The following is a 120297-nucleotide window of genomic DNA, read 5'->3' as shown; positions in this document are numbered from 1 at the left end:
TGCTTTTGCACCTCCCTGGCATGAGGAGTTGTTTGCCTTTTAGGGCTTAGCACTGGAGGGAGGGATGGCCCCGATTGGCCACCTGAGGTATCTTCTTGCCTTTTAGGGCTTAGCCCCTCTGAGGCAACTTCTTGCCTTTTTAGGGCTTAGTCCACCTGAGGCATCTTCTTGCCTTTTTAGGGCTTAGTCCACCTGAGGCATCTTCTTGCCTTTTTAGGGCTTAGCACTGAGGAGATGGGCTCAACTGTCCATCTGGGGTATCCCCTTGCATTTTTAGGGCAAAAAGTCAAAGCCTGCAAACTCCTGGAGTGCATAAATCATTAACTATTTCAGTCTCTGACAGCACGCTGATCACAAGTTTTGTCTGTTAAAATGTAACTTTCCAGTTTTCTTTAATTTTACCCCTGGTTATTTTCCCATACAGCTGCTCTTTGATTTATCAGCAAGCTATGTGGTACCATCCAGTTCCCATTCCTGCAGGGATACAACACAGCCTGGCCAAGGTGTCTTCTCTCCGCCTCACCCTCTGTTTCATCCCTCCTTAGCATATCCTTCAGGCTGCAAAGTGTGTTGCCTGGGGAACTATCACAGAATTGATTCCAAGCATGCAAACCACATTCCACGCTGGACATAACAACTGCATTTCAGCCTAAAATTTCTTCAATGTTATAACTTCTGTTAGAATATGAATAAAACTGTAGCATCCAAATTTTTCCCAGTTTTTTCTAACTTTCCCTCAGTCATTTTCCCACACTGTGTTTTTGCTGACCATTTAAAAAGAAAATAATTTTTGTTTGGGATCAAACCTGGCCCAGAAACCACCCCTAAAGCCCTTTTTCTGCTCTGATCTGCTGCTTGTAGCAAGTTTTATCTCATTTCTTAGTGTTTTCATTGTGGACTGTTTCCTCAGTAGGAGGTAAATTAAACATGAGGAAAACCAGAACTCAGGAATACTTACCCTATAAAAATACAATTGGACTTTTATGGCCTTCCTGAGAAACATGACCATTTTCCTGCTGGTCAATTCTGTTGCCCTCTTGTTTTTGTGATTTTTATTTTGTTATATTGCTTATGTGAGGCCTAACATTATTTCTGCTGAAATTCCTGAATTCCACATGAAGAAAAATACGGTTTCCCATATAAAGGGGAAGGGGAATGAACACTTATACATCTATCTTTTTACAGAACTGAAGAAAAATGAATCAACTGTAGGCTTTGCTGAGTGACAGTCTTGTCAGCACAAAGTGTGTGGAAAACACAGCTATCACCGGCATAAAGGAAAGACAAGTCTGTGCATCAACCTTTGGCTTTAATGTAAGAGATCAAGAGCATCCTGGGAAGAGACAGCAGAGGTAGAAACTGGGAATGCAGAGCACAAAGCAGTGATAAAGGTAGGGAGCACAGTGCTCTACTAAACACACTTGTTCTTGCAGCCTCAGAGCCCAGTGCCGGGGTACAGCCTGGCTGACTCGCAAGGTTGATTGCTAATTTCACATCTTTGATTTTTGGAAGAAAGATGCCATTTAAGTGCCATTTGCAAGGAGTCCTTTTTAAGCACTTTGAGTTCAAGGATTCTGCCAGTAAAGCAGATGGATGTAGGTCCATTCTCTGGCACTGAGACCTGCTGGTATGGAATGTGCCGTGCCCATACTATAACCCTGAAACAGTGGCTGTACAGGCTGCCCTCGGGGAGCGGTCCTGGGCCATTCTAACTTCACAGTCTGTGCTCTGGAACTGCCAAAAAGCAAAGTAATTGCCAAAACCAAAGTGCTTGCTGGCCCAGGTCACAACTCTACCTGGACTGTTCTGACCGTACTCAGAACTGCTCCCTGGAGCCTTAAAATTGCTGGTACAGATGTAGTTTATCTGTTTTCATTATCCAGCAGCTTATAAAGAGCAGAATAACAGCACTTCTTCTCATATCCTATCATATCAAATGATAAAAAAGCTAATAGGCACTCCCTGATACAGTCACAGAATTATAGAATGGTTAAGGCTAGAAGGGACCACCTGTGGGGTCACATGGGGGGAATACTGGAAAAGAAAGTTCAGCAAGAAGGAGCGCATGCATTGGCTATAAGGTGACAGACCAATTTAAGGCCACACTGACAGTCCTGAGCAGTTATGGCAAAGACCCAGAAACCCGTTGTAAGGTGATAAGGCTACACCAAAAGGGACAAAGAGACTCCTGAGGGCTTTCGGAAAGACCCCAATACCTAGGGAAGACTTCCCAGCAACAGACTGATAAGATCAAGGAAGGATGGAATGGTATGGAGATAGTATGGCCTTTCTTTGCCAACATCCTACCTGATGTGAACTCAGGTCTATGTCATCTGTCTATCACCCTGAAAATTAGTTTACTGACTATAGTCACTCAAACTGCCTAAGGAAAAAAGTACAAAAAGAGATTGGATGCAGCAGCCAAAAAAACACACAGTCAGTTGACAGGCAGCGAACACTTTATTTACAGAAGGCTTAGTTTTATAGTCTTTTTCTTCTGTCCACACGCAAATATACCATATCTCATTGGTTAAGTGTTCTTGTTCACACGCCTAAGCTCCTTTTCTAATAGGTGGTCAGCATTCCCTCACATGCGGGCAACTCTCAAAACAACACCTGTTATTTACTGCAGTTCTTCTTCCTTTTCTGCTTTCTGATCTTCAATGTTTACATTCCTTTACAACCTTGTAGCTGTAACTGCTCAAATTCAAGGCCTAAGCTGTCTACAGCTCAGTCATTTCCCACAACTGGACATGAGCAAAAATGGGGGAGAAGTTCCATCATTTCTGGGGGGGTAACTGACAGGCCGCCTTTTCTCCTTCCGCTCCTCAGGATGCCGTGGGGCGACCAACTGTTTTTATATTTTACTTTGCTTTCACCTTTACTAATTGTAATTTGCTTCCTTCCCTATACCTTATAGACTACCGTGTATATATTTTACCTTCTTTTTTTTTTGCTGTATTGTATTTTATCACCTTGGATCACGGACTCCGACTCGATGTATGTGATTTGCCTTACAGTGTGTATTTCTTGGTCTTAGTGTGTGCTAGTGAGAAGTAGCTATATTCTTTCCTTTTTGCTTTGTGTTAGTGAGTGTGTTTAGATTTTGTCCTAGTCTTTGCAAACTGATCTATTGTGGAGGGGGGTTGCTTGAATTTTATATTGAGGTGTTGTAGTGATCTATTGCTTCTTAGGGAGTTGTGTTGTTTTTGGAGAGCGTGCTTCTGGAATTTTGCAGTTAAATGTTATCACTGATGACATGAACCCTATATTAATTAAAGTTATTTTGTGAGCTGCTAAGAGTTAGTCCATTTGGTTTTGTTTTTTTTCTCGGTGCTGGCAGTCTCGCCAACAGCAGAATAACTTGTAGGAGAAACTTGCTGAGAAGGTTCTCCATTGCTATTAAGTGCAGTCCCCATAAATAGGGTATCAAAAGTCCTGTCCATCTCAGTGAATCTGTCAAGTGAAGGGTCTCCCCTAAGGAGACGCTGACTGACTGTTTTCGGACTTTAAAGGCTTTGAACTGCCAGGAGGGGGACACTAATGGACAAAAAATATATTAATACAGGTGGGACAGAAAATCCTTAATTTCTGCCCCTTTTCACGTGACAGGTGGCTAACATTCACCAAGGACAAACTGTCTGCACACCTTAGGATCAGGAACACTGAGAGAGCCTGGTGTATTGTTCCAAGGAACATATGAAACAAAGGCTGGAGAGGCACAAAGGTGCTGCAGTCATGCTCTGTTGAAATCAATGCAGATATGAAACATGAAGAAGTTGGCACACAAATTTGGCTTAACCCAAGTCTTCCTCAGATCTAGATTCAATACCAGCAATTAATAGAAAAGTATTTTCTGCCCGGTGCTGGAGAAACAATGCCAGTGAAACAACCTTTAGTTGCTGAGTTACTAATACTGATGCAGCACATGAAACAAGCCCCTTCTTCTATCCAAAACCATAGCTCTGTCTGTGCCCAGAATCACAGAACCAGAGAATCATTTAGGTTAGAAAAGACCTAAAGGTCACTGAGTCCAACCATTGACCCATCACTGCCAAGCCCATCACTAAACCACATCCCTCAGTGCCACATCTTTTAATACTGCCAGGGATGGTGACTCCACCACTGCCCTGGGCAGCCCGTTCCAGTGCTTGACAACCCTTTTGGTGAAGAAATTATTCCTAATATTCAATGGAAACCTTCCCTGGCACAACCCGAGGCCATTTTCTCTTGCGCTATAGCTTGTAACTTGGGAGACTGGCCCCAACCTGGTTACAACCTCCTTTCAGGTAGTTGTAGAGAGCCATAAGGTCACCCCTGAGCCTCCTTTTCTCCAGGCTAAACACCCATAGTTCCCTCAGCTGCTCCTCATCAGACTTGTGCTCCAGACCCTTCCCCAGGTCTGTTGCCCTTCTCTGGACTCGCTCCAGCACCTCAGTGTCCTTTCTGAATTGAGGAGCCCAGAACTGGACATAGGATTCAAGGTGAGGCCTCATCAGTGCCAGGTACAGGGGGACAATCACTCCCCTGGTGCTTCTGGCCACACTATTCCTGATACAAGCCGCTTTGCCTTTGGCCCTCTTGGCCACCTGGTTCATGTTCAGCTGCTGTTGACCAGCACCCCCAGGTCCTTTTCCACTGGGCATCTTTCCAACAACTCTGCCCCCAGCCTGTGGTGTTGCAGGGGGTTGTTGTAACCCAAGTGCAGGACCAGGCACTTCAGCTTACTGAACCTCACACAATGGCCTCGGCCCACTGATCTGGCCTGTCCAGATCCCTCTGCAGAGCCTTCCTACCCTCCAGCAGATCAACACTCCCACCCAACTTGGTGTAACCTGTGAACCTACCAAAGGCAAACTCGATCCCCTTGCCCAGACTGTTGATAAAGACATTAAACAGAGCAGGTCCCAGTGCTGAGCCCTGGGGAATGGGACTTACGAAATCTAAGGACTGGGCTTTACATTTTAAGCTAGCGTCGGACTAGCTCTATCCTAGTATTTTCTGCAGGACTACACACAGAGTTGGAGCAGATCCAAAAGGTGCCATTGTGTTATTTATCCCCAAGTCTGATCTGGCTCAGTAATATATTCAGGAGCCGTATCATAGTTGATATATGAGCATTTTTTAATGCTATGGGAGAAAGGCAGAAAGTGTAAAGCTGGAAGACTGCAAAAAAATGCCAACACTTGCAAAATCCTGTAATGATATCCACACGTTATTTGGTCTTGCCAATAGTCATCTTATCCATAACTGACCACTGCTCCTAAGCAAAGGCTAATGTAATGTCTAAGTGTTTCCAGGGCTAGATTTGCAGTGAGTTTGATCTGGAGTTTATTCTTGCTGTCCTGGATGATTTCTTTGAGAAAAGAAAACAAAGTAACTTTTATTTGCCTATTACAAGAGATTTCTGAAAATTATTGAAAGTGTTCAGTGTCTATTCTTTAGAACTGATATTATCTCATTAATATAGGTATTAGTATTTTTAATTTTCAGCTAAAAATAACACAGTCTTCATTTGAGCATCGCACAGTCTGAGGGGGATTTGAAGTTGGAAAAAAAGCATCTCCATTACAGCAATTCTGTATATGATTTTTATAATTTTTTAAAAATTATTTATTTATTTCCTTGTGTTATTACAGCAGACCACTTTAGAGAGAAAGGTAGCTGAATCAGAAGAAAACTTGGACTTCATCAACCTCAGGACTGCTCATGAGGAAATAAAGCTTAGAAGTTTGAAACATTATCCAATTTAAACAACAAACCGCTGCTTTACAACTTTCCAGCTTCTGAGTTTTTTTCAGGGCTTTTTTCAAGAACACTTGAGGGCTCACTGTTCATAGAAGGACAACTCTATGCATCTCAGTTTCTTAACTGAATTGAAAGTGATGTCTTCAATATTTGGCTTAAGATAGTCTGCTTAATCTTTTTAACATTGCCTTTTAGCCTGTTTCCAGATAAGATAATTATTAATCTCACTAAGCAAAGTAAGTTCTCTAATGGCATTACAGTGATGCAGGGCACCACAGATCCAAGGGATGAAGGAAATTGTTACATTAACACATTTTCAGACTGCCCAGTACATCTTCGAATATTACAAATAAAATATATTTTTAACATGTCAATTTGCATTGCCACTGACTGCTACAGAAAGTTATTTATTTTAAACTGCAGTAGATTGCAAAGTTCTGTGAGGATGAGGAAGGAGACACAATGTCAGTACCGGGACTGAATCAGACCGTGTGTACTACAGGACATCAAAAGGCATTCTCAAGAACAACAGGCTTCATGATCTTTTCATCTGCAGAAGTAAAGAAATTATTAGCTCTTTGAGTCACATGAGAACAAATGAATTTTTAGCTATACTTGATTCTAAATTTATTTAGTCTCAAAGAAAAGTTTAAAAGCATGACTCAAAAAATCTCATTATTAATATGAAAAAAATCCACAGAAAAAATCCTACACACAGACACACATATGATTTATCATTTTTAAATAGCCTGAAGTGTCAATTTTATTCCCTGACAATTCAATAGCTGGTGACCAGGACACAGAGAAAGGCATGATCTGATCCTTCTCTTTCTGGGGGAAACAGCAAAGTTCAAGGAGACGTCATCAGGCTTTTACAGCCTGAATGATTCTGTGATTCTAAACCAGGTAGGAATGCACGGGGCTGATGGACATGAACCAGCGAGCTCTGAACGCTGCTGTCTCCCGGAAACAGAGCCTAGGGCGTCTATGGCAGAAGGGCTCTCACAGGTCCCGAATACCAGTGGAGTAAATCGAGTCTGAGACTGAGTTCCGAAATCAGAGCAGTCGCTCCCGCTCTGCTTGAGCGCACACCATGACACTCCTCCCGCCCAGCACGGGCATCAGGCCAAACTCCTCTGGGTGCTGGGGGAGCGGTGGATCTCTGCCGGGGTTTCTGTCTCAATCCGTGCAATAATCCAGGTCAGTGAGTAGAAACAACAGCGAGTTGCACTAATAGTTCTGACTCTGCTCATGTCTTTCCCTCCAAAGTGAAACACAACCTCGCCCCGTTCCACCCCTTGACCCGCAGGGGAGTAGCTGATGGCAAGGGCAGAGCTCAGAGAGGAGGAACCGGGATCGGACTCTGTTCCTGAGGGCAGGTTGGGTTTGTTCCGGTGCAGAGGTTGTCCTTCCTTATTCATAGGAAAAAGGTGAGTAACAAATTGTGCTCGGGAACCATATAACTTCTTAAAGTTATTGCTTGGGGCTACTGCTGGCAGATCTGACAGTTCGAAGCTGTTACACTTGGCTGGAAACGGGTTTCAGAGCAATGTAGATACTCAGATCTTCTTTTTTTTTTTTTTTTTTTTTTTTTTACATTTTTGTGGGCCTGATTCTGTCAACAAAGGCAACGATTCATAAAAATGCAAGTTAGTGAACTCTGATGGAAGAAGGAAGAAAGCTTCTTTCACATCTTATTTTTAATTGACTAAAATTTGGACGCATTTAAGAGCAGAAGCATCTCTTACAGGGTGTATCAGGTGAGCTTTCCACTGAATTTTTTAGCTGATACAGACAAATTTTGTGGGACTGGATTAAATGGTTCAGCTGACAACAATGAATAGACAGCCAGCCTCAGAAAGAAAAGCCTTTAAATTACATTGTATTGAAATAATTGGGAGTGTTTATTCACTGTAAAATAGCCGTAGAGCACCACCCCGTGGGGATTGACATTCCTGGGGTTTCAATTTGTTTGTCATTCTGCATTTGCAGTCTTACCACAGACGATTAGGTACGCACTTAGCTTTTCCTGTACAGATATCATCATGCAAGTGATTTTTACAGAGGGCAGGGTGGTCTGTCACACGGTGCTGGTTGCTTGAAGAGGCTCTGGCCAGCAGCCCACCCTGTGCTGCATTCAGTAAAGTACCAGCTCTCAGGAAGTAACACAGTTGTTCCCATTGTGATTCCCTCTTCTACTCATCTCCTTCCACCCAGCATCAGGGAGCAGAGGGGAGCCTCTTGCAGATTTAATTTTGACAGGTAGGTGGAGGCTTGACATCGCAGCCCAACTCAACAGCTGCTGGTGCCAAAAGGAACCCAGGAACAGTGACTGAGGAGTTACCTGAAAGACTCCTGCAGCAGTGAGACCCTCTACCAGAGCAAATCAGGCACACTGGAATCAAATGCTGAGGCAAGGGAAATAAATAGGAATTTTTAAAATCTTTTGTCATTTTTCATCACTGAGATTTTCTCACTGCATGTAAGTGTGCCTGTATTCATGCCAGTTTTATTTCAGTTTGGGTTTGTGTTTTTGGTTTGGTTTTGTTTTGTTTTTTTTCTAGAGAAAATGTTTGCAGCTTATTTTGATTGCCCAGGAGGCCCAGAAAATCTCTATATGAAAGAAGTGATGAAACCAAGTCCAGGACAAGGAGAAGTTCTTGTGAAGGTCTCTGCCAGTGCTCTGAATAGGGCAGATTTACTCCAGGTATGTATACGTTAAGCAGATTTATGCAGCTGAAAATAACACTGATTTTTTCAAGCCTCTATCTGAGGTCTTGACAGATCAGAAGAGTTAAAAGAGGTTGGAAGTCAGGAGCATTTGGATGGGAGATTTCATAGGGGCGAAAGAAGAGATGTCTGTTGATTCAGCAGATAAATGTTTTTATCTGGGTCACTGCAGTGCTGGGTTGGTATGGAAAGGCAGCTGCCTTTCAATAAAACATGTAAAACCAGAGCTCTGGTCTTTCTAGATGCTTAGACACTTCTCTGGACATTTGAGATGAACAGGAAATGTTTCACTGGCCCAGTCCCAGTGGGAGAAAATCACATTCAAATTATTAAGTTTGATCTGCAAGCCATGCTCTGCAACTGGGGACCATAGTACCTCCTCAGTGGAAACTGGCCTGGAAAAAGGAGACTCACAAAAAACTGAATTTATTCTTATTTTAAGAACATACTTAGGAAACAAGAAGTGTTTCCAGAGGAGAGAAGATCCTCAAATTACTGGACCATTTGCACAGTGCAAGATCAGGATTAAATAGATAGGAATTGAGGTTAGAGACATGCAAATGGAATACTGCAATTCATTACCGTCAATGAGGTGTTGCTTTTCCTTCCTTGCCCTCTCTATTCTTTTATTTCAGAGGAGAGGGAAGTACCCTCCCCCGGAAGGAGCAAGTGATATTTTAGGCTTAGAAGCAGCTGGGAGTGTGGCTGGGCTGGGCCCTGGCTGCAGGGGCCGGTGGAAGATGGGCGATGCAGTGATGGCTTTGCTCTCCGGAGGAGGTCAGGCACAGTACGTTACAGTTCCTGAGGGCCACCTGATGCCAATCCCCAAAGATATGACTTTTATCCAGGCTGCAGCCATTCCCGAAGCCTGGTTAACAGCATTTCAGCTGCTGCATTTTGTAGGTGAGAGGTGTATTTGCCCATCTATCCCAAAACAGCTGATATTCCTTTCTGTTATGAAACCCTTTCTTTGTTGCCTCCATCTGAATGCTGTTTGCCTTTCCTCTGTCACTTCATTCCCGTGGGACAGAATTTGGTATGCCAGACACAAATCCTGAAATCTTGACCACCTCTCCCCACTCATAACTTACCCTGTTGATTGCATATTTACAAGGAAGGATATGGAAAGATGCTCAGTTTTCTTTTCATGTATATTTCTCAGCTTGAATCACTGAATGGTTTGGGTTGGAGGGGACCTTAAAGATCATCTAGTGCAATCCCCCCGCCATGGGCAGGGACACCTTTCATTAAGTCTAAACCCTCAAATAACTTCCATGTTCTCCAAACAGCTGAAAAACCATCCTATTTCTAAGGATTTGACTTCACTTGCAAGCATAACCATATAATGAACTTTCTCACTAATTGCCTTTGGACCTACAATAGGCAACATCTCCTTGTACCTCGTTTCACAGAGACATTAATTGTAAGTAAAATCCCCTCTGAGCTGATTCAAAACATCAGAAGCTCACACTCTTCACTTTGAAAATACACTGCCAAGGCACTGCAGTAGCACTTGCCAGGGTTTTGCTCAGGTGAGAAATATCCTTCTTCTACCTTCTTCAGCAGTAGCACCTAAAAGTTCCAGTAAAGAACAGAAGTTCCAAACAAATAACTTTCTTGTAGACTTGCTTCAAGCAGTGTTGTTTCCTGGGGATCACTTCCAGATCACTTTAAATTAATGCGTTAGAGGAACTGATAGATAATTGGTAGAACTGGTCCTTAACATTACCCAGCACTTTGTATGTTTCTCCATTTTTGAGTGCCTGATTTTTCAGTATGAACATCCTCCAGCAGTGTTTTTTATTGGTGGAATAAAAAGGCTGATTGCGCTCACTTAAGCATCTCGGTCACAGATGCCCAGAACTGGACAGGGCCAAGATAAAGTCATTCCACTGAAACTGGTAAAATGAAGTTCTGTCAGCACACTGTGACCTCTGTTAGTCCTGGGTTTGTTTCTCTTATGAAAGATATGAAGATGTAAACAAAGCCCACAAGGGCATCTCTTTCAACCCCCTCTTCAGTATTTTCCATGCTGTTCATGTTTTAATCCAATGGTGATGCCCAAAGGGTGGCCACTCTTCCCTTATGTCCTCCTTCAGGTAAAATACAGGAGGGCGAGACAGTGCTGATCCATGCTGGAGCCAGCGGAGTTGGCATGGCAGCCATTCAGCTGGTGAGACTGGCAAAAGCAATTCCCATTGTGACAGCAGGAACTCAAGAGAAACGGAAAGCAACAGCAAACGCCGGAGCAGCTGCAGGGTTCAACTACAAGAATGAAGATTTTAGTGAAAAAGTCTTGGAGTTCACCCAAGGTAAGAACCTCTCTGTGAAAGAGCCTGTGACAGCTGGGGAGGAGTTTGTACCTCCCAGCATGTGCACATACACTCAATTTCAGCTGTCACCTTAGTCAGTGAGGGAGCAGACAGTAGTGACCCTGTTAGCACAACCTGACACACTGTTCAGCTCAGAATGTGCCTTTCCTTAGTTTAATTGTGCTGTTTTCTGCATGGGCTCTCTTTATCTGTGTTCATTTGGGGCGTAAATATCGTGCCGCCTTATTGTTCCCTCCACAAAGAACTGTGGGACCAAGTCCTCACACTTGTCTTTTTAAGAATCACCACGGAATCACAGAAGGATTTAGGTTGGAAGGAACCTTAAAGATCATCTTGTTCCAAGTCCCTGCCATGGGCAGGGACACCTTCCACTAGACCAGGGTGCTCCCAAGCCCCATCCAACCTGGCCTTGAGCACCTCCAGGGGTAGGGTATCTACAGCTTCTCTGGGCAACCTGTGCCAGTGCCTCACCACGCTGGGTTCTCACACTGCTAGAAAATTTTTTTGGGGCCCAATTCTATAATTCCTTACAAATCATTGTGACAATTCCTAATTTCAGTAGAAAGAATTAAATGAGAATTGCAGGGTTGATTCTGTACCTATAAAGAACAAGGTTGTAGTTTTCCCTGAGATTATCCCAGCTTTTAATGCAGCTCAACTACATTGCTGAAATCTCTCCTGATTCTACTTAAGGTTCTGGAGTGGATATTATTTTAGATTGTGTTGGTGGCTCATACTGGGAGAAGAATCTCAACTGTCTGAGTACTGATGGCCGGTGGATTATTTATGGACTGCTGAGTGGAGGTGAAGTCCATGGGGATTTGCTAGCAAGGCTGCTCTCCAAAAGAGCCAGCATCCACACGAGTCTATTACGGTCACGAGACAAGGAGGCAAGTAATGGCTATCAACAGTCTGTGCAGTTTGACCGTAAAACTGATGATAGTTTTCTTTTAAAACTAGTGTTAAACACCTTCTTGCAAAAAAAAAGTCCCACTTGAACTGTCATTACATACTTTGAAAAATTAAGTTATAATTAAGTTATAATGTTCCCTTTCTATTTTTATCAAATTCCTCCCTGAATCAGAAGAATGATACCCAGGACTTCTGAATGTATTTCACAAGTACCATAATTTAAAGATTTGGCCTAAAAAAGAACAGAACTTGAGTGATCAGGCAATTTGATCGAGTCTGAGGAGAGGTAAATAAAAACTTCTATTAGGTAATTTTTCGAAGTAGAAAGCAAGGCCATTTGGATGCCCAATTACCAAGAAGAAAATCACTTTATGTGGAAAATTCTCAGCTTTGACAATAAAAGACAGGCAGTGTAGAGCCCTAGGGTAGATGGTTTAAGACATACATACATATACATATGTATATATATATATATGTATATTCTCAAAAACTATCAGTTTGAATTTAAATGGTTCTGCACTGAGCTTACACCACCTGTTTTGGAGAATTTCATTCAATTAAAATGTAATAAATCTAATAGTTTTCTTCTTGTTTGTAATTTAGACCAGCATATGTCTATTATGTCCATTTCACCGTGACAGTGCAGGAAGTGTCTCCTTGCGGGCTGCGCACACTTTGTACGCCGTGCTTAGAGACACCTCAGTGAGTGAAATGGCTGGAAATAACTTTCAAAACGCTCTTTTCCCGCAGTATAAGGAGCGGCTGGTGAGAGCCTTCACAGAGGACGCGCTGCCCTATTTTTCCGGAGGGGCTTCCCCGCGTCTCCAGCCGCTCGTGGACAGCGTTTACCCCCTGCACAAGATCGCAGAAGCACACAGGGTTATGGAGGAAAACAAGAACATCGGCAAAATCGTCATCGAAATGCCCGTTTGCTTCAAGAAAGGGCCTCTGCTGTAGCTGTGCTGGGTGACAGGGTCACCGCGGGTGTTGGACTGCAGAGATCCTGCCCCTTTCTGCTCCAAACCGGGATCGCTTATTGTGGGCGGTGAGGAGGGGCAGAGGATTACGGGAGGCGTTTATTGAAAAGGTGGCGAGGAGGGGAAAAGGATAACGGGAGGTGTTTATTAAAAAGAGGTTCGTGTCGCAGTTCTGTTGCCGTGAACTGAAGGCGGACGCGGCGCGGGGACCCGTAAGGCCGAGGGCGGGGCAGGGGCTGAGCGGTACGCGCCGGGACAGCTCCGGTCCGTGAGGGGAGTACGGTGCACGCCGGGACTGACCCGGTCCGTGAGGGGAGCGCGGTGCACGCCGGGACTGACCCGGTCCGTGAGGGGAGCGCGGTGCGCGCCGGGATAGATCCGGTCCGTGAGGGGAGCGCGGTGCGCGCCGGGACTGACCCCGTCCGTGAGGGGAGCGCGGTGCACGCCGGGATAGATCCGGGTCTCCCGCCCAGCGTTCACGATCCCGGCTGGTGTTCCTGTTCCCGGGCTCTTTCCCCGCCGCTGTTCCTGCCCCAGGCCAAGGCCCCCGCTTTCAGCCCGCAGCCATGGCGATGCAAGCGGCCAAACGAGCCAACGTGAGTGCGCTGCGCTGCCCTGTCCCGCCCGCGCTGGGCTCCGGCCCCGCTCCTGGGGAAGGGAGCCCATCCCGCTCCAGGCATCCCGCTGGTCTGACGGGAACGCGGCAGGAGGGTGGGACAGGGTGATCTTTAAGGCCCCTTCCAACCCCGTTCCATAGTTTAGCCCGTAAGGTGCCGGGTTTAAGGTTTGTGGTACGTGCCCCGGATCTAACAATCCCCGTGTCTTTTCCCTCTCAGATCCGGCTCCCCCCGGAGGTGAACCGGATCCTGTACATCAGGAACCTGCCGTACAAGATCACGGCCGAGGAGATGTACGACATCTTCGGGAAGTACGGCCCCATCCGGCAGATCAGAGTGTAAGTATTTTGTTTTCCTTTGGGACGTGAAGGGCTCCACGTGCTCCAGTGCCCGTGTTCTCACCTCAGTGGGTGACAGCTGGGATCCACAGCTGGAAAGGCTCAGTGCCCTGAGTGCCAGAGAGGGATGTGATGATGCTCTTAAGTGAATTTGTTAGAAAATTATATTGCTAGGAGGTGGGGGAAAGAAACTTAAATTTGATGGGAACTTGGGGAAGTTGGTAAAATATGAGACTTGTTCTCTTGACTCTCAAATACAGCTGAGCTTGTACCTTCACTGGAGCTAAAAATAAGAAAGGCAGAAGCTGAACAGTTTTCCTGTTTAATGAATATGAGATAATTAATAGGAAAACAGATGTTGATGTTGCTGCTGGACCTGTGGACTAGAAACAAACACCAGCAGCAACCCCTATGGGTCAGAGACAGGGCGTCCTCGACCACACAGGGTCTGGATAGTGGGGATGTGACTGTGACTTTGCTTATAAATGCCTGGAGATTGTGCATGTCTGCAGCAGCTCTGAGGTTCTTCTCACTGCTTGTTCAAATACTGAAGACATGAGCGCTGGTGTTGCCTGTTATCCTGAGAACTGTCTGAGTCATCACAGAATGGTTTGGGTTGGAAGGGACCTTACGGATCATGATGTTCCAACAATCCTCGTGCCATGGGCAGGGACACCTTCCACCAGACCAGGGTACTCGAAGCCCCGTCCAACCTGGATGCCGTGGATTAAGCCATCATTCCATCTGGGTGGTATCATGATCCACTAAGTTTCTGGCAGAAAGAGTTGGCTGAAGCTGGAATTCAGGGAGAGCTTTTGAGGACTGTAGTAAGGCTGGTTGGAGTATAGACACACAAAAGGATTTTTATTTTTTTTTTACTCCTAAAAGAATATTTAGGAAGGGGAGGAAACAGAACTTGGTGTGTAATACAATGTGAGACAGATTTCAGTAGATGCACACATAGAAAGGAAATGTAGTTTGTATTTGATATGGGGTGGCTTTATTGTACTGCTTTTATCAATGGTGGCAAAATAACCTGCAGCACCTCCTGAGTTCTTGATTAAGTTGCTGATCAGATTAGAGCAGAACATACCCTTGTCATTTATATGGCTTTCTGTTTCCCAGTTCTCTGAGACTGGGGTGGGAAATTAATGTTTGTTTTGACTATGTAGGATGTAAATACCTAAATTGTCAATGCTGCTTAAACAGACCGAGTGTAACAACTTAAAATAGCAGTGCTCATTTCAGAGCTGTAGTGATTAAAATCATAGGATGGTTTGGGTTGGAAGGGACCTTAAAGACCATCTAGTTCCAACACCCTGCCATGGGCATCTTCCACTAGACCAGGTTGCTCAGAGCCCCATCCAAGCTGTCCTTGAACACTTCCAGGGATGACACATCCACAGCTTCTCTGGTAACCTGTTTGATTGTTAATTGTATAGAGCAAAGTCAGTTTTACAGACAGAGTTGCCCTCAGCAGACCAGGAGAGGGGGCACGTGCTGGTGGTGCTGTGCTGGGACGTGCAGCTGGACAGACCCTTCTACAGGGAAGCACAGCAGACGTGGCTGGGGAATGGCTGAAGGAACAGGGGGAAGCGTAAACACTGCTGGGCTAAACAGGTGGAGTTCTTTGGTAATGAGCATAAAGGACAGCCAGTACTTAAGGTTTCTGAAAACACATAGGCTAGAACAGTGTGACAGTGGGACATAAGGAATTGGGATGTATCGGGAGCTTTCCATCAGAGTGACGCACTGACAGGTGTGTCCAGCAGTTTGTTCAGAACTACTAATTCACGTTGTTTCCCACAGAAATCCCAGCATCATCACAAGACAAGGCATAAGGTCGATCCCCCTTTGTAATGGCTTTTGTGCCTTGTGCAGTTTTTATCCCATTCTCCACCTTTGTACACATCCCAGGGTGGATATGTGAGATGCCATTTGTCCTCGGGAGTTCTCAGAAGCACCTTGGAGACAGTTGTTCTGATTATTAAGCCTCTATAACTGTCTTTTATTTGAAACCTTTGGGATCTGTAAACTCTGTGGTACCTCTGGGCTCATTAGTGTTATGTGCCCAGCCATGTGTCTCATCCCTCGGGCGAAGGGAGTGGAATTGGTGCTCCACTGGGTGATGGCTGTGGCTCTGCAGTGGGCTTTCACCAGCAGGGCTGTTCTGACTCCTAAATTGACTTCATGATGTGCCAGGAACCCTTTTCCACCCTAGGGACACATCTGATCCAGACAGCCACTGACAGCCAGGTCTTGTAATATTAAATAAAACAAACTAATTGCTGTAATAAAGACTTAAATCATTTCCAGATACATGGCAACCCTGACAAAAGCTTCTGATAGTTGTTGTGGGGAGGTGCATTTTCCTTAAGGAGCAAAATAGAGCACACTCTCCTGTTGTCTCTGGCTCTGAACTGTTTGGTGTGGAAAGCAGGGATGTAATTTAATATCTAGAAAAAATAAAAAATTGTTTTTTAGTGAAGTTGCATTAGTTCATCCAGTCTCAGTCACTGTGAAATAAATAAATGTTAGACTAATAAAACTATTTCTTGTTCATTTTATTCAATGTTAAAACTGATGTTGCTCTGCAGTGGGAACACCCCTGAGACCAGAGGAACAGCCTATGTGGTGTATGAGGACATCTTCGATGCCAAGAACGCCTGTGATCACCTGTCAGGGTTCAACGTTTGCAACAGATACCTCGTGGTTCTCTACTACAATGCAAACAGGGTATGTGCACCAGGCGGGTTTAAGTTACCTGTGAACAGAGCCAGCACAAAAAAACAAGCCCAAAATCAGTTTGTAAAAACAGTTGCTTGGGTATTCTTAAGAAATAAACCCCAACTGTTGGAGGGAGTGGATTGGACACACGGTCAAGGTTGCATCTTTACGTGGGGATTTGTGTGCCAAACAAAGTACCTTTGGACCAAGGGTGTGAAAGAAATGTTTCTGGTGCAAGTAGTCTGGAGAAGAGGAAGCAGGGGCCTCACACCAGCACAGCTGCAGCAGGATGTGAGATCTTGTTTATGGGTGAAAAGTCTCCAGTTCTGATGTCCTGCCCGTCACTGACGGTGCCCAAGGCCCTGTGATGTTCTCCAAGGGCAAGAATCAAACAGAGCTCTGTGTGTGATGGTGATGGATTTCATAGTGATGTTGGTTGCAGTTACTGGGAAACAACATGTCCTAAGATGAGAGATTCTTTGTCATCTCACATCTTTTGTTTTCCTAATTGCAGGCATTCCAAAAGATGGACACAAAGAAGAAAGAGGAACAGCTTAAGCTTCTCAAGGAAAAATACGGAATTAACACAGACCCACCAAAATAAACTGATCTTTTTTGGAAAACTGTTTTCAAGCCCTGCCATCAAGTTCTTAACCTAAACACAGGAATTCTCAACAAAGTGTAACTTTTTCTCTTACGAGTTTGATAAGCTGCAATATGAATCTTTAGATCTTCACATTAGAATTAAATAAATGTAAAACATGGGAAGATCTGCTTTAAGATTAAATCCCCCAAGTGGACATGGGCTCTCCAAGCTGTGAGGGTGACCTGGCAAAGGCTGCATTGACCTGTTTCTAGCAGGAGCTTTAAGAAGGGACCGAGCAGGTTCTGGTTTTGACTGAACAAAGCAAGCCTATGTTTATAGCAAAGTTCCTTTCACAAACTGTAGAAGATAAATGGCCTTTTAAAAGTATCCAACTGATAAGCTGACTCCAGTCAAATCTTGTTCTAGCAGTGGTGCCAACACTGACCAGGTGCAGTGAAACAGCCCTGCTCTCACAGTGCTGTGCTGCTGGGCTGAGCTAAGGCTGTACAAGGTCTTTGTTGTGTGTACCAGGTTTGTACTGAGGACTCCGTGTGAATTAGAGAACACTCAACCAAAATGAGACAGCAGATGAAGATTTTGATTTTGGTACCTGTACTGTGATTGTTTTCTGTCTGATGTGTTTGAACTGTAACACATTTTCTGTACATAAATTTTTAGGTGTAGCACCCGGTGGAGGCAAAACCAAATTTACATTTTTTGTAGATTTTTTTTCTTCAGCGCTCATGTCCTGTGTATAAAGATGAGTGTGGTACAGAGTGTGCATAACCAGTGTCTTTTGGAAGTGGGAAAGAACAACCTCCACCTCTGTTCTGAGCCAGCTGGAAGTTGTGTGAACACTGGTAGTATCCTGCCTTGGAATGATTTACTTGGGTGGAAGTGAGATTTTACTCCCTGACCAGACAACTTCCAGCCAGTGCAGAACGTGGGCAGATGCAAACATACTTAGCCTGAGGATTTGTAATTTAATTTTGGGGTTTTTTTCAGTTCATTGTACTGTCATAAAGAAATGTTCCAATTTTCTGATCCTTTGATTTTTGTTGGAATCTGTCAGTTAAGGAACCATGCTCTTCATTTGGTAAAAAAAAATAAAATGTCTACATATTTTGCTTTTTTTTTTTTTTCATCAAGGCTTGCTGTTTGCTGTGCTAGTTCTGTGTGTAACCTGTCCTTTCAGAAGGGGAGTCATCTGTCACCTGACTGTTTGGGACACAGGTAGGAGCTGTAGTGCATCCATCGCCATTCGTGCAGGAATGTCCCTGTGTGTTCGGGGGTGATGGGCAGGGTGCCCGTGCCCAGCTCTCACATGGAGGAGATCCCTGGCAGGATCCCTTAAAACTGACACTGCTTTTTGCAGCAAGAAGCCTTGCAGGCCACAGTAATCCATCCCTGAGGTCGGGAACAGGCGCTGGGAGACTTTTGGAGCCTGTTATCTGGGGTTGGGTGAGCAGTTGCTCCTCCACTGCCAGCTTGGTCTTCAGGTCTTGCCCCTCAAATTATACAATCCAAAGGTTCTCGGGCAAAAACCAGCTTACCTTAAAAATATTTAAAGGAATGGAATCCTATTGGAAGGCTTGTTGCTGTGTGAACATCCATAGCTTTTTAAGCGTTACAAACCGCTCCACCCCCAAATACATGTATTTTTTTAATATATATTTATATATATATGTGTCATGTATATACACACAGGAGGCCCCTCGCTGTACCAGGAACTGGAGCTGCTTGTTGCCATGCTGGATTTATGGTTCTAATAAATAATAATAAACACTGATAATAAATACCAGGGTGCCAGTAATGGTGCTATGCACTGCCAGCCTTGTTTAAAATCATATGCAAATACCACATTGCTTCTGTCAATAGCAGAGAGCGTGGTGCTTGCACTGCAGTGCCTGTTTTGATGAGGATTTGATGCTGTTTGAAAAACATATCTAAAAAGCAATTCTTTAGGGTAATAAGATTAATAAAAATTCCTTCAATGAATTCTCAAGATCAGCAGCTTTTGATTTCTCTGAGAGCTCAGCTGCCGCCTTTCATTAAATATTCCATTTCATACTTTTTGTTCCAGTGCCTGTTCAGGGCTTTCAATGTCCCTGCACATGTAAAATGAAATAATGATTTGTACCTGCAAGACAGAGGGAATGGAAATGGAATGCCCGGAGGATTGTTTTGATGAGATCTGCTCAAGATTTTGTTTGAAATGTAATATCAAAGGACAGGGAAATGAGTTCAGCTCTATGAATGGCAGAGGGGCAGCAAATAAGGCAGATGTTACCAGCCTTGCACTCTGCATCTGTGCTGGTTTTTGTCTGCTCACTTCCTGTTTAATTTTTCAGGAAGTAGGGCATGAAATTAAGCCTGGAAGGTCATTTTTGTCCCCGTTGATGCTGTTTAGAAATTAGTAACAGCAGCATATCTGATTACACAGGCAATGACAGTAAATTTTTTCAAATCTATTATATAGTGGTAATAATTATATGTACTGTGTTGATCGATGATACAATTAAATAAATTAACACATTTGCAGTCAAATAAAAAGCAGAAGATTACATTTCCTTGAAGACTTAATTTCCCTAAGTATCACAAAGCACAATTAGTTTTCCTTTTAGATTTTTTTTTTAAATGAAATTGGCATGAAAAATGTAATAATCGCTGTTTCCAGCCAAGGTCTCCGCAGAGAGCGGGTGATGAGGGAGCACTCCATCAGCCAGCTGTAACAAGGATTTTACAGAGCTGGGAATGGCTGGTTGAATTGCTGAGGGCAAAAGGGACGAGCACAGCAGCAACTCTGCAGATAGAGGAGATAAGACGGAGTATGATCAGCTCCTAGAGCCCAGCAGGAACATCTTTTCCCTGGTAAGAAACCTGGCAGGGGCAGAAAGGCAGAGCCATGCCCTGCTTATTGCCTCAGATGCAGCAGAAGCTCCCAAACAGCAGGGCCAAGAGAGGATGGAGGGAATATGTGGCCATTCCAGGTACGCTGAGCCAACCCTTGGCATCACCACTGTTGGGGCATTCAGGAAAGGGCACAAAACAGATACTGGCTCTGGTGAGACCCCACCTGGAATCCTGCATCCAGCTCTGGGGTCCCCAGCACAGGAGGGACATCAACCTTTTGGAGTGAGTCCAGAGGCAGGACACCAAGATGATTAGAAGGATGGGCCACCCCTTCTATGAGGAAAGGCTGAGAGAATTGGGATTGTTCAGTCTGGGAAAGAGAAGGCTCTGGGGTGACCTAATTGCAGCCTTCCAGTACCTGAATGAAGCCTACAAGAAAGAAGGAAACATACTATTTATGAGAGCATATAGTGACAGGACAAAGGGGAATGGATTCAAACAGAAAGAGCAGGTTTAGATTAGGTATTAGGAAAAGATTCTTTACTGTGAGAGTGGTGAGACACTGGCACAGGTTGCCAGAGAAGGTGTAGGTGCCACATCTCTGTAGGTGTTCAAGGCCAGGTTGGATGGGGCTTTGAGCAACCCGGTCTAAGGGAAGGTGTCCCTGCCAATGGCAGGGGGGTTGGAAAGAGATGATCTTTAAGGTCCCTTCCAACCCAGACCATTCTATGATTCCACGATACTTGGGGGTTTATTCTATCTTTTAATAAGCAACTAAAACTGGGCCATCAGTAGGAGCAGCTTAAACCAATGTGCTGAATCAAACTGTGTTTGACAGACAAGACAGGGCCACATTACCTTTAACCAAGGCACTTACGTGAGCTTGTTTCTGCAACTGCTGCAGCCAAATAACAGCAGCTGCATCTGTGACCCAGTGCAACCACAGACCAGGGCAGTGGCAAAGAAGAGCAGGTCCTTTTCAAAGAATTTGGGAATGCTGATAGACATCAGACCCTGGCAGTTCCAATTCCATATTTATTAACAGAAAATTAGACTGTCCTAAAAAAAAGTACTATTAGTGAAACGGAGTGTAACCCAGCTGCTGCAGTGACATGAGATTTCCACTAAAAAAAGGGTTCAGAAAAGCCTTTCATTTCTTTACGGAGAGGGGAGCAAGAAAAAAATTTACACAGCTCAGTGTATAACAATCTGTTAAGAGGTGGATTTATGGGCTTATTAATTAACAAGCTCCAATGGAGCTTTGTGGGGAAAATGAACATCTGGAGGGAGAAGAGTGCGATCTGTAGTCGCTGACCAGATCACCATTCTGGTGTCTCTGTGCTCCTTCTCGCTCTCCTCTCCAGGAGGTGTCACCGGGAGTCACCTCCACAGCTTTGCTGTCTGACTGCTCATGCTCAATGTGTTCTCCTTACACAGATCCACACAAGACAACAGCACAGCAACTGTTTGAAATACTCCCATCAAAACATCCATTAGTTCAAAACTATACAAATAGTTTACAGTCAAGTTGATGAAAAGTAACGTTGTGACCGAGGAAAAGGCAAAAATGAGCCTAAAGGAAAGAAATCAGACTTAGGCAAAGCAAAATAACAGCACAGAAGCAGCCTCACTGATCAGGTCCTGCTCCTAAATCTGGGTAAATGACAGAATACACATCTTCCTGTCTCCAGGGGAGGAACCAGCATTTCAGGAATTCATATAACCAGCAAAAGAAATAAATATTGCTCAGGCCCAGTGCACACAGTAAGTTTGCAGGCTCTAAACAGGAGCAGATGATGCAGCCTAAAAACCGTGGTGTGTTCAGTGACCACATCATCCCACAAATTAGATTTGTTATGAAAGGTGGATGCACATAATCCTGCTCTTTTCTAGCCTTGCTCAGCTCCATGAGAAAATTTTACCCTGGTTTTACTGTTGTAAAGGCACAGAATTAGATCACTGCATGTTTTTGACAAGCAGCACTTTCCACCTCTTCAGTAGCCAAATTTTGACCAGAGCTGAGGGGCCATAGGCAGAGCAGAGGAGATGGAGATTCAGGAAACTTTTCTGCCCCAGCAGCCCTTCCTTGCACATTCCTGGTACCTCTGGTCCCACAGAGATCTTCTGCTGGGCCATCTCTAACAGGACCAGTGCATGGAATTACACGCATTTCATATAAGAGAAATAATTAACAAAAAACGGGTTGTTGAAGGGTTGTTTGAAGAACTTCTTAGACAGCAAAAAGCATTCCAGTGGCCAGAGGAGAAAAACAGGAAACAGAGACTGTAAAGTATCAAGATTTTATTGTTTTTATATATATATATATATATATATACGTATAATTCTTAAATGAGACAGTATTTTTTAAAACAGCAGCAAGCAGAACGTACAAGTTGAGAAAAGTGGCAGCGCAGGTAACTCTGTTTGGCTAATGCCCGTTCATGTACAAGGTGTACATTGGATTTTTATTTTTTTTTGAGCACCTTTTGTGGTTTTTTATTTTTTCTTGGTTTAAGTGTACAGTAAGGCAGTGGTTTTTTTTTTTCAATAAGGAATATATATATATATTTATATTTATATATATTTTCAGTCATCACCGTGAATTCTTCGTACATGCAAATTAAATAAAATGTACAACTTTAAAATGTTACACCGGGAGACGTTTTTTCCTCAAGGCAAAGCTTCTAATAAAAGGCAAATACGGACACCACAAATTTAAAAAAGAGAAGGAAGGCATAAGAATCCGAGCGGCAGGTGCTACTGACAGGACAGCTCAGGCAGGGAACGTCGGGATTCCAGTGGAGATTCCTCCCGCCACTGGCAAGGTGGGAAGGAACGGATGGTTATTAACAGATGTCTGCAGCCAACTCCCTCGGGAAGGTTCACTCTAACCTGAGAAGCTCCACATCAAAGAGGAGCGTAGCATTGGGAGGGATGACCCCAGGGTGGCCTGTGGCTCCGTAGGCCATCTCAGGTGTGCAGGTCAACTTTGCTCTTTGTCCTAAGCTCATCTGGGTTTTGGATGTGGAAGAAAGGAAAAGAGAAGACAAAAAAAACCCCAACAGTATTAGAAGGAAATTAGAAGGAAAACAAATTAAAAAATCTCTGCCTGGCAGGTTTACAGTATCAAGGAGAGTTGGGATAGTCAGAATCACAGAATCGTTTAGGTTGGAAAAGACCTTTGAGATTATTGAGTTGACAGTTTTGAACTGGATGATCTTTAAGGTCCCTTCCAACCCAAGCCATTCTGTGATTCTATGAGTCCAACTGGTTCAGTTTCAAATTTCCCTCACTCCTGGTTAGCTCTGAAGGTAATAGTGCTCACTGAGATCTGGGGTATCATGAATCAAATCTCTGCTCTTCCAACAGAGTATTTTGGAAGATTCTCAAAGTGCTATTCATGCACCATACACAGGTGATTGAATATTCATTGGCCAAGGAACAAGGCAATCAAGCAGTGATTTTAGCTCAGACCTTTCTCCCAAGATCAGGTGCCTCACTGGACTTCCAAGATCAGGTACCGCACTGGACTGCAGATGACATGGTATCTCCCACTGAATTTTTAAAAGTTGAATATTTTCAGGTTCTATAAAATACACCAAAGCTAGAGATTTGATTACTTTTGGTAGAAGAAAAATGTGAATATGAACTTTCCCACAGTCAAGGAGTATTAATACCATGGGGCTGAGGGCGTATGAGAAGATTCCCTCCAGGGGTTTCTGTGGGCCCACTGCTTGGATGTGTCCCTGCAAGCCAGACAGCTGGCAGGTCATGCCTGGATTTAAGGCATGGGATAACCCTGAACTGTGAGAAGTTGAGCAGAGAAATGCAGGTGCTGTTGGCATCTGAGAGTCATTACACCGAGGTTTGAGAACACCACATGCTTGTTCCAAGTGCCCTGTGCCAATCACACTCCCCAAATCCCTCAGACCCTGGGGCAGAAGGAGAAGGCCACAAGCTCGGCTTGTGTCAGTGATCCACTAGGAGGAGCAGGAGGGCAGCGTGTGACCTCACGGACTTCTGGAATGGCTTTTGGCTGCTTTATTAACTAAGGGGCGGGAGTCAGGGAGGGAGAGCAGTCAAGGAAGGGATGAACTGATTCACCCAAGTGCTTGTTGCCACTACTTTATCTGCACTGGCCTCTGGTTCCTACAGCTCTGGAGTCCTGAGCTCCTCTTAGGCCTCACTGCAAAGCAAATAATAAATAGTCCAACTCAAATCCTTGAGAGGAAGGTGGATATTTTTCAGAGTCTAGGATTACTCAAATGAACTTCTCTCTCTGCTGCTGCACAGTATTCCTGATAATGAAGTGAGTCTGGAGAACCCAGATACCCAAGGGAATGGTATGAAGCTGTTTCAAGGGAGGTTTAGGTTGGATATGAGGAAAAGGCTCTTCACCCAGAGGGTGGTTAGGCACTGGAACAGGCTCCCCAGGACAGTGGTCACAGCCTCAAGCCTGATAGATCCAAGAAGCATTTGGACAAGGCTCTCAGGCACATAGTGTGACTCTTGAGATGTCCTGTGCAGGGCCAGGAGTTGGACTTTGATGATCTTTGTGGGTCCCTTCCAACTCCAGATATTCTGTGATTCTCTGGCTGGAGAGAAGCGAATGCTTGCATTGCTTTCTCCATAGAGCTGGAAAGCATTGTCTCTTCCACCTTTCTCTGGAAAAGCATGGTTGCATCATTCCTCATTCTACATTCCTCCCATTTCTCTATTTAAGCATAAGAAGTTATTCCTGTTAAAATTGTTCCTATACCAGTATTTAAGCAGTTTCCTCCTCCACTGAGCTCTTTGATCCTGAAATGGGAAGTCAGAAGGAATTTGCACCCTGATCTCATTCACTCATGCACTTGAGCAGCCTGATCACACTCTTCATGTCATGGGCTTTCACAGCACTGCACAAAAAGCAAGAGCTGGAAATTAATTGTATTGGGGTGCTCTTGTAGAGTTTAACTGTGCTGGCACTCAAACTGTAATTATTGGAGGGCAGTTTTCTTTCTTTCAGCTTAGGGATAGTCAGTGAATGTTAAGTTTTGTAGCTGGGAGTCTGAAGTCATAAAAATGTAACAGGGCAGTTCGGTACCTTGTTCAGTAAGGATCAGAATCTGTAGCTGGATATCAAAAACAGCAGCGTGGAATTTTATGGAGTAGCTGAATTGAGGTCACTCCATAAAATGCTGCCACCACAACATTTTAGAGGCCACTGTTGTCCATTTGTGGAGCTGTCCATGGGAGAAGGACAGGGCTAATGTGGCACATTGGCACCCAGGGAGGGGGCTTCACCTCTCCCCTCCCAAATGGGGAAAGGCTCATGAGTAGAGGACGGCCATGGATGGATGCATGCATGGATGCATGGATGGATGGATGGGAACTACAGGAAACACTGCTCTCAAATGGACCATGCTTTCAGAAAACCACTCCATATCCTGCACTGTGATTTCTGCTTGGTCTTGTCACCCCTGCACAGACACTGCTGTGCTCACACACCCTTCAGCCAGCTCCAAGTCCCAGAATCATTGCTCTGTACCTGTGTAACACCTTCTTCAAATCCTTTGATGACTTCTTGCCTGCCAATCTTGAACCTGAAAGGCTTGTTTCTGTCTCTGGAGGAATCAAACTTCTTTCCATTCTGTAACATTCCTGCCAAAACAAGACACATAGTTTCACTCTGAGCTACATCTACTATGAGCTAATTTACGTGCTGGAGGAAAGGGAAGGAGTGAAAAATTAATGTCTTGGTCACATCAGCTGCTCATTTCCATTTTCACTTTCAAGCCTCATCCAAAACGGATAAGGCAGGAGGGTCAACCACAGTGGTACCACATTGTTACATTTTCCTTCATATAATTTAGGCTCTAAAATAGAAATATATTATTTTTATTATTCTCAATGCAATAGGTTGGAACCCATATTGTACCAAATGCTGCACAGACATACAGAAGAGCTGTTGGTCACACACAGTGGAGCTCCCTGCCCAAGTGGATAAAAGCAGGAAAGGAACAAGTGGGGGGCAGCAGAAGAAAGAATCCCAGTGCAGGTGTCTGATGCAGGCCTGCCCCTGAAGACCAAAAAGCTCCCTAAAACAAGCCTGCAGACAAAGAACCCAAATGTAACATAGATTTGTCTCTGTTTACTTTTTGTTAAATGCTTACCATTTATTTTAAGGTTTCTTTTAACAGCCTAAGTAACCGAAGGGGACAGTTCTTGCAAGTTACCTTGTGCAGTAACCTGGGGCTGCTGTCCCATGGCTCAGCACAGTCAGCAGGAGCTTCCCCCCACTTCAAAAGATAGGGATGCAGATTCAGGTTTGAGAACACTTGAGCCAAATTGCTGCTAGTTAAATATCTGCAAATAGTGAGCAGCTCCTTTGACTTGGCCCTGCAAATTTATACCAGAACAACTTGGAGGAATATTTCGTACCTTGGACTATTTACCTTCCCTACTGATTTACTCAGGAGCACCAGAATAACGTCTGTTAAACAAATGGGACCATTCCACACCAGGTGTGTAAAACTCCTACACAACATGACAACTGCACATGCTCCTCCTCATGCAGAAAGAAGAGACTCTGCATTCACAAATATGAAAACAGCAAAGACATTTATATGAATGTTCTACTACCCTCGTTCTTTATATTTTCATTCAGCCCCGAGAGACAGACACAGAACACGTTACTTGTTCCTTTGGATGGGCACAACTCTGTTTCAACCCATGGGTTTTGAACACATGCCCAGATTCTCCAACAAATGCATAAAGCATCACAGAGCACTACATGATTGGCTATTCTCACTCTCTTTTCAAACAGTGGATAATTATGGTAGCTTTCAACTTAAGAGTACCTGGTAATTGCTTTTGCAAAGTGTTATACTCTGGATATTGAAAGGTTGGGCTGATATTTATGCAACAGAATAAATCCTCTCTTTGTAGTGTTGTAGTGCCAGCGTTCTGGGTATGCACAATGATTCCCCTGTGCAAGGGGCTGAACAAAGATAAATTCATTAATCTGACAAAGTCTTTGGTTGAAAAGAACATTAACATGTCCAGCCTTGACAGAAAATGCTGAGAAACAGTGTCTTTAAGATCCAATATGAAAAATACAGTCTTACTAGTTTCTTTCCATTAAAGCAGTTATATTAATAGATCAGGCTGATGCACAAGTTTTATTTTTCAGTGAAAATCATCAGTTACTGTCCAAACAACAAAAAAGGCATATTTTGCTTGCTTAAAAGGTCTGTGCTATGAATCAAAGCTAAATATGAAGAAAAACAAAGACTGAAAAGGTAGAATTCCTTTTATCAACCTTTAGGCTTCTAAGATGTAGCCAGCTACTTCTGAGCTAATTACTATGCTTGCCTCTGTAATCAAGTCAGAGAAAAATGCACTTTCAGGGAGCAATTCATCTAACAAAATCTAGGGATCTACATTAGGACATAATCAATCACATCCTAGCACTGCCTATTTCTTTGCAATGCATTAAGGGAAGTCCAAACAACTAGGTCAGACAGATGTCCCCAAATTCACTAGTAGTTACACCAGCGGTGATGGTACTCTAGACTTGCAGTCACGAATATGCAGTATTTGATCATTTCAGTGAGGTTCACTGTCTAGATATTTTACAGCAATATTAAAAACAAACGCCATATTAAGGTAAATTAGCCATTGGCCAAGTCCAACATTTGTCAAAGTTGGTCCTTCAGAGACCCCTCTGTGTTTGTATAAGGCTTTAGGAGGAAAATTATGGAAAAACCTGCCCATAAGGAATGTTCCATAACCATCACCGTTAGTGCTTGTCATAGCCCTTAAGTTTTTCACAGTAAAATAATGAAGTACTTGCATGTGTGCTCTGATGCAAGTACATAGGATTACAGAATCACAGAATCAGTTAGGTTGGAAAATACCTCTCAGATCACCGAGTCCAATCACTGACTGAACACCACCTTCTCAACTGAGGGCCACATCCAGTCTTTTCTCTAAACACTTCCAGGGATGGTGACTCCACCACCTCCCTTGGCAGCTCACTCCAATATCTAATCACCCTTTCTATGAAGAAATTCTTCCTAATGTCCAACCTGAACCTCCCCTGGCACAGCTTGAGGCCATGTCCTCTCATCCTGTTACTGGCTGTATGGGAAAAGAGGCCGACCTCCACCTGGCTACAACCTCCTTTCAGGTGGTTGTAGAGAACAATAAGGTCCCCCCTGAGCCTCCTCCAGGCTGAGCCCCCCCCATCTCCCTCAGCTGCTCCCCATAGGACTTATTCTCCAGACATTTCCCCAACTCCGCTGCCCTCCTCTGGACTCGCTCCACCACCTGAATGTCCTTCCTGAATTGAGGGGCCCAGAACTGGACACAGCACTCAAGATGTGGCCTCACCAGTGCCCAGTACAAGGGGAAATGCACATATTATGGAATATATTACCTCAGTGATATCCCCAAACCCCTCCACACAGGCTGAGAAGTCACACCAGCTCCTGCACAAGGCTTTCCAGCTACAGACTAATATGGATTCATCTGTAATATAGAAATCCAGCCTGCATATGGGGGAGGGCAGGCGGGGAGAAACAGCTCTGGGGGAACTCTCAGAAATATCATATAATCCTTTTTGAAGTATTTGATCTTAAATTTAAATGACAGTCCTTCCTCACATCAATTTTATTTTTAAACACATCATAAAATCTTATGATTCTATGAAATGGAAGGAGACTATTGCAGAATCCCAATATTTAATAGTTTTAACATTAAAACCTAGTACTGTCATTGCAGTTTGCATGTTCAAAGCAGTATGCAAACATTAATCATTCTTCACACTAGCCCAAGGAGGTAAAGAAGATATTTATTATAAAATAGCCTCAGCCTGCGAGTTCAGATTCAGATGCAAAGTTCCACTTTAGTATGCTTTCACTTCATTTTGTAATGAAATCCCATTAAAACACTTAGCTTAAAGCTCTGATGGTTTACTAAACACCCCACATCACACCAGTGGCAGAATCAGAATTAACTCTTCAGAGATTCTGACAACAGCTCCTGGACAATGTTTCCCACTTAAAATAATATTTCTGTCTGCCCATGAGCTTGCTAGTCTGATATCTCATATAAAAACTTACTTGTTTCACTATCAAAAGCCTATAGAAGATGTGTTAGGCCTTGTAGAAGAAAACGGGCTTTTCTATATTTACAGCAGCATCCTATTTTCAGCAACAGCTGAAGATTCATGAACTCAGAAATGTAACCTCCTCTGTCATCACCTCACTGCTTTTAGAGGACAACCCAGGATTCAAAGACTCAGATGTGTCTGTATCTGCTGAAGCTCTGGCAGGAGGGTCAATTTTTATATGAGTGCCCTTTAACTGCACATCTAGACCAGAAATGAGTCAGAGTCCCCATGTGCCCTGGAGAAGTTCCGATACAGATTTAGATCTGAACTTTAGATCTTTTTTATCTCTGTTTCTGAGAGTTAGAGTCTACTATTCGGGCTCCTGGGAGCTAAAACAGCACAATGCTTTATTTTCTTTCTTGCTAATGCATCAATTGATTTTTTTTTTGGTGGAAAAAATTGATTTAGTTAATATTCTTGAAGAAGGATGGATGCTCGTCTACAGCCTGCATCTTTATCTAGCTAACAGCAAGGAGAAAAAAACCTCCACAATCTGGCACTCAATAATGACATTGTTTTGCCAAGTCAGAACAATCAATAAGACTTTTGACTGAGCAAGGACATCTAGATGCCTATATGGTTACCTGTTACCTTACATTTGATTCTGAAAGGTAACCATCATTGTATTAAAATAATTAATTGCACAAACTTGATTATTGGAATATGGTGTGGATTTGAAAACCTTCTGATCTACAAGATGTCCTCATTGATAACTAGGTTTTAAAAATTAAGCAGCTGTAGAAAAGGAGACGTTTCAGATCAGGGGTCCTGCTGAATCACTGAAGTTCAGCTCACTGAAGCTGCAGATAAAAGAGCAGACAAATCATTTTGTTAAAGAACATGACCAGAGATCCATCCAAACTGCCTAAGCTATAATGCCATTTGGGCTAAAACAGCAGTGAAAAACAGAACTTCAGTCTAGATTTAACACAAGTTATTACTTCTTATTAAAACACAGGTGTGTCCACACTACCTTTAAACATGAATTAACTGAGGTCAGTCGACCTCAGCTAAGATCCCATTATTGAAGTCTGTTTCCTAAGGGGAGAGGGCTAATGACACTGTCTGCACTTGCCTAATAACTTCTGAATATTTGAGCCAATTTCAACCCTCTTTGGCAGAGGAGTGGGGATCATACCAACATAAAGATCCCATGCACATAATGAAAAAAATCTGCATAGGAAGAAGAGCCTGTAAGTGCTTCTACCACGAGAAAGGTTCAGTCTTTGTTATCAGAGAAACTATTATTGAAGAGAGGTAAGGAATGGAAAGACTGGACCACAGTCTAAGTTTCTTTCTGCTTCCTTTTCTTCCTTCATCTGAGAATAATTCAGCTGGGAATATAGCCAACTACAGAACACAAATCCACAGAGCCAGCCCAGCTACTAGACACCTAATACACCTACTGTCCCAACAAAACCCTGCCCCAAACCATGGCCAAACCATTATCTATACAAAAGATGGATGGAGAGAGAACACTGAAGGCCATCCACAGACAGTCTGTCAAGCTGTGCCTGAACTTGGAAAATCCGTGTGTAAATTTCACTCCTATTGTTATCTACCTCAGAGGCAGAAATTGTGTCTCTACCTCTCATCTAGGCTACTTCCATGGTTAATGGAGAAAGAGAGGTATTGCCAAGAGTGATTCATCCCACCTAGATTTAGATGTTAGGGCTGAAATAACCTCCTGGAACTGTTTATCATTCTCAGTCAACTACCTTACAAAAGTAAAAAAAGTTAACAACATTCATTCCAAACAGTAGACTGCCAGGTTTTTATAGGGCCCTGGTGAGGAGGTATTAACTCAGCCATCCATCCCTAAATGAAGAAGACCAAATGGCATCCCAAGCTTCACTGACTCCAGTGTTTACTGAATTATTTGTCTTTGCAGCGTTGACAAATTCTGGGAACCAGGAGACAGAGATCCTAATCCAGGACAAATCCCTTGATTTCACTAGTTGTTCTCCTTTTATCCTGTACAATGGGATTGACTTCCCTCATAAGTATAGAGGGGATAAATTGAATTGAATAGGTGACTTTCAAAAAACAGCATCTTTCATCTGCAAAGTATTCCATTCCCTTATTTTTTCAAACAGTAATTACCTATGGAACATAAGGACAATACGTGCACTTGAAGACAGCTATTTTCTGAACACTTTTTGGCAGCAGAAAGAGAGGCAGATATTCAGAAGGTGTTTCTAGGACAATATCCTGTTTCATTTTATGTAGACCAGAGGCTCTTCATGACAAGGACTATATTCTGATGCCCTTTAATGCAATAACCTTGTAATAAATCTGTGCTGTTATGAACTTGTCATTTCATTTGGTTCCTAGGACTCTCCAAGGCAGCATTTGCTGCAGTTAATGTTGCTGTGGGTTAAGAATTTTTGATCTCAAGTGTTTCTTTTTTCTCATCAAATATATAATTTCTATGTCAAGATATGCTGATATTCTGTCAGGAGAATATCGCAAAGGCTGGAAATTCTGATCTTCTCCCCATTTTCAACCTGCAACTATTACTAATAAGCACTTTTAGTCTGGAAAATATATTATTTGGAAGTTTTCTGTAACTGCACAAAAGCCCTTGTGTCAACATTGATGCCTTCCCAATGTATAGAGGAAGGCACAGTTCAGCCCAGCAGAGGAATCACATAGGAGTGGTGGGAGAAACACATCCACAGTCACAAATTACATCCCAGGTTGGTTCACACCAGCAGAACTCCACTGACTTCAGTGGTGTTACTTGCACCTTACATTAAGATAGATCAGTTCTCTTCAGGACTCAGTTCTGACATACTGTGGCAAAGCAGGACAACCTCTCTGCTTTCAGTGGTGTTCCCACCCAGCTTGTGGCTGAGACTCAAGCTACCACACCTGAAAAACTGGTGGTTTCCCATCAGGAACAAAAACAGTCTCAGTGGGAAGTGGAGAGATCTGGGCAACACTTTTCCAGGCAAATACAGTTGGTGCCATGTGTTTCTGCTTCCCAGGGAAATGCCTAGAGGACTTAACATGCCTCAGCTCTCCAGCTCATTACATCAGATATGTGTCAGCCAGACATCTCACACCTCTTACATCTGCTTTATTATCTCAAAGTCCAATTCACTGTTTTACACTTTTTTGTCATAACAACAGCTCCCAGTAACCTTTAGTTACACCCAGCCATGAGCCTCCTCCCAAACCACCATGCAGCAAGTACCACATACCTCTGATTTTCCTGATTTGACTTCTAAAGTAAACTCTTCTGGAGAAATTTATCATCTCATCAATTTTGCTTGTGACTATCGTAATGGAAATAAAGAATGTCGAGTATGAGCTGGAGGATGCCTTTATTTCCTACACCGTGTTGGGTTAGGGGCCATCTTACTGTGCCCTGTACAGGGTCTTTGGCAACTGAACTGAGAAGGGAAGCTTAGCTTTTCAAGGGAAAAGTTCAACAATAGAGGTTTAGTACCACTGCAACACTCAGTTTTATCCTGCTAACATTTTCTCTGCTAACATTTTCTCTTTTTTTTCCACAAGGCCTTATGTGGAAAAAAGGATTTACGGTCTTAGACTGTATTTTCCTGACAATTTGCAGCCACTTAAGAAAGAATCATTAATACTTTAAGGGAATTTTCAGTCTAGAGGGATAATAGTTGAAGAAAAGTGGGGAGGGGGATGTGCACATCTCTGCAGCATATCAACTCTTTACCACAATTTTTTTGTTGTGTTCAAAAAGGCAACAGGATGGATGCGAATGTGCCATTTGTTGCCATGACAAACTGACTTAAAGTGAAGAAATGGGAAATGGATAGTGGTGGTGGTCACTTCCCAGTTCCTGCTGCCACAGCACACTTCAGTAACACTTGATCTTTTGAACACAGCAGCCTGGCTGCTTCATTTTCTTCATGTATTAGATAGTCATATATCTTTAATGAGGAGTAAGAGCAGCACAATCAATTATTTACTATGCAGCTGACAGCATGCAATGAAGACACAACAGACAACTCTTCAATAATGCATCACCCCGTGCCATGAATCAGTGTTGCATACAACTACAAGACAATATGAAAGAGCCTTGCACTTAGCTTGACTTCACAGCCAGGAAAATTACCTAAAATTGTCTACTTCACTCTGCTGAAAGGAATTATTCTGTCCTAGCAGCTTTAGGGATTTGCATTTTTTTTAAGAGAAGCAAAAGTAGATTCACCTCCAAGGCAGATATAAGGCTCACTAAGCATATTCTACCTGAGTTCTAAGGAGACCAAAACAATTCCTCTGGTATCCTGTTGCCTTAAGAAAGTAATTTTATTTTAAGAGTTTGATTTTTGTTACTGTTACAAAGTTCAGCTGTAAAATATACACACACTGCAGCATAAGGCAAATTTCATTTTAATCAGCGTGGCAGAATGAGGTCAGTCTGGGGATGCTAATGAGTGGGATGATAGATGTCTAAAGCAACATTTTAGAGAGTATATTACTACAGAAATACTTCATATCTCTTGCGTCTCTACCCTTAAACACCACATTCTGTAACACAGGGGCTGGAGGGAGAGAGAATGTTCTCCACTGGGGCAAGTCTTTCTGTCCCTGCCCTCTGGTACCAGCCAAGAAGCACAAAGAACAGTTTCAAGCATGGCTGTAATACAAAGAAGATATTTTACAAGATTTCCCACCCAAACACAAGCAGCAGAGCTTGGCCAAAGAATTCTGGGCACCTAGTGCACCAAGACAACAGGCCAATACAATTGATCTCTTTTTTTTTCCCTTTTGGTTTCCTTCTCAGTCTCATCCTATGCCACATGCATTTCCTTTCCCCTCACCCATTTTTTTCCCCATGGTTGCCTATGCAGTGGTGGTATGGATTTGATGTTTTAGCCTGTAGCACACATGACTGTGCAGGTGATCTCATGCTGGGAAGTTACACACTTCAGTAGTGGGTTAAATCTCACTGAACATGACAGACACCTGTCTATGAGAGCACAGCACAAGAAGGGCCCAAGGTAGGACTCCAAAGCTTCTCAATACAGATCTGGGTGCAGGGAGCATAGAAAAACACCACAGAAGGCAGAAAAGGATGTTCAGATGTTTCTTGGGAAAGCTCTGAGCATGGCTCTGAGATCCCATGAGAGAGGGGATTTGGGAGAAAAGAACCAGCTTCTTAATTCCTCCTCTGCTCAGGGAAAGAGTATATTGAATGATCTGCCACAAGAAACACTTTCCCAACTCAACATGACAATATTGCATCAGCAGTCAGGTGTGCTTTGGTGACGAGCCATTCCCAGGTTGGGCATTCTTTGATTTTCAACTGTCTAGACTTGCAGGATGTGCTTCTATTCCCTTCTGATTAAAATTTGTGCTAAAAATCTTAATTTATCCGTGCAACACTTTCAATTCCCTTCCCTTAAGGTACCAACAGCCTAGTGACAGATCTACCCATCTCTAGTAGGGCATAGGATTAAGAGGCTACACAGAGAATCATAGAGTGGTTTGGGTTGGAAGGGACCTTAAAGATCTTGTTCCAACACCCCTGCAATAAGCAAGGACACCTTCCACTAGACCAGTCTGGCCTTGAACTCTTCCAGGAATGGGCCATCCTCAACTTCTCTGGGCATACCCAAAGCCAATAAATTCGAGCATGAAAAAGTATATTATTCGTGTGTTATCACTTAACACCAAGATGTTAAAATGGTATGTTGGTCTTTAGGGCATTCAGAACTGAAAAATGAGTTTCTTCCCATATCCTTGGTGAATGAATGCTTCACAGAGGAGTGTTTTGCTGAGACTCATCTTGGTAAACATAGCAATCGTCTAACACCATGAAAAGGACTTAGAAATTACTCTCTCCTTAAATTAGATGGAGAAAAGGAAAAACATTTTTGGAAAAAGAGACAGAGACACACAGGATGCAACCAGAGAAGTAAACAGTTTATAAAAACGGATGTTGATGGAGCCATGTAAAAAGGCACAGTCAATATGCCAAGATTACATATATTCTAAATAAGTCAGAGGCTTACACTGCTGTTCCATCATGATCTCACATGTACATAAAACATACATAACACAGAATTCCAATGCTTTTTATCCAGGGTATCCAACTTTTTGATCTAGACTGGTAAGACATCCCTGTAATATGTCTTATTTTAGAGATGTGGTGTAACCTTCCTGGCTGGCATTATGCAACATCCCCTCCCTTCACAAGTGTTTGGAGAATTCCTGGGGAGTCAACTCCTCCTGCCTGCGATTCTGCGCAGGAAAATGAGACATGACTTCACTGACACCAACTTGGGGCTACCAAGGGGCCTCACTCCAGCATAACACAGTTTCCAGAGTAATCAGGTGAAACACACTGCTATTTCACTCCAGGGATGAATCCCTTGCTGGAATGGAGATCATGGAGTACAACATCAGGTACCTTGATGTTGTGCTTTCTCCATGGACATGGACAGACTGCAGACTTCTAGATAGCTAAAGACAGTTGATCGTAATTCCACCCATAATGACTTGATCACAGTCAAGATTAGTGAAAAAATGAAGTTTAAAACCAAGCTGGGTTTGATTTGTGCACCATACACCTTCCAGTGGATTATGTTGCCTGAGGTCCTTTAGACTCGGTGACCGCAGACCAACCCAGTCACTTGCTGTGCAGCAATACATACAACAACAATGCTGCAGAATAACAGAAGATAAAAGCCTTAAATGAACTCTGAGAAGGGTTCATTAACAAGTTATGTATTGGGTAACTTTTATTACATTGCCAGAAGCTCAGCCTACCATTAAGATCAGACAAACCCAGCACTTTGCTGAGCAATCTTTGTTGTTTGCTGCAAGACTCCAGTGGAAGAACGTCTTATTTGGATACCTTACTTTTCTAGGCTGTCTTTTTAAAATATATATGAGATACACTCATCAAAGGGAAAAGTCTTTTCACAGATGTATAGTTTGTTCTTCCCACTCACAAGCAATGCACCTGCTTTCACAAAAAAAGGCTATTTTTGAGGTATTGTTTTTAATGTAAACAGTGTTTTATGTGCTCCAAGGCAGACCCTAGCAGTGCCATAAATATCACGCTGTCTGTAAACACCAAGAGTTTGTTCTGAAATAATAGCTATAAAATTCTCTTTTTTTTTGCCACGTTTGTTTCCTATTTTTGATCATCATTTCTGATGTTGCAGATTCTCCCTGGTGTAAACTGGCACAGTTCCCCTGATATTAATGAAAGTACAAAACCATATGTAGTAGTTTGAGACCTGGATCACAGCAATTTAAGTCTAAGTTCACATGCTGTACTCAGGACTATTCTCCAGAGCAGAATCCTGCAAGAATATGGAACAATGTAGATTTGTGATAAGAGCAAAAAGCTGGATGTCAAAAAGAATAGGTTCTGTCACCAGAGAGCTGTGTAAGTATAACTCACCTTCATTTTATTCCCCGTGAAACAAGGAGTATAGTTTCACCAGGGTCAGCCAGTCAACAACATATCCAGCAATAATACTAGTCATTAATATATTTTGCCTCAGATATCCTGAAAGGCTTCATTCAGTAAAACCTTAAAGCATCTTCAGAACCACAGTGGAAGGGAGTTATTAACAGCGCAGTTTGTTCTTATAAATAGGTCTTTTCCATCACTAAGTTTTGATCTCAGTGATCTTATAAAAGAACTATGGAAAAACTGGCAGCTGTTATCTTGACAGATGGGTCTCTGCTGGACATTAGACAGTTGTCTCTCTGAAGAACAACAGGAATTTCCCAGTGCCTGTATCTATTTTCATCTCCTCAACAGACCACTCATGTCTTGGACTAGTGAAGAAGCAAGGAGAATGCAAAATAAACATTTTAGGGAAAACATCACAGAGAAAGGGGTGAGAATCAGAGCAGTACCACCTATTAGTGACTTTCTCCTTGAGTTTTACTGAAGTGACAGACAGAAAAAGCATCAGAAGTTTCTTATAGAGCCAATGGATACAAATAGGTACTTCTAGAAGGTGGGACACAGAAAGCCTCTGTACTGAGGGAAGTGCAGCCTATAGTCAGCTAGCAGGACATGGTATGAGGGTGCACCTCAATCTTAAGCTCCTTCTAAAATTTAGCAGCATCATCCACTTTGGATTTAGAGCTTTGAATCTGATTTTAAGGACAGACACAAACCCCTTTTTAAGGGGTGGTCAGTAGAGAGGGTGCTGCTGCCCATCCTTTCTATTATAAACACTTGCCAAGGCACACCACAAGTTCAACTTCATCTCAAGCCTGAATTTAAACTCATGTTCTTCACATTTTCTGATGGAATTCTCACCACTGGAAAACCAAACACCCAACGGGATCACCCTCTCTGCTCCCTCCCTGAATCTGTATGGTAGCTGGAAATGGAGAATGATGAAGGGAAGAGAAAACTAAGCAAGTAGTAATGAAGGAGGTCAGTGGGATGGACAGAGACCTGGATCCCAATTCATAGACTTATAGAATGGTTTGGGTTGGAAGGGACCTTAAAGATCATTTTGTTCCAACTATCTGCCATGGGCAGGGACACCTTCCACTAGATCAAGTTGCTCAGAGCCCCATCCAGTCTGGCCTTAAACACTTCCAAGGACAAGGCATTCACAACCTCTCTGGGCAACCAATCCTGGCTCTCAAGACTTGTTAGATCAGCTGTGCCTGATGTTGTGTAGGGCTTGTCCCTGCATTGTTATCATTGACTGGTGGGAGTTTGAGGATGGACTGCATAGACCATAATAATAACTTTTTCTAAAAGCAAAAGTATTTTCACACTCTGGACTGCTGCAAACAAAAGACATCGTAAATTAAGCCAGTTTAGATACTACAAATAGAAATAGTAGTCGGTCCACAGACACAACAACAGAGATAAACACTGCCAAAAATACCTCAATGGCTCAACAGAGTGGAGAACAACACAAGCTGAGCTTGGATCAAACAGGGAAGCATTACATAAACAAATGTATTATTACCCCAACAACAAAAAGCCTGAAGATTTCGGACTCTACAGTGAAATGTGTAATATTATTATATGCAAAATCAAAGACAGAGATGGTCAAATATATCGCATAACTCACAGGGATTGCTGTAGACCAGACAGTGCCCCATCCTAGGTCACACTATCTTTCAGTATGTGCAACTGAAAATATAGCATCCTATATGAACAACTTACTCTATGAACTCAGTAAAAATCTGTTCCTAACAATCAAATGGCAAAAACATACAAACCACAGTAACAGTGTGTTTTTCTGTAGAAAAAACAATGGATGTCCTGTTCAATTTCAAAACTCCAGAGAAAAAACAGTTCAGGGTTGAACAGAATGAAACATTTTGCTTTAGAAAATAATAATAATAAAAAAGCCTTATGTTCATCTGAAATGTTTCATTCCAGTGAGAATTCATTGCTATGTTTTCCGATTACTAATATTCAGCTTTGATGAGGTCTAGGGAGTTCTTGAGCACCAACACCTTTCCATTTACATAACATCAAACATTGTTTAGCTACATTCAAGTTAAAAGACACCAGAGCTATTAAGGAACAAACATAAAAGGAAAACAGAAAAGTCTAAATTCATAAGGAGCTTGATGAAGGGGAGGCATATCAGATAAAATTCAAGTATACAGACAGCCAAACTAGACAAAAAGAATGCAGAACTGACCTAAAATTTGGATCAAGGAAACCGAGATTTATATGAGAGGGATACAGTTACCTGGCCTAAAATAATAATTCACCCAGACACTCAGGGGTGTTCTATATTGCTTTTAAAAATAATTGAACAGATCTTCCCTGACCAGGTAACATGTCTTACTCTGTAATCCATAAGATGTAATGTTATGGAACATTTAAAAGCTCAATTCATTTAAGTTGCTGCTTCCATTTTCCCATTTTGCACAGCAAAGAAAAAAGACTGAGGCAGTTAATTTCTTTCTGTTTTGTGTACCATTCTAATGCTCACACACGGATCTGCTGATTGACTGACTGCCTGCACAGAGAGTTTCAGTGATCCCACTCCCAAGGGCAGCAATCACCCAAGGTACTGAGCCTTTGGAAATCATTCATCAGAATTGTAAGTATTCTGGCTGTTCACATCATGAAACACTTGCCAGGAAAAAAGGAAATAAAATGGAAAATTACAGCTATTACATTATTTACTGTATCAAAAGTCTAAGACAACCATAACAATTCTGGTAATTCGATTTGTGATCTGCGCATATTTCTGTAATTTTTGTGTGCTTTGCCTTTTTAAGTCACATCACCAGCCTTGCCTGTGCACCCTGTGCCCCAGGATTTACCTTCTAGCAGGAGGATTAAATACTGCTTTCTGTCCTTATGGATCTTCACTTTTTAACTTGCTGTTCACAGCGTTCTTGGAGAGGCGATCACACATTTCAGAGCCCAGTAGGGTTGCTATTTAGCAGCCAAATCTCCAAGAAAAAAACCCAAACCAACAACCTGCATATAAATTTTTGCCCAGCTTACAAATGACCCAGCAAGCCCTTCTGTGACCTGCCCTTAGTACTAAGGTGCCTTCCACAATGCAAACAGCCTTGTCCACAAATATCTGAGCACCTGACTGGAGATTATGACACCAGACTCCCAGACAGTAAATCTCAAATTAACGTTTTGCTGAGCAGTTTCAGAAATACATCTTTCATCCGTGTTTCCTGAGGGTTTAAAAGAAAGTAGTGTGATTTTAAAAAAAATGGTGTTTATAAACCAGCTGCATTTGGATTGCAACACTGCATTAAGCAAAGAAGTCATTTTGGGAGCAAATATACCAGCCTGCTTCTGTTCAGGAGTAATATTTTTCTATCTCTGTTACACTAATTAGGTGGATAATACAGACACAGTGCACCCTGCAAGCAGCCAGAACTCCAGCAGTGTTTAGTTGCCTCTCTTTGACCGGAACTGCTTTACAGAAACGTGAAACCTAAATATTGGTGCATTGCAGATTGTCATTTTTAGCTGCTGCAATACCCCATTTTGTTTTGGTCCCTACTGCCAGATGACATCATCTTGTAGCAACTTTTTCAGTGGAGCAGCCAAAGCTGCTTTTCCCAGGATATTGCTGACTAGAAATCCAACAATACTGTATTTTCTTTTCTTTTTCCTTTCTTTTTTTTTTTTTTTGAGTCTTCCTGCTGCAAGTAAGACTAGAAGGATGGGAAGGGAGAGGAAATTACAGAATACTATCAGCAAGGAATATCACAGGTGGCCCTGGGAAAGGCAATGATGCACATACTGTTGTACAGCCTAAAGGTGGATCGTATCCACACCCAATAAACACAGAACCACTATCAATTCTTCAGAAGTGGTGCAGGTGCAGATACATACAAATCTATTTTCTCACATCGGCTTGAGATTTGTGTCAGTTTGTCCATCTAGTAATTTAATTATGGCTGGATGTGAAGCCCTAGCAGTGAAAAAACCCAAACAACCAAAAAACAAAACACAGAAAGGTCTTGTTTGCCACGTGGCAAAGATGATTTCTGCTACAAATGCTTCACAGGCTGAAAGCACATCAGGCTGTCATGTAATGTGGAGTTACAAGACAAAATATATTTGTCTTGGCCTCCACATCAAGTTTGAATTTTGTGCGTGTTCAAATTAAATACCAAATTTCCCCTGGGTGAGCTCCAAGACCTGTGTTGAGTCTTGGTATTGCTTAATAAAGAGAGGAGGAAGATTTAAACTACAGATTTTTGTCGTTTCTTTCAAATGATCTAATGCTTTGCACAGCCATTAGAAGGATATGGAGTTTCACACACAACATGAAGATGACAGTGAGCATTTCTAGCTATGGCTCAATTATGTTTCACTCTAAGGCAGACAGACCCTGTCCCAGTGACCAGGAAAACATGTTATCTGATCCCTAATTGCTTTAACAGTCCACAGAACCTTTTTAGCTGGTGCCCAGATAGGATCTTTATTTCTGTCTTCGGGGTGACAGTGTTATCCATCCAAGTGACAGTGTTATCCATCCAAGTGCATTGGGCCACGTCTCCATTCAGTTGCTTACATCTCAATCATTTAGGCTCCCAGAAGAGAACACAAATCAGTGTCACCTGTGTTTTTAAGGTTACAGGAACATCTAACCCTTTTTCCGATCTCACTCAGAGCAACTTCACATCCTGCTTGCTCTGCTAAAGTGTTACAGAATGCAAAGCAGGAGCTCTGCCATTTTATCTGCTTCAGAAGCCTTTGTGGAGATTAGGAAGTGTTGCTCTGCTCTCTCCCACCTTGCTATCTGGACACAGAAGTTCTATGCCACCTTGCTATCTGGACACAAAAGGTCAGGCTTTAAGCTGGGGCAAATCAATTGAACCTCAAAAAGGTCAATAGAGCAATGCTACATTGTCCCAGCTGAGGAGAAATTCTCACTGAGCCATTCCAGAGATATGAGAGTTGGGATACAGCATTTCCCACCACATATAACCTATAATCATTTTCTACTCTCCTATACAGTTTTCCTAGCTCCCTAGATATTCTATTCAATTTCTTGCTGGTTTAATTTTTTTTTTTTCTCACTTCCTGTATTTAAAGAAAATTTGCCTTCCCAGAAGCCAGAAAATGAACACATTCTAAACCTTGCACCACAAAGATTTTCTAACATGGAATTACTCTGCTGGACCCAGGACCAGTAAACCTTGATGGGATCACAACAAATATAGTGAGAATATTTACCCACAACTTCTTATTCTTAACAGTAAGAAACTCTTCATTTGTCCTTGCATCAAGAGCCTTCTGAGAGGGTAGGAAGGAGAGATGATAAAGCCTCTCTGTGTCCTTGCATATACACTTTGAAAGGACTAAAATATGAGAGAGATCTTTGTGGTTTAATTTGTGTGAAGAAAAAAACCAAAACCTGTGTATGAGACATGAAAATAGTTAGGTCTCAACACTTTTTACTGCAAAAGCAGAACATCTGATGTTAGATGGTTATATCAGTCAGGGGTTGCAAGAACAAAACAGGATTTTGTATAAATTTCCCCACCACAGACATAAAAACTAGTGTACTAGCTGAGCACAGAATAAAATGAACATGTTTCATTACCTTAAGATAATGATTGTATCTTATTTTTTTTCACACAAATTCAAAGCAAATTGATCCAGGTTTAGTTTGACTGGGTTTGCTGCATTGGTGTGACTTTGCTAAAAACAGGTAAATCAAACCAGAGCTCCCTACTCAAGTTTGACCCTATATTAATAGAAATATCCATGACCCCGAGACACTCCTACGTTAGTGAGTCTGAGTCAGGGCAGACTCCCTGACTCATCCAAATTGCATTTCTCATTTTAGGTAACTTGGAAATAACAGTGGTATGGATGCCACAGGAGGGGCAGTAAGTGATACTTGTATTAGCACCTTCATTTTTGGAAATTCAGTGTGCCTGCTACAGACAGCCAGAGGAAGGAAGGCAAAAAATAAAGGAATCAAACTCTGGCTTGTATAGGGAGACAGCCATCCTTCCCTGTGGGTGGGGAAAGTGCCAAGGAACAAATTGGATAGTGTGTACAAAAGGAACAAAAACCCTCTATCCTGCTGTTTACTTGCATGGCACATGCCACTAAATGTGTATGCCTTGGGGGAATGCCAACCCCCAGGAAAATCCGGCCCATCTTGAAGAGAGTCATCATTTACTACTGAAAAAAAGGAGTAGGGGTAGTGAGAGGCTGAGATGATCGGGTTTAACTTCAGCTGGCCCAAATCCAAATATGCGAGCAAAGGCTTACGAGAACTTTCTTGTGATGTCTCTGTGCCAACAATAGATGTGGACAGGGCAAATATTTACAGACCGAAAATGGAGGGAGACTAACTGCGGGGGGAGTCAGACTCTGCCTGAAGTGCTTATTATCCCGATTAGCCCCGTGGCTGCTCCCTGGCCCCGAACTGCTCCTGCCCGGAGCCGCAGACAGGATGGGGTGACTCAACGGCGATGCCGCCAGCACAAGATGTCTTTTCACATGTACCCTGCCCTGCCGCCCTCCCTTTCCTTGGGGGGTATTAATAGCACTGTAGTCATACTATACATACTACAGAGTGACCCCCTCGCTTTGAAGTGAGCCCAGACAAGGGTAAAACATGTTCAAAACAAACAAAATCATCCTGGAGACCTGGCTGAGGTATTGACTCTTGTGCTCCATGCCCTGAGTGCTCCCTTTCTCTCTGAGCATCTCTCCGAGGCCACCTGCCTCTATAAGCGTCTTTCCTCAACACCTGAACGTGTCCTAACATACAGGAAAATGAGCTATTAAATGGATGATTTCGCTGAGAGATGTCTCTTACTTTGTTTGCCTTTGTAAACATAAAATAAATAGAATCGTAACATACATGTGTCTCTGTCTGTGTCCCTTCCTCCCCTGTGTTTTTGTTCACCTTCCTCAGCTGTCTGAGAATGAGAGTTTCTCTTAATCCATTTTTTGCACAGTTAAGCACAATGGAGCTCCTGAGTGATGCTGCAATACAAACATAATCAAATTCTTTCTTGTCTGTTCCAGGAAACGATGGCAATGCTATAAAAAAAAAAAAATGGTGGGGACATCTAGAGTAGTGGGGAGGGATATCTAGAGTAGTGGGGAGGGTGTTTGAGAGCAGAACTTTGTCCAAAAGCACCTGCATTGAAAGCAACCAAAAAAATCATTAAAATGGCTGTTTAGTTGTGGTAACTGGCTAGCTCATTTCTTATTCTCCAGAGCTGAACATGTCACTCACCCTGGAGTGCAGGTTATCACTGTGGATAAATTCAATCTGTAGATCTCCCCAGCTTTGCCTTCCTCAATATTTACGTCTGAAGCCCAAGAATTGCCACTGGCTGATCACTGCAGGATAGATCTTTAGCAAGCAGGACTGTGAAATGAATAGCCACATCCTGAAGCATCTGATTACAGGGCTTTAATTGCATTATTTTCAACCATTTAAAAAGCTATTATTCGCCTTTTCCTACACACCCACGTCTACTGGAATAACTGGAAACACAGTCAGAGATGCATGGAAAAATACAGAAATTGTCTGAAAGAAACAGTTATGTAATACAGAAGTAAACACAGCCTTCACTGGGATGTTAAATAATGAACTATCTTCCGTTTCTCAGTCACCTTGTGTTTTAATGCTCAATGGCCTGATGTCCAAGGCGTGCCCAGGTGTGCGAGTAAATAATTTTCTATTTACCTTTTCTTCTAAGAAAATAAAATCAATAATGTAACTCCACAAATGTCACAAACTGCAGCAACGTGCAGTCTTCAAGAAGTACATGGACATTCTTCCTACATAGCCCTATGGAGACCCACAAAGCAAATGCAGCTCTGTGTCCTCACAGGTCAAACATTGTTTAGCTGGTGTGACTCTCACACTGGGTTGCACAGTACCAGGAGGGTGTTCCTTGCAGCTACTCTACAGTGCCCAATAAATTCCTTACTTTCTCTCCTTCTGGCCTGGGTGTGCAAGAAATTAAGACAGGCGTGTCCTGACCATCTGCAGGAGCTAAATCATGCATTGGACATTCTTGTCATCAGGTTCTCAGTCTGCCCAAAGTAAGATTAAACAGAAGATGCGATTAACTGCCCAGTGAGGCCAGTAGCAAGCTCTGGGATTGGATCCAGAGCCATGCTTAGACTTGGGAATGACTGCTCTTATACACAGCCTGGATCCTGCTCCATGAGCACTTTGTCAGAAAGCAGCTCCCCAACACTGCATGTGTGTGTGGCATTGATGCTGCCAAGACAAACGTAGTCATTCTCAGTCTAATCCTAAAACCTTTCACTCTTTTCCTTCTGTTTGGAGCTCTGTTTCTGCTCCTCAGTCAGAAACCTCTAAGCAGGCGCTGACCTGTCTGATCCCAGTTGGGGTCTGAGCCAACATGGATTATCACCAGCGGAGAGCTACAAAATCATGGCTGGGGCATGTCGAGGTCATGGATGTTTCCTCAGCTGAAATTGCACTCTCTCTCTCTCCTTCATAGCTGTGCATCTTCGACCTAACTTTGCAGCTTAGAGAGAAATACTGCGGGTATTTCCACATTTCATGTCGGGGTCATCCAAAGGCTGCCCTCTGGATCAGACTTACTCTATATTCAGACAGTGAAATACAAGTGCAACCCCGGGCACAGCCCAAGGGACTCTATGTCTAAGCCTGTCTGGCAGTTTAATACTCTTGCCAGGCACCTCAGCACAGGGATGGGCAGCCTGCAGAGTGCCCCGGGGCAGGGCTGTGATCAGGAGCGGTGCTCACACACCTCCCACTCCCAGCCCGTGTCAGACACGGCCTGGGGTGGTGTTGGAGAACGAGAATGTGCTTGTCTCCAACCCAGCAGATTCTCTCGAGCTACAGGCTGAACGTGCCACATCTGCTACACCTGTGGATCACACACATATACATCACAGAAGGCAGTCAACATCATTACTGAATAAACTAATAAGTACTTAAAATTGCAAGCCAAATGGGACAGGTCTTCATTTAATGTGGCCAGACGTGTCTCCATGACTCATAACATCAAAAAGTCCAGTAAAATCTGAGAAACACCCAGTGCCTGCTACAGACCTGCTCCCACAACCTTCTTTAAGCTGCAGATGTATAAAAAATGCAGCAGGTATTAACCAGATTAAAAATGTCACACCTACCAGGATAGCAGAATGTAATATCTGGTCTCACGCACACTTTCTTTTATACAAAAATGTGGTTGAAGATATAAATTTCTCCCAGTACCTCTGCAATGGTCACTTCAACACATCCATGCCAGAAACACAACACTAGTGACAAATGGCACAGTTTTTAGAATCACAGAGTCATTTAGGATGGAAAAGAACTCTAAGATCATCGAGTCCAACCATGAACCTAACACTGCCATGCAGTCTTGGGGATGCAAACACAGCATAAAGGGCAGATATTTGAAGATAATTAGATGTCTAAAGATGCAATAGTCATACTGTGGGCATTTCAAATGCATATGGACATCAAACTCCTTTGATTTCAACTACACTAAAACTTTTCAACTCTAAATATTTTCTAAAGTTTTCTCCAGACATAAAGTGAACTGTCACAAAATTACAGTAATTACCATCACTTCAAAGCCTAAACATCTCTTTTTAAAAGTTCGACTTCCTAAGCTGCAACGCTGTGTGAAAACATCTGTGACATTTACCACTAAAAAAATCCCCAACTCTTAAAAGTGAGGAAATGGACAAGTGAGAACATTGCAAAGTTTATCATGTACACACAGTAAAAAACCATGTATTTTCATTACCCAGTATGAAAAACCCGCAATGCATCACAGCAGGCAGCCATAATTCTGATATGTTAATACTGAAATTCATGTTATACTTCTCAACTTTGGTGCGTAGATACTTTAAAAAATACTGGGTAGTGGAATATATCAGTTGATGTGTGTGTTAATAAGACATATATCATTATTCATGGTTACATTTTGATGGAGTATTCACAAATACTATTTCTGAGTCAGCCTTGACCTGGCAATCCCCATGGAACAGACTGACATCTTACTTGGCTGAACTTGCTCACAAGGCACATCCGTTGTTTTAAACCTAAACGTATTTCTGCCCTTGTCAACCTGCTATCTCATTATCTCACTATTCACTGACAAAAGAAATGATGAATCACAAGCACTGGGGGACAGGGGACCAAATACCCTCAATAAAATGAACCTCATTATGTCAGTTGTGAGTAGCATGATGAAAACCTCCAAGGGTTACTGCAACACAAGTAAAGAAGAGTTGTGTTCTATTGAAAATAATGATGAATAGACACTTGAAGAAAAATCAGCAAAATGAAGGCCACAGGTGGATTTGCATTTGGGAGTTTTTGCTGTGTGACATTAGCAAACAAGAGAACTGTGATTTCACAAAGGTTTTGTTGTGTATTTTGTTTGATCAGTAGGGCTAGAAAATACACAAAGCAGGTAGCATTTTATATGTAATGGGACAAAACTGTTACAAAATCAAGTGAAAAGTCTTACACCCAAACCATCTACGGGATGAGGCTGTATTTTACCAATAACAGATGCTATCCATTTCTCTGTTATTCCTTGTAATGTCTATGATGCAGGCCAACTTTGCAAAGGCACCAAGGCACTCAGTATCTCCATGCACAGACTGCACCACTGCCATGTGCACCTCCCAGGGATGTGCAGGCAATCCCTGGATCCTGCTGTGTCCACACAGCCCCAGCCACATAACCAATCCTGCACCTTTCCATGTAGCCACACAGTGACCCCAGGATTTGTCCCCAGACCACCTCCAGTGTTAGCAGGCCTTAAAAATCAAGGTGAACTTCTGTGCTAGGTACACATCATATTTTCAGATAGGATCATTTCATTTTAAAGTCACTCTGTAGAGAATTTTTCTATGTTCTTTCCAGTGTGGTTATTTTTATTTTTCCCATACACAGATGTCCTTGAGGAATGCTTAAGTCACAAACTGTGAATGCTGTTTGCCAATGTAGCGTTTTTCTGCAACACAAGACAGTTCTGATGCGCGTGTGACACAGAGAACCTCACAACCACGTGCCCTGTGAGCAGGAGCACACGCCAGAAGCAGAGTCAAAGAGCCCTGCTGCAAAACAGGGCAGGGCTGAAGATGGGACAGGGCTTCAAATGGCCAGTGTCCACTTCTGAAAACAGGAACTTGCTTTGCCTGTACTACATTGATAAGGCAGGGTTTTCCAGAAGAGTCAGTCAAATAAAGTTTTTAAAGAAAAACAAAGCAGTGGGATGTCAATTCAATGAAACACAATAACTGCAAGGAGATTTATGCAAACAGTGTTTGTTAACCTGAGCAGCACACTGGCTTGCCAAACTTCCTGAGCTGCAAATGTTTCTGTGCATTGCAGATCCCCATGGAAAGGCTTCTCCTATATCCTGCTGTCTTCTGCTGGGCATTTCTAATACTCATTGATTTTCACAGAAAGAGCCATTGCAGCTACCTGGGTAAATTGTCAGCACCAATCCAAGGTTTCTGCCCAGTAATCCTCACATCAAAGACATACCTTGAAGTCAACCCCCCCCTCCATTTCAATGCAGCTATTTTGGTTTTCATATACAATAAGTGCTATCTAATAAAAATTATATCAACCAAAGTGGTCTAAAAACATAATTAAGGCCTCTAGATAAGTACAGACAATGACTTTGAAATGTGATACTACATTCCATAACTGATTAAGCATTTTTTTAATCGCCCTTTGATAAGATTCTGTTACTTCTCTGAGAAGTGACCAGTTCTAGAAATGTCTAATTCAAGCTGGTGATCAGAATGCCAGTGGATAAAAATGGTTCCAGGACTCTGCACCAGCTTGTTCTTCACAGAACAAAGCATCTCCTACAAAATGCTCACTGTCCTTTGGTGTCAGTGAATTCCATCCATGTCAGGACATCTTCTTGGTGGTGCCAAGCAATAGGACAAGAGGCAACAGGCAGAAACTGATGAACGGGAAATTCCACCTGAATATAAAGAAGAACTTTACTGTGCAGTGACTGAGCACTGGAGCGGATTGCCTGGAGAGGACGTAGAGTCTCCCTCACTGGAGATATTCAAGAGCCATCTGGACACAATCCTGTGCAATGTGCTCTAGGATGACCCTGCTTGAGCAAGGAGGTGGGGACCAGATGACCCTCTGCAGTCCCTTCCAACCCGACCCATCCTGTGATGCTGTAATTTATTTCACCATCATAAAGCCAGAAAGAAAAGCAGGTAACATTTTGATCGACAGCATTTTGCAGTTGCCATCCATATCTATACAGGAAAAGGTATCAAAGGTATGGACACACAGAGAAAATGAAATGCACAAGGAGAAAAATAGTTGCCATGACTAAACCTAGGGAAGCAAATGAGTTCAAGTTCAAATGTTGTTATGGGGGGATTAATTGCCAACAGAGTCCTAAAAGCTATAAATCTAGGAAGGAACTGAAACCTCTAGGACTAATTTACATAAGGAAAAGACCATGAATGAGAATGCAACCAAAGCTTCCAAAATATATGACAGAACTACTAATTAATGCACCTATATGCCAGAGGTGATCCTTGAAATCTCATCATCTGACTTCCTACTTTAATGCAAGCTGTAGGATTTTCACTAAATAATTCCTGTCTGAATTAGAGTCAGTCTAAAGATTTCTCAGGGCAACAGAGTGACTGCAATTATTGATTAGTTTTTTCATTTATAAATCAGTATTGCCAGTTAAAATATATTCCTTATTTTAAGGTAATGTTTCCCTTTCCAGCTATGATATCTAACAGATCAGTTCAGTTGTCCTATGAATTCTTTATTCACCAAGTAAGTAGCAAACCATCCCTTAACCTCTGCTGAATAAATTAAGCATTTTATGTTCAGAAAGGTCTCCCAGCACTTCTACCACCCTCATGTCTCTTGCCAGCATTGTAGACTACAAAACTGAGCACACTATTTTTGATACAGCAGTGTGAAGCCTCTGGCCCTCCTCCCTTCTCCTCAGTGCTCCTGTTTATATATTCATGGATTGCAGTCAGCTTTTTCGGCTAAAGAACAGCCCAGAGCTTGTGTTCAGTTGATAGTCACCACTCCCCAAGTCTTTTTTCAAAGTCACTGCTTCACATGACAAAGTCCTCTTATCTGTAAGCACAGGCATCATTCTTTGCTCTTCCACCTCCAAGTTTGTGAAGGGTTTTATAGAAGATGAAATGTATTATTGACTTGTGACCATTTTACATAGTGATCCATATTATTGTGTATCAATGACCTATGGGATTAGACCCATTATTTAGGATATCTCTGTTAATTTTTATCACCTTGATACCCGTCTCCATTGACAAAAATTCACAGTGGGGCTGATACCAGTCCATTTTAAGGTCTACTGGAAAGTCTTCTACTAAAAAAAAAAAAACAGTTTTATATCCACTGGCATGTTTATTTTGTATTCTTTGAAGTTTCTTATTCAAAGTATCATGAACTTCTTGCAGGTCATGATGGAAAACCTTAAGATCCTCTGGAATTATTATCCATATACCTATACCCAGAGAGCCAGCTTGACAAGATTTTCTATCCATAACCCCAAAATTGCCTGTCAGTGTTTAAGAGGCATTTGGACAATGCCTTTAATAACAAGCTGTAATGTTTGGTCAGCTCTGAAGTGGTCAGGCAGTTGGATTAGATGATCACTGTAGGTCTCTTCCAACTGAAATAGTCTGTTCCATTTCTATGCTATCCCAAATCAGAATTTTGCCACTACTGACCAAAAACACAGATGAGAAAGACCAGCTGAACAAGGTACAACACAACATAATACATTTCAGAACTGCAATATTGAGACAAAACAAGATTCAGAATTTATTTTAAAATGTTTTGAATATTAAAACCTGCACTCACATTGACCTGAAGTTTTTAACATTATGATCTAAGATCTTTATACTTCAAGAGTACACAGCACACATACATCTATATAAGAGATATCTTACAAGATTAAATCCAAAAGCACGAAAACAAATTGTAAAAATTCACCCTAATCCTCTTTAAATATATATAAATGCTGATTCCATATTTGAGCTAATACCCTATTCTGTTGTATAGGATATGTACCACAGTTTAAAAAATATTTGTTATGCTGATTTCACCTTTTTTCTAAGTTATTTCCCCAGCTCTCTGGCAAACAGCAGGCAGAGAAACATGCAGAGGTTGTGGCTTCTCCCCATGCAAAGGTCCTGAGTATCTTCTTCATATGTAGGGTCAGCCATTGAGTCCATCCTCACTTAACTCAGTCAAAAGAAGCATTTATAAATTAGCAAATGCTGCTTCACAAGGAACAGAAAAAGGAAGATTCAGCAAAACCTTTTTTGACTTTTAAATAAAAGAGTCATGAATATTTTGTGGTGGGAAAAAATTAGGCCCATCATCTTGTGCAGCATTGCCACTATTTCAGGGTAAGGTGGGGTCTTTAAATACTTCACCCTGGTAGTGTGTGTTACCTGCCTGAGGAACAAATGCAGTTCTGATGAATCCTGCTCAGGGATGGGTTTATGCAGATCATGCTCAGAAGTTATCTTGGTTAGTGACATTGATTTATTTTCAGATAAGAAGCTGATTAGAAAGACTTGAAATTTTCAATCGTTCAGTAGAAGGGCAACAATACTTCCTTTAAACAAAGTTATGTACACTCTATTAATAAACATATCAATAACAATAATTCTTTCCCTGTGTATAGACCCTTGTCTGTTTGTTCAAGATAAAATGCTCCCATTGTGAACCACAGCCTCAGTCCTGGAATGATTGTCCATCCACCCATTAAACAACTGTGCACCAAAAACTGGGACACTGGGCTTTAGTCCCAAGATTCAAGTAGGAAATTTTTTGTCTTTTTTTTTTTTTTTAGGAAAAAAAGAAGTCAAGCAAATTTATTCTGAGATCATTTATATAAACAAGTAACAGTATGATTAGACAGTCCCCACCATAGCAGCAATATACATATGGAACACACTAAAAAGAGAAATTTGTCCCAGTGCATAATTGCAATGGAGACACTGAGAGTGTGCTATGGGAAGGTCCCCAACCTGTGCACTACTGGGAAGTTGGACAGGTCAGAAATATGAGAAAGAAACAGAAATAAATATTTCTCTTGTTCCTACAGACAAATCTTCTTTTCTCTTCTCTACAACCACCCGAGTGTTTTGGCTTCACACATCACTGCAAAACCCCAGGCCTGCAGCAGTGCCAGATCACAAGTGTGGCTGTTGCTCTTTCCATCACCCTGCACTTCCATCCTGTTGTCCTGCCATCCCTCACAACCACTTCTTCCCTCCTCCTCCTCCAACTTTTTTTTCTTTCGTGTCAGATTTTCAGCCCAGTTCACAGTGCAGCCACTGCAACATTTCTTCACACGGGACAGAGGCCGGAGGAAATACCTGGGGACATCCCTACATCCCCTGTTTCAGCCCTACCTATTCACACTGTAGCACCTTCAATGCCTGTGACCAGCAATTATGAAACATTTTCAAATGCAGGCTGCACTCACGTGTTCTTTTGGATGTGTTAAAACTCTCCATTCTTTCATCTGAGGGAGCAGCCAGAAAACAAGCCGTGTCACTTAATGTACTTCTAGAACATGCTTAGAAGCTGCAAAACAACTAACACTGAAAACTGTAATAAAACATGCATGTAACTAAACAAACAGATCAGAAAATTCTTCTAAGAGGCTATTACAACTTGTTGAACCATTGAAGAAAAACTAGGAGAAGGGTGGTCCCATGCATAGTAAGAGACCAACAGGAGGGTGCAGAGGAAGGGAACATTGGGGATATTCATTCATTCATTCATTCATTCATTCATTCATGTGCTGCCAGACAATGTCCGGTCCCTCTCAGATGGCAGGCTCCAAATCCAGAGAACACTTCACATTTGTCTGACTTCTATCAGCTGACACCCTCTTGGCCTGTATTGTACATCAGTTTCTCAAGGGAAGAAGAAGAGCTAAGATAACTATTGCCCTGGTGCTCCCTGCATTTCAACACAACTACCTGTCCACAAAATGTACAGAGGTGTCTGAAACCTGAAGAAAATGTGGCAAGCACTGAAGGCTGGGAGCTATTCTTATCTTGCTGCCCTCTATAAACACAATGGCCAACCATGTCCCTTACTGCCTAATACAGTTGTCAGCATTTAAACGTTTTGTAGCCTACAAATGGGCCAGTTCAACAGTGACAGACTAAATAATAGAAAGATTACAGGTTGTGTAACTCCATTACAGAATGGAGGAGCTTTGCAATCAGTCAATGTTTCTTCCCATGCTCATGCAGGGAAAAATCCCAGCCCAAGATTTTATTGCTCTTTTGCTGCGAGGCAAATAATTTCTCAGCTCTCCAACCCCTCTGGCCCCTCTGTTTACAGCTCTGAGCTCTCTCAGGTTCAGCCTACTTTGTTTCATATTGTTTTCCCAAATGCTTTAGAAACTTTTGCATCCGAAGAGGAGCTTTGAATGTGCTATGATAGCAAGTCTTAGCAAAGCACTTCAAAAATTGCTCTGCAGTTTTAGGGTAGGTATTGCAAGGTATTGCAAGCTTGAGTTACTTTATTGAAATACAACAAATCATTACAATGAAATCCCCTATTCTTTACAGCAGAGAAGGACTGAGCCCTTATTCTGTTTACAATGCTTATATAACCAATCAAATCAGGATTGGTTAGAGAAAGACAGAAAACCTAATAAAAACTAAAGTACATCATGATCTTCCACCATTTATCTTAATTTAAATAGTTTGTTCTAAAAAGGTGAACACTCTTGAGGTCTGGAAAAAAAGAAACAGCTTTTTCACAGAGTTGATATAGCCTATATATAATATGTATAGGGAGGTAATGTAATAGATAAGTAGATAGATAAATATAACACATGAAAAACTTAAAAGCACATGAATTTCTAACCCCAGCTTTCTTAGAGGCTTGCTGTGTTCCCTGGGCAAAGTATTTCTCTTCTGAATGCCCCTGTCATTTAAAGAGGAGTAAACAAACAAAAGCTTTTCCTTTTCCAAAGGGATTTATGAATGAAGTGTGTAGCACTTTGATCAGATTCAGCTTTTTAAGTTGCCCACAGGGGATTAATGATGGCAGTTCTTCATGACTGCATCAACTCCGAATTTGCAACTGACTCATACACATTTAAAACTCCCACACTCCCAGCCAGGAATCGCAAAAAAATGTTGAAAATAAGATGAGCTATATAAATGGTTTCACATAGAACAAGTCTTAATGGCACAGGTAAGGATCATTTTTTAATGAGGCATTTCTACTCTGTATCAATGCTTCTTCAACATCTCTTCTTATAGTTACGGGCTCTGGAAGTCCCCAGTGTTCAAACATAAAAGGTCAGGACTTTTGAGTTCCAGCCAGGAAAAGGTAGGACATGACAAAACGAGCTTAGCCCACATCAGATGATAGCTCTCAGCTGTCCTGTGCAGGAGCACTGCTGACTGACCTAAGGAAGCATCTGAACCTGTCCCTGCTATTCACTGGACTGAAGACAAGGTGCAAATGATGGCAGAAGAAACTCAAAGGACAGAATAAACTGGAAGCTATCAATGGGGCTGTCTGTGCACTCCAGAAACGCCCCTGGCAGAGTGGGACAGACACAGCCATAGCTTTTCCAGAGTTGTTGCCAGCTGGCCACTGTGGACACAAGGGTGTGGGGAGCTAGTCACACAGGCAGCATGACAGAGGAGCGGTTCATGCTCTCCTCAGTGGAGAGACACTTTCAGAGAGTGATCTCAAGCCCAAGCCAAGGTCAGGCATTTCAGCATGACACTGCAGAAAAGATTTTTCCTCTCTGTGAATGGCCTATGGAGCCCTACCGAGAAGGACTTGGAGGCACTGATGAATAAAAAGATGGACATGACCTGTAATTGTGCATTTGCAGCCCAGAAACCCAATCATATCCTGTGTGGCCAGCAGGTCGAGGGAGGTGATTCTCCCTCAGTACCTTCATGAGATCCCCAACTGGATGGAGTCCTGCATCCATTCTGTGGTCCTCAGTACAGGAAAGATGTGGACCTGTTAGAGTGGATGAAGAGGAGGCCATAGAAAAGGTCAGAGGGCTGGAGCACGTCTCCTCTGAAGACAGGCTGACACAGCTGGAGTTGTTCAGCCTGGAGAAGAGAGGAAACTGTGGAGCTTCAATAATTAAGGGGGGCTTATGAGAAAGATGGAGAGAGACTTTTTACTAGGGTCTTTATTGACAAGACAAGGGGCAACAGTTTTATGCTGAAAGAAAGTAGGCTTAGATCAGATGTAAGGAAGAAACTCTTTACTGTGAGGGTGGTGAGGCACTGGCACAGGTCGACCAGAGAAGCTGTGGAAGTCCCACATCCACACAAGTGTTCAAGGCCAGGCTGGATGGGGCTTTGAGCAATCTGGTCTAGTGGAAGGTGTCTCTGCCCATTGCAGGGGGATTGGAACGAGATGATCTTTAAGGTCCCCTCCAACCCATTGTCTATGATATAGACACAGAGTTGGCAGCTTGACGGTGAATTTCAGTCTCAGATCCTCAACATTCAAAATAAGATTTGTGGGAAAGGCCTTTTCACCAAAATTACAGCTCTCACAACAACAAAAATTTACTTCAATTCTTCAGGCTGAAAATTGTACATTCCAGTCTGGAAATGGCAACACTTGATGATGATGCCTCAGAACTTGTCCACTGTGTGACTCACCTTCTATTTTCTTTTATGTGCCCTAGATATGGCTGGATTTCACCTGCCAAAGTATAAGGCACTCCTCTCTTCTTGAGTATCACTGCTTTTAGCACAAACAGAAATTTATCCACAGAAGAGAACAAAAATATAAGTTCCCCTAACTACGATCCCTATATAGCGGTATAATGAAATTAATTGGTTTGGGTTTAGTTTTTTTTCCTAACGCAGTGTAAAGAATTTCAGCAGAAAGCTGCTGCTTTTAATGTTGCAACAGCAGCAACTTTAAGCAGTTAGGAAGTAGCAAAATAGCATTTTCACTTTGGTCACTAAAAACTAGATAAATCAATGCATCCAGGAGTGTATTTTTTTGTAGCAGTCACTGATTAGAAAATGAACTAATTAAGTTTTTCCTCTGTCCAGCAGGAAACCACCCTTAACAAAACAAAAGTCTTCAATTTCTCACTGAGAACAGAGTAAGAGAAGACACTCTTGCTAAATCAAGGTAGTCACATCATTTGATGTGCAAAGGGAAGTGAATTAGAGCAGCAAGATACAACAAAGAACCAAATAACTACGCAGGATTAAATGTAAAAGGCTTGAAAGAAGAAACCAGACTTGGGATACTGTAAGCAGAGACAGAGGGAGGGCTACAAATCAAATTTGCCTCATAACCACTGCTGTAACACAGAGTTTTAGCAGACCCACGGCTACAACATTTAAGATCCCTCACACTGAATGATGTGCAAGGGAGCCCAAACTTCTGCAGCCAGCAGTCTTGTGGAAAAAAAAAAATTAAGGAAGATTTACAATGCCCTTGAGTAACTAAAGGTAAATAATATGTCTCAATTGAGAGATGTTGCTTTCAATATGAAGACCCCAGAAGCCCCCTGGCCCTGGTTCAGCAAGACTCAGCAGAACTCCTGCCAACGACAACTCTTCCCGCAGCGGAACGCGCGTCCTCCGGGGCCACCGGCTCAGCTGCTTCCCAGTGCCAAAAAACCAGCCATGTCCTCCCCAGGGATCTCCCCCACACACCCCTGCAGCACTCAGACCTACACACTGAGCTCTGAAGATCACAAGCCTGCAGATATCTCTGGCCACACAGCACCTGCTCGGGTAAGACACCTGAAATGTGGTGTGTTACATAAACACCTGCTGTGTTTCCACTGCAGAGGGATGACACCGCGTGGCGTCTGATGAGGAAAACATTCCCCCCTCCACGTACCCTGCCTATCTGAGCTGCCTGACTTAGGAACCGTATTAAGCTCTTTATCTAATCAACAGAGAGAGAGAGGTATCCACAGGCTAATTATTTAGGCAACCCAAGGTAACCAGGCTCTCAATTTAGGCTTCTTAGTTAGGTAAATACAGTGATGTCAGTTCTATTTTGTCAATAAAGGGAGACAAGCCTATCACTGGTGCCAGCTGATAAGAGTTCCTTACTTGGCTGATGTAGTAACCATTTGTACATTTTACACTAAAAAATACTATTCACTGCACAGTTTTTTCAATAATTCTTTGACTTTGGGAGGCATAAGTTAGTAGAAAATGATGTCATTCTTGTAAGGACCTGGAATTCCAATGATCAAGAATTGATGCAAATCTTTCAGGTCTGTCCTCAAATACAGGTATGAGCTGCAAGCAGGGGCCACTGGGATCATTGAAAATAAGTGCAAAGAGTATCCAGCAAAAATAATTTGTTTGAAGGTGCAATCTAATTTTCTAAAAGATGCTGGTTTGGATAGGTTCTGAGCTTTTAAAAACTTGATGAACAGAGGCTATTAGTTCCCTGGTACTTTAGATAATCTGCTTTGTGAGCTTTTTTTTTTTTTTTAATATCTTAGAATCCACTTCTTCAAGGCTTTTGTAAGGTAAGAGTAGGAAGTTTAATTATTCGCTAGCAGTTTCATTTCTATGCACAATAGGAAGGGAGCATGATTCTACAATCCCTCCATGAAAGGAAATCCTGTAAAGGTTAGGAAGTGCTCCAAAATCCAAACTAGCAGTCACCAAATCACTCAGTATGTCTCATGCTGACAGAGAAGTCTCTGTCAGGGGGAGAAAGTGCCTGTGTATGCTATCTTGAAGAAATCTATTTATAATCTCCTTTACTCTGCCAGAATGAAACTCATCCTGTCTTCTTCCCAAACGAATATAAGACAGTGCTTACAGGTAATCCTGAAGTCTTCCCTTTCTTTGCTCAAAGCACATCAGCAGCTGTCCAAAATAACATCTCAATGCCACAGGGAGCACCTTCAAGAGGAGAGACTTCCAAATCTTAGTCAAACCATGGCTTTGCAGCTGAGGTTGACAATAAAAATGCTATTGGACAATTTGAAGATCCTTTTCTGCTTCATTTACCCGCATTAAATAGCATCTAACACCCCAAGTGACTTCAGTGACACTGATGGGCACTGTACACAGCAATGCAGCAAAGGAGGAACAACTGGGAAACTCGAGGCTACAGTTTATTACACTGATCCTTTTACATCAGGAAACAATCTGGTGTGTTCAATTTAAACTCACTCGCTCCACTGCTGAAGCTGCTACTTTTTTTCTTACAAATCTCTGAACCTTTTTATTCATCAAATCGCTTTTTCACATCAATAGCTTCTTCTTACAGTGTCTCACAGCACTTGCAAACATTAATTTCATGACAATTTTGAGAGGCACAGCCCCCTTTTCTGTCAAATTTAGAAAATGAAAGAGCAAGTAATATATCTGAAATCAGTCACTAAGCTGCCAGCAAAATGCGTAGGAGAAATCTCTTCTGCTCAGACTTTTGCTTCTGGACTCTGATCACTGTCAGGCTGAAGTCACTGTTAAAATACTTCCAGGGATAACCAATCACAACAAATAAACAAAGATGAGAATTTTACTCATTTTACTGAGAGAGTTGAGTTTTAAGACTTGCAAATTGTTTCTAAGGGGCATCAGAAGACCATATTCTTCACAGAGGACTAAAGCTACTTTTTGCAGTTATGAATCACCAAAGAAAAAGGACGTTTGTGAGTGCTTGCCACCGAGATCTCTGCAGAAGCAAAAGGCTTTCATTCTTACAAACCAGGGCATTAAGTAAAAAAATTACAGAAAACCGGCATTGACCAAAAGATGGACAGACATCACACTCTTCTGGTACAATGTATCTTGGAAACATGCTTGATAAAACAATTAAGTTCCTTCTAGGTAAGCAGGATTTAGCTGGCTACAAATCAAGGCTTAATTATAATGTCTGTTACAATACAATTCTTATTAATGATGATTCTAATTGCAGTGTTCACTATCCTCTTCCAAACCCAGCTAGACAGCTTCCTGGAGACCAAGAATTTTGATTAAGTGCCTTACTTAGTTCAATTTTCCTCTCAGCTACACATGCAGAGCTCCCACTGAGGTGGTACAGATGTTCCTGAAAGCAGGACCAGAGAAATAACCTCCTCCTCTACTCACCTGGCACAAACTGCTCTCACACAAAGCTAATGTACATCCAGTCATGCTCACACACAAGTATATGACAGTCTGCAAAGTTACTCTGAATTTACGTTAGTCTTTTTGAGAGCATGTCAGTATAGACAAATCTCTGGCTATTACTACATACACTTAAGACTGGGTTGATTTTGATCCAAGAAAAATAGGCAGATCTGTTCTCTTTTTGGCAATAGTTATTTCAAGGGAATTGAATTATATTTCTATGTGTTAAATGGAAAAGAGTTTTTTTAATCATGCTAAATCAGGCATATTCTATAAATTACTGTTCATCTGCATCTTGTTATATAAAGAGCTTTCGACTTCACAGACACAACCATAACTCTCAACACAACACCACGGCCAAAGCTGAAGAAACAATATAAAGTAATTCTGGCAATATATGGGAAAAGAAGATGATATGAATTTGTCCTCAGACCACTAGGAAAAGAACAATTAATCATTTGCTCTGCTTTAAATAAAAGCCTGCTTCCTAAAACGGATGAATTTGTACATCTCAGCTGAAATAAATGGCTTCGTATTAATTTATTTCAATAAGGAATTTCACTTTAAACGTTAAAAAAAATAATTAAAAATCAACTTCTCAGTATTGAAATATTGAAATGGAGAGGGAAGTGCTGAGCTTTCCTCCCTGAGATCCAATGACAGGACATGTGGGAACGGTTCAAAGCTGCTCCAGGGGAGGTATAGACTGGAAATTAGGAAGCATTTCTTCACTGAGAGAGTGATCAAACACTGGAACGGGCTTCCTGGAGAGGTGGTCAATCCCCCAGTGCCTGAAAGTGTATAAGAGGCATTTGGACAATGCCCTGAACAACGTTTTAACTTTTGGTCAGCCTGATATCATCAGGAAGTTGGAAAAGATGATAATTTTAGGTCCCTTCCAATTGAAATATTCTATTCTATTGAAAATGTATTTGATGCAATATTTGGGGGCATTGCCCTAGCCTAAAAGTCTATGAAAAATCTTCTCTGAGAGAAGTCCAGTTTAATACATACTTAATGATTTACTGTGCCTTTATATTCTCACTCAAATAGGTCTGTTCCAGCACACAACAAGTATCAGCAGTTCCTTAAAAAGGGTAATTGTATTATTATCAGAGTTTTACAGGTGACTGAGGAGAAAGATGAAGAGGTTAAGAATTCAGCTCTGCCACAAGCTACATGGGCCAACACAAGAGAATATCTACTCTGAATAACTCAGAAAAAAAGCTGCCTTCCCACTATCGTGAGCAGATTTGGATTCAGCACACACAAAGCTTGTGTGAGGGCACACCATCATCCAGCAGGAGGGTCAGGAATGGGATTCAGCCTCTTGGATGCAGGTTTTACCTGACAGCCTCCAGACAGAGCATTCCCAACCTCAGTAAAGATTTTGTTTAAGGGCATGTCTAACAGAAAGTCACATTTTGCATCACCTTCATAAATATTTGAAATTTCTGCACTGATAATTTCTGTTGCCAGAGTCAACAAATTTAAATCACAGGAAACAAAACTGCAGAAAATGCCTCAATTCCGTTTATGCACTGCTCCATTGCCATTACATTAGGCATGAAGAAGGAGGCAGTTCGTACCTCAAATTCCCTGCAATCTCTCTACATGAGGCAGACAAAGTACAACTATCATTTTGCAGATGGAAAACAGAAGGAGTAAGCAGATTGCCAAAGGCTTCCAGAAGCTTGCTCAATGAAATCTCTGACAAAAAACAAGACATAAACCAGTGCTGCTGCAAATGCATTTTAGTGCCAATGCACTGCCTTATCTATTAATCCCATTACTGAAATATTGTGTCAGGTAACTTTTGAGACTCAACATACATGCAGATGCTAAGAAGAAATTTGTTATATTTCTTAACAAAGATAAGCCTACAGGAATCTGACCACATTTTTTCATCATATACTAAGACTGAAACTCGGTTTCATGTTATATCACAGTCCTGCTATCTAATCTTCTGTAATGATCTGGAACATCTATTTCTGTACTTAACTCAGGCCCTGCAAAGCTGAAAAATTAGCAGGTGATTTACAGGACCAAAGTCAGGCACTAAGGCGTCTTATCAAAGGTCAGTTTGGTACTTCGGAAGGGTAATCCAAAAATCCTGCTCTAATTGTAAAGCAGCTGAGAATTACTCCTTAGGGAAAAAAAAATAAAAGAATTATTAAAATTAATTTGCTTAAACTAAGAGGTCCCTTCTAAACTGCTCCCTAGTGAGGTTGCACCTTAACTCCTGCTGCCACTGGAATTTAGGTCTGTCCTGTAAGGCATCACCAATGCCTTTGGGAATCAGACCACAAAGTCTGCTCCTGAGATTATGCATCCAGTTTAACAAGGAGAGAAAGAGGAAAAGCTGCCACATGTAACAGCCTAATAGCTGGAGCTCTGACAGTAGAAGTGTAAAACTCAATCACAGTTCTCCTCCATCTTGAGGAGATTCCAGTTCTCACCTCCCACTCCTCCAGAACATGTAGGGTCATCAGACTAGAAACTACCCTGCTGAATCCCTGCTTTGGTGGTGATTCATAAGATCCTGGACAATGAGCAGACAGAACTCTGAAGTTCTGCCAACCATCTAGGGTCCTGGCCTTTGGTCCTCTCTGGGCTTTTCCTGCATAGACTTAAGTATGGAATTAAGTCCTGAAGACAGACACTGGACTACATCTCCTTCCATATTCCTGCATGAGTGCCTGCATCAATTACTCCCCCTCTTGCCTGCTCCTCTCCTTGCCCATGGCTCTTGCATTCCTCACTGCTGAATGTCCTAAGCTAAACTGGAGGGAGTGGGAAATTTCAGCTTTCTTCTCCCCAAAACACAACAGTTGCAGTTAAGGACACGGCAAAAAGAGCTATGAGCCTCTTCTGCTGGAAAAGCCAAGGGAAGGTAGGTTCGCCACATCTGAAACAACCGTTCAGTTATTACACAAGTGAGCTCCCACAGGCTGTGTTTTTGACTGAAGGGGGCCATCTCTGCTGTGCTTGATGCTGGATTCAGAGCTGTGCTCCGAGCACCCCAGTGAGGTCAGGCTTTTATGGGGATCCAAATGATCCCCAGGTCTTGATAGAGTCCAGTCAGTGCATGGTTCCTTTACTTCCAAGAACACAACACCTCCTTACAGGTATCTATGCCGAGCTCCAGAGTGACCAGCTGAACAGGGAGACACCTTGAGAGCTGTGCATGCTCCCAATATTATGCAGCTCTGAAAAGCAGTATTTCTGGATCATTTCCCTGCTCTTAGGTGTCATAGTTTTTCCTAACTCCCATTTTAGGTGTCAAGACAGATGTTCTTAATATCTCTGCAGACTTCCCTGTAACTTAGCTACTCAGTTCCTAAAGCAGGAATCACAGGAGTGTGGTGAGGTTAAGCATTAAGTACAGTGAAGCCTAACAAGATCACACAAATAAGACAGAGGTCATTCCAAGATAAATACCAGGCATACCCAGAATCTCATCAGTATTAAAAGAAGCTATATTGTATTCTGATCAAATAGTTTTAAATTAAAATTTGACATTCATATGCCATCTTACCCACATACTTCACAGACCACTGGAAGAAAACACGTTATCCACTAACCATGGGTTCTCTTTGAAAACATCACCACCAAAGATTGCTCTGACACTGCACTAGCTGTGGAACTGAGAGGATGAGCTTTTCCTGGTATCTGTTCTAATCTGGGAGTTAAGAGAGGTTGCACAGCACCAACAGTACCACATATGAAGGAAGCACAGTTTACACTGGAGATTGATTTAATGAGTTTTTATAAAGTCTTTTATGTCAAAGCCAGCTTACGACAGCCTCATCTAGGACGGTATCTAATATCAATAAGAGTACGCAGTCTCTTATCTTTTCACATTTACCATTCACACTTTCCCTGAAGTTATCTGGAAAAACTGTGCTTTGTGGGAGCCACCAGGCTCAAATTTTTTTTGCCTATTTCAGTTCTGACATTTAAATTTATCTTGAACTAACTAGGGGTGGGAGGTGACAATTTTGTTTCATAAAACCTTTTGAAGTTTGGACAGGAACAGAAACATATCTTCCAGCATCTTCACAAAAATAATTTCAAAACATCTATTTTCAGATCTAAGTTACAGAGAAATGTCTCTAAGAGCTGAGACTGGCATGGGAGATCCATGTGTTTAACTTCTTCTAATTCAAACTAGAAATCCTCATCGGATTAAAATACTCTAAATATATAAATGTACAGGAGCTTATACCCAGAAAATCTACACGCCATGCCAGTGCATTAACTCCCATGTAATCTCCTGAATGGTGATATTATTAAATTATATAAAAAAGCTTACTGAAAATACAAATCAGTTTACTTCATTAGTTATATTTACTGGAAAATGTTCCCATCTTGCTCCATCTGTAAGCTACAGAAACAAGTACAAAAGTGCGGGAAAGCAACAATTGCCAGTGAGAACTTTCCTGTCATCCTGAACGCCAGAGGAAAACACGACCTCACAGATCTAGGCCCAGATCAGGAGCTGTCAATCCCTCCATCACCTACATGTTGACTTCTTAAAGAAAAGACCACGTGGAATGGAAGCTCTTGATGTGAACTTCCCAGCTGGGGGCTCAGACTGCAGAGACTTTCATATCCCTTTGACAACTTATATAACTACATACAAAGCATAACCTTACAAACTGATTTAAAGGACAATTTCCCTCCGAGCAAAGGTGCAGCATAAACAGCTCCATTAACCAGCTCACCACTTAAGATTCATACAAGTCCATAAAGCAAGTGTTAAATAGACCTTGTATTGATCTCTTCAATCTGGAATGAATTTTACTGCCAATGCACAGACACATGCTTTTAAGATATATACAATCTTTAATTGTCTGTATCAAGATCAGAGGCTGGAAAAATATGAACCCAGCATTTTGACTGTTTCATGCTCGATTTCATTAGCTAGTAAAATGGCCTAATGAATCAGGTCTGCAGCTTCATCTGCAAACCTCTCACCATCGAATGCTATCCATGGCAAATCTGCCAGCAGGCACATCTAGGTACTGTAGCCTGAACAGCTCACCTAGAAGTGAAATACTCAGGAAATCCATCTGAACACTATCCAATGGATTATGAGTGACAGAACAAAGCAAAAAATACATCAAACATCTGAAATGGGAAATCACTCTTGAACGCAAGGCAATTGGTATCACAAGAATATTCAGAACATGCCTTACCTGTGTAGTGCACCACACACGTCTGACCCTTCTTTGGAAATGTCCGTCCTGTTGAAATTATAAAAGGTTATTCTTTTATCTTTTCTGATTGACCTGGCTAGGCAGGTTTATCTTTCAAGAGGAAAATGCTGGACTGAGATTTGGTATTAGCCACATTACTTCAGGATATCTGATGGCTGTAAATAGAAGTGGATCCTCATACAACTTGGAGCACAAGTCTGATGAGGAGCAGCTGAGGGAATTGGGGGTGTTTAGCCTGGAGAAAAGGAGGCTCAGGGGAGACCTTATTGCCAAAGAGATGGTAGGGAGTTGGAATTAGCCTCTTCTCCCAGGTAGCAAGTGACAGGATGAGGGAAAATGGTCTCAAGTTGCACCAGGGGAGGTTTAGATTGGATATTGGGAAACATGTCTTCACAGAAAGGGTTGTAAAGCATTGGAACTGACTGCCCAGGGATGTGGTGGAGTCACCATTCCTGGAAGTTTGAAAAACATGTGGATGTGGCACTTGAGAACATAGTTTAATGTTGAACGTGGTGGTGGTGCTGGGTTAACAATTGGACATGATGATCTTAAAGGTCTTTTCTAACCTTAACGATTCCATGATTCTATGACTATGTGTTATCAAATCACTTACATGCAAGACTGGAATGGGATGCTTCAGGTTAGAAGGTCCCAGTTTGGCTTCTATTTAGCTCTTCGACCAAATACTATTTTCCTTACATAATTTTCCCTGCATATCTGCATTTTATATACATTTACACTCTGTAAGTGCAAAAGGACAGTCAAAACTTCATGGATTATAACATTAAAATTCTCAGAACGTTTTTGCTATGGTTTTTTAAATAAAGTCTCGGTCTACCATGGTGAAAAAATACATTTGTATTCACATCTCTAATGTCTTTCACTCATGACAGCTCTATAACGGCATCTTTAATTAGCAGGAATGGGTTTTACACAAATTTTCATATACAAAGGCAGTTTAATTTTGTAGCATCGGGCAACAGTAAAGCAGTAATACACTGGATTCTTGTAAGAGCCTGGTAGCTCCTCCTAAAATGTTCATACTAAAAGGAAAAAAGGCTTAAATTATTTGCTTGACACTGGAAAATGAAATTACCATTCCCATTTTACCTGTTTTAGGTACTGCCAAAGGCACTAAAAGCTAAGGAATGATTTTCCAGGCTCAATTAGTGCCAATGGTGTATTAAAGCCACTAATCTTGATTTCTCAAGGTTGGCCAGGGGAATGCCCAGGTTCATAAAGCATCAGCGAGACCAATTATTAAGGAACATCCCTGACAGAAAGCTAAAAACTGGGGATTTAGGTAGGTTGCCCAGAGAAGTTGTGGATGCCCCATACCTGGAAGTGTTCAAGGCCAGGTTGGATGGGGCTTGGAGCAACCTGGTCTAGTGGAAGGTGTCCCTGTCCATGGCAGGGTGTTGGAACTGGACAATCTTTTAGCTGAAACTGAAGCTCATATCTTAGTCAGCTTTCTGGGCTCTTTAGTCAGAATTAACACGATAACAAGTTATGCATTACAGGGCACTTCACAGGGTATAAACCAACAAGTAACACACAAGCTACAGCCTCAGGGCTTACATGCCAAAAGCACACAAGCAGTAAATGGAAGGAGGGCAGGCTAATGCAAGGAAAAAACATTTACAGCGTTAAATTGAGAAGATGGTGTTTCCAAGCACCACATGAACAGCCTCCTTCATCAGCTCTGCTGGCAGGAATATCTCTAGCTACGAGTTGCACAAAATGCAGTGCAATAGGTGCCCAGTTAGGGCACCATGGCATGCTACAGTGGGATTCATCTCTTTTAAATTCAGCCATCTACAACACAGGCAACTATCATATGCCAGTCTCCTGGGTTTCCTCCATTGACAGCAGAGAATTAACAGCGCTTTGAGAGAAAGCCAGCCTATCCAGAGAGAGCCAAGACGAATCATTCTCTGGAGCTGACCACAGAGAAAACCAAGAAGGCTGCTTTAGACTAGCCAGCTAACCTGAGAAAAGTTAGGTGAGGTGAATCCTACCCTTGGTAAAACAGGTATTATTCAAATGATGCATTATTATACAGAGATCTGAGAAAAGCACTATCAGACCTTATGGACACGTACTCTGCTGTGTGAGTACACCACCAGCAAAGCCAATGAAGCTACATAATTTCACATCAAAGCTGAATTAAAAGCAGAGATTTGCAAGACCACTGACTCGCTGTGGTTTAAGACAGTGCTTAAAGTCAGATGATTTTGATTAAGACTTGCAACCAAGAGAACTAATCCATATAACCTTATTTGGAATAGCATATTGCTTACAAAGACAGCCTTGATCTATTTAATAGCTAGAAAGTACCACCGTGAGATTAAGTTCCACCCTCCTTCCTACTCTCAACCCAGCACCATTACTTATATCCACATAACTATTCAGTTTTTACATCTGTGCAACCAAGAGAAGAATTCAATCCCTAGAGCTAAACAGCATAGAGGGAGAAGCAAATTTAAAAGCATACATAAAGAAAGGAAGGATATTGGGGCAAGAAACTTAAGGTGTGATCAACTTCAATGCAGTATTGATTGTATATCACCCAAGGGTGAACTTGGCCTATTATATAGACACGTATGTATGTTAGAAATTATATCCTCTTAAAAACAAACAAACAAACAAACAAACAAACAACAACCCCCTTATGAAATTATATTATAATCCCACAGACGAGCAGAATACCACGAATTGGCTCTGGAAAGGCGAGCTTGTGCCGAGGAGAGGTGAGTGACTGCCACCCGGGCTGGACCTCAGCCCTCGCCAGCATCCCACGCTGGACCGGGAGGCGGCGGTGCCACGCTGGGGGGATGCTGGCACTGGCGGACGGTGGTCCCGGCGAGGCCAGGCTCGCCACCGGGGAAAGTTTGGGCTCCCCGGCGGCGCTGACCCCGCGCTCGGGCTGTGCAGCTGTCGGCGGATGCCACAGAAACCCCGGCCGCCTCGCCGCCCCCGCCGCGCCACTCCCGCACCGGGGGTTCGTGCCCGCGGGGTTGCGGGGCTGCGGGGGTGGCCGTGCCTCCCCTCCCTTCCCCTCCCCTCCCGCACCGCTGTCCCCTCGCTCCGCGCTCTCCGCTCCCGGAGCCCCCCGTGCCCCGCCGGCCCCGCGCCGCAGGGCTGCTCCCGCACGGCCCCGTACCGTCTCCCGGAGAGATGGTCTCGATCTCCACCCCCATGGCGGCACCGGCTCCGCTCGGATCCGCTCCGCTCAGCTCAGCTTAGTTTAGCTTAGCTTAGCTTAGCTTAGTTTAGCTCAGCCCGGCTCGGCTCAGCCCCGCTCGGCTCGGCCCCGCTCCCCGGCGCGGCCGGACCCCCAGTGCGGGCAGTGCCCCTGGGCGGCCGCGGGCAGGGGCCGCCCCGGCTGCCCGTCAGCGCCCGCAGCCAATGCGGGGCAGGGGCGGGGAGGGGCGGGGAAGGGAGAGGAGGGGGCCGCCCGCCCCCGTTCCGGGCACACGGGGGACAGAGGAACGAGGAGCGCCCTGCGGCGGGTGGTCCGCCCGTCCGCATCGCCCCGCACCCCGCGGCTGTGCGGGGGATGCTGCTGCCATCCCCCGGCCAGGGCTCGCTTCAGTGGGGGCTCCCCTGAGGGTTTCGGCGCCGTTCCCCCCCCCATCTGACCGTGCCTGTGCGGGGTCCGAGCGGCAAGAAGGCTCAGGGGGTAGCGGTGCGGTACCGCTGCACAGCGCAGGCAAGGGGGCAGGCAGGGGAACAGGGCACCGCGCTCCCAAACCATCTGGACACCAGGACGTGTCTGGGTGCGAGCGGAGGGTCGGCGTTTCCAGTTACAAAAGACCATGAAGGAAAGCATCTGTACTCGCACATCACGCTGAAGTGAATGTCACCCCGATTCTGTTGGTGAGCAGCAGCACCAGGGCAGTGGTACCCACTCGTGGTGACCCCACACAGCAGCAGGAGCGGCAGGTCTCTAACGGGCTGGCAGTGACCTTGAGTTTCAATGCAAAACAATTTATAGCTTCTTGTTCGTATCCATGTTTTAAATAGGAAAATCCATGTATTGATTGCTCAGGTGTTCCTGTGATGCGAGATTACATATTCAATCTTGCTGCAACTACTTCTGATGAGTGCACTTGTAATAGATGAAAAATACTATTTCCTCATAAACTTATTGTGTACTTGAATATCAAGAGTTTTCACTGCCTCTGAAGGAATAGTTCTATTTACAGTTCTGTGTGTTCTGGGTTAAAAATAAAAATGGAACTGTAACATCATCAGTTGTCCAACTGAAAGAGCTGTCTGTATCCATCTAATTCCAACCTACAATTCTTTGGCATTGCTTTTCCAGGATTTTTATCTGTTGCAAACTGGGTTCCATTCCGGCAAAAAGATTTTCTTCTATATGGGCAGCTGTCAGGATGAATGAACTGGGGAATTACTGTGTTGGTTTGTAATTGTGATCTACACTCTGAGCTACACTGATCATCTCCATGCAGCTTTTCACACTACTCTGATCAGGCTGTTCAACTACATGCTCTATTGTATATATCTTTTATTGTGGGTCAGATGCTCCAAAATTTCTGGGGCTGGTTAGCAGAAACTCCCCAAAAGTGGGCAAGTGAGGAAAATCACGGGCTCACGCAAGTCCAGAAGCAGTAATGAGGACTGGACAGGGATTCCTCTTGCCTGCCTCCCTTCCCGGTGAATTCTACCTCTGTATGTAGCATGTATAGAATAAGCAGGCACCTACTGCAGTTCATCAGAGCTGGTCTGTAAAGTGCAAATTCTGAAGAGGGATTATTTTCAGTGCCAATCTCAGAGTGTTGTTTGTTTTCCAATGAGTAGGAAGATATTAAAAACACATTTGAGAAACAGGCAAATGCCAGGTAGGAGATAAGTGGCACAGAGGTATTAAGAATGCATGAACATTACTAGCTCCAGATGTGCCTCTGAGTCATTACAGAACAACAGGGATGGCATAGGAAATGCTGAGCACATACGAAGGGAAATTCTAGGTACATGGTGTCCTATGACTTTGCAAGAAACAGCTGCTTTCATCCAGGCTCCAGGTAGATGTCTGTGTCCACTCAGACAATCAGAACATCAGAAGGCATAAGTCTGATGGATAAAAGCAATTTATACTTTGCTGGGCTCCCTTAAGTTTTTATAAGAATATCTTTCCTTTGATCAGGGCCACACATCTCTCCATGATGGGAGAATAATAAGGCATTCCCAAGTGGTGTCATGCGGAAGGGGGAGATTGGACTCAGTCACATAACAGATATAGTTCAGGTGGGATCACAGAATATCTGCTCCGAGTGTCATCTAAAGCAACAGGCCTTAAACACAGACTCCAGCATCCTCAGGCAGACTAATGACCCTAATAAAAAAGCAAACCCCACCAACAGCAAAATTCACAAGCCACAGGATGGGATTAGAAGGGACCAAGCACCGACCTAGGTCTAACATGCTGTATCTACAAGCATCCTATCCCCTGGCCTGTTGCCCCATGCTGAGTCTCTAAATGCAAACAGAGCTTCTCTTGGGCATGAGCTAATTAGATCCCCTACACTCATATTCCCAAGCACATGCAAAGAAAGGTGAGACCAAGCTCCAAGACACAAAAAAGGATCCATAGATCCTCAAAGTTGTTGGTTAAATATTTTTTTAAATTTTTGACAGCACAGATATTGAACAATAAGTAACATTTCTATTTTTCATCTTATGGTACTCACTGTAGGCATTAAGGCACCCAAGGGTATGTTAATAACTCCACAGCATATGAAGAACTTGGAAGAGTGGACTATAACAAGGAATGTCCATATCTTCAGGAAAGCTTCTGAAGTATCAGAAAAAGTGGTTTAGGATTGGCAGAGAATTGGAGGGGAAACAGAAGGGACAAAGGGACTAAGAGGGAAAGTTGATGATCAAGGAAATGGCTAAAACCAGATTATCAAAGCAGACCAGATTAGCCATTGCATGACATCCACCTCATCCCCCTTTGCGATCCAGCATGGCTGTATTAAGGATAAAGTCCACTAGTTTCAGCTTCCAAGACTCTGTAGAGCTCGCTTTCCTGAACAGCCCTTTACCACAAGACCTTCCCACAGCATGTTTTTCTATCCTGGCAACAGGAAGAGTAGTCTGGAAAAGCAGGGAGTTCTCTCGACCCTCCTTCTCAAATGTTTTGATGGAATCACATGACTCCAACATCTGAGATTCTTCAGTGGTCACAAAGAGGACAAGTTGACCACAGTCATTATGAGGTTTTTTCAAAAACCCATACCCACAAAGTTTAGCAGCTGAACATCTCATTTTCTTCTGTTAACCCCCCTACAGCCTGCACTGTTTGCAAACTATTTATGCATTTCCACTTTTAGGAAGGCAAACAGTTTTCAAATTTTTAGAGTGTTTTAATTTAGTTCATAGTTCCTATATTGTGAAATCCTATTCTTCATTATTTTTAAAATCTACAAAGGATCTACAAATCATGTGTAATAGATTCCATATGCACATGAAGAACACCTCTGGAAGGCAAAGAACTAAATTGCCTATAAAGGGAAAGCAAAATTCTGGAAATGTGTAAATTCATGGAAGCCACAAAAACCCCCCAACAGGACACATTTCCCTCACCAGCATCCATGAAAAAAGACTGAGCATTACTTTGAAACCCAACAAGTGTTCTATGAACAGTGAAAACAAATTAAAAATGTGTTACCAATACTGACCTTTCCACTCACTGAAACAACATGCACAACCAAGTGATTTTAATCCCAAAGTGTACAGGTCATGCAAAACCAGCACCACAGTGGAAAAAAACTGATCGAAATAAACCCCAACCTGCAGAGCTCAGCAGGTCGTGTCACTGCGAATGTTCCTGTGCATCACCAGCCTTGACAAAAGAGTCAGGCCAGAATCAGGAATTTCTCTGAAAGCATGTGCCTAAGGCAATTCTGACAGCACATCCACAGTGTCAGCCATTTGATGAGCAGATCAAACCCAAAAATCTCAATGTACCAGTTATAGGAGGGCTGTCTCACTTCTCACTACTGCTGGTTACCACAGGCCTGCAGCACAGTCACCTCCTACCAACTGGTACTTTTCCAAAAGCCCCAAAACAGAGTAAATCATCCTCTAGAAGCAATTATTCTGAATCCTCATCGTCCTCTTGAAAATCCTTATCCACATCTGTATCCATACTTTCCTCTTGCAGCTGTAGCTGTGAGTGCAAAACTGCAGCTGGGATTTTTCAGTAGCATTAAAACTGCCTTGAAAGCCATCACTTCTCTCTCACCGGCTTCTTCCCATCTCAGACATTCATATATTCTCTCTCGTAGCGCTTTTATGTGAGTCATTATGAAGGTCTTGGACCTGATCTCCAAAGCCTTTTAAATGACTAGGTGAGGTCACCTCAGGTGTGCATAGGGAAGAGCTCCAGCTCATCAGGATATACACCACCAGCTACCAGAGTCAAGAAACTGGTTGCTTAATGTTCCAGAATGGAGGCAAAAATTTCACAAGACCAGGACATTAGTAATGGAGCTTGCTTCCAGAAGAGATTAATACAATTTATCACTTCCAGAAACACATGGGTTTAGACATACTCATGGTCTCACAGGCTTGTCTCCCCAGTCCAAGGAAAGGTACTGACATACTGGAAAAATCCCAAACATTCCAGTGCGGTTAGTGTCGGGAGAATGTGGAGAGGGGGAGGGAGCTGGGTTTGTTCAGCCTGCAGAAGGCAAAGGGAAGAAGGATCTCAGCTGCCGTCTACAACTACCTAACGGGTGGTGGAGAGGATGGTACCATACTCTTCTTAGAGATGCCCAACCAAAGGACAAAAAGCAATGGACACAAGTTACAGCAAGGGAGATTCTGGCTAAATATAAGTTGAAAAAAAAGTCTTCAAAGCATGAGTGATCAAAAAAAGCCTTAAGGAACCTGATCAAACTTTGATATCAGCCCTGTTCCAAGGAAGCAGTTGGACCATATGGCCTCCAAAGATCCCTCCCCCTGAACTGATTTATGAGTCTGTAATATTTTTCCTGCAAGATGAACAAGAGAAGGAAATGAAAAAGTGGTAGCGCGGTTAACCACAGTTCTGAAATTGACTGCATGACCCTAAATCACTTTGGGTCTGTTTGCAATGCATAATGCTCCAAAGTGCCTAATACAAAACTAGCTAGCATCTCAGATGCAATATAAATATGGAATTGCAGCATCCATCCAGACTAATTAGCACACATGCAGATTGCTGCAGCGATATTGCTTCACTGCTGACTGTTTTGAAGGCAGCTTGCTGAACTGAAGATATGCTCTGAATCGCTCTCAGTATCTAATTTATATAACAAGAATGATCACTCTGCCTTGTCTGTTTAGATTCCAGCTTTTCAGAGGGAAAGGTCATCCTTTATTATAAATAAATATAACACCTTGGGACCCAGAGGGTAAACTCATGTAGTGTTGTCTCACAAATAAAATTTCCAACGATAACAATATATTAAATGGACAGTCCAAGAGGATTAGACTTTCTCTTCCATCCAATCCTTCATAGCAAAAAATGGATTAAAAAATGTAAGTAAGTCTCTCTTTCAAACTGAATGGAACATTACTGGAATCATATATACAAACAGTAAACTAATTATTCCAGCTCTGTAATTTCCTTGCCATGGAAGTTACAGAAGGAAGTCAGTCACTTTGAGAAACTTTATATTTACAGGGCAACACATTTTCTGCTTTCTTCAGTAAAACTCTTTTCTCTATAGTTTTGGTATTTATTCTGCTGCGTGAAGAAATGTCACTGCAAGACATATTGGAAGCAGTTCAAACAACAGGAGAAAACCAAACAAACCACAAATATTAGCTACAAGCTCCTGATTAGTCTTTCGATGATTTTGGAAAATGTAACTGTGGAAATGAAATTAACTGGCATTCTCAATCCTCCAGATAAATGAATCAAGGGAGCTGGCTAATGGACTCAGAAAATTAAGGCTGTATTTGTTTTCTTTCATTCTGCATGTGCAATTATAGCACTGTTTAATGAGTTTCTAGAACCTCCCGATCAAAATGATCCGAAGTTCTAACTAAAAGATCAGCAGAGAGAGAGGCAGGACGTACCAACACAGCTACAAGTAGGACAACACAGAAAGATTGTAAAAAGTTGGAGGGGTTTTTTGCACGATATTCTGGGTTTAATTCCATGTAAGTGTCAAGAGATCAGCAACAGCCACTAAAAATCTCAGGCTTTTTACATTTATCTCGAGGAGAAACACAAACATTAATCTTTCTGATATTCAGCTCCTCATCAGGGTTGACCCAGCATTTGGCCTTTAGCTCTCTTAGAGAACGGCAAGGCTGTGTCAGCCATTACAGGTTTTGCACCTATGGAATCAAGGTGGTTAAATCCCAAAGAACAGGTATTTAGGCTTAAACTGACCTTCAAGTAGAAAAATTTCAAATCCTTTCTGTGAGAGAAGCAGGAAAAAGTATTTTTATTTTCCTTTAAATTAAGGCCTTATCTAAGATAAAAAAGAAGGCCAAAACAGAACCACTGCAGCCTCTCAGTAAAAACGTAGACACCACAGAACCTTCAGTACAATTCTACCTAACACCTCAACTAGCTTAGAGGCTATGGATTAAAAATGTCATCCACTACAGCTCATTTTTAGCTTATATTGACAGTTACAGATGAACTATTTAAACAAGTAGGTGGATAGAAGCACAATGTTACCACTGTTTCATTTTAATTAGCAGGTTTGTGTTAGAACACATTCACCAATATTTTTGTAGGGGGATCCTACTAAGTCTAACTAGCGAGAACATTTCTAGGGAAGACCAAGTCAAAGGTGTTTTATTACAAGATTTTCCAAATACAGCTGGGAATCAGCTTTCTTCAGACACTTCTGAAATTGTCCCAAGTGGAACAGCTCTACCAGTGACAGCAACAGCAAACTATTCAACTACTGTGGCCATTGGAAGCGTTATCATCAAACACAACCCGTACCTCAAGCGAAATAAGAGGCAGAGAGACACCACAATGTTTCTCAATCGATATTCTCAACCACAGTTTAACTGTGGTTGATACTAGATACTAGAACCCACATGATTCAGAAGCAACCAATTTTTATATAATTTATAAAATTTGCTTTCTAGTGCACTTTCCAAAACAAGTATTGCTGAGAATTTGACTGTGTCTGCACTGTCAACCTGTTTGAATACAGGGTTGTGTCCAGCTGATACTGTCCTGAGTTCCTTTACAATAATAAATTATTTTCCAAGAGCTGACAGAGTTTGATGACCCTTGCAATTTATCAAGCTGGGATAAATATATATCTGCTAAAAATATTACTATCCTTTGTTCCTCTTCAAGTCTCAATGGGCTTTCAATTGAGAGTGATCTAACTGAGCACATACACTGTGGCAAAGAGCATTTAGCCATGCAAGAAGTTCCTAATTTATCTGATGTGCTTGGTGGAGATCATAAAAATATCACTTTAAAAGTACAAATTTACATCATCATGTAAAAAAGAAGGTACTAATAAGAGATGTCTTCAAAAACAAATACATTTAATGCCTATGAAAGAAAAAGACTGTCGTAATTTGGAAGCTGAATGTTGACTTACAGATGGAAAGACCCATTAGATCATTCATTCCCTCCCTTTGCCAAGACAGGAATATTTCCTAAAGAGCATTTCATGCTCTTCTGCCCACTACAATTTTTACAGCGTAAGTACAGGAGTTTCTATCAAAAACCCGATTGCTTTATAAAGCATGCACAAAAGACTGGCATATACATATGGGAGCATTAGGTCAAAAAACAGTGGTTTGAGGCAGGTCATTCAGCAGTGGGAAGGATATGGGTGGGAATCACATATTTCTAGAAAGGGCTATTGGTGCGCTGATCCTTGATAAATGAGCTGGTTATAACAGACATGCACGTACTGACTGCACAACCAGTCCTTGGCATTCATCTGTCCGTACTCGTATCCTATCTGAGTACTTCAGCTAGGCTCATAAAGCAAGAGCTATTCATCTGTTTTAGGTACTTCAGGATGGAATGAATCATGCCCTAAAACAATCTATTCTTCACCACTTTTAAGTGACTCAGTAAGCAGGTTCCGACTTAGACAACTATAGTGCGTACGGCTAGAGGTATGTTAGAGAGCTGAGGCTCAGCTCTGTTGCCCAGTGGCCTACCTTCATGTAGGCAGCCATATGTATATGCCTCAACACAAAAATGTTAATTTGTGGGATGAATCCCACACCTACAATTATGAGAAATGAGTATCATTCTCTGTGACAATCTTTGCGTAATCATCCCTTACATGCTTTCCTTCCTAATTTCTCACCTGTTTTGCTTTAGTGTTGTGAAAGCCAGAAAAACTAAGCTCTTGCTGGGAGCAAGGATGAAGTGGCATTCTGGAAAGACTTGGTTCTCTTCTCCTTCCTCCAGTGAACCACAGGAGTCTCACTCTAAACCAAAAAAGGGAAGAATGGGTGATTAACAAATGCTCTGCCAACTCTATTCCCCCAAACATGTTGAACTGCTATGTTAGAATTGCCTTTCTGTTACACAGCAGGGGGAATTCCAAGAGCCACAATCATCAACAGAACTGTTGACAACATTTCTGCAACAGTGATGGATAATTCAGGTTGGAATGATGTGATGGAGGATCTCTGGTGCCTTCCTGAGACCCAGGGGGATTTCAGAGAATCCAAGGTCCCACATCACAGGGCTCACTGCAGTCAGTCATACACGTGTGGTATTTGGAGAGCTGATGTCTAGCAGCATATCCCTGAGCGTGGAAGTGAGCTCACAGAATTTGTGAACTTCTATAAGATGCAAAACTTCTGTCTTGCTCTAGCAGTGTCTCCTCCATCATATGTGTCCCCACAGTAGATGATATTTACATATGACAGATCAAACCAGCCTGTTACCCTTGGCCCAGGCAGTCCCTCCGAAAGGGTAAGATCAAGGCTCTGCAAGTATGAAAAAAATAGTCTTATAAAGAAGTGGAGTTCCTGCCTGAAGTCTCCTTAGTTTGAATATAGCCTCCATAGAAAAGACAAGGGGTTGGTCTTCACATAATAATTTGCATACATGTTTTTTTTAATTAACCACACTTCTTAACAGTTTCTTAAATATGTTTACGTAAAAACCACAATATTCCATTTAGAGCTTTCCCACTTTACATGACACACGTACAAAAATGTGTAGCTAGTGGGTAAAATCCTATTCTGAGAGAAGTAACAGCACACAGAGACATCCCTGTCAGAAGAGCACTGATTTACATATCGTGATCAGTGGATCTGCTCTGAGAGATTACAGATTTTGTGTCTTTATTAACTGTGCATCACTTTCACATTCAGTTCCAGTTAGCTGATGACAGATAACTATTTTTTGAAATCAGATCTCAAGGCAAAGAAATGTCCATGTGGAAAAATAAAGACATTTAATATGTATTTATTACGTAAATAAATACTCAAGTGTCTTGAAAGTGTTGAAGTAAATGACACATCAACTTAAATTGGTGAAATCATGCTGAGTAGCTTTAAATAGAAATACTTTTGAAGTAAAAATACCACAAAGCATTAGACATTTCATAAAGTTGAGTTCAATTAGTATTAGAAAAATTATTACTCTTACTTTTTTACATATTTAGCTGGATCTGTCTTCCTCTGAAGTCACCGGGAATATTAACATCAATTTAATCAACTTGAAGCAAGATTTAGCTTGGCAGAGTTATTTTACCATGAGTAAAGGAGAAAATTAAGTCTGAAACTCAGCTTCTCCAGCAAGGCTCTGAACTCAGATCCACAGAGATATTTAGATACCAATCTCCCATTGGACAACAAATAGACAGGTAAATATATTTAAAAACCTCAAACTCATTATCTCTGATCCATATTGAACACAAAAAGTATTCACTGTTTCCCTGAATAATAAGCAGAGCAATGTGGGAAAACAGCAATATAAAATCAGTATTATACAAAAGGGGCAGCTCACCCTCCACAATGGTGAAGGCTGGATTAATTTTCCAGCACTCATTATGAACCATGGGAACTCATGGCTACCAACTGACAGCTGTGTGCAGCTCATTGTTCACTTTTGGACTTTATGCTCTACTTCTAACAACCATCTCCTCCAAAGCACCTGGCTGGAATCACATTGCAAGGCAGAGCCAGCCAAGGTGCCACCAGCTGCAACACCTTATTTAAACCACAGGTGACATTCTGATCTGAGTTGTGCCAAAGGTAATCAAAGACACAGAGATGATAATAGGTGAGAATCTAGCTCACTGTCGGTGTAAAGACTGTGGTCACACACGGGAGTGTCTCAGATTTCTAACAGGTTACTCTTTGTGTTGCTTTCTGGGGTCTTGGTGGAAGTCTCTGGTATTGCCAGGAGAGTTTCAAATACCAGCGTATATTTTGAGTGTGTGCTATAGAGATCTGTGCATGCCAGGGCAATGCAGAAATATTATTTATATTTTTTCCCCTGAAGAATACAAAAACTGAATGAGGGGAACTTGTTTTCTCCTCTCTATTTTTATCCTGCTTTTAAAAATGAGGCTGTGCCAAAAAAAAGGTGAATTGTCTCTTATATTCACCTTGTGCCTGCTTTGATCTCCAGTTTAATTTCTTTAATTTCTACAGTCATGGCATAACTTATGGTTTTTCACCATTTGTATATTTTACAAATTTTCCATTATTTACATTTTTAAAAGATGCAATCTGAAAGATAATCTTATCTCAAGTGAGTTTTGTCATATATGGTGTTTATGGGGGTACCAGATGATTCTGTTCTCTCAGAAGTTCCTTGCCCACATTATTGCCTCCCACAGAAAAACACCCACAGAATGAACCATGGGAGGGAATTTTCCTTGAGATCATAAAATGTTATCCCAAATGGATTCCGAGGTTCCAGCTCAATTGCTACAAAGTAGAGCTCACATTGTGTCCAAACCCTGCAGATTTCAAGGAACACTGAGCATTAGAAATTTTTTTAAAGGCCACGACAAACTAATGCTCACTACCATGCCAGTGGAACTTTGTGGATGTTGCCATTTTTATATCTAAAAATCTTAGAGAATTAACTATAAATAAACATAAGTACATCAAATGAAGTCCTATTTCCTAATGCCTTCAGAGAGAGATAAAAAGCTCACTGTGGCTCTGCTGCAAATATTTTGCAAGATTTTGGTGTTTGTGAGATGACCTGAATTCCAGAACTGAGGATGATTCTGTTACTGGTAAATCTCATAGATTCAGCCTCTGATAATGTCAAAGACTCTGCTGAAGAGCGGATGCTTTAAGAGATGATGAAATGAAAAAAAAACAACCGCAAATAAAGTTGGATCTTCCACGTGAATGCTCTCAAGATGTCTGCACAGCTTCAGAACACACATCATCCCTAGCGAAACATCTGAGCATTTCAGTCACACTGATGCAGAAGGAGTTTTTGCATCCAAACCACACTCTAGGTTGCTAGAATCCAGCTGCAACACAGTTTTGTTAGGATATTTAAAGCACAATGGTGCAGAATATAGATGAGATGCTGTGCTAAAGAATAGCTTTATCAGTTTCAGCAAAATACATGCAGAAGACAGCAAAGCAGAGAAGCACCATTATTTTAAAGCAAACCAAAAACATCTTATACAGACTCTGTCAATTTGTGGAGCTGCTGGGATTGTATTTTAATGTAATCTATTAATTATAACTACTATGGGTAAGAAGTTACTCCTAATAAAGGACAAAATAATCCTGCTACCACTTGGAGGAAGTACAGAGTAGTCAGAGCTCCCAGTAAAATAGGTATGGCAGTGGGGCATCTGTGCCAGCAATGGGTAAGGTAAAATCACTAAAAAACATGGTTTCACCAGAAGCACAGACAGACCAAAAATTTAGAAGCCTTGCATAAAAAGGGATCTTCTAACCTTCTAACCTGCATATTTAGCTTTTTAATTTTTACCTATTCCAGTCATCCTTGCTGGTTTGTCCTTGACAAATATAAAAAGGGTTTTATTTTGAATGTAATCTTCACGAAATAATCCACAAAAAGCAAGTAGCTGTGAATGAGCATGTGAGATGATTACTTTACATACACTTGGGAATTCTTTTGTGGTACTAAGCATCCTCAGTAAATATACCTGGAAAAAGGATATTAAAAAAATTCTTACAGTAGAGATCCAACCGCCTTCAATGAGACTTTTGTTTCCCCCAAGTGGTACTATAAAAATATGTAATGTATAAATCAGCCAAAGATGCAGAATGTTTATAGTTACATCTTACATGTTCAACTATAGTTTTTACATTGATAATTTGTAAACCTCTCCCGAGGTTTAATTTATTAACTTTTTAATGTAAAAAGCAAGAGACACAAATTACATGAAAGCTGAAAGGAGACACACTGGCAAAACAAGAATTACAAAAAGGTGCTGAGGATGAGATTCAGTCACCTTCATATAAGCTTTTAATGCCATCTTAGACAGTCTAGGGACTATGTAGGGATCATCTCTTTGTTGCCAGCTGCCATTCCAGAATGGCACTACTACTCTATAAGTCCTATGCCACATCTGCCAGCCCAGTGTGGCTGCCTCAGTTATCTCAGGGCACTGAAAATAGCAATGGTTGCTTATATTTAAGTAATTAATCCCACCCTGACCATTTATGCTCAGTGATCCGCAAGCTTTGTCCAAGGTACCCCCAGAGAAGGATGCACTGAGGAGGGAAGGGTGGAGACACCAAAGGCAGTCCCTCTGAGCCAGCTCTGAGCCTGAAACAGCACAGCTGACCCAAACTGGCATATCCTCACAGAGCCCTGCTGTGTTACAGGAGTTTATCAGTTGGTTCCTCTGGGTCTTTGTCAGCTCAAGGATCTTGCACCATGTTATGGTACATATTGTAGACACTGCAGGGTTAAGAGAAAAAGGAAAATTTTGGCTTCCCCTTCACATTTTGTCTATGTGATGATGGAACAGCCCTCAGATACAGGTGGCTGGGAAGACCAAGGAAGAGATCAATATATATTTGTAGCTAGGAAATCTGTCCCAGTAAAACAGACTCTAATCACTAATCAACTGTCTTTGCTTCTAGACTATTTTGCTTTTTTTCTTTCTTTTTTTAAATCTCACCTTCCTTCATTCTCTTGTAACTGATAACAGAACAGAGCATGATTTCCCTTCATTACTTTCCCTTTGTAGGCACTTAGGATCTTGTATCTTTGAAAGGTGCTGCCCATCAGAGATTGCAATCTGCCTCATACAGTTCTCAGTTATGTTTAAATCTTCTTTTATCCTTCAAAGGCTGGCTGAAAAAAGTGTCAGGTCATTATTTCAGGCTGTAGCTCAATACTTAGGCTTAAGAGCATATGATCTCTCTCTTCACTTAAGACCTTCATTCACTGAAGGTCAAGGTATTAGGGTGTTATTTTTAAATATATTCCCAGCAGTGAAGAGTTAAAAATAGTCTTCTACGAAAATGCACAGTAATTGGTTAAACCTTGTTAGCCATCACATGAAGATGTAACTCCTCCCAGGAAAAGACATAGCCAAAGCAGCTTTGACATGGATTTATACTTAGAAGAGCAGCTGCAGGCCTACAGGGAAGGAGTTCACAATACAGGCGCTTGGATTATGAGCAGAAAAAAACAGCTTCATTCTGGAAAGGAAGGGAAGGAGACATGCAAAAAAATTTTCCTCATCGTGAACTACAAGTGAATTCTGTGGATTCTGTATTTTGGAACAACCACCATTAGAGAGAAATCTTGAAAAGATGGAGCTGGGAAAGGCAAAGCTGCTGAGAACTGGCCTCAACGCTTTATATCAGGCCATCCATCCCGTGCATGGAATCGCTTGGACAGATGGGAAACAAGTGATACTGACCGCTTTATACTACCAAAACGGAGAGCTGAAATTTGGAGACTCAAGTGTTCTTGGCCAATTTGAACATGTTCATGGGCTTTACTGGGGCCCATGTTGCTCTACAGACACCCCAGCTCTGCTCGCTGTTCAGCACAAAAAGCACGTAAGCATTTGGCAGCTGCGCTACAGCACTGCAGATAGGAAAAAACCCTTGATTTCTCAGACTTGTGAAGTTGGTGAGCCATTCCCTCTGCTCTCTCAGGGCTGCGTCTGGCATCCAAAGAAGGAGGTCTTGGCTGTGCTTACAAAACGGGATGCTTCAGTCTTGCATGCTGTTCGTACTGACAACGCACGGGTTAAGGCAGATATCAAGAGCAGTGGGCTCATCCACTGTGCTTGCTGGACGAAGGATGGTAATCGTTTAGTAGTTGCTATAGGCAGTGCCTTGCACTCCTACATATGGGATAATGCTCAGAAAACTCTAAATATCTGCTCCTTTTGCCCAGTCTTTGATGTGGGAGGTTATATCTGTGCTATAGAAGCCACACTGGATTTCCAAATTGCTGTAGCTACTGAGCTTCCTTTAGATAATATCTGTGGTTTCAATGCAGGCATTGCATTTGATGTGCCGTCTGGTACAGAAGCTGGTTCTTTAATCTCACACTCTGCTCTGGTGCTCGGTGATGAGGAATACTCACTGGACACGCGAAGAAAGTCCATAGATTCAGATAGATCAGGTGTTGATTCAGTTGCTTCTTCTTCGTCAGGTCCGGTGGATTTAACCCATATCCTTGCAAACCACCGTCGGTCTGATCCCAGTCCTCTCGTTACTCTGAAACGCAAAGACTCTGCAGCAACAAATGGTCAAGATTCTTCTCACTTGATCTTGGTGACTTTTGAGAGGAAAGTAACCACCACCAGAAAAGTCACCATCCCAGGTATTCTGGTTCCTGATATAATGGCTTTTGACCTTAGAGCTCAGATTGTGGCAGTAGCCTCTAATACTTCTAACATTGTTCTGGTGTATTCAGTAACCTCTTCCTGCATGCCTCACATTCAACAAATCCAGCTGGAAAAAAATGAAAGACCAAAAGGCTTATGCTTTTTAACAGATAAACTCTTACTGATTCTGATTGGTAAGCAGAAGTTCCCTGATCCTAATCTCATTCCATCTACAAGTTCAGACAGGTATGTAATACGTCTCATGATCAAAGAATTGATGCTGGAAGAAAATTCTTCAGCATTGCCGGAGACTAAGCAGAATATATTTTATAACTTTGAATCCTCTGTTAATATACCTGGAAAAAGAAAGTTCTTTGAAAGCCTTGCTACAGAAGACCAACCTCAAAGCAGGGAACTGTTAATACCAAGAAGCACAGTTATTCAATCACCAAGTGGTAGGAGAAGACTCATCGAAGAAGTAAAGAGCCCTAGTTATGAGCAGAGCTCTTCATCAAGTGTGAGTGACCTGGATGAAAAAAGGCTCCCAGGTGACTCCTCAGTGGCCTTGGAAACTTTGGATGCTGAACCTACGAATCGCTCAGTGTCTCTTCGTGGTTTTGGATCACCTACCAGGATTTCCAGCAGACCAACATCCCCCAAAGTGCAGTTCAATGAGATCCGAGAAACACCAAGTTCTCCTAAAAACAACAATTTGCCAAGTGAAAGAGGAGTGAGTCACATATCTAGAAATTTAGAGAGACTTTGTGGCAGCTTCAATGAGTTACAAGTGAGTCTCTCTGAAATAACGGACTTCGCCAGAAACGGGAGGAGGATATCTTTGGCCTATCCGTGCTCACAGGAACCACCCATCGTTCATATCATTTACCAGGTAACAATTTACCAGCTTAAAAATATTGCGATAGGACACTAAACTTTTAAACAATCTTGCATTTCTTTAGGTTTAAATCAAGAGGATGCACTTCAATTCTTATCAACGCATGAGAAATGCAACATAGGTTTGGCATCAAGCTGAATCTAAAGTGGAATTGTAATTTGTCATTGAAACAATAACTCAGGATGTTGTGGGTCACTTATAGGATACTTCACATGGGAGTTTTGTCTGTTTGTTCTTCATCTGTGCACAACTGTCTTGAACACTGGCTGATTTTGTGTGCATCTGTCAAAGAGAGAGAACAGAGCCAGAGTTGTTAATGTACAGAAGGTTTATGTTAGTTTAGTGCAGAGCTGAGCCAATGAGTAGGGTGATAGTAGCCCACCAGAAACATAATAAATTCAAAGCCAAGTTCAAGTCCAGAGTCTGAAGATACCCAGACTCACAGGAAGACTGAAACAAAGCATTGAATTGCAATTTATGGAAAATTCAAATAAGCATGACATGAATTTGGCTTATTCCTACTTTGATTTCTCATCACTAATCTTCACAGAGCTGGATGTATTCAATTTGTAAAACATATTACCACTTAAAATTTTCTGGAAAAAACCCCACAACCAAACAAACAAAAACCTCAATCCATCAATATGTAATTATCATTTCATTAAATAAATAGAAGAATGTCAAACCATCATGCTCCTAGCTATCCTTGTTTTGGCAAATTTCCTACTGGCTTCAATAAGAACTTCAGCTAAGGAATGTAGGTTGGGTAATTAATTCTGGCTATTCTTAGTATTATCTGCAGTAACACTAACATTATACTGATCACATTTTTGAACATGTTGATGATAGTGGTATTGGTGCTAAAACTGAGGTCCCTTTCAGGATGTAGATGCCACTTATAAATGCATTCTTATCTACTGCAACATAAGCAGCATTGTGTCAAAACAATACATTACACTGTGATGATACTGAAGTATGTACTTCTCAAACAAATTTTACTTCCTTTTACTTTAAAGAATTCCATACAGACATCTAAGTACCCCTCCTTAAACACTCATTAAGGGAATGGTGACTCAATTCAATCATGTTCCTTAGTTTTTAACAATAATTTACTTGGCATTTAAGCAGATTCTAGTATGTCGTCTCCTCTGGATAAAAGCAAAGCCTTCGATCTGAATTAGTCAATAACTTAACTTGAATACATTATACAAATTCTGGTGAAAAAGCAACATATCTATTTTAAATAATTTAGGATTTTATTGGCCAAGAAGCAAGTCCTTCTGTTCTTCAGCATGTTCAAATTAATTCTGATTTCTTAACATAAATCAACTTATTTATTTAGCAAGCAGCCTTATCTCTAGGATTCAATTGGATTAACCTTTCCAAAGAGAAGTTTTATTTGTGATACATAGCATTAATCTAAGATCTGAAGTCACTGTGCACGTTTGCTTGCACAAGCAGTAAGAATTAATTAACCTGTTTTTTCCTTTGGAAGCAAAGAAAAAAATATTAAGTGCTTCTAAAATACTGCTAGACAAACTACACTTAGAAAGGAAGACTTATTTATCCGAACAGGTTAGTTTCACATTGAGCCAGCAGCAAGAACTGCTAGCACCACATTATAATGACTCAGAAAATGTGCCACTTAAATGCCTTTCCACACACAGCTTTCCTGGGGAAGTCTCAACTAATGCCTTGCATAGTTCAGCCCCTGTTCTGAAATCTAACAGGATCACAGCATGATGCCAAAAAATAATGAAAAATAGACTTGGCAAAAAGGTCTCCAGACAGACGGGGAAATATTTGCTTCATAGGCAGCTAATAATTTTCAGAGAAAATAGTTGTTTTGATTAGTTTAGGTTCAGACATCTGAACCTTGTTCCTCCTTCAGGAGTTGATTAGCGCTTTGTGAGCTCAGAGACCAGCTGAGCTGTGGGTTCCAGCCAGACTCTGTGTTCACAGTGCAAAAAGTCAGGAAATAGCTTTATTGCCTTATGATATAAATATCAGCCAGTGGAAAACATTTAAAGCTTTAGGAACACTGCAGTCCAGTCAATAATATGGCCATTATCTTTCAGCTCTTTGCGCCAAGTGCGTGTCTTCTTAAGTGTCTGTAATAACCCCCAGCACAGCAGAGGCTCAATCCTGATTGAGAAACCTATTGTTCTATAAAATATAATGATCGCTACTGCATAACTCTATTTATGCATTTAAAACATAAAAGGGAAGTTTAAAACATAATAGATAAAAATGTAGCAATAATTAATGGGCAATTATGAACACTTTTGTGCAGAAGCATTATCGACATATTTATGTGTGCTTTCAGTTCTGCTTGGAACACTATAAACCAAAACATTTTTACTTAATTATTCATAATGTCTGCTCTCTAAATAGTCTTCAAAACCTTTGTTTATCCTGTTAGTGCAATCCTGGCTATAACTCCTCTGAAGTCACGTCCATGCAGTGCTACCAGAATTTATATTCCTTGTAGCCCATAGGCATAGAAGAAAACCACGATCACTCACACTTTGGAAATGTCACTGCACTATCACTTGTGTAATAGCATTCAGCCACCGGAGGTAACTTGATCATTCAACCCTGAAAAGCAAATATTATTGCTCTTTCATCACATACAGACTTGTGATTCAGGGTAGTGTGGGAGGCCAGACAGACAAATGCAATAAGAGGATATTATTTAAAAATTAAAAAAAAAAAAAAAAGAGGATCTGTCACAGATTTGTTTCTGTTTCATTTTGCAAAAAGATACTTTTATCATCCTTTTCTTCCAGAAAAGAAACAACTGCAGAATATTTAAACTGGTCTCATTCAAAAGCTAATTACAGTGGAAATAAAGCCAATCTGGATTTGAAATTAAAGGCATTTAGGCAAACCTCTCCAGGAGGAATAAGATTCATCTTAATATCTTAAAACTCTACATTTTGCTCACAAGCAGTACTATGTCAAAAGTGTATATCACTGAGAGCATATATTGCATAATTAAACAGGAAATAAATATTTTTCAGCAATCACTCACAATGACTTTCTTTTTTTAGCACTCACAATAATTGCACACAAGTCAATTTTTACTTTTATAGTACCTTCATACAATTTACTATGGGAAATTTTATTGCCAAGGTCAGCTATAAAATAAACAATTTGTTTTTACACAGAGCTGAAAGATGAATAGAGAGGATCCAGACCTGTGGCAGTAAAATTTTTTGATAGAAATACGTGATGTAAAGAAGGGGGCTGTAAGAGGGGCCATGGTAAAATGAGCAAGGACCAGGTTGCAATGATAAGTTGTAATAAGACCACGAACCTTTCTTAAAATCCAAAGGGCAATTTTGACTCTTGAGTAATAGAAAGTAAGCCATGAACATGATGGAAGAGGAAGGTGATATGACTGCTCCCTGGAGTAAGAAATAGTCAGCTATCCTGAAATTTAGAAGGAAAAGATTTAGGATGACTGTAAAAGAAAGACCTGCAGTAGTCAAGAGAATGTGTGATTAATGCATGGATAACATTTTGAGCAAAGGTTGAGGAATTTGTTACGAACAAATTCTATCAACAGTGTTTTGAAACTGATCAATAGCAGACAAGCAGAGGAGACACAATACCTTTCATTAGAGCAGATGATTTGTTTGTTGGATACACAGACACAAAAGAAAACGAACATACGTCAAAAACAAAGCCAAGTTTTCATATTGTGCAAAGAAAGTAAAGATCTGAGCTAAAAAAACCCCAAACCACTCAAAATATAAAGATCATGGAAGCACAAGCACAAAAGCTATATCTTAGATGACAGGTACACTTGAAACAGTAGTTGCAGAACTATTAACAGGGAGCCACGAGTAGAGAAATCCCAGCATCATATCACCTGCAATGCTGATGTGCTATAAACGCAAACTGCACTGGGATTTAATCACCTCTGAGCACCTAAGATCTCTTCCAGCGTAAACATTTTACAGGCTTATGCTTCTCTGCCAGGTTAATTGAGGTTGCAACTGGAATGTCCCACATAAGGGCAAGGAAAGATATTAAGATCTCCACCACAATAAAACCAGGATGCACCAAAAATCAAGCAGGAATCAGAGCAACAGTAGAAATCATGACAAAAAAAGGGAGCAGTGCAGGGTGCTCAACCTAATGAACGCTACCTGTGGCAATGCAGCACAAGGCTCAGTGAGACACAGAATGTCAAAAATCATTGTTCTCATTCCTCTTCAGTGTTCTTCCTTAGCTATTTAAGTCCCTTTTCATTGTCTTCTGGGCCAGAACCCCCACATGTAGCTAATTGACTAGTTTTTTTCTCATCCGGCACATTGAATGTGGGGGCAAGGTAAAAGCAAGCTGACTAATGGGTGCTAAGGTATCAAACCTGAAATAACCATTGGAGCACAACACAGAGAGATGAAATCAAGGCTTTAAGAGAATGAAAACAGTTCTAGGTAACTACAGCACTACTCATCATACAATGCAGGGAATGTGACAGACTAACCTGATACCTTTCCCTTACATAAGAACTGATTTTTAACACCAAGGAGATGAAGAATATTTAAAATACCTGTATTTCAGTACAGTACTTGAAATTGTGCTACAAGGGAAATTATTTTTTCAACAGTAGAGAATGGGAATTAATAGAAGGAATATAAGATGATTAGGGAATTAGCTGGAAGGAAGATAGTAAATGATTATAGTAATATAGAAGAAAATGGGAAAAATTTACTACTGGATTTTCTCATGATTGATCTTCAGGCTTATCATAAAGTTTCATTAATGGTCTGCTGAGTTATGCTAATAAAATCTGCATATGACATTACATCAGTAGTATTTTCAATAGAGGATAAGGATATCACACTTGTAAATTGATGACCTTATCATCTAGAATAAAAAGAAAAGGATTGAATTGAACTAAATGAACTAATACAAAGTGCATAGTGATATATTCCAGGATTAACAGATGAAATTTCCGCTTTAAACTGAGGATTCATCAGCTAGAAACAAGCAAGGATGACAAAAGCTTGTATACATTAAGTGACTACAAGATGACTGTGAATCAAAAATATCATACTTTTATGAAAAGAACGAAGGCAGTGTGTGGGTACGTCAGTGAGGCGCATCACTCAGCAGGTAATGCAGCACTGGGCACACAGCTGGGAGGCCTCATCTGAAAAAACAACTTACATTCCTAGACATCCATGGGCAAGAAAGACACATTCAGACTTGAACTGATCATTAACCCAGTGTTAGTAAACCCAATACAGAGTGGTAGCACATTCTTATTTACCTCACTGTTTCATCGGTTGTTGAATTTAAGTTCACTAAGATGATCTCAGCACCCAGGCAAGCGTAGGCAGCACATTAGGAAATACAAGACGAATGGTGAAAAGGTCAAGAGGCAGAAGCAGCTTCAGCTGACAGCTCAGTGGGGTGCAAAAAAGGGATAGAAAACATGTTCATTCATCGTGCAGACATAGAGTGTTTGTAACATCTAATGCAGGGATCCTTTCTGCCTTAGTAAATGATTTCCTTCTCGTACGTATTTGCATTCCAAAATATGAGTTTTGAAAGACAGTTTGGCACTGCTGTTCTGGGCTGGCTGCTGCCCAGAACACCCTTTACAGGCTATAAAATCTGATCAGGGGCAGGCTGACATGGGTAAAGGGAAAAAATTATTGAATTAATGGTTTCTTTTTGTTGGATTTTTGATGAGGGAAAGCTGGACTTGACATAGTACAGGAAGTTTGCTAAAGAAACTTAATACCCACTCACACATGCGGCAATATATTTGTTTCTTCTGTGATTAATATGTTCTTAGTTTACCAATAAACTTTGGTTTAGGACAAAGCAACTAATATAAGTGATTTCTATCTGGGAACTTCAAGTCTTCTGGCTTCTATTGGAGATAAATAACAACACAGCAAAGCCAGACACGGCTTTTTGGAAGAGGTAGATTAAATTTAATTTGGTTAGAAAATTGTCTTTGGGTTAAGGCATGAAAATGGGAAGTACTGAGATGAGATTTTAGTTGTACTTCTAACTCTGTCACAAGTTCCTTCCATGACCTTGAGTAAATCTCTTAAGCTTCCTGTGTAATGGTATGATCCTTTATAAAAATGGAATACTAAGAGTTACCTGCCTTACAAGAGTGCACAGGTTTAAAGCAGGTAATCTGTGATAGGACGTGTGTGAACACATTCCTCAAAGAGAAGGCACGTTATCATCACTTAAACTAAGCATTAAACAAAAAAGGTTAAATAATTAGAAGACTAAAACAGAGGAAGATTCTCGACCTGACAGAATTTGTCAAAAAATAAAAATAAATGTAAAGATGAATAAGTTTATCATTATAAACAGAAGCATATGACAGAGAGAATTGCTCATATGAGCACTCATAAATGATGAAAGACAAACAACTCTGAGACAATCTTTGAGGTCTGTACTTGAAATATTGTTTAGGATAAAAATCAAATGTCATGCAGCTTTGCATATACAAAAATGTCTTCCAATGGCTGTTCCAACAATAATGTGCAAGGTTAAGTAGGAAATAAACTAGAGCAAAGTCATTCTTAGTATACATTTCCATTCAATTGATTTAAAGTCAACAGCAGCAGAGCTGGATTGTTTTTTGATTATTCTCGAGTTGAAGCATATCTAAATGAAAAAAATGAACTGCCCAGCTCAAGGCAATGTGCCTGTCTCATTTACAGTCCACCTTTTCTATAATTCATTAACTAAAGTATCAGTTTGAATAAACTCTGTTATTTCAATCTGAAATCAGGAAAATGAAGCAGTTGTTAGATGTGCTAATCCACAACATGCAGCAATGAAGAGCTTTCTACAAACACCTGTAGAGGCAAAGAGCATCCTTGCAATGTCTGTGCTAAGCACATGCTCATTGCTGAACATTCAGTCCATTGAGTTTTAGGTGTATTAAGGTTCAGTAGAATATAGAATAGAATAGATAATTTGAAGAGACCTAGAAATGACAAAAAAATTCTCTTATATGATTACAGCTACAATAAAAATTGCTATAGGTTTCTGACTAAGAAAATTATAATTCTTTGATGCATTTCTTAGGTATTTCCTCTATTAATTATGCAGCAGCAAATTTCTGGCTCTTTTGAACGGGGAAAGAGATGAGAAGACCTTTGAAAGTTGGAAAGCTCATGTTTTTAATGGAAAGATATTTTTTATGGTTCTTATATATAAAATAAATCATAACAAAAAAATAAATAACAATCAGCCATAGACTATCTGCATGACCAATTTATAACAGAGTTGGGGAAAATACTTTTGGAACAGTCAGTAGACATTCTGATTTACAGAATCCAATGTGGCTGCACGACAGCATAGATACTATGTACAGAAAAGTGAAAGTGATTGATTTAGAAAGGGTGTTACAGAGCAAAAAAGCTCATGTTCACTGAGAGCGCAACTGTCAAAAGACAGCACAATTAGAAAGGAAGACAAGCATTAAAAGAGACATTTATTTAGTCAAAGGTTAGATTACTGTGCACAGAAATAGAAGATGCAGTTGTGAATTCATTCAACTGTAAGTTTCACATTAGCAACAAAGATTCACGGGTATGAAGTAGGCACAGACTAGACTACTCTACTAGGGTAGGACTAGAACAGGAGACAGGATAGATGACATCCTTTCAACCCATTCTAAAACATTACCTTGGATCTATTCTGAATGTACAAAACATAAAGGTCTAGGAAATAGGGTAAATAGACTGTTTACTCACATAACAAATATGTAAAATATGGGGTATTGCAAACATAAAGATGCCAAAGCAAAAAAAAAATAAAAGCAAAGTAGAACATAACAGATAGAACTACACAGGTGGAAAGCAAGGAAAGGACAAAATTAAATTCACAGGACAAAGTAAAACAGTATTATTTAGAAGCAAATGTCCCATTCACATATTTCATAATGACATTAAGCAACTGGAAAATTTTCAAAGTTAAAATGACTTTCAAATGAAAGCAGATAGGAAAATGTAAATGCAAATATATATCCATTCCATAACCATAGTAGCTCAACTGTTTTGTGGTCCTTGCACCAGAGTGATGGAACATAAAGGTGTCAATTCTCAGGGCCACGTAAATTTCATGAAGTACAAATGAACCACCTTTGTATTCATGTGTGTTCTTTCAGTGAATGTCAGGGCAAATTCCAAGGCTGTAAATCCATATATTCCCTCACTCTCCCAAGCTACCATGCTATGACAACTTCATAGAGACATTGTCACTATGTCCAGTCTCCCTGCAATTTTCCCTGTGTCAAAATAACCCTGAGGATACTTTAGCTGACCAATGGATATCAAAACCACCCACGCATACAGCTGAAACTGAGCACAGTACTCATTTGCTCTGGCAGTATCTTGGACAACATTATTCCAGGCATGATACATTCCCTGCCACTGAACTGGCTCTTCAGGCAGAGAGGCCCAACAGACAGATGCCCCAATACATTACACATGCAGGGCTGATGCAGCTTTGAGCTGCAGCTCACAAAACAGAAAGCAAAGAGGAGTTTTCAAAATCCTCACATGGGACTGAGATTGTGTTTAGAACGGCACTGCATGATGATGTCACGTATAAACTGTAGGAAAGACAGACAAAGAAAAAGCTAAATTACTAAAGAACTGAAAGGTGTAAGAGCAGAAGAATGGTTAAAAGAACTCAGGCTCAACGTCTAAGCCATTAACAAGATATTTTCTTTTATATACATGCATTTGAAGAAAAGCTTTTCAAATGGATCAGTTACTGAAGAAACAAAAGATGTTCTCCTCTGTGACGGCAAGATCCATTTGAGTTTAGTCCAGCAGCTGTTTGATCTGCCCGTCATTGAAATGAAACATGGTAAGTTCTTTTTATTTCTGGTATCTGGTTTCACCTGTGACTTTTAGTATAAAAGGGGCATTTGTCATAGAATAATTACCCCAGACTGCAGTAAAGTGAGACAAATAACTTCTTTTGACAAGTGTGTGCTTTCCCCTGTCTGAAATACAGCAGAGTATCTCCTGAAATCATTTAAATGCCGAGGAACTGCAGAATGACCTATTAGCAGAGTAGTATGTTAGATGCCTCTACAGAGCAAGGCTGACAAAATAATCAGCATACTGTGTTACCTGGAAGTACAAGTGCTGCCTTGGGATCTTTTGGCATTTTGTTTCACCCATCTTTACAAGCTTGTGCCAGACCTGACAATAGAGTGTAGACTGGTGAAAAATTAATTCTCAGAATATTATATATATATTTATGTATCAACCAGCATTTGGAACTATTTTCATGTGAGATAAACAATGAAGCTCAATGTTCTTATTTGCCAGTCTCCCATTTTTGCCACCCATCACTGATTAACTTGTAAGGACAGAAGCTGAGAGGGAAATCATGGCCCCAGACTGGTCTCTGAATTGCCTTGTCCTTGTTGGTGTGTCACCTTCTCAGCAACACACGCGCTGCCATTTTTTAGCCATTTCTCTATACTGCTTCTGGTGGTTTTTGCTCATCACAGTCTATTATGATCCTCTTCTGAGGCTGTTCCAGAAGACAAGGATATGCAGGTTTCATATTTTTGTCAGCAGCCTCCCTCAACTGTGCAGTGCAGTGGAAGCATATGTGAAAAAGCTCTACCTGCTGTTGAGGCCTGAGCTGTTTCCCAGCAGCCTTCTACAGTGATGCAATGCAGCACTGCAGGGCAAGGAGACCATTTTTGGCATGTATTTCCAGCTCTTGATTTTGGAAAGAAATGCCCATAATAAACAACAGGACTGAGAAAACTTATTTTCAGCTCTATAGAACAGTTGAATATTTCATTAGCAGAACACCACTCCTCAATTTCATGCATTAGAGTTCAGAAATATCAAAAAGATAATGTCTCAGAATCATCCTAATGTGTTCCTCTTTCTGCTCGATTTTTTGAAATTGAGTCTGTTTGCTTACATCAAAAAGAAAAACTGAAACAAGAATCTTTTTAAAACTCAAGAAAATCCTGCAATGGTATCAGGTTTGGAGTAGAAGTAGTTATGCAGCTCTTTATGTAGTTCTGGCTGGTACATGTTTATGTTCCTAAAAGTTTCCTTTGACACCAGACGTCAATATTAAATATGAAGTTTAAAAATATCACTCCCATTCTTTGGTGCTATATAATTAAAGAGGATGTAATGAAGAGCATGCTTGTATTATAATGTAAGCCTGGCCTTTTTTACTATGAATAAACACTTAAACGTCAATAGATTAGGGGGAAAAAATTCACAACTGCAGGCCAAATTCATACCCACAGCAAGGCTGTTAAGATCATCATAGCAGTGAACATGGGCTCACTGTTTGCACTTTAAGCCCAGGACTGTAATACCATTACCTGTGCTAAATATAGTCTGTCATGGAATGCCCTGGTACCAGCACACAGAAGTGTCACTTTTTGGCACATCATCATTGTAAAAATTTGTCATAGCAAAAAGGTGCTACACTTTGCACAAGGCTTTTCCACTACTGCAATATTTTGTGGGATATGCTTTAAAGCAAGTTACCAATGACACAGAGAATTTCAAACCTTTACAAGGGATGAAAATAAGAAGTCTGAAGAGTTTGACATAAGAGTATTCTTCATCAATTTGACCAGCAATGTAACATCCATTTGGACAATAGAACTTCCACTTTCAGGCCCACTGCTCACAGAACCTGAAGTCTGTCCAGAATTAGAAAGAAAGTATTAAGAGCAGAAGATTAAAGATTCATGGTTTGGAATGACAATCTTCTTATGATGTAACAGGTGACATGACAACATGCAATAGTGTCTCAGCCTGGAAAAGTGCTTCGTTAATAGTTTAAGGAGGGGAGATTTTCCTTGTCCAGGCACATGCTTTGTTATGACTGACAAAAATTTAACATGGCTCTTCTGGATTTTCTATACTTCTTTTTTTTTCACATTCCATTTCAAACAGAGTTTTATATCCCAAAATCTTAAATCCCAACACAGAACATATAAGGGTTTTCTTTCCGTCATATCCCACCTAATGCCCCTGCTCAGTGATGACAGGATCATATGTTCTAAGGAAAGTGTGTCATACAAGGGCTCCCACAATAATTTTCAGTTACCACAGATTTTCTTTTCTTTTTCATAAAATGTCAAACTGAAAAATAAAGACAAATAGAGAATTCACTATTTTCTATAAGAGCTGCAATATCTAGTTCAAAAGAAAACAGATGAATCACTAGGGAAAAAAAAAAAAGATGGTATATATAGCTTCATTTTCAAGCTGACTTGCAAAGGAAAGTAAAAAACAAAGGTGGGGAGGTTTATTTTTTCTTCTATGCAATAAAGAAAGTGAACCTGAATGGTATTGAGGTCTTTGATTTTAATCTTGTCTCTTTTCAGAGAAAAAAAAAGGATTAAAAATGTCATTCAGATTTTGTTCATTCTCATTATGAGAAGATTCAAAAATTAATTAAAGGACAAGAAATTTTATTGTATCAGCTTTTAAAATCATATTCAAGGTGTAACTTCCATTTGCTGTATGAATTTGAAAACATACTGAAAAATTTTGGTTTGACAGTAAAGGAGACGGAAACCCCTACTCCCTTCAAGACCAAATACAGCACAATCATTTTCTTTGCCAACTTTTCCAGTTTTTAAGATCTCTCTGTCATTTGGGTAGATGTCACTAGAACAAAAGTCAGCATGGAAAGGCTGGCTGAGTTTTCAGAAGATGGAGATACTTATAGATTATCAGAACTGGCAAAGATGCTCCTTGTCTTTGAACTTAAACTAAATAAGGGACAAAATGCCTCAAACCTTGCAAGACCTTTCATTTAGCCCCTCACCGCATTTACACAAAGATGTATTGAGCATGGATTGTCAGATCTTAATGTCATTAGCGTAATAAGGCTTTAGTGCACAAAAAGGAACCCTGCTCTGCTTGCGTGCTGGCTGACTTTTAAAAACGTGCTTCTACATTTACGTAACCAGAGCTGTGCACTCATTTTCTTTTTTCTTTTTTTTTTGCTTAATTTTTTTAGGCTCTTCTTGGATTGTGCTCACTGCAGACAAGGACGGCTTTGTGCCATTAATATTCAGAGCCACACAAGAGATAATCATAAGGGATGGAACTGACAGTTCAGAAGTCTGTGGAGGTCACTCCTACCAAAAAAACATCCCAATGCGGCCACCAAGCAGAGTGACATAATTTCTGAATAAAGAACCCTAATGACCTTCTTTCCTCCTGCAATACAGAGATATTCTGCAGTCTCAGACACTGAGTGACTAGAAAGCTGTCTTCAGTACTTTTGATGTATTTTAACTGTAAAATCCGTGGCATGGTTACATTATAGCTACATCCTGCGGTTGGCTGGACCCTCATGATTTCTTCTGAAGGATCAGACCTAGAGGGAAGTTCACCACAGCTGTTGTTATTAATGGCTGCCAGTGAAGCAGAGACTAGTGTCTACTTTGAGTGTGGTCAAGATGTTCTTGCAGAAACAATATTATGCTAAAAATCATGAGATAAAAACAAATCTAGGTGATGCAGGTGTACAGTCCACACAAAAGCTGAAGAAACTGCAACTAAAGAGCCTTTATATTCATTAAGGAAAATGGGGAAGGAAAAAAAAAAGAAAATTGCTTCAGGCTCTCTTCTCTGTTCCAGTTGGATCCCATGGAAACCTGCAACATTTTCAGAAATGCTTATTTTTTATATGAAAATGTTCAATTATTAAAAAGGCTGCATCACTGTCTCCTGTCAGTGTCTTACACAGCATGTAGAATTATACATGCACACAGAAGAGAAAGAAAAAATCTTGCAAGATAAATTAAGGATCAAAGACATTGGATGTAAATTTCATTTGGCTAAATGCAAGTGTCTACACTGAACGTTTCATCTACCCTCCTGTAGGATCAGTCAAAAACAGAAAAGCACTTCTACAGCAGACTACTCATGTCCTAACAGAGATTTGTAAATCTGTTTGTGGTGAACCGTCCCTATTAAATAAATAAGTGCCTGTTCCTTTCCACTAACTGCAAAAGCTAGCAGGGGGACCGGTTTGAACACAAATATTTACACTTAGCCAGATGAATCTCACCCTCAGAGACAAGAGGCAATACAGATACAGCTGAGAGTCAGCCAGGCAGACCCCTGAAAATTAAAGTATCGTGATCATGGTGACAGAAATAGGCATAAGGGAAGAACTGAACGAACTCCCAAACCTTTCTTCCTCTAAATGCAAAGAGATGGATTAGGTGTAGTGAGTAGCCACGTGTGTGAGGGCATTTTGGACTGCTGAAACCATGGCAAGGTGTGCCTGCTTCACCCTGTACAGTCAGGGAAACAGAAAAGGGATGACACTTATTCAAGCTACTTTAAGGAGTTGTTTTTCATATTACGCATTTCGGGTCTTATTAATACTCCTGGGGAGTCTTCTTTCCCTGTCTGGGAACCATGGCAAGCCCATTCACAGGGCACAGATATGCTCTGAAAGACCTTAATGTATCTGGAGATTTGGCATTAGTACCAGTCCAGTGATGCAGCCAGAAATCTCACAAGGAACAATTTCAATTCTTGAAACAAGTAAAGAGTTTCAAATAATTTAATTAAATGTTCTCTAACACAAGTATCCTCCCAGAGACAAAGGAATCATCATTCTAAATCACCTACGACCACAGGCATGCCAGGTAGCCAGGTATATTTGGACTGCCTTGTTCACAAAGATCTCTTTAAGCAGCCTCGAGGAACACTGCTGATTGTAAAAAAATACTCCAAACAACAAATAAAACTGACTTTTTAACTATTAAACACATCTGTTACTTTACAGTTATTGGGTTAATTGGATTTCCTGATATTTTGCATTAAAATTTTGTTCAAAAGGGTATTTGCACTATTACTGCTTTAAAATTTAGTTTTAAGTCATGCTTTCCTTCACTGAAATCAGCATGAAGCACTGAAATCAAATAAGTAACACAGAGGTTCGCAGACTTAGTATGGAGAGAAGACATTATCAGATTTCTAAATGACATAGCAATTTCCAAGCAGCAGATGTTTCTAATCCTGCAAATACACTTGAATAACATCCTTGTGTCTCATAACAGAATATGGTATTTACAATACTTATGCTATGGCCAAGCAAAATGAAACTTAATTATAACTTACTAGAATGATGGGAGGATATATTTTAGAGGACTACTTAGGCTCATCTAAAGGAAGAACCACAATGACATTTTTCTCACAACTATTATCTTCTATGAGTGATAGTGCCATAGTTTGGTCCACTTGGATTGAGGTTAATGAAACACAGAAAATATATTACAGGGGAAGGTGATAATCTGATCAGCGAGTATCCAGGTGTCAAAGATACCTCAGAACTTACAACTAGACATTTCATTGTCAGTCTGTCACATTACCATTTTAATTTTTCATGCATTTTCTCTTCCATAAAATGATTTGAATGTGGAGAAGATCAGGAATGAAAGGAGATTCTTCGAACAGCTGTCAAAGTTTGGTTCGGTTCTGTTTGGTGGAGCTAAAAGTGGACAAATAAACCTTCAGATGACAATACAATTAGCTTCAGAGAATAAGTGGCTGTAAAATTAAAAAAACTTAGTTCTGTTCTGCTTAATGAATTTCTGGATTTGTAATATTTTGGTGACATTTTTTTTCCTGCTGTATGTTGCAAGGGTTATTGAACCTAAGGAGGAATCAATCTGCCTGAAAGTTCTATCATCACCCAGCACAATTAGGTAACTGAGAACACTAGTTCATTTTATTAGACACAATTTTATAGGAAGGCTTATGAAAAAAATACTATATATCCCTTAAAATTGTAAATGTTAAAGAATAGAACTGCCCCCACATTTATGAACATGCTATTATGTACATACATTTTAAAACAGGTGTTTAAAGTATATAGATGCACTTAAAAATGGACAATTGAACAAAATATTTGTTTTCAGGTAATGACTTAGGAGTGCAGTGCAGAACTATTGTACCTAGTGTCTATCACAGGGCTGTAAAGTTAAAATTGAAGGCAATACAAGCACTGGAAGAAATGCTGAAAAGATTTATGCAAAGCAGAGGATAAATTTTCAGCTTTGGTTTGGATGCAGAACAGATGGAGAATCAGCGAAGTAGAGAGATAGAAGAGGACTGTTCTATTAAGCACAAGCTGTACAGAAGAGTTTTACACAAACAGTGATAAAGGCATGTGGAGACAGAGAAGGAATTTGTACCAAACGAGTTGAGCAGAGAGTAGGCTGTGAAAAGGAGAAAAGCATAGACTGAGAAGCATTCACCATCCCCCAGAAGTGCTATTTCATAGGGACAAAATCAACCAGTTTAGGAAAGGGGGAGTTGTTCAGATTGCCTAAATGTCATGAAGGCACTAACCCCCTTTTTTGACTCCTTATTTCACCAGGAGAAAGAACAGGCTCTTCTGGAAGAATAACAAGGCTACTGGGGCTAAGCTCCTGTCCAGAGTCACCTGACAGGGAAGTCTGTCTTCTGTAATTAAAGCAGAGGAAAGTTAGGAAGACTAGGAGCTTAAATTAGAAGTGGAAGCAGAATGACTACAGTCATTATGCCACACCAGTGGCGCTCAGAAGTCTAAATGGTGTACCAGCTCCTCCAAAACATTTCCCCATGAGGAATAAACAACAGACCACAAAGTCTAAATTTCCATTTTAATGACTCTGCATCTTTATCCAGCACATTTATATGCATCCTAGTATATTTTTAGGAGTTGCTATAGCTTTACTTAAAAGTACAATCTGCTTCAAAGTAAAATTAAAACTTACCTTACATTTTCCATAAGTTACCTGCAAAGCATGCAGCAGTCTGCTTTCTCTTCATGTTTTTTTTGTATTGTCCCACTTCTTGAGAAAATGCTAACAACAGAAGTTTTATATTCCACGTAGGTTTTTTTCTTTTTTGATACTGAAAACAGTTTTGTGAGAACAATAACAAAACAATATACAAATGAAATGCAACAAAATCAAAGTAATCTGATGTTCTGCTGGCCAATCTATGATGCTGACTTTGCACAATGAAACATTATTTTGTTCTTCTTTATAATAGCTAAAAAGTGAGAGATCACTGCACAAAGTGTATAAAGTAGGCCCTGCACCACCCTCAACTAGTTCTTCCCTTTTTTCCTCTACTGTTCTAGAATAGTATTTTCTATACTTGTGTGAGTTTCCCTTAATATCTTTTCAATCACTGAAGTAGTATAAACAGTATAATCAAGCCTAACTTCCTTTTCCCTGATTCTCATTTTCATCTGTGTTTTCTCATCTTGGACAATGAACTTATTTTTAGCCATTTTTACTTTCAGGTTTTCCTGCCTTGACAGAAAGCCACAAGCCTTGGACCATTTTTTGCCATTCAAAATGTAGCTGAAGAATCCACCTCCCTAACCCAGGACAGTGCCAATTATTATTAAGAAACTCCTGTCAGACATTTATCTAACTGGTTCTTAAAAAACCCCCCAACATGTTGTACCAGGTGCACTAACCCATTCTTTAGACCTGGACTCATCTGACCTCACGTTCAAGCATGTGGAGTTAGGCAAGGTAAATCCCAGGAATTATGAAATTTCACACATGAAAGTATGAATTTATTTTCTATTGTCACATATAACTGAAATTAACTTATGTATTAGTGGTTTATATGTTAATAGTCATTTTATGTGTTTATATATATGCTAATTAGTCAATGCTGTGGCTTTGTTTTTCCAGCAGACTGGGGCAATTTCACAATCTTTCTGTTAAATGCAAACTCACTTTGTTGAGGTTCAGTACTTCTGGCTGGTTCTATTACCTAATGGACAAGGAGACAGCTGCCATTAGCCCCCAGCTAATGACATTTGGGTACCTCTCATACGAGTCTCCAAAGTGCTCAGTGCACTGTCCTTGACCCTTATGCTTCCCTTTCCTCCACTATTATTTGACACAAGTGCATGAACAGCCAGGTGAGATCAAGTGTTTGGAGGCACATGGTGCAAAACTTCAGGACTGGTACAGATGGATTTCCCGCACACGAGGTGACATTTGCAGTGTTACACAGACCTGCCAGTTAAAACCATTAATATTTGACAACCTCTGTCCTTTGACAAGGATCCATCCCACTTGTCAGCAGGCACCATGGTATCTTAGCAGCCAAGGAAGCACACAGCACACACCTAAACATCTAAACACCACTACAGACAATAACCAGCTGAAACTCCAGACAAATGCAAACCTTTAGTTCACTTCAGAGGCAAGTCTCTTCCTTCAAATCAAACATACTTAACAAATACAAAAAATATAAAAGGCATTACAGAAAGATACTGTTCTCAAATATTATTTTAAAAAATGAGTACAAAATTCACAATAATGTACTAAGTTTGGCAGCCAAAAAGTAAGAAAAGCTCTTGTGCCCTTATGGGAATTTAGCTCGGGGATGCTGAGGTGATGTTTTCCAAAGAAATACTGGTGACAGGCCTTCTCATTCTCCATTGGACCCCTGTTCATTCATCCTGCAGCCACCGGATGGAAATATATGGACCCAAATATTTATGGGGCTAAAAATACCTATCAAAACACTTTTAAAGTGGATCAGTTTCTCAATTGAAGTCACAGCTCAGCTGCACAGTTGTTCCAGCATAGCAAAGTCACAGCAATCAATTACTAACATGCCCATTGCTATCATAGCTCATAGCTTTTATCTGTCTGTGAATTCTGTGTCTCTGTAATTATCAATAAATTTCTTTTTAAGTTTAACACTTTAGTGCATTTTACAATAAGGCTCATTGCACTTTGTTACATTACCTATCTTAGAGAGCATAACACTATTTGATTTGTAAGCATGATGCTAATTGTTTCCCTTGCTATCTTTCCCTCAGAAATTTAGTTCACCCAAAAATAAGGCAAATGACTAAAAAGAAGAAAAGTCACAGTACTGGCTCCATTGAAAATTACTGTCAAAATTTCCCCTGAACTTCAAACAAGTCATGATTTCGCTCAGTTTGTAAATATTCTTATGCTCATGTAACTTGTACACAGCTGTCATCTCCATTTCCATGTCTACCTTTCCTCATTAACATTTTATTTAGATATCAATTATATTGTTATCAACACAAAATGTTGCTACACTGATCTTCATTGATACACTGTTATCTCAAAGCACTTATACCTGTTAATAGCACAAAAGAAAATGGAGCATGAAAACAGTGTGCCAGAAATGCAGGATTAGCCTAAGCAGCAGCAAAGATGAAAGCAGTGCTTTTGCAGATTAGTTACATAAAAGGAAAATAGAAAATGCATCAGTAAGAGAAGGAAGTGTCTAGTACTGAACTGTTTACAGACACAAGAAAGGGTTCTCACAGCAAGACTTAGGGAGAAGAAGGAGAAAAGATGTCTATATACAGGGGCACAAGCAAAAGGGGACTCCAGGTGCCTACCAGAAAGATTAAGATCTGAACAATCTCTTTCACAAGATATTTTGAAATATCTGTAATGATATGATTTGTGTAACTGTGGATTAACCACAGTTACAAGGATGTGTAATTTAAAAGAAGATATTATTTCTTCTTAAGATGTATGCCTGGAAATGTTCCTGGAAAGATTATTCCAGAGGAACACTGTCATATCAAAAATCCTTATTTACAACACAACAGATTTACCCCCAAAAAATTTAAAATGAAAAGGTTCACAAAAGGCTAACTCATTTTTAATATACATTATGCTATTCTGGTTTTGCATGTTATTTATAGTATACAACAAACAGTGTGAGTAGTCAGAAGACTGGGTTTTACTTCCTAGCACTTCCACAGCACTGCAAGTACATCAGGTTGACACAGAGCTTTATGCCAGTTCTCTGGAAGGTCTGTTTTCCTGTCTCAAATCAAATATTTTCACTATTCACATTTTATATCCTTGTTTTGGGCAGTTGTCTGTTAAATACTTGAAAACTGCTCTATCCATTAGGTCTCCTTTCCTCTTAGAAATACCACTCTCCAGTTTCTCTCACAGATATTCACCCTGGACCTCGTTTCTCTGCCCAATTCTAGAATTCATTGTCTCCCCTAAACTGCAGCAGAGTGAGTAGAATTTAGCTGACAGCCTGTTTCAGACACAGAAAAGCACTGGTGCAGGTTTTTACACACAGAAAAAGTAGGCTGTGACAGCATGAACAACTGCAGGGGGTGACAAAACATTCCTGTATGAGTTTGCTACATTGCACATGCCTTCTTCCTGGTGTAGGAAACAATCAGCTGTTTGAAAACTGATATAAACAACATCCTGGATCTCCTTTGTCTCTACAACAACCAGCAAAGTGTTGGACCTGCTAGGGCAGGCTTGAGGAGACTTGGAGTGGAGTGGAAGCTGCTTTGGAGAGGTGTGGTAGTTACAGCTGCAGAGAAAAGCAGTAATTCCCACTCACTTTGTCACTGTTCTAATCCCCAAAGTTTGCACTGATCCACTCAATGCCTCAAAGCCTGGAGACACAAGGAATCAGTCCCCTGCCAGGCCTTGTGCTATAGAGCACAAGATTCAGTTTTGCCTATGTTTTGGAAACACTGTGACCCCGTCTGGCTGTACTCAGCCAAGTCGAGCAGACATGATTCTCAGCGTGTCTCACACACAGGGATCTGGTTCACACCCCCCCCCCCCCCAGCACTATCTGCCTTCTTCTAACACCATGATATTGACTCAGGAGTAGGCAATTTTCTGCAAAACTGCTCATCTTATATTATCTTCACTACTAATGAAGAAGAAACATTTTAATCTAATAATAAAAAGCACATAAAACATCTGTATCTTTTAGCTACCCATCTTAGGCTTTACCACATCATATTTTAGAGTCTAAATTACACGGAAGTGCCTCATTAAGTTTTCCCATTAAGAAATACGATTATGAGATCAATTTGTTCATTTGGTAGCGTCCATAGACTGGATTAAATATATATATATTTTCAAATGATGCTTGTGAAGTTAAGAGGAAGTACCTTCAAATTATTCTTTTCCCTTGTAACATTATGTTCTTTGAATGTGTACATGTTCAGTAAAAGCAAAGAAAAAAATCTACAGAATGCATAAATAATAACTCTACAACATGTCTGCCCATCACATCCATTTCACCTTCCTTCCCTGCCATTCCCTCCCTCTAACAGATAGTCATAACTCTTCTATCTCAGACTCTCCTATATTCTTATTAATGCTGCATTTCAACTAATTTGAAAAGCAGACACCCAAATGATACAACAAATTAAGTTATGAGAAGGCAACTCTGCTCTCCATGCAGGGCCTGAGAACAGATTTGTGAGCCTGCTCAATGTTTAAGGATAAGCCTGACTCAATGCAATCACATGTTTTTAAAAGCCAAAATGTGTGCTTTAAATGAGCATGACCATAGGAAACAATTTCTGTAATTTTAGTCTTCTAAACACTTTTCCTGGCATAATTTCATTGCCTCACTTTCTACCTTACATACATCTCCTGAGGGGTTCTGTGTCATTAAAATCCCTGAAGTCACAGACACATTATATGTATCAGCAGTGAACAGCTTGAAAAGTCTGGAAAAGAAAGAAAGAAAACAAGAGATGTTTATTTGCAGGGCAGCTGCTGAGGAATAACCACTGCGACTAGCCGTGGCTTGTGGCTGCTGGCCAAGCAGCCTACAGCCATTTCCATGGTGTTCTACACGGCAAAATAACCAGGCTGTGGTTACGCAAATAAGACACACTGTGGGCATAGAAATAAACACTGAGGTGCAATAATAACTACCCACACGCCATCCTGGCACTCTGGTAGGTTGAGTTCTGGGACAGGTTGAGACAGGCGCTGTGGGCACAGGAGGGCCTGTCCTGCTGGTCAGGGTGGCTCTGAGGTGGGTGGCAGAGTGGGAACCAGGAGATGAGGGCAGGCAGACAGGATGAGATGCAGAGATGGAGGATGAGATGCAGGGATAGAGGGTCCGTCCATGGTGAGTGGGGGGTGAGGGGCAGTCAGGAGTGCTTGGCTGGGGTGGATGAACGGGACAGGCAAGAGTTAAAGTGCAGTTTAGTACATGGCAGGAGACTGCGCTATGGTCAGGAAATGGTGCAGCCTCCTGTGCTTTGTTTTAATAGGTTTTTAAAAACCATTTACATTATTTGCAGCTGTTTTTTTTATTTGCCCTTCTGATGCCCTTGTTTACCCTGTGCCATTACCCAAGGCAGTGGATAATGCATTAAATCTTCCCCTGTACCTGGCACTGGTGAGGCCACACTTTGGCTCCTGTGCCCGGTTTGGGGCCCCTCAATTCAAGAAGGACATTGAGGTGCTGGAGCGAGTCCAGAGAAGGGCAAAGAGATGGGGAAGGGTCTGGAACAAAAGTCTGATGAGGAGCAGCTGAGGAAGGTGTAAGTGTTCAGCCTGGACAAGAGGACGCTCAGGGGCAACCTTATCACTCTCTACTGCTCCCTGAATGAAGGTTGTAGCCAGGTGGGGGTCAGGCTCTTCTCCCAGGCAACAAGTGACAGGATGAGAGGAAATAGTCTTAATCTATGCCACAGGAGGTTTAAATCGAACATTAGGAGGAAATTTCTTCACAGAAAAGGTGATTAGAGATAGGGATGGGCTGCCCAGTGTGGTGGAGTCACCATCCCTGGAGGTGTTTAAGGAAAGACTGGACATGGTTCTTGGTGCCATGGTGTAGTTGAGAAGGTGATGTTTGGTCACAGGTTGGACTCAATGATCTCAGAGGTCTTTTCCAACCTAATTGATTCTATAATTCTGTGATTCTGAGTCCGTTCCATTTCAATGAAAATATTATTTTACAGATTTTCAATTAACTATGGGGTTTTGTGATATTTACATTTCATTTGTAGAACTCAGCATTTATGCATATAAGAGAATTTACATGATGAAAATAAGTATTTAAAAATACTTAATTGTATAATTATAGGCATAGGAAACAATAAACATTTAGTGTGAAAAATGTCTTTGAGGCATTTAACTGTGGTCTCTGCTTTCTAAAACAAATCTGAAATGTTTATTTCTGTCTATTAATATGGATGGTCAGTTTAAGTTTATATGAAAATAGAAAAATGTAAAATCATTACTGTTCAACATGATTGTGGTGAGATTAAAATTATAATCAGTAAACTGATTATAAACTGATTATAAACCACAGAGAAGCTGGCATTTGGGTCCACTGCTTATCTTTCTAAACTAAAAAACATAACCTTGAAAATCTATTCATTATCTCAAATCTTTATTTATTTATTTATTTACTGCAACTCACAGCATCAAATGCCTGAAGCTGGCATAATGCCTCAAAAATACAACAGTTTAAGCAAATCCTATTCTCCACCTCCAGCCATCCCTGCCTCTATCTCATGACCAATTTTTTTTTCTGAACAAGCTTCCAAAGCAACCTGGAAACTAGCTTTCAATTTGAATAGCAGGGATTTCTTTCCCATAAACCTTTGCCACTATAAGCAGTATAAGAACAAGTAAATTTTTGCTCCTTAAAACCTTCTCAAACACACCAACCTGTCTTTCAGCATCTTGCAGGTGCCCTTTCATGTATGAAACAGTCAAATTATGTTGAGCTTTTGTGGTTAGAGGCAGTACATGAAATTTTACCTTGCATCCCACAGATACATAGATATTGAAAATCTATTTATTGAGCTCAGAAATTGTTCTGTGACTGAGGCAAAATCTGCATTTAAATGGTATATGCCTGAAAGTCACCAAATTTCAGCATGAAGTTGCTCTGTTGGTAGTTTGTTCCAGTGGTCAGTAGGACTCACAGCTGTGTCTTACGAATTTGAATCCATCCATTGCTCTTGTTAAATCTTCCTTCACTACCTTTAAGAGCTTTTTCATGCTTTTTTTCCCCCTCTGTAAAAGCACTCATGTGATATGGCCAAGTCACCACCTAGTGTTCTTCTTTTGCTAAGTTTGAGCTACTTACATATTTGACCTTCCAACTATTTTAAGCATTTTTTTCAACACCTCTGGTAGTTTTTTAAGGCACCTTTTTCAGTATTTCAATATCCTATAAAAAGTGTGGGTTTCAAAAACTGTATGATGATCACACTGCTCTGCAGGGCTGAGGAGTGGCAAAGCGGTACAGTGTTGCAGTATAATTAACTTTTAAAAGGCCTTGGAGACTTTTTAAAGAGTTATGCTTGATGCAATAGATTGGGACCAGGTAAGCTGTATTGGAGTAGTTCTGCATTACATTTATATGCTTTCTTCACTTTAGTGTGGTCCCCTCATACTGTGGGGTCACACGCCACACCGGGAATCCCATGTCCTCCTGCTGCAGCATCTCCTGTGATCCCTTCTGAGGCCTCTCCGAGAGCCACATGCGTGCAGGCAGGTGGGGGGTGGTGGCTTGGAGGTGTCACACAGTGGGTGACCCTCGGGAGCGATGGAGGTGATGACAGTGAGACAACCACCTCCATTGATCTGCTGGTGATGCTTTGCCTGATGCCAACCGTGTCCTGGGGTGCCTCAGGCAACGTATGGCCAGCCAGGAGAGGGAGGGGATGGTCCAGCTCTGCTCTGCACGGGGGCAGCCTCACGTTAATATTGTGTGCAGTTTTGGGCGCAATATAAAAACAACATTAAGCTACTAGAGAGCGTCCAAAGGAGGGTCGTGGGGATGGTGAAGGGTCTGGAGGCCTCATGAGGAGCGTCTGAGGGCACTTGGTCTATTCAGCCTGGAGGAGTCTGAAAGGAGACATCATCGCAGTTACAAGCTGCTCGTGAGGGGAAGCAGAGGGGCAGGTACCGATGTCCTCTCTCTGGTGACCACTGACAGGACCCGAGACAATGGCATGAAGGTGAGCCGGAGGACTTTTTGGCTAGATATTAGAAAAAAAGTTTTTCCCCCAGAGGGCGGTTGGGCACTGGAACAGACTCCCCAGGGCACTGGTCACAGCACCAAGCCTTACAGAGTTCAAGAAGCGTTTGGACAATGCTCTGAGGCACATGGTGTGACTCTTGGGATGGTCCTGCGCAGGGGCAGGAGTTGGACTCGATGATCCTGATGAGTCTCTTCTAACATTCCGTGATTACACATTACGTCCTCACCGCCACTCAGCGGCGGCCGAGGGTACCCGGGCAGGGCGGAGCGGCGCGGGGCGCCCGCCCCGTGCAGGCACCGCCCATGGGTCACAGAGCGCGGCCGCTGCGGAGCGTCCAGGCGGGGCGGGGCGGCGCGGGCGCCCCCAGCGGCCGGGCGGTGCTGCGCTGTGAGGGGCCGGGCGGGAGGGGAGGCGGGCCCGGGCCGTGCGGGAAGGCGGTGCCCGCCACAGCCCAGCGCTGCTGAGGCTGCACGGCCCCGGTGCCGCCTCACCGGAGCGGGCCGGGCCGCGGGCAGGGAGGTGAGCGAGGCTGCGGCCGCGGCGGGGCAGAGAGCGGCGGGCGGGCCGCCGGGGAGGCGGGGAATACGGGTGCGGGCGGGCCCGCGCGGGGAGCGGGGACGCGGGCGGGCGGGTTTGGGCGCTCCCGGAGCCGCTGCCGCGGCCGCCCCGGGCTGCGGGATCCTCGCAGCGGCTCCTCTGCCCCGAGGGGCTGGGGCGGGCTCCGTGTTTCGTCGAGATCCCGGCCTGTGGTGTGGCACCTGCCCGGGGAGCTGGGCCCGGGCCGGGCGCTGCAGGAGGCGTTGGGGGTTTGGGCACGGGGCACTGGAGGGCAATGGCCAGTGGATCTCCTGCTCTTTTTGCTCTTCCAGGTCTGCCAGGATAGTGGGAAACATCCCTTGTGTCACAGGGACCTCTCCAGATGGCCCAGGAGGCTTTAGCATCTTGGCGTGTCCTGTGAGGCGCCTTATCTCGTGTCTCCCTGCCATCAGTAAGTGTTGCCCAGCAGTGTGTGGGTTCTGAGCACAGGCAACAACCAGCGTTAATTTTCCTGCACGTGGCGGCTGCTTGACGGGATTGAGGCTGGTTATGCTGGAGTGTAGAGGAGAGGCCAGGTGGATGATGGAGAAGTTGAGTTGGAAATATATCCAGTAGTGCTTTCCCACCGTGAGGCGGGATCCAGTGTACTTAAACTTATCCCTGACAGGCATTTCCTTAATTGGCTCTTACAGATTATGAAATTCATGGATTGCCTTCCCCCCACTCCCCAAGGTGCTTCGATGCTTAGCTATTGCTTATAGTCACAATTTTTCCTTAATAGCTGACCTAAATCTTTATTGAAACTAAGCTGATTATTATTTTGCACTATCAAGAGTATACCTGGAGTGCAATGGATACATGTTCTCCTGTCAGCAGGCTGGTGGGTGTTCTCAAGTTTCCACTCACAATCTATACTCACTTACTTCCCGTCTGTCTGGTCCCTGAGCTCTGTTAGGCATTTCCATCATCCTTGGACTCAGAAATATGTGCAGTACTCCATTGGAGATACTGTTAGCAGTGTGGAAGTGGGGTAATTATCTGCCTAGTGTATAGCATCCCTCTTAAAAACATTCCTGAATGACGTTGTTTTATTTGGCAAATTTCTCACATTACTGAAATATTAAATTTGTGATCACCAGATCCTTTTTTGCTATACATCTACTTAGGGGATTATTCCTGATGAGGTATCCAAGTTGGTGGGGTTTTTTTGTTTTGATATGTATATTATTTTGCACTTGTTATTAGTCTGAGAAGAAGTTATCTTGATCAACATAATGTAACTTTCTATGCAATTTTAGTCTTTGAAATCCACTCTTGCTCCAAGTGTAGGATCCTCTTCCTCCAAGTGTAGGATCATCCACCAGTAGTTAATTAAAATACCAAGTGGTGCCAGGCCCTGCACATAGGGATAAACCCACCCAGTTTGAAAGTTTGACTTGCTCAAACACTTCTTGCTTTTCGTGTTTCCCTCTAGAGCTGCAACTCATTCTGTGCCATGACTTTGCAGCTGTGCCAAATCCTATGGAGAATCTTAAATGAGGAAACCATCGATTCCTTTGAATTGGCTTTTCTGCTCAGAGTGTGCTCAGCTGTGCTCTATGAGCTCACAGCTCATAGAAGTACATGTAAAATCCCAAACTTTTCCAAAGTCTTGGTGCCTTGTGTATGGCTTCTTTTAAATTCTTTTCACATTCATTTCTTCAGAAAAATCTGCTTTGATCCCAACTTTCTTCAAAACTGCATTTGCATTTTTAGAGAGCTTTTTGGAATAAACATGCAAATGCCTCATTCTCACACGCTTAAGACAGGATCAGATTTGTAGATAATACATTAATGCTTGGTTATATTCGTAAGGGATTACTTCATCTGATCACAAATGGTCCATGAAGTTGGGAGTGAGAGGTGATGTTTTGAGAATTGTTAATACTGAAGTAAATCAGAAAATATTCTGAGAACAGCAACTTGCTGATTAGAATGAAAGGACTGGTGTTGTGATGAAAATGCAGAAGAAATCTGATGGTAAGCCTATGCAAACAGCAAAGTTTCTTTCTCTTAAAATTGCATTTCACTGTGGAAACATCGTAAACTAAAAATTCTAGGGTTTGGTAACTAAGCATAGATGAACATTATATGTACATTGACTTCACTGGAAGGACGAGTCCAGCGTTGGCAGGATCAGAAGCTGAGTAATCATACAGATATTGTCCTCTATCCTCTACAATAGTTTATTTCTCATTCTAATTTTTTTAGATGTCTCACTTTAAAAATCATGGAGCTGGGAAAGGCAAAGCTTCTGCGAACCGGCCTCAATGCCTTATGCCAAGCAATCCACCCTGTGCATGGGCTTGCCTGGACAGATGGGAAGCAGGTGATCTTGACTGCATTACACCTTCAAAACGGAGAGCCCAAATTTGGTGACTCCAGCGTTTTTGGTCAGTTTGAGCACGTCCACGGGCTGTACTGGGCCCCATGTCCCCCCGAGGCCCCGGCCCTGCTCACGGTGCAGCACAAGAAGCACATCACCATTTGGCAGCTCTGCTTCAGCGGCGCCGACAGGAGCAACCTCCTGGTGTCTCAGATCTGCGACATCAGCGAACCGTACCCCGTGCTGCCCCAGGGCTGCGTGTGGCACCCCAGCAAGGAGGTCTTGGCCGTGCTGACCACCCGGGACGCCTCTGTCTTACCCTCTGTCCACCTCAACAACTCCAGAATTAGCGCGGAGATCAAAGGCAGTGGCCTCATCCACTGTGCCTGTTGGACCAAGGAAGGCAACCGCCTAGTCGTGGGGGTGGGCAGTGCCCTTCACTCCTACATTTGGGATGATGCTCAGAAAACGCTGAGTGCTTGTTCTTTCTGCCCAATCTTTGACGTGGGAGGCTACATCTGTGCCGTGGAGGCGACGCAGAATTTCCAAGTAGCCGTTGCCACTGAGCTCCCTCTAGACAAGATCTGTGGCTTAAATGCTGGTGTTGCATTTGAAGTTCCATCAAGTGTGGAAACTGAGTCCTTCCCCTCTCAGTCCAGCTTGTGTGGAGAGGAGGAGTGTTCCATGGATGGGGTGAAGAAGTCGCTGGACTCTGAGAAGTCCTTGTCTGTAGTGACATCTCCTGTGGATCTCACTCACATACTTTCTAGCAAGCAGGGTGCTGATTCCAGCCCTCTCCTTCACCTGAGGCCCAAGGACTACCTGACGGGAAGTGGCCAAGATTCTTCACACCTCATCCTGGTGACTTTTGAAAGAAAGGTTACCTCTACCAAAAAAGCGAGCATCCCGGGCATTCTGGTTCCTGACATAATGGCTTTTGACCCCAAAACTCAAACTGTATCGGTTGCCTCCAATACTTGTAATGTTATTTTAGTCTATTCACTGACTTCATCCAATTTACCCAATATTCAGCAAATTCAACTAGAGAAAAGTGAGAAACCAAAGGGTTTGTGCTTCTTGACCAATAAACTGTTACTGATAATGGTTGGAAGCCAAAAATTCAGTGACCCCGCGTTTCTTCCCTCTTCAAGGTCAGACAAATACATGATCCGTTTGATAATTAAGAAACTGATATTTGAAATGGGTCCTTCAACATTTCCATCAGTTAATGGCAGTTCCAGTTTGAACCTTTCCAACATTCCTCGTGATCCCTCTAGAGACGTTCACCCCCTGAGCCGTGGGCTCCTGATACCGGATCGCTCTGCCCTGCAGTCCCCTACAAGCCGAAGGAAACTCATTGAAGAAATCAAGAGTCCTACTTATGAACAAAACCTTGTGTTGAACGTGAGCGACTTCAAAGACAAAAAGATTCCCCTGAACTTACCACCAGCTGTTGAGATTTTGGATGCTGAACCAGTCAATCGGACCATGGCACTGTCTGCTGCATCAAACAAGCCAACGTCTCCAAAAAGGCAGGCAGAGGCAGCTTCCAAAATACCCCATTCTTACAAGAATAACCTGTTCACTGAAAAGGAGGCAAGTTACTTCTTGAAAAATGTAGAAAAACTGTCTGGTAACTTCACAGAATTGCAGCAGCACCTCTGTGAATTAACTGAGCTGCTAAAATCTGGGAAGAGAAGTCTTCCAGTGTATCCATCTTCTCAGGAACCCTCTTTTATTAACATCACCTGCCAGGTAATTTTAATATTGGAAGCCATAGTGATGAAATCTGTTTATGGCTGTATGTTCTTCGTAATGCTCAAGTCATGGTCAATAGGATTAGATTTCCATTCTGTTCCTGCAGATGAGACTACTGTTACAAGTCCCATGACTCAGCAGGCTTCCAGTGTTTTTAAAGCAATGGAATATCTGGGAATGTGCAGCTCCCTTGTGCTGGGCTGAACCCCTCAGCTCATACCTGCTCCCTCTGCACAGAGGCTGCTGAGACTCCACAGGACCCACGTGTGGGAGCTCAGTTGTGAAATTAAAGCCCTATATGGAGTTCTAGGAAGGGAATGTTTTTCCTAGGCAACTTCTAAAGCTTTATGTTCAGAAATTTAGACAAGTGAAGATTTCCACATGTGGGAATTGGTATCCATCTCCCACTCTCCTATGAGGACAACTAAAATAATGGAGACTGAAACAAAAGCAAATTGCTTTGGCTCTGAAACAGAAAGGTTGCTAATTAGCATCTGAGGAGAAAAGAAACCCTTAGGGACACAGTAGATAATTCCATTAACATAGCTTAAAAATGGATTTAAAATGAAATTTCATGTGAAAAACACTTTCTTGGCTGAAAGATTTGCTCTTGCAAATCTCATGCTAGAAAGGGTAAGTTATCTGATTATCAAAACCTGGCACAAATCTGGTAGGTCTCCTCTAGAATTCAGATTAATAAACCTTAGTCAATATTCAAAGTCATTTAAACTGCCATTTTCCTTTCAATAAGCTCTTGTTTTTCAGCTTTATTATTGCAAAAAATTAATATCAGCTTTTGTAGCATTGAACTCTTTGGTCCTAGATCATATTCCCTCGCTCTCTTCACTTTTTTTCCATTGTAAACATTTAATAACTATAATAACTTATTTTTCTAGCTCAAACATTATTTATGTTTGGGGCGTTACTCTGAAAAGTGAACATTTCCCTCTGCAGGTCTAAGGTGTTTTTTAGAAAGCTGCTTTAATTTGAGGTAGCACAAATCTTTGTTAAATTTTGGTGCTCTGTTCTCTTTTTGCATGTGGTTTGAAACTGAGTTCTAAGTATCACCTTGTCCTGGTGTTCAAGACCAGGCTGGATGGGGCTCTAAGCAACTTGATTTAGTGGAAGGTGTCCTTCCCTCTGACAGGGGACTGGAACTGAATGATCTTAAAGGTCCCTTCCAACCCAAAGCATTCTGTGATTCCAAGAGCTGAATTAGCTGCACTCGCTTGTAGATTCACAAATTAAAGTAGTGCCTCAGTTTCATCTACATACTTTGCTCACTGATGATTTGTGGCAAGAAAAGCATTTGACTTTTGAATTACAAGTGACATTGGAAAGTCTGGCAGAAAATGCTGGGTTTTAACTTCAGCCAGAGTTTTTTTTTGATTCAGAAATCATTAATAGGCAAACAGGGATCCTCACCTCATGTGCTGAGCCCTGATGGTTTCTCTGCTGTCCAGGTGATTAGCTGTATTTTACAAAACATTGAGGAAACCCAAAATGTCCCAAATAAGCCAGTTTTTGACAGGGCAGGGTTTAGCAGTGCAGTAGGCAAAGAGCATGTGAGAATCTTCAGTGCAAGAGGGTTGAAGGTGTGAGGGGGGAGGTTGAGGTTGGATATTAGGGAGAGGTTCTTTACCTAGAGGGTCGTTGAGCACTGGAACAGGCTCCCCAGGGAAGTGGTCACAGCACTAAGCCTGGCAGAGTTCAAGAAGAGTTTGGACAACGCTCTCAGGCACATGATGTGACTCTTGGGATGGTCCTGTGCAGGGCCAGGAGTTGGAGTCAATGATTCTTGTGGGTCCCTTCCAGCTCAGGACATTATGTGATTCTGTGATCTCCACCCTCCCCTCTGCCATAGACTCTCCTTGTGGGTGCATGGATCCATCCACAGCATGGAAAAGGAGTTAGAATTGATTATGTTTTTGTCATTACCCAGAGATGTTATCAAGGCTTCCCTGCAAAGTGATGTGGTTTTGTGAATGTTATCCTAAACAAGGACACTGTTTGTAGTATTGGTAAAAACTGAGCTTTAGCAGATTTAAAAAATACTTTGCCCCACTGGGCATATTCCTTGGACATGCTTTTGTATTTAAGCCTTGGGGCAGCAATGGTCAGAGGTGAGACAAACAAGCTCTTCTGACTTGTGAGTCTGTCATTTGCCCCAACATTCATGAGCAGGAGCTCTCTCATCTTCTTAAGTTGTGGATCAAGGACAGAGGAGGATAGAAAACCTGCAGCTTTACAAGCTCCTTGGGGAAATATCCCTCACAGATGGAAGGATAAGTGTGAGGATTGTGCTGTGGATGAAGCTCATGGTTTCCTCAGCAGCAGTGCATGATTTCCTCTCCTGCTGTTCTGACACATGCTGAATGAGCACAGGTCCTTGCTGCTGTCACTCACAGACCTGCTGTTTGAGAGCTGAGACTTTAAGGGATAAATCTTGCAAATGGGTCTGAATTAATGTAGTGTTTGAGTTTCTGTAAATGATGTCACTGAAGGCACGTCTGATCCTGCTTTGATCAGTGCCATTTTGACATCTATGCTTAAATATACGTTACAGCACCTGAGGACTCTTTCTTGCATTTACAGAAGCAGCTTTTCAGAAGTGATTCAGATGAAAGTCGGGCCGTTCTTCTCTGTGGTGGTAAACTCTGCCTAAACATCGTCCAGCAGATATTCAACCTCTCTCTTGTGGAAATGCAACATGGTACGTTGTGATTATCCAGGAATACAAACACTTTAAACACATCTTGCCCAGAGAAGCTGTGGATGCCCCATCCCTAGAAGTGTCCGAGGCCAGGTTGGATGGGATTTGGAGCAAGCTGGTTTAGTGGAAGTTGTCCCTACCCATGGCAGGGGGTTTGGAACTGGATGGTCTTTAAGGTCCCTTCCAACCCAAACCATTCCATGATTCTGTGATTCTGTGTGACATTCTCAGTAATAGCAGTATGTGTATTCCATCTGGGGAAAACCCCAAGGAATAAGTAATGGAAGATTATTAATAAAAGTTTGCTCATTTGTTTTAGAACTTAAAATTTCTTCTCTGGGCTTTTTACTGAGAAGAAGCTTTACATTATAAAAAAAAAAGTGCAAACTTTTATGTATTGATACCTCCTTACCAAGTAACTGGTTACACAGGGAAGTTACTGTCAGTACTGTTTTATTTATGTTTTCAGCTATTCTGAAGAGAGAAGCCTAAGTAACGAGGAGATTAGGGTTGTCTGGTGGTTTGGGGAATACAGTTTTCTATATTTTAATCTGTAGCTCCAGCATCTGGTCTCCTTTAAGAAGTCTTTTAGGTTTTATAAACAAAGAAGTAGTTCTGTACACTCCAGCAGTGCATTTCACATCAGTTTTTGCAGTGAGGAAAACTGCCTGTCTTACTGCTGTTGTCCTCTCTGCTGCTACCAGTTCATGCCATGCCCATCCCACGTGTCTGTGTACGTCTCAATTTGGAGTGCCTTACTCATGGCAAAAGTAGAAAACACACTTTAGGGATATGATCTCCCACTACTCCAGGTGTTCCCTGTACTATATTCCAGCTTTTGTCCCCACCATATCTGCTGTCTGCCTCCTTGCAGACCGTTGGGCAACCATCCCAAAGCCTAAGGCTGTTGTTCTTACCATTGTGCAAATTTTGTTTCTCTTTAATTAGTTGCTGGAATATGTTTATTTGAAATATAAATCGGCAAAGTAGGAATGGTATTTTCAAGTTTGGTCCAAATGAGATATTAAGCCAAAAGATTAAAGTGTTGTGGGCTTTTAAGCTGCAATCTTCTTGTGACCTTACTTGTGACGTGAAGTTATGTAATTTAAATTTACAAACAGCTGGGAATGTTTCTCTGAATTCCCTCACCCCCCCCCATGAGCTCTGTTTTCTTGCTTCATCAGCTTAATGGATGCAAGTATGAACATTTTCTGGTTTATATGTATTGATAGAAGTCAATGTTTCAGATTCAGTAAATTATTTCAAATTGTAAAAAAAATGCTAGTGATGAAGTCAAATAGCAAGGGGACCAGAGACATGGGATTTGCACAGTATTCTTCCTTGTATTTATTGGAATTAAGTATATTGAAATTACATTAATAAAAGAGGTTTCTGCATTGTCTTTATTACATTAATTTGTAATTTCATTTACTAAATCGCTACTTTTTGCAGTATCTGCACCGCTTTAGCACTGAAGCAGTTTATCAATACCTAATTACAAACAAGTGTGGATGCTTATGAATTCTTTTCAGAATTTCATTCCTCCTCTTCATTTGAAGCATGCATTTATTATTTTCTCATCTCTTTGTGGTAAAATTTGTCGTATTTGCAAAGTGTCCTTTATTTTGAACATTATACAACCTGTGTCTTCCCATACTTACTTTCGTTTTGTTTTTTTTTTTTTTTTTGCTAGAAAAGCTGTAAATATACAGCAGCATTTAATTCTAGAAGAAATAGGTTTTATACCTTAAAGTTACCTGATTACACAAAAAATCATCAACAGATGTTTACGTGTGCTCACAGGTTCCTCTTGGATCGTTCTCACAGCGGACAGCGAGGGCTTTGTCCCATTAACGTTTACATCCATGCAGGAGATCGTCATAAGAGATGCCAGTGCAAAAGGCTACAGTGCCCGTTCTTCCAAAACTTTGGACATCATCAGCTCCACACAAGGCTGCAGATCCACTTCTTCTGAAAGCCTGGATATCACTTCGGAAGTCCTCAGGGACTGCTCCTCCAAGACCTTGGACAGCGGCAGCCCCTCGGAACAGCCGGGCAATAAAGTGTAGTTTTTGGCAGTGATTTTGTGATGCCTGTCTGATGATGGGGGGCTTTTACATTTACTGTGTAGGACTGTGGGTTCTCAACAGCAGTCTCACATCTCTGTTGGATTTCTATAATTTTTTTTTTACATTGTAAATTATTTATTTGATCCTTGGAAACATTCACTTTTTTTTTTTATACTGAGCAGTGTTTTTTAACTATGCCTCTTGCAGTACAGACCAGCTCTTTGTACCAGCGGTTGAAAATGCGCGTTCTTACAAATTTCTGAGCTCAACTTTCCATCTTGGTCTTTAATACATTGGTGTTTTTAGACAATAGTAAACTTGGATAATAAAGAAATCCTTGAAAATGCTGCATTGTCCCCCATTTCCTCCCTTCTGCCAAAGCCTGAAATATTACACTGATGTTACTTAGGAACAGTGCCTGCAGAAGTGGGTTTGCACTGGTGTAAGCACCAGTTTAGGTTCATGGAGTTTGGGACAAAGTAGGTTCATATGGATTATCCATAGTGTGCAGAAGCAAGAGCCTTTTCCCCTCCTGCGCCTGCCCTCAACACCTTCTCTGTGCTTCCGTCTCTGTGTGGATTTTGGGAAGTGGCTGTCGTGTGTCTCATCTTTTGCGGTGAGAACATCCAGTTAAAAGCTGGCAGAAGAACATGTTCCATGGGCTTTTGTAGTGAGAGAAGAGAGAGAAAATGCAAAGGTGAAATTAGAAAAAGTTTATGTAAGCACAAGTTTATGTAATGTGGATTGCAGCACTGAAGAAAAGACTAATCCAAGATTGCTCCCCATAAAATCACAGCATGATAACATTAAGCAGTTTATCAGGCTTTCACAGTGGCACTTAGTATGTGAGAGGGCATCAAGTGACTAGATTAAAGAATTGGAGCTGCTATCTCAGGACTAAGATAATCCCTTTTTTTTTATTTATTGCCTTTTTGGAAATTTAGCCACTGTCAAAAAAAAAATTATCTGCCCACAAAAATATGATATGAAAGTTACAAACTAACAAAAGCTGCAGAGAGCACTCAGCGTTGGGTGGTACAATGTGAAGTTACAGCTTTTGATGAATAGGGGAGGAGGGAAACAGGTGAAATCATTTGGCAGCTGTGGGCTTCATCCTTTACATAACAATCATCTGTTCTCTATAATGGTCACTGTTTAATCAGGAGGTGGTCTGTGATTACAGCTACCAGAAAGTCACAAATCCAGAGCCTGAGCTCTGGGTGTGCATACAAAGCAGGCTGGATGCTGGGGTTGGTCCATGTTTCTTCACAACCACCCAACAGTCCTTTTTCATGCCTGTTCCTGGTTTCAGCATCCCACTAACCCACTTAGGAGGAAAGGGTTAGGGCTGAGCACTCTTGGCTCTGTATGACATGTTGGCCTTGAATTGCTCATGCCTCAAGTGCTGCTTCTATAATTTTGTTACGCAGCAAAACAGTGTATAAAAATTATCTGATTATTTTGGAATTATTGCCTATTTGTATTATGTCTAGATTGACAAGAGACACTCTCCCTCCAGAAGCGTGCTCAGTCTCAGGTTACACCAAACAGATTTGTAGAGTTCCTCCAGCTCCCCAGGTGAGCACCAGGGGTAACTGGAGCAGGCACAGCAAGTGCAAGTCACCCACTAGAAGGTGTCAATAGTTTGGTCAAGGGATTACACTGGCTCTTCATAGTGCACTATGTGCATGTGGACAAATACTGCATTTAAAGTATAACCCTAGGAATCTCAATGAAATCCTTACATTAATAGCATTGCTTATTTCATGGAATCCCCAAATGGTTTGGGCTGGAAGGCACCTTGAAGATCCTCTAGTTCTAAACCCCCTGCCATGAGCAGGGCACCTTCCACTAGACCAGGTTGCTCCAAGCCCCATCCAACCTGGCCTTGAACACTACCAGGGATGGGGCAGCCACAGCTTCTCTGGGCAACCTGTGCCAGTGCCTCACCACCCTCACAGAATATAATTTCTTCACAATATCTAATCCAAACCTGCTCTCTGTCACTTTTAAGCCATTTCCCCTGTGTGCCCCATCAGCACAGGCTCTTGTAAAAAGTCCCTCTCCAGCTCTGCTGTAGGCACTGGAAGGTGCTCTAAAGTTTCCCTGGAGCCTTCTCTTCTCCAGGCTGAACAACCCCAACTCGCTCATCCTATCTCCACAGGGGAGGTGCTCCAGCCGTTTAAACACCTTCATGGCCTCCTCTGGACTCACTCCAACAGGTCCACACCCTTCCTATTTTGGGTGCCCCAGAGCTGGATGCAGCACTCCAGGTGGGGTCTCAATGAATCTTCACAGTGAGATAGTCTCTGGTTTGTGCAGTAGATTTGGTGCTTAGTTATGTGAAAGCTCTCTTTTCATACTTTCATACTTTCATACTCTCTCTTTCATACTTTAAGCCTACAACATACACACGTTTTTGTAACACAGCACTCTTGCTGTGTATCTGAACTGTGGTCTTGCAGAGAGTTAAGATTAAAAAAAGCATTAAAAAAAAAAAAAAAAAAGCTCAAGGAACTGATGGTCCCAAAAATTGTAGGAAAACAAAACTCCTTCCCTCTCCTGCCAGTTGTGTGAATCCAACTCACCTTTCCATCAATCAGTCTAGAAGTTTTCTGAAGGGAAAGACTCTATTGTAACAGTTTGAGACTGTTTTTACATAACTGTGATGTGAAATTCGTGTGAGGTATATGATTGACCACTAGGCACTAGACTGCTAATGGCTGTACCCTATTGAAAGGGAGTTTGAACTAACTTACCCTCTCTTCCTCATCTTCAGATCTGGACAAAAAATACCAGGTCTGAAAGGACATGAGTTTCCCTCATGGAAATTCTTCCTCTCAAGAAGATTGATTTAATTTTGGGCTTTCTGTCTACAGCCCAGAAAGGCAAGTAGAGACGGAAATGAACAAGTGATACTTGGAAACAAACTCTGAACCCAAAAGCAGGGTTTGCTTTGAAACATCGTCCACTTCAACTGCTTTACTGGGAATGCAGAAGGTGAATAGGGATGAGAGGATGCAGCAGGGATTGAACTGAGCAGCAATTCTTATAAGGTACAGGAGTGACTTAAGGAATTAGTATTCAAATCTTCAGAGGCCTCCCTGAAAATCCAATGACCTGACACAGAAGGTCCCAACCTTCAAGAACTCCACAGGGACAGATGTCTGAGGTGGTATCCACCTATTAAAGTGGGGGACTCAGCACAAGGGATCTAATCCAGCTAAGCTGAAGCAGGTCAGGGAGCTCAGGGACCTGCAGGCACAGTGAGGCAGGAGGGAGAACACGTCTGCAGGAGACACAGCCAGTGTCCAACAGCAACCAACCCCCACCCCAACCTGTGCCTGGCGGGAGCAGCAGCTCAGATGTGTGGTTTCTTGTGACCTGCAGGGACCTGATCACTCAGGAAGATGCTGTAACCTTGGAAGGTTTCAGGCGAGGTTTAGGTTGGATATTAAAAAGGTTCTTCAGCCAGAGGGTAGTTGGGCACTGGAACAGCCTCCCCAGGGCAGTGGTCACAGCACCAAGGCTGACAGAGTCCAAGAAGCGTTTGGATGATGCTCTCAGGCACATGGTCTGACTCCTGGGGATGGTCTTTTGCAGGACTAATGGTTGGACTCGATGATCCTTGTAGGTCCCTTCTAACTCAGCATATTCTGAGATTCTGTGATTATTGCTAGGCAAGAACTACAAGGGGGATAAAACTGGAAGAGGAGACTGGGTTGACAGTTGGACTTGATGATCTTAAAGGTGTTTTCCAATCTTAATGATCCTATGAGTCTATGACTAGTTACCAGCTCAGCTACTGACTGCCAGCAGCCAGCCCAGTATGGAAGATTTGGGCTGCCATCACCATACGTCAGCTAGGACAAGAAATTGGGCATGGTTTGCCTTATGGAACACTACCCACTGACATGTAACTCCATTATCTTTCCCTTTCCTTCCTCTGTGTAAATCCATTCGTTGGAATTGCTTGCATGCTGGTGGGGAAGTGCTGTCCATTAGGCACCCAACTGGTTTAATGCAACCTCCCATGTTCTTATGACTGTATTTGGGTATTACCTGAATGAGAACCCCTGGGGATTGAAACTGGGTCCTGTTACTGCCAAGCAGCAGGAAGGCAGGAGGTTTACATTAGATTAGCATTTAATCTGAATGATTGTCAACAGAAGAATCTGCTTCTTTCAGTCACATGTTCTGAACATATGTAAGGCATACACATAATTTAAAACTGACAAGGAGACATACAAAGCTCATTCATTTTACAGTACCAACACTGAGACCTAAAAAAAGAAAAGTACAAAAATAATCTTATCCTGCACTTAAGTCTTCCATTCTTTTAACTTAAAAAAATACATTCATTTTCTTAACAAAAGTACAACTCTGATAATCAACTAAAATAATGAGATTTTCAAAATATAAAAATAGTCTGCTCCATTTTATCTACAGCTTTCTCTTTTCTTTTAGCAGTTCCCATTGCTGCTACCATATGTAAAGTGAGGACTGAGTACATCTCAGTGAGATAAAGATCACATTGTCTGTC

General features: G+C 41.7%; 5 protein-coding genes and 1 long non-coding RNA gene across 12 annotated transcripts; 4 read left to right on the top strand and 2 right to left on the bottom strand.

The window, feature by feature from the left end:
- Nucleotides 1-6804: 6804 nt before the first annotated feature.
- On the top strand, nt 6805-12869 carry TP53I3 (tumor protein p53 inducible protein 3). Of its 7 annotated transcripts, XM_032683932.1 has the most exons (9): nt 6937-6952; nt 7058-7178; nt 7376-7508; nt 7966-8161; nt 8313-8455; nt 9114-9381; nt 10578-10790; nt 11505-11701; nt 12474-12869. In XM_032683932.1, the coding sequence occupies exons 5-9, from the start codon at nt 8318-8320 to the stop codon at nt 12678-12680; spliced, it is 1023 nt and encodes a 340-aa protein (XP_032539823.1). In that variant the 5' UTR covers nt 6937-6952; nt 7058-7178; nt 7376-7508; nt 7966-8161; nt 8313-8317; the 3' UTR covers nt 12681-12869. The 7 variants fall into 7 exon arrangements, with proteins under 7 accessions (XP_032539828.1, XP_032539830.1, XP_032539826.1 ...); XM_032683937.1 differs by having other exon boundaries at nt 6805-7178; nt 11529-11701; XM_032683939.1 differs by having other exon boundaries at nt 6811-7178; nt 9114-9255.
- A 78-nt stretch (nt 12870-12947) lies between these two features.
- SF3B6 (splicing factor 3b subunit 6) lies at nt 12948-18146 on the top strand. Its single transcript, XM_032683940.1, has 4 exons — nt 12948-13296; nt 13537-13655; nt 16253-16391; nt 16897-18146. Exons 1-4 carry the CDS (start codon nt 13267-13269, stop codon nt 16984-16986), a joined length of 378 nt encoding a protein of 125 aa, XP_032539831.1. The 5' UTR covers nt 12948-13266; the 3' UTR covers nt 16987-18146.
- A 3994-nt stretch (nt 18147-22140) lies between these two features.
- FKBP1B (FKBP prolyl isomerase 1B) lies at nt 22141-67111 on the bottom strand. The gene is made up of 5 exons (XM_032684082.1): nt 67090-67111; nt 66960-67054; nt 63776-63823; nt 25352-25464; nt 22141-22832 (listed from the first exon to the last, which is right to left on the bottom strand). Exons 2-5 carry the CDS (start codon nt 66994-66996, stop codon nt 22704-22706), a joined length of 327 nt encoding a protein of 108 aa, XP_032539973.1. The 5' UTR covers nt 66997-67054; nt 67090-67111; the 3' UTR covers nt 22141-22703.
- A 13437-nt stretch (nt 67112-80548) lies between these two features.
- On the top strand, nt 80549-82510 carry LOC116784071 (WD repeat and coiled-coil-containing protein-like). Its single transcript, XM_032682250.1, has one exon. It carries the CDS (start codon nt 80549-80551, stop codon nt 82508-82510), a length of 1962 nt encoding a protein of 653 aa, XP_032538141.1.
- Nucleotides 82511-96650: 14140 nt separating this feature from the next.
- LOC116784770 lies at nt 96651-98426 on the bottom strand. The gene is made up of 3 exons (XR_004356238.1): nt 98289-98426; nt 97861-97974; nt 96651-96997 (listed from the first exon to the last, which is right to left on the bottom strand). It is a non-coding gene; the product is annotated as an uncharacterized LOC116784770 (long non-coding RNA).
- A 7831-nt stretch (nt 98427-106257) lies between these two features.
- LOC116784767 (WD repeat and coiled-coil-containing protein) lies at nt 106258-116101 on the top strand. Its single transcript, XM_032683698.1, has 5 exons — nt 106258-106288; nt 107182-107300; nt 109100-110969; nt 113568-113685; nt 115489-116101. Exons 3-5 carry the CDS (start codon nt 109119-109121, stop codon nt 115752-115754), a joined length of 2235 nt encoding a protein of 744 aa, XP_032539589.1. The 5' UTR covers nt 106258-106288; nt 107182-107300; nt 109100-109118; the 3' UTR covers nt 115755-116101.
- The last annotated feature ends 4196 nt before the right edge of the window (nt 116102-120297 follow it).

This window comes from Chiroxiphia lanceolata, chromosome 3 (assembly GCF_009829145.1).
Source record: "Chiroxiphia lanceolata isolate bChiLan1 chromosome 3, bChiLan1.pri, whole genome shotgun sequence".
Taxonomy (NCBI): Eukaryota; Metazoa; Chordata; class Aves; order Passeriformes; family Pipridae; genus Chiroxiphia; species Chiroxiphia lanceolata.
This window is presented reverse-complemented; position numbering and strand designations above follow the sequence as displayed.

What these genes read in the sequence shown, in the direction of transcription:
- TP53I3 (XM_032683934.1), top strand. Translation starts at nt 8,318, where the DNA reads ATGTTTGCAGCTTATTTTGATTGCCCAGGAGGCCCAGAAAATCTCTAT. An exon ending in TCAGCTGCTGCATTTTGTAG is followed by an intron (nt 9,382 to 10,577) that starts GTGAGAGGTGTA and finishes GTCCTCCTTCAG; the next exon opens with GTAAAATACAGGAGGGCGAG. An exon ending in TACGGTCACGAGACAAGGAG is followed by an intron (nt 11,702 to 12,473) that starts GCAAGTAATGGC and finishes CTTTTCCCGCAG; the next exon opens with TATAAGGAGCGGCTGGTGAG.
- FKBP1B (XM_032684082.1), bottom strand. Translation starts at nt 66,996, where the DNA reads ATGGGGGTGGAGATCGAGACCATCTCTCCGGGAGACG. An exon ending in GACCATCTCTCCGGGAGACG is followed by an intron (nt 63,824 to 66,959) that starts GTACGGGGCCGT and finishes TAATTTCAACAG; the next exon opens with GACGGACATTTCCAAAGAAG. An exon ending in TTGAAGAAGGTGTTACACAG is followed by an intron (nt 22,833 to 25,351) that starts GTACAGAGCAAT and finishes TCCAAAACCCAG; the next exon opens with ATGAGCTTAGGACAAAGAGC.
- LOC116784071 (XM_032682250.1), top strand. Translation starts at nt 80,549, where the DNA reads ATGGAGCTGGGAAAGGCAAAGCTGCTGAGAACTGGCCTCAACGCTTTA.
- SF3B6 (XM_032683940.1), top strand. Translation starts at nt 13,267, where the DNA reads ATGGCGATGCAAGCGGCCAAACGAGCCAAC. An exon ending in AAGCGGCCAAACGAGCCAAC is followed by an intron (nt 13,297 to 13,536) that starts GTGAGTGCGCTG and finishes TTTCCCTCTCAG; the next exon opens with ATCCGGCTCCCCCCGGAGGT. An exon ending in TCTACTACAATGCAAACAGG is followed by an intron (nt 16,392 to 16,896) that starts GTATGTGCACCA and finishes TCCTAATTGCAG; the next exon opens with GCATTCCAAAAGATGGACAC.
- LOC116784767 (XM_032683698.1), top strand. Translation starts at nt 109,119, where the DNA reads ATGGAGCTGGGAAAGGCAAAGCTTCTGCGAACCGGCCTCAATGCCTTA. An exon ending in TTATTAACATCACCTGCCAG is followed by an intron (nt 110,970 to 113,567) that starts GTAATTTTAATA and finishes TTGCATTTACAG; the next exon opens with AAGCAGCTTTTCAGAAGTGA. An exon ending in TCTTGTGGAAATGCAACATG is followed by an intron (nt 113,686 to 115,488) that starts GTACGTTGTGAT and finishes GTGTGCTCACAG; the next exon opens with GTTCCTCTTGGATCGTTCTC.